At 43.6% G+C, this 144,179-nt stretch overlaps 2 protein-coding genes, 1 long non-coding RNA gene, 1 other non-coding gene and 1 pseudogene across 8 annotated transcripts; 2 read left to right on the top strand and 3 right to left on the bottom strand.

Annotated features, from left to right (window-relative positions):
* The first annotated feature begins 1,150 nt into the window (after positions 1 to 1,150).
* LOC136335390 (ATP synthase F(0) complex subunit C2, mitochondrial pseudogene) lies at positions 1,151 to 1,620 on the top strand (annotated as a pseudogene).
* A 75,269-nt stretch (positions 1,621 to 76,889) lies between these two features.
* GALC (galactosylceramidase) lies at positions 76,890 to 122,069 on the bottom strand. 4 transcript variants are annotated; one of them, XM_066276310.1, is made up of 17 exons: positions 121,867 to 122,069; positions 111,024 to 111,092; positions 110,699 to 110,762; positions 109,164 to 109,277; positions 106,751 to 106,890; positions 104,443 to 104,481; positions 102,846 to 102,976; positions 101,228 to 101,383; positions 98,449 to 98,573; positions 96,268 to 96,395; positions 94,760 to 94,849; positions 93,350 to 93,436; positions 90,380 to 90,530; positions 89,277 to 89,457; positions 86,389 to 86,552; positions 84,970 to 85,046; positions 76,890 to 78,225 (listed from the first exon to the last, which is right to left on the bottom strand). In XM_066276310.1, the coding sequence occupies exons 1-17, from the start codon at positions 122,059 to 122,061 to the stop codon at positions 78,079 to 78,081; spliced, it is 2,058 nt and encodes a 685-aa protein (XP_066132407.1). In that variant the 5' UTR covers positions 122,062 to 122,069; the 3' UTR covers positions 76,890 to 78,078. The 4 variants fall into 4 exon arrangements, with proteins under 4 accessions (XP_066132407.1, XP_066132408.1, XP_066132409.1 ...); XM_066276311.1 differs by lacking the exon at positions 121,867 to 122,069 and adding an exon at positions 121,504 to 121,651; XM_066276312.1 differs by lacking the exon at positions 121,867 to 122,069 and adding an exon at positions 121,546 to 121,638.
* TRNAS-AGA (transfer RNA serine (anticodon AGA)) lies at positions 97,732 to 97,808 on the bottom strand. The gene has a single exon. It is a non-coding gene; the product is annotated as a tRNA-Ser (tRNA).
* Positions 122,070 to 122,352: 283 nt separating the features above from the next.
* GPR65 (G protein-coupled receptor 65) lies at positions 122,353 to 138,142 on the top strand. Of its 2 annotated transcripts, none has more exons than XM_066274785.1 (2): positions 122,353 to 122,417; positions 136,558 to 138,142. In XM_066274785.1, the coding sequence occupies exon 2, from the start codon at positions 136,997 to 136,999 to the stop codon at positions 137,996 to 137,998; it is 1,002 nt and encodes a 333-aa protein (XP_066130882.1). In that variant the 5' UTR covers positions 122,353 to 122,417; positions 136,558 to 136,996; the 3' UTR covers positions 137,999 to 138,142. The 2 variants fall into 2 exon arrangements, with proteins under 2 accessions (XP_066130882.1, XP_066130881.1); XM_066274784.1 differs by lacking the exon at positions 122,353 to 122,417 and adding an exon at positions 130,080 to 130,138.
* On the bottom strand, positions 137,003 to 143,917 carry LOC136334498 (uncharacterized). Its single transcript, XR_010731165.1, has 3 exons — positions 143,708 to 143,917; positions 140,594 to 140,735; positions 137,003 to 137,116 (listed from the first exon to the last, which is right to left on the bottom strand). It is a non-coding gene; the product is annotated as an uncharacterized lncRNA (long non-coding RNA).
* Positions 143,918 to 144,179: the final 262 nt, after the last annotated feature.

Raw genomic sequence — 144,179 nt, 5'->3', positions numbered from 1 at the left:
GTATGATAAAATATATGATGGTTTTATGGATCAGTCACCCTGTCATAGACCCCTCTTGTGGAAATAGGCTCTCAAGCAAAAGAATAACTTCCCTGGTAGGAATTTGGAGCTCACCTCAGGTCAGACTTACTAGATGACTGCCCTTTTCAGCTATTCACGGGTCAGGTTTAGCCAGTCTTAGCGAGACAGCACCAAGAGAGAGCTGGAGGCCCCGCTCGGTTTCTGATGTGGTGAGAGCTGTGGAGTCTGAGGACACCCTATTTCATGACGCTCTTCCTTGTCTGTCTTCCGTGTGTGAGAGCCCTCGCGAGGTTCTGCCTTGACTTTGTGCCTATTCCTGTCCTTCGGACAAGGCTCCCGGTTCACACAACCTGGGATGTCATCTCTATCTCTCTCTCTCTGAATTGTCACCCTTACTCTACGTTCCCAGCTTGGCTCCCAGGGCCCAGCCCCAGTTCTGTATGTCCACATGCTTCCCTGCCCGACTAGCCCAACAGTAAGTACCTCAGTTTCCAGCGTGCCTCCGACGGCACTCGTCCCCTCACAATGCCCTCTCCCCTCTGGATGGCTACTTCCTCTGAATGGTAATAATTGTTTTGCCATTTATCCTCTTTATCTATCTTTTTCCTTTTTTGTTTTTTTGTGGGGGTTTGTTGCTGTTGTTGCTTACCTGTCACTTCATCTAATCCATTACAATTTTTCTTTAGTGTCAAACAAAAACACATTCATTTGTACCCTTCCGCTCCCTCTCCAAGGTGGGCACACTGGCCTGGGCTCCATTTCCTCAATTCCTGGGAATCCTGTTGTCCCCTTTGGCCCCCTTCCCATTTCCAAACTCACAGTACTGAAGCACTGCCTGACCATGGCACCCACCTGCTCAAAAAGCTGACCCGTGAATCCTGTTTGTCCAAGAAACAAAGCTCAGAGGCTCCGCCCAGGGGCCCAGGGAGCCAAGGCCTGTCACCACCTTGCCCTCCCTGGTTGGAACTCCTGAAGCGCCGCCCTGAACAGGGAGTGCTGTGATTGACGTGTTCATCAGGCTGCACCCCCTGAGTCACTTTCACAGCCATGATCCCATGAGCTCAGAGATCAACTTCGTGAGGAAAAGGGATTCGCCCCCTCACCCCTACCCCTCTCGGTCCTCTCCACAATGGGAGCAGCTCCTGCCACAGCCCCTCGTCCCCTGAAAATGTATCAATACACCTGCACCAAGTTTGTTTCCACCCCCTCCTTGGGCAGGAACGCCTCTCAACTGCTGACCCGGTCACTGTCTGCAGTGGTGCTGAACCGACCGGGAGACTCTGACGGATGGGGTTCTCGGCAGCGTGGCAGCCCCGCGTCCCCCGCCCTCTCTTATTTCTAGCCGCAGCTTCCAGACCAGCGCCATTTGAAGGGACATTGATACAGCAGCCAAGTTCGTCGGGGCTGGGCTGCCACAGTGGGGGTGGCAGGCTCTGGGCTGGAGTTGAGACTGTGTTTGGGAGCCTCATCATTGGTTATGCCAGGAACCCTGCCCTGAAGTAGCAACTCTTCTCCTGCGCCACCCTGGGTTGTGCCCTCTCAGAGGCCATGGGGCTCTTTCGCCTGATGGTGGCCTTTCTCATCCTCTTCGCCACGTGAAGGAGCTGTCACCACCTCCCATAGTTCTTTCTCCCGTGACTCATCTGCCCTGTGTGTTCCCTTTCCTGTGCCTCCCCAGGCAGCCTGGGGAGAGTGGTCAGCTCAGGGTTTGACAGAAGGAAGACAAATAAATACTGTGTTAATAAGAAAAAGAAAAGGGATTCACACAGGTCCTAGAGCCCAGGACTCACAAAGCCCCTCATTCCTTTCAGCGTCACCCTCATCCGCAATGTAGGAGAAATAGTTAACTTTTCTTTTACCTGTTACTTAGAATTACGTGATTAGGATGCCCTCTCTATTTGCAAATTAAAAAGAAGATAAATTGAGACCTGCTTCCTTGTCCCCATATTTCTATAGCTTCCCTGCCCTCAACATGTTTTTCAGAAGAATCTGTGATGTCTTGGTTATCTAAAATATGGCACACATATAAACACATGTATTGCAGCAAGTGTACACAAAACTAAATATCTTTAGGATGGTTTTAGATTTACAGAAAAGTTGCAAACACAACGCAGAGTTCCCATATGCCCAACACCCAATTTCTCATATTATTGACATGTTATATAGTAGTTCCCCCCACATCCATGGGGAATATGTTCTAAGACCCCTGCTGGATGTCTAAAACCTTGAATAGTACTAAACCCTATATATACTATGTGGTATTTTTTCCTCTGCATACATATCTATGGCTTCTCTTTGGCAAATTCAAATTGTTAGCATCACTACTCTTGAACTTTGGAGCCTTGATTACATAAGGTAATAGTAACTGGAACACAAGCCATACATACCATGACAATTGATCTGATAACCGAGACATCCACTATACACTGGACAAAGGGGCAATTCATGTTTCAGGCATGGCAGAGAAGGATGGTGCGAGATTTCATCAGGTCACTTAGAACAGTGCACAATTTAAGACTTATTCATTGTTTAATTCTGGAATTTTTTATTTAATATTTTCAGACCACGGTTGACTCTGAGTAACCAAAACCATAGAAAGCAAAACCATGGATAAGCAGGGACTGCTATAGTAGTGTGGTGTGACACATTTGTTGCAATTAATGCAATAATACTTATAAATTATTATTAACTAAAATTCACGCTATACTTAGATTTATTTAGTTTTTGCTTACAATACTTTTTCTGTCCCAGGATATCATCACACTACATTTAATCCTGTGTCCCTGGGCTCCTCTTGGCTGTGATAGTTTCTCAGACTTTCCTTGTTTTTGATGATCTTGACAGTTTTGATGAGTGCTGATCAGATATTTCATAGAGTGCCCCTCAGTTAGTTTGTCTGATGTTTTACTCATGATTACATTAGGATTACAGGCTTATAGGAGAGAAATCACAAAGGTAAACTAACAGTTTTCTTGACCCTTGTTATTAGCAGGACATTGCTGTTGACTTTGATCTCCTGGTTGAGTTTGTCAAGTTTCTTCACTCCAAAATTACTCTCTTTTCCCCATTCCCACATTGTGCTCTTTGGAAGGAAATCACTATGCATAGCCCATGCTCACGGAGTAGGGAGTCGTCCTCTGTCTTCTTGAGGACAGGGAATCTATATTAATTAGTTTGAATTCTTTTATTTGGGTAGTTATCTCTTCTTCTCCATTTATTTAATTATTCAGTCCTTTATTTATTCAGTATGGGTTCATGGATATTTATTTTATACTTTGTGTTATAATCCAATACTACTTTATTTATTTTCTTGTTCACATGGTTTCAGCTTTGACCCTTTCAGTCGACTATTCTGTCCCTTTGACATATTCCCATCATCATGCTGTGTGTTTTTTAACACTTCCTTACTTGTTAGCACTATAAGATGACCTAGGGTCATCTTGCATATTTCTTCCCCAGACCTAGAATCAGCCATCTCTCCAAATAAGTCTGGATCCTTTTATTGGGGAATAATACTAGAAACCAAGATTTGGCCACTGGATATGTGCCAACTAAGTTATCCCAGTCCAAGTGAATTTTAAAGGAGCTTCGGAATATACACCTATTTCACACACATAAGTGGTTATAAATAGGCAAAGTAATTTTCCTCTCTTATTTACAGCTATAAATATTTGGCCTTTTTATTTTAAAAAAATGCTTTCATCCTGACTCCTACTCAATTTGATAACATTGGTGAGGTAAATAAAATTAAAATGATTATAATAAGGATAATGGTTATAGCAATGAGGAGGCCATTAAGCTAAATACCATACAGACATTATCTTATTATGTCCTAATGGCATCTTTGAGACATCGGCATTATTATTATGCCACTTAATAGACGATGCAAATGATATTTACCTTGATTTTTATTCTGAAAACTAAATGAAAAATCACTTGTAAATCCCCTAGCACAGAGCACATAGAAGTTACTCAATAAATCATTATTTCCTTACTCCTTTGCCTCTAGATTAAAAAAAAAAAAAGGCAAACCTCAGTAACACATTAGCTATGAAAGTTCAGCTCATAGTCTGTGAGATGAAAAATTTAGGGGCTATATTAGCTCATTTGTTTTCTTTGTGGCGGTGTAAATACGATCGGGTGCACAAGAGCTAAAACTCAACCTGCTTCATGAAAGACCTCCAAGAAAATGAAGATATATTTATCTGACAGTCAAGTGTGTGTAAGGAATTGTGCCTTGTATAACCCAAATTCTCAGACACCAGCAAAACCGATACTACATTTTTGGAGCTATGTCAGTTGCCTAAGGCACTTTTCCAAAACTTTAATGTCTGAATTAAGGTGGAGAAAACATTATATAAATCCACAGCACCACCTAAGCTCATAAAGCTATTGAAATGGTACAAAGTTACCCAATACCTCTGTAACGTGCAGAGAAGCCCTGGAAGCTGCTGCCTCTCCGAGGGAGTAATTTCACCATTGTTGTAAATCTTGGGCAAAGAGGTTGAACCACATGCAAATTTGTAAGCTTGCTTAGGACCGGATAGAGTATTCTGAAAAGCAAAAGACCTGCTTTTGATCTCCGTTGTTCTCCCCCCACCCAATAGTGCCCTCCTCTTAATGTTAGGAAGATGAATATGGAGAGTTAATTCAAGGGAAGACTTTGCTAACTCTTGTAAGCAGCAAAGGTGACATCAGCAATTAGATCCTCTCTGAAAACACTTTACAACCTCTCCGCCGCTGCCTGCACCTCAGCGGGAAGCTTTATTCACTGCAGACCCAATTCTGAACTTTGGGGAGGGACCTTCTCCACCTGGAGAACCTTCACCGTTCTTTCCCACGCCAGTCCAGACCATCCATTGATGAGCAGGTGTAAGCCCCGCCTCCTCCGAAAACGTCGCTGCCACGGGCAGTCAACTCTCAGTCAAGCAAGTGCCTGGATGGTTCTCTCTGAAACAGGCTATGGTTCTAACAGATGCACACCCAGTGTCCCCAGCTAAATGATAAGCTCTTCAGGGCTGCCGCTGTCCTTCCCACTCTCTCACCTACTAAGCCTAGCCCAGATGGGCTCAGAAAATATTTCTGAGTTCTTTTCTTTGATCAATTATGCCTGGGGTTGTAGCCTTGCTCTTTGCAGGAAAAAAACAGAACAAAGGCATTTCCTGCCCTAGCTGCGGGCTGGCAGGGTGCGCAGGAGTTACCGGCCCTCGAGAAAGGTTTCCTCTAGGCCAGCATTTGGGGAGCTGCAGAGCTCTGAGAACGGTCCTTTGATCCGATTCTTCTGCGTGGGGATAATGGAGCTTACGACATTTTTTTTTTAAAAAGAGCATAAAAAGTGAATTTAAAAGCAAATGGGCCAAGGATTTTCCCTAGGAAGTTTTTCAATTTCACACATAGCAAATTCCTACAGTATGGACCTATTAGAAATGCTTTTTTTAGTCTCTTTATGCATATTTATTATGCTCTTCTATGACTCTGTTATAGCTTAATTTGACACCGAAGCCTCCAAAGCCACATCTCCTTTCTTCTCAAACTACTAAAGAGGGGCAAAATATTTTAATCATGAGCCTCTGTATAATTTAGAGATTATCTTCTGTCTGTGTGAGTTACAGCAATAATCAAAGGGTAGCTGGGGATTTATAAAAGCAAGGCTCTAATTTTTTGACAGGTGTTCTGTTTGGTGCAGAATTAACCTCTATTCACATCTTACATACACAGAAAACACATCGTGAAATTTATCCTTGGTACACATAGACAACAAAGAGGCAGAATCCACTGGGTGAGCCCTACCCTGCCACAGCCATAAGCCAGGCTCAATTATTCACTGATGAGAGGAAAATAAATGATGGGGGCGTCTGTCAGCCGCACCGTCTGAGTCTGATTAAACAGCCCATCTGGCAGTCCTGGGGAGACCAGGCGTCTTGATCCAGCCTTTGGTTACAGTCTCCACTGCGGCTGGGAAGAAGGTTTGGGAATGGTTACTAAGCCCTATCATCCTTTCCAATGCCCACCCCGTTTCATGTGGTGATTGAAGGCATGGCACCCAGAGGCAGACAGAACTGGGTTTGAGTCCTGGAGCCACTGCCTGCTAGCTGTGTGCCCTCTGGAAGGTTCCATGACCTTCCAGAATCTGAGAGTCCTCATTTATATAAGTGACATTCATCACATCTACCTACGGGGTATTGTAAGTGAGGTAATGCATGGATAGCACTTAGCACAGTACCTGGAAAATAGTAATTGCTCAATTAATGACACTTTTCTGGCAACCTGATTAGTATCTTGTCATCCATCCATTGGTTTGTTCATTCATTCAACAAGTATTTTTTGAGCCAGACACAAAGTTAGCAGGTAGTGACTATGTCGTGGCGAATAAGATAAACTTTGCTCCTGTCTTCCTGGAACTCACTATTGGAAAGGAATACATGCATTAAACAAGCAAGTAAATAAGTTTTAAAATTACATATACCTGTAACTGTGTATGAAGGAAAAAATGAGGTGAACGAGAATAGTGGAGAAGGGAGACATATTTAGAGTGCTGACAGGAAGCAGATGGCGAACTGAAGCAGAGTAACTGAGGAATGTTTAGAGCAGGGGTCCCCAAACTACGGCCCGCGGGCTGCATGCGGCCCCCTAAGGCCATTTATCCGGCCCCTGCTGCCCTTCCGGAAGGGGTACCTCTTTCATTGGTGGTCAGTGAGAGGAGCACATTGACCATCTCATTGGCCAAAAGCAGGCCCATAGTTCCCATTGAAATACTGCTCAGTTTGTTGATTTAAATTTACTTGTTCTTTATTTTAAATATTGTATTTGTTCCCATTTTGTTTGTTTTTTACTTTAAAATAAGATATGTGCAGTGTGCATAGGGATTTGTTCATAGTTGTTGTTTTGGGGTTTTTTTGGTCCAGCCCTCCAATGGTCTAAGAGACAGTGAACTGGCCCCCTGTGTAAAAAGTTCGGGGACCCCTGGTTTAGAGAAAGACTATTTACTAAAAATGTGTGAGGAAGGTTGAGAGAAGCCAGTAAGGAATTGTGGGGAAGTTCCTTGTGGTGGGAAGCAAAGCCAGCAGTCGCTGATCGCCGAGCTAAAAGGAAACTGTCCGGGTTGCAGCAAGCATCCCTTTGGCAGGAGCTCTCAGTAGGGGCACACTGCCCACCCATGTGAGCCATCAGAGATGGAGGCCAAAACTAAATTCTCTGACCTTCATATCCATGAGGAAGCCAGAGGGCTTGGAAACCTGTCGGCATCTTCCAAGACATAGACCGGAGTAGAGGAGGGTGCAATGTGCATCTGAGCGTAATCAGAAAATATCCAACCCTGGCAATCAAGAAAGGCTTCTCTGAGGAGGGGACTTGTAAATGGAGGAACAAAGATTGGAAAGGAATCAACCAAGCCAAATTAGGGAAGGATATTCAAGGCAGAGGTAACTGCATGTGCAAAGGTCCTGAGGAATGGAAGTTTGGTGGGTCAGGGGACAGTAGGAAGGTCAGTGGGGAAGGACCGAAATGGGTGAAAGAGAAAAGAATATTACAAGTTTAGAGAGATTCTCAGGGGCCATTGACCTTCCTGGGTTCTAGGTCAAAACAGAGATTTCTCTTCCCACCAATAGAGTGCAAGCCCCTGTTTATTGGCTTCCTAACTAATATAGGCTGAACATTTGAACTTACTTTAAGTTAAAACCTTAGGAAGCCTCCTGAAACTTCTACTTCCAAATACAATTCCATCCATCTGAAATGCTGATTCTTCTCCTCCAGTCTATGCCCAATGCTGCCTCCTGAAGACATTTCCTTGACATCATCCAGGATTAACCATAGTGGAGAAAATAATGCCACATTGTGCTGGAAAATAGTCCAGGGGATCCTGATTAAAATACGCCCCTCCTCCTTCAGTGGCAGGTAGGGAAGTTGTGGTTCACCAGGGTTAGTGAGAAATAATAGCTTCTTTCTAGCCTTACCATCTGAACCCAGAGATGCCACGTGATGGAGAGGGGGCAGTACAGCAAGGGGTCTTTGGTTTCCAAATACTTTCTATGGTGACTCAGACAGGTTATGAGAGTAGACCAGTGCTATAGTAGCTGAAGGACAGAGTCATTGAAGAAAGACTCTTAAAAAAGCAGTCCCATCTAAAGGTTGGAGGAGGTGGTGGGAGTGGTTGGTAGAGGATGAGAATTCGATGGGAAACTTGACTGCAAGTTGACTAAGCATGAGTAGTAGATGAGTGAGGGATGGTAGTGGTGCATGTTGGATTTTGCTCTCAATTCTTCACTCCCTCCTGGTATAGAAATGCACATCAACATTCTTTGTGATGTAACTTTGCAATATGCCCCATTAGTGTAGTCTGGGCATATCTCTTTGATGTTGGGCTTAGCCATGTGATTTGCTTTCATTACCAGAACATCAGCAGATATAATGTGAGTAGAGGCTTTAGAAGGACTTGTGTGGTTTGACTTAGTTCCATGTGGCTCTGTGATCTCCCATGAGAAGAGGATACACCAGGGATCCACATGACCAGACCCAAGAGTGACAGGAGTCCAGCCTGGCCCAGCCATATTCAGTCTAGCTCAGGCAAACTGTAGACCCATGTGTTTATCACATAGCATTAGCTGTGATGTTTGTTACTTAGCAAAAACTGACTAATACCGGATATCTAGTAATTGTGTGGGGATGGAGGCTGGGGTTGGTGAACAAATTTGGGCAGGCTGGAGTAGTTTCTAGCATGTACAAACATCGGCCAATGCTACTGTTATCTCAGAAAATGGCTGCAACTTTCCTGGGCTTCATCTCTCCATTTGTAACAAGTTCATGCATGCAAGAGCCCTTCACTCCACTCAAAATCACTATTCCAGAGCCAAAGGGATTCCACTGGCATCAGTCAGAAGAAAGATTGAAATTGTGTTTAACTTTTTTTTTTTTGTCATCCAAACTGTTAATTCTAAGCCTTATGAAGTAAAAAGATCCAGCTCTGTCCTTAGGGTCCCCACATGTCAGATATTTGTAAGTATCCCTTCGTTCCCAGTGCTTTTACCCTCCCACCGCCGCAGCCTCTCTTAAAATAAACCAAATGGGCTGTCCCCTGGGATCATTTACATGGTTTTTGTTCTCCACTCCACCCACTTGGCTACATCTGACCCACACTTCACCATACTCCTGAGACATGATCTCACCAGGAAGATACCAGAAAATCTCTGCTGTGTGTTTGAGATAATGCACAACTCAGGGGTGAAAATGTGGCATGCTTTCCTTTGAAGTACCTATACAGAAAGGCACTGGGAAAGAGCTTAAATTAAATAGGTCCTCCATTTCCCTACTGAACCCAAAATACAAATTGCTAAAGAATGGCTCTAAACGTTTCTGAAACAACCCATGCTAATGTGCTGGTCACTGGCTCTCAGGAAAGCCCTGCTCTTATCAGACGCTGTGTGCAGAGGATGCTAGGAAGTGCTAGGAGAATGTATAAAGAATAAGAACAATTGTCTTGCCCTAGAAGAGTTCATGGATTAAGACAACAAAAAGGCTTAAGCAAATGCTGCTACTAAGAACAAGAAAACTTATTCAAGAACTGGCCAAGCTCTTTTTAATAAAGAGTATGTCATTGAACCCTTGCAAAATGCCTACTATGAACTGAATATTTATATCCCTCCAAAATTCCTGTGTTGAAACCCTAGCTCCCAATGTGATTGTATTTGAAGAGGAGAGGTAATTAGGATTAGATTAGATCATGGGAGTAAAGTCTCATGATGGGATTAATGCTCTTATAAAAAGAGAAGATGACAAGATTCCTTTCACTCCTTCTCTCTATATCTTCCTCATACTCTCTCTTTTTTTGTACACATGTGCATGCACATACGCATGCATGTGCACACACACATGCATTCACTAAGGAAAGCCATGACAAGGGTCCCAGTGAAATCATTTACCAAGTGAAGAAAGTCACTCTCTGGGGAAGGGAAACTATATTACAAAGAAGAAAAGCAATGATTAGAATACTGAAGAATGCATCAGATTTTACAAATAGAAATGAAAAAGAAAAGGCATTGGGGAATAGTATTTTGCAAAAGCATAGAGGCACAAAAGACCCCAGATTATTGAAGGAGATTTCTGGGAAAAGAGCAAGGGGCTGGCAACAAATAAGGAAGGATGGCTCAGACAGAGAGGTGGAGAGCCAGGTTGGTACCCAAATAAAAAGAACCCGAAAGCCTCTTCCAAATTAAGTCAGTCCTTAGTGCCCTTATAGGAATCTTTTTTTTTCTTTTATTTTTTCCCCTGATTTACCTTAGTTTGCATTTTTTGAAAATGAATCTCATTTCACTGTTTATTATCCATATATTGAACCTGTCTATATCTCTTGGAATAAATTATATCCATCATTCTTATTGGATTTATTCCAGCACCACCCCAGTTTGTATAATTTGCAAATTTCATTAACATTCTCTTTACTTTTCTCTTGGAAACCATTAATAACATTGTTGCATATGATCAGGCTTAACAACCGATCTCTGTGGCACCCCTACTAATCAACCACCTCTGGCTGGATGTCATGCTATTCATCACTCTGCCTGGTTTACAGACCCCCTGAAAATTATCAATTGCTATGACAGTGTTCATATCCAAGCCAGTGTCAATTAATTTCATAAGTAAAATTTCATGACATGCTATCAAATGCATTACCAAAATCAAGATGTATTGCCATGACTTTGTTCCCTGCCACTGTGAATTTTAAACAGCTTCCAGATCGGTCCTGGGTGATTTATTTGTGGCAACATCAGGCTGCTTATTCACTCCTCATTCCATTCCATCTTCTTAGATGTTCTGGGCTATTTTTCTCCATACATTTAAACTTCCTAGAGGTAATCTCAGGGATCATTTCTCTTTTAAAAAGATAGGTGAACACATTTGTTGCTGGCCTGAACCTTTGTGATCTCTGCACATATATCAAGTCATTTAAAAAGCTATTTCTTTTTTTCCCCCTCTTGTCTGGCAGCTTTTACGAAGTAGCTAGGCGTCTCCACTACCTCTGAGCTGTTGGCCCAGTAAACCGGTGTTAGATGTCACCTGCTGGGACACTGAGCATGCGTTGTTGCCCGTGGAGAAAAACATCATGGTGAATTCAGGGGTTCCGTCAGGTCCACCTGCACATCCATTCTGGAATTTTTTCAGCCCCTCAGCTTTGCATGCAAATAATCTACACCAGGAAATATACCTGGGTCGCTGTACACCAATGTCAGGATTTAGAAATACAAATGAATTCAAAAGTATATGATTAGGATTACAAATTGGCTGTTGAAAAATCAGGATGTATCCAGACGCCGAACCCTCGTGATTTTCGGCACATAGAGCATCGTGTTCAGTTGTACTTCTTTCTTATTTGTCCCTGACTCTGCCTTTCCACCTTCTCTGTTACTGACAGGGATATTTAAAAGACAATAAGGTCTGACTAGGAACATGAACACTGTCTATCCAAATGTCCCTTTTGTCTCAAAATACGAAAAGAGAAAATATGAGTGGGGAAAGCTTACAAAAGGAGAGAAAGTAAAGGGGTCATTGGGTGGACTCTCATGTGGAAGGAACAGTTTAACATAAATGACACCAAAACTCAAGTGGGTTTAGGTAAGGCTTCAGTGATTTCCAATAATCATTTTTAAACACTCCAGGCTACATCTCCCAAATGTGTATGTGACCACGTTGCTGCTGACTTTTCGACTTTTCCTGGTGTGCCCAAAAGGCAGAGTTTCCAAGTATATATGTCCTTGACTGCGTAAGACCAGGCTGTAACAGGCATTTATTTGGTCACAGTTGCTCAAAATGTCTTTCTGAATAAGGCTGGGTCCCATCTAAGACATGATTTTAGAGCTGTGGGCTCTCAACCTGTCACTAGCACACTTTAGGATAAGTCAAATGTGCCTTTAAAAAATCAAGTTCCCAGATTGAAAAATTAACGTGAGTTCTAGTCTTGATCAATATAACAATTAGAGAAAATTAGTCTCTTTAAGCATATATTAATATAATAATAAAATAATCATTCTATGCAAATCCACAAAAAGGGACCTTGACAAATTCCAAAGGCTCAATTTCATACAGGTCAAGTTCTTTGTATGTTTTTCGACAATAATAGTTCAAAAGAAAGCAGTAACAACGAGATAGTGAAGGAATTTGGAATTTGTGCCAGAAGTTTGGGGTGGGCACTGGAGAGTTGAAGCAGGAGAGTGACGTGACCAGGTGTTATGTTTTAGAATGTTGTCTGTTGTGGACCGTAAATGGCAAAAAGCCATTGTAGATTCGAGACTTAGCAAAGGCTAAGTTTTCCCCCCTTCACCTCCATATTGGCTGTGATGCTGAGTACTTGCACCCACTTCACTTGCCTCCTTAAGTTGCTGGAAGCAATTTACATGCCCTTCCTCTTACTCTTTGTCCAGATATTGGTTGATTTCACTTATGCATGGTGGGGGATTCCTGTTTATGCCTTGGGAGAGTTCCTGTTTTAGCCTAGGATGTGTAACTTTGTATCAAGGACTTCCTTGACTTGCATATGGCTATATAATAAAGCAAACTGGGGCAATGGGACATTCGGATATTGCCATCAGCATTGAAGAGTCCTCCTAATCCCATCCTTTTTTCTTAATAAGTCTGTTTTCTTAATTCCGCACAATTCTCACCCAAAACCCAGAATTAGGAGCCGCACTGGTCCGTGGCAGTTCTCTCTAATGCAGCATGGAAGACGGCTCTGGGACTGGAGGCCTGAGTTGAAGTAAAAAGTGTGAAGGCAAGAATAAATAACGGACCAAGGGAGACACAGAAGAAATGGAGAAGTGGTAATGCATTTGAGAGGCATTTTCAAAAGCTAGAAACTGATGACTTACTGGTTCAAGGTGGAGTGGCTAAAGGAAAAGACTTCTGATTGGGTGAAGGATTTGAGGTCTTTCATGGAGATGAGAATCATAGAAACCAGTGGGAGCCACTGCTTTACCCCACCTCAAAACAATAAGAAACTACGTCTCCTATTTCATGAAAGTGTAGCCAACACCATGAGTACAGATGAGGTAACCAGGGAAAATGGAGTGATAGGAGCACAGGACACATGAGCATGCTGAGAAGTACCAACATTTAGAGTCTCAGCGCTGTTGAAAGACATTGAGAAGGAATAGCCAAAGATAAATGAGTCGAAATGAGATTTCACAAGACAAGGGAAAAGGAGTACAATATAAACCAAGTCTATTCTCTATAAAAAAAAATCACATAGACCAGAGAGAAAACATGTCCATTGGATTTCCAATTGTGGGTTCTCACTGCACTTACCAAGAAGAGTTTCAGAAAAATGTAAACGTGGAGTAAACATGGGAAAGGTGTGGATTGAGTGTAAGGTGAGGCAATATAATGATAACTGAATTTATTTTTATGTGAAGGAAAGAGACAAGATGGTAGCCTAAGGGTTACCTGACTCAAAAGCATACCAAATCTTTCAAATAAGCAAAATTGAATATAATAGTTTATTGGAAACAGGGAAAGGAGCAAGGGAGAGAGGGAGGAAAGATCATTTCAATGACATTTGGTTCCTGTTAGGATTTTGTTTCTGCAGATAAATTAGCAGCTTTTAAACTAAAAGAAGACTTATACACCTCATCTCATTCTCGTTCTTTATCATGGTATAAAAACTCTGTAAGTGTCCTTCTATTCCAACATAGTCAAGTAATTTCAATGCAGGTGTCTACCAAACAAGTACTTCTTAAGCTTCATACATTCAGATTTTCTAAACTCTTGTTTTATTCTTTATCGTGTTTCCAACAGGGCCTCTTCAAAGTGCTTATGATGTGGGCAGCAGGATTCAAGCCAGAGAAAGGTCAGTGGTGCTTTTATGCATCCGATCCCCCCAGTCAAGAAACAGTTTCCCAACAAATTAAATGACTTGCTCTAAAGCCCTGCCCTCCTGCAGGTAACTGAGTTGTGGGGTACAATAGAAAGTTGCCTGCCTGACACACTCAGTTAACAGATTTTTTTTTGATCGGTAAGTGGAGGGGCCCCATCCTTTATGTGAAGTCTTTTCCATCAAGAGTGATTAAACTAGTTCAATAAATGGACTCTTCAAGCTTGAAGAAGAGTTTTTGCTTTGTGTTGTTTTTTATTTGCTTATATGCATGTTAAAAGAGTGACAGAATGAAGAATTCATCCATATGATTATGACTAAGTAATATTTATTAGTGAATACAATAGAGGTTTTGGTTAGAGATTTTAATGGGAAATAAAAAATACAGTATTGACCCCATTTAGAGTCATGATATATTCCACTTATTTGGATTTTTTCCCTTTTCTAAAAAAAAATTATAAATATAGTTGAAAGCATTTATCAGCTAAGATGCACCATTTGGAAAAGAAAAGAAGAGAAAGTATCTTTAAGCCATAAATTTCTATCATATTCCCCCCCTCGCATAAATAAGTAGCCCCAGTCTTTGCAAGAAATATTGATATTAAAGTTAATTTAAATTGCAAATCTGACCTTATTAAAATGGCTTTCTCAAAGAACCATAAACAAATAGAGCGCGTTAGTGGTACAGCCAAACAACAGAATACATTCTCCACCAGACCTGTAATTAAAGTAGAAAAATAGAATTTTCACTATTGTTCTGAATGGCTAAGAGATGAAAGAAGACAACATGTTATGACAATAACTTGAGGTAGGGAGAAGGCATCCATCTGGAGGGTCCCTTCAAAACACATCTCAGCACAATTACTCTCTGAAAGTCGATATAAGTTTTTATGAACAGCTTGGAAACGTTATCATATTGTTGCTAATCTTAATGTGTTTGGAATATTTTTTTTTCCTACAGCAACCACATTTCCTCTTAAAGTTGAAAGCACAGCTATTAAGATTTACTATACTTGCGGTGAGAATAAACATGCACAATTAAGGATGAGTTTGCATCTGCAAATGGCTAGGAAGAGCTAGTCCGTTTCAGAATGAAAAGCCAGGCAGGCTGGTCTACTTACCAGGTTTATGGAACATCCACACCTAAAGGTGTATTTAAATTAGTGGATTGTCAGCATACAAATGATTTCCTTTGATTTAGAGAAGTAATCCGAGGGGCAAGAGACCACACTAGAACTTCAGGTGAAACTTGACTTGGTTCTAGCTGAGTTTAGCAACTGTGGATTTACGTCTAAGTGCTTCCATGCTTATTCAGAGAAAAGTGATGAGTTATTAAAAATAAATATAAATGAAGGTGTAAGACAGTCCACAAACACTTAAAGCTGTCCACTAACTTGAAATGAGATCACCACCAAAATCATGCGAGCTTCTTTAAGCTTTGTTGTGTTCTATATAGATGTGTTTTTTGGTTTATTCATTGATTCATTCAACAAATGTTTATAGAAATGCCTACTCTAGGCTAGATACAGAGCTAGGTGCTAAGGATGTCTCATAAACAAAACAGACATGATTCCTGCCCTCACAAAGCTTAGGAATGATTTTGTATAATCTGTTTTAAAAAGCAGGAAAAGTTTTACCTCATTTTATAAACATTTTTATCAGAAATGGTTAAAATAACATTTGATGCTTAAATAAGTTGTGTGCTTTCTGTTGTGCCTTCAGGAATATATGATTGTGTGAGTGTTTCAAAGGCAGTTTCATCTGTGGGTATTCTTTAATATTTTAATGATTCCAAGTCCCTTTCACAGAGAGCAGTCTGTACCTCAGACAAGCAGACATTCAACTCAGACATGCATCTTATGGGGCAAATAAAGTTATTTTTTCTCACCCTTATTGTTAAAGATGGCGCTTCCCACCGAGATGGCCATCTCCTAGGTGATAACATTAATTGCCCTTCTTGCTTGAAAGGGGTGTGGTTATGCTAATAATGTGTGTTGGGGGAGGGCTTTTGTGCTAAAAGGTTTTAAAAGGAGGAGTTAGGAGGCCATTTGGAGGGAGATCACGTTGTTCTGGTGGAGAGTGATTACGTTCTAGGAAGAGCCCATGGAGGCAGGGCAGGGAAGCCACGCGGAGGAGGCAGCCAAAATGGCGGAATGGGGGAAGGAGAAGCCAGTTCACGGAGGAGGAGATGGGGAACAGAGGTGAATAAGACTGGTGAGGTGGAAACCTTTGATTCTAGGAAAACTCGGGTGAGTCAGTAGCTTTGTAAGCGCTGAATGAGTGGGTTTTGGAGCCCAGTGTGATTGTATTTACTCGCTAGCCCAGTGCGAGCTAGAATAAAGGAAAATGGATTACCAGTTTTCGGCTCTGTTGATTTCTTACATCTGTCCAAATCAAACCTGAACCTACATTGGCCAGGTGGCCACGGTTACTGGCCATACACATCTCTTCACCACTTTTGCTCATAACCCTTGGTAAATAGAAGGGCTCCCTGAAACTCATCATTCATTAACTTCCTACATTGTTCTGAACTAGTATTTGAGGCCAAAGTTCCAGCATCAGGTTCAAACTTTAGAGCACACTGTCCTGAGTGGCCTTAGATAGGTCCTTTAACCTCTCTGAGCCTCAATTTCCTTATCTGAAGTAAGAAAGCAACTCCTAGCTTCAGTGGTTGTTGAGGAGACTGATATAATGCAGGAAAAAGCTTGTGTGAACTTTAGTCTTTTGATATTATACTGCAACTACCACTTTTACAAACTCTCACAGTTATGCAACTGCTATGCTATCTCTGATACTAACAACTATATATGCCAGGGGTCAGGAACCTATGGCTCGTGAACCAGATGTGGCTCTTTGGATGGCTGCATCTGCTCACAGACAAATCTTTAATAAAAATAATAACATTAAAAATATAAAACATTCTCTGGATAAAGCGTCGACCTGGAAATACTGAGGTCGCTGGTTCGAAACCCTGGGCTTGCCTGGTCAAAGCACATATGGGAGCTGATGCTTCCAGCCCCTCCCCTTTCTCTCTCTCTCCCTCTCTCTCTCCTCTCTAAAAATGAATAAATAAATTTAAAAATTTAAAAAACTATATAAAACATTCTCATGTATTACAATCCATTCATTTCCTACCGCTCATGTTCATGGTTGCGGGTGGCTGGAGCCAATCACAGCTGTCCTCTGGGACAACACCAAATTTTTATTGGATAATGCATAATGTACACGGGTCATTGTATGGCTCTCACGGAATTACATTTTAAAATATGTGGCATTCATGGCTCTCTCAGCCAAGAAGTTTCCCAACCCCTGATATATGCCAATAGAAGCCATCAGGACCCTAATAAAGCAATCTGAAATAGCCCAGATGACCGTAACTTGAGCCTATTGGCATGAGCAGCCAACTATCCTAGAGTCAGAGCAACTGGCAATGATGCAAGCCCATTGGAAACTCCTGGGAGACCTACAATCTGATGTAGCCTGGCAGAATGGGAGAATGCAGGGGAAGAAATTATTTTTCCTCTACCCATCTTTGGTTCTCAGCTGGGGCTCTATAATAAAAGATTTGCAAGAGAAAAACGAGTTTATCAACATGTAAATTGCACATGAAACACATGAGAGTACCCAAGTATGACTAACTCAAAGAAATGGCTTAGAATTCAGGCTTATAAAGCATTTACAACAAAGAACAATAAGCTTAGACATAAATGATAGAACAAAGGAAAGTGATTTCAGGCTTTCTGAGGGGCACACTATGGGAAGGTAAATGTAATAAAAACTAATATAGATAAAGGCTCATCCATAGGGTTTGTTATGTAGATTCCTCTGGTTTTGTCTTCAACTTTTGTCTCAAGTTGTCTCTGGTGATTAACTTGTGTACTTCCTGGTGGAGAAGGATACAGAAATACCTTCACAAATGTATATCTTGCATTTAGGCAAATAAGGGAGGGAAGGGAGATTTTCTTGTATCTGCTTCTTCTCAGTTAAGCTCAAAATAATCCTTGTGACAAAGTGGCATATTTGGGGGGTTCTTTTTATTTTCTTAAGTGGGAATTGGGGAGGCAGAGAGACAGACTCCCACATGCACCCTGACCGGGATCCACCCATCAAGTCCCCTATGGCTGTGGTCCCCAACCCCCGGGCCACGGGGTGGGCTATTTGGTACCGGTCCGCAGAGAAAGAATAAATAACTTACATTATTTCCATTTTATTTATATTTAAGTCTGAACGATGTTTTATTTTTAAAAAATGACCAGATTCCCTCTGTTACATCCATCTAAGGCTCTTGACGCTTGTCTCAGTCACGTGATACATTTATCCATCCCACCCTAAAGGACGGTCCGTGAAAATATTTTCTGACATTAAACCAGTCCGTCGCCCAAAAAAGGTTGGGGACCACTGCCCTATGGAACAATCTCTGTCCTTCTGGGGCTACTACTCTATTTACTACTCTATTGCTTAGCCATGGAGTTATTCTTAGTGCCCGAGGCCAACTTGCTCCAACTAAGCCATGATTGCAAGAGAGGAAGGAGATGGGGAGGGAGGAGAAGTGGATGGTTACTTCTCCTGTGTGTTCTAACCAGAAATCAAAACCAGGTGTTGGTCAAATAAGTTTGTAAAATATGATTTTATGTTTGCTCACTTACAGTTTGCATTGGGGGCTGGGTAGCGCCAGGTATATGTGGTCGGTGGAATTGCAAATTACTTTCCTGCTTTGAAAGGGCCATTGTTTTGCTAATGTTTGCTGGAGGAGAGGTATTTGCTCCAGAAAGTTTTGAAAAAAGAGAGGAGAAAGAGAAGGAGAAAGAAGCCAGTTTTGGAGGGAGAGTGGAGAGAATCCTGAGTGCTGCAGGACAAGCCACGTTGGCAGGAAAGAGAGAAGGTAGGAAGATGGGGAACCAGAGGTGAGGGGCTTTCCGAGCTCCACTGAGACTGGGGAGGCCTTTGATTCTAGGAGAAACCAGAGAAGATTCTCCTGGTTGTGGAACCCGAGAATGTGTCAGAGCTTTGGGAGCTCTGAATGAGTGAAAGGGAGGTGCTTTGCTTGTCCGCTGGTGCAAGACTTGAATAAAGGAATGGCCCACCATTTTTGGGCTCCATTGTTTCTTTACTGTCTGCCCAAATCCAGTGAGAACCTGCATGTGAATGGCCATTAACGGCAGCGGCCCCTGGCCCTACACTGGGACTTCCATAAGCTGGGCCAATGCTCTACCACTGAGCCAACTGGTCAGGGCCTGGGGGGGGGTTATTTTGGTTTTCTTCAAGGACAATGGCTCTCTGTAGATCACCCAACTGTATGTAGTTGGTTGCAGAGAGTAACCTCAAATTAGGCTGAGTTTCCAACTAGGATACCTGGCAGGTGTATCTGTCTGACATCGATGTAGCTAAAGATAAACCAACATTTTGAAATTCTCTAGGAGTCTTTTAAATATCTACCTCCACTCATTCATATGAATTGAGGTTTCATTGTTTGAGCCCACTCAGTTCAATAATCACATGTTAATTGAGTACTTTCAGCAGGGAGGTAGATTTTATTATAGGTGCCACAGAGACCCACTAAAGAATTACAACACATATGCATATGTTCCCTGCACAGTTTGCATTTCATTATTATTTGTTCTTGCATAACAAACGATTTGAATACAACTGGCTTCTAAAACAGAAATAGAAGAATATAAAAAGAAGCAAACCATCAGGCTAATAGAGTTACTGAACTTAAGCATTTCATTTTGTTCTACATAAGCAATTCAGAGCGAGGAATGTGTTTTAGTTCTTGTCATTTTTTTTCTTCTGTAACACCAGCAGAGAAAGTTTCAAATGACTAATGACTAAAATGGCCCCAGATTTCTCATTCAGAAAGAACCATTTTCTATGTTTGAAATGTAATGAGAAAAATATCCATCAATGCTAAGCGCCTGAGTGTGGCTATTCCCAACTAATAAATCACAAACCTTGGTCAATCTGTTGATCTCAAAGCCTGACCTGAGAGATTGTTATGCTTCTTTCTTTTTCCACTCTGTCCCCACCTTTCCCCACAGTCAGACCTCACAGGCAATCGGACTGAGGAGAAGGTACGGGGTATAAGTGACTCCCATGACTCATGCTCTCTGCTATTTATACGACTATACATATATTGTATATATGACTCATATGATTTATGGCTCTGTTACTACCTCAAATTACTACCAAGTGATAACCACCATCCCAACTTAACAATGTTTTTTATTATCACTCAAAACTGTATCTACTCAATCCAACCCAGTAATGTCAAGACTCAAGGAAACGGAAAGGCAACAAACTGTTAGATAACGTTTGGGAAGCTATTTGAACAGAATTCCAAGTGATCTGAGAATTAGCATTAAAGTTAAGGAAAACTGCCTCTCCTGTAGTTTGCCCAAAAGTTGTGAAGGACATGCTCATTTGGGAAGGGCAAGAGGGTGTTGGGAAGAAAACAAGAACTCCTTGCCTGTCAGTTACCCTGGGGCAAACAGCCTGTTGTCTCCACTCGGTCCAGGGAGGTGCGCTTCCTCCTACAAATTCTGGCTCAGGAAATAAAATTAAGAGACTGGAACTGAGGGACAGCAAGAGGCAAACTTGATTTAAGCTTCGATTTTCCATGTAACACTGCTTGAAAATAGCAAGATCTATGGCTGCTCGAGGGGATAGTAAAGAGCATGACGCATTTCTCTGAAGGCTTAGAAAAAGGTTCCCCCAGCATGGTAGAGGGTTATATTTTCTAGAAATTGTAAATAAAACACTCTTTCCATCCAAACCACTATTTTTCTATGACTTATGTAGCTTCTCAGAAATGCCCACTAAGCAATAGCTCCAGGATAAGGCTGTCTGGTCTGAAAGTCAGCTGGGGCAGCAGGATTTATCACCCACTGGGGGCACTGTCAGGTGCCAGGCAAGGTTGATCTTATGGAAGAAACTCAAACATTCTTCTCGTTCAAGAAGTTAAGTCAGGGTGGAGAAGCAGCCCCTACTTCTCCATGAAAAGAGATGAGCACAGATCCCGGTACTGGGGATGACACAGAGTGATGTAGTGTAGAAATAAAGGCGGTCGGGACAGAAGGAGGCAACAGGAAAAGCATCATGGGTCGGGCAAAGTGGGCAAACCTAGAAGAATGGATAAATGTGGTGTTCGCAGGTGAGGGTCCAGACGGAATGTGGGAACTTCCAAACCCTGTGTTGTAGCGTTGTGATTGACCCACAGTCACACAAAGCTAGATTCTGACCTCTGGATCTCATACACCTGTTATCTGTGTTTCTAAGAGCCTCCCCAGAACCGCATTATTCTCACCTTCTCAAACATCTCAGGGTGAGCAGAAAAGAGTATATTCCAACTAGTGGGGAATGTGTATACTGGCAAATATTAACTAGAGATTGAGGGGACAAGTAATATGGCAGGGTGTTTTCAAACCCTCAAAAATGAGCCTTCTGATTTGATAATTCAACTTGAAAGAATTTATGCTAAGGAAAAAGTAAGGCTGTGTGCAAAGAATTAGCTATGTCTATTTTTGCATATATCATGAAAAGTTTGAAGCAACCTAAATGATCCAGAGCATAAATTAAGAAAAGTATTCTCCATTTATATGATGTGGTACTATTTAGCTATTAAAACTAACACAAATAAATATGCAATTGCATAAGATGTTCATGATATATATTAAGCATGCTACATAATTTAGGTATGATATGATTCTAATTTGGTAAAATAAAAAGTGTATATAACACATACACACTATTATGAGCCCTTGTGTGTATATCTATAATTGTAGATATAATTAAATACCAAAGTTATCTGTGGATGGTGGGATTAGAGTGCATTTTTCTTATTATCTGTATTTTATAGTTTTTATATGACACACATACTGCTTTGAATATTAGATAAAAAGTTTACTTTTTCTTTTTTTTAAATGTTTAAAAGCACACTCTCGGGATATTAATAGATGAAATAAATTTGAGGAACCCAGCAATGGGCCCCCAGTAGAGTCTGTGGGGCCACAGATTGATGTCTGACAGTAATTCAACTCCAGGACGAAGAGCTGCAGCAACCAACAAAAAAAAAGCATTTTAATTCTCAGTGGTTCAGCTTGGCTGTTTTATCTGAGACACCCCAAAGATGGCCAGGAGGATAAGGTAGGTCCCCAGCTGCGGAGCTGGCAGCCTGACTGGCTTCAGGTTATTACTTGGGAATCGGAGGAAGAAGAGCACGTGACCACAGGGCACCCACAGCAGGGTCCAGGCACGTGCCAAGGCAGCAGTCTTTTGCTGCAAGGTTTTAAGAGCGCTGGAGCTGCGCCACATACCCTGCGGGGAAAAGGAAGACAAGAAGACGGGAAACCCTCTCAGGGGTCTCAAACTCACAGCCCGCCCACCAATTTTGTGCGGCCCGCAGACTAATCAAACTTCGTGGATTAGTCTGCAGGCCAGTCTGCGGGCCGCACAAAATTGGTGGGCGGGCCGCATGCGGCCCGCGGGCCCGAGTTTGAGACCCCTGCTAGAGCCCAGCGGAGCCTTCTCAGCAGGATGACGCACGCGTCCCTGGAGAAGTTACACTGGATCTGCACAGCTGAGTGACAGTTTTTAGGCAGAAGACAGCACACTGAAACCACGTTACCCACTGAAAGGGGATGGGGACATAACGCAGACTTTATCCACGGGGTGAGAAAATGATTACAAGGTAAATGAAAACGACTCATGGAAATGGAGACGAGGACGTATTAAGGGAGAAGAGTTATTTCAGCGGAAGAAGGTCTGCAGAATGAGCTGGGGAAAGGGTGGGTTGCGGAGAGGAGGGGCCGGCTCCAGATGCAGAGCGAGCCCTCCTTCAGGTTTTCCTGGTGCAGCGCGAGCAAGCGGGCAACGCCGAACTCACCCAGGTACACATCATTGGGGAATGGCAGTCAGTCCTGGCTGGCCCGGGAGAGGCATAGGGGCGAGTGGGTGTCCTTATGGGTAAAAGTCTACCCGAGGGCTGGAAAGGGGCATGCAGCCAGCTGCTAGAAAAACCTAGGGACTCCTTAAGAGCAATCTGTTCCCTACCTGCTCGCTGTGGAACCGGGGAGTGTAACCCACACGGCAGGCAAGGTCACTGTCCACAGAGCCCACGTCTCTGTCAATGGGCCCTGAGAGTTCAGGGCGTGCACGGTTTTACGTCTGCCGTATACATCTCCTCCTGCTCTGGGAAGACTCTTTGGGGACACACCGTGCCTGTCTCTAAAGTCACACCAAGACACTGACTTCACTCTGCCCAGTGCATATGGCTTCAGACACATGGATATGCACGGACTCCACACGACATATCCCCAAGCTAAACGTTTTATCCGAGATTCTGTTGGGGAAAGTATTCACGTCATGGCCCAGCGGCAGTGCTCGCAACATTTATCTCCCTGCCTTGGGAGCCACCTCACTTCCTGTGCTTCTGCTGACGCATGGCTTATGAAGAACCCCCTGGTCCCCTCAACAGCCGGCCTCTAGCCTTTGGGGTGATGCGCCCTGTTTTCGGTGGCAGTCATCTCCAGAGACTTCTGTGCCAACCCTTCCTTACTCTGGGTACGTACAGCTCTATAGCGCCCTGTCATCACCGCCTTCTGTGCCTGGACTGAACTTGAAGACAGGGAGCAAGCCTTCTTCCACGTTCACATCTGTCCACCACGCACAGAGCCTGGCACGCAGAGGCTGCTCCACAAGCCCCTGCTAAATGAGGGAGCAGTGGAGCACCCACATGGCTTCCTCTCAAGGACGCCTCTTTCCTCCTCTTGTTCGTGTTTCGGGGAAAAGAAAACAGACCTGGGGAGATGGGAGCTGCGACAGAGTCCTGCCCTGGTGGTCTCCTACACTTCCTGAGTTGCGAGGTTCATCTTAACCTCCTTGCTTCCATTCATCCATTCGGTATGTGCGATGTCCGTGCTGCGCAAGGCCTCTCCTAGGCAGGGACCCCCACTGCCCCGCCCTTAGGAGTCTGTAATGTAATTCTAAATGTATGGCTCATCATACTCCCAGAGCTTCCACGTGAGCTCCCATTTATTTAACACCTGCTCCTACCCCCTAGCATGGCAGGCCCCCCCGGCTGTCCCTCCAGCCCTGCCAGCAGCCATCGTGGTCACTTGGGCCTGTGGTATCCAGGCGTTAAGCGCTGCTCCCCGACCTCTATGACTTTGGGGCTCCTCCATAAATGGAGCTCCTACATCGATTACGTTCCCCAGAACCAGGCAGCGGTATCATTCTCTTTCCCAGAGGAGAAGGTGCATAAACATTCCAAAACTCACTAGAAGTGTTATGGTTAGTGAATGCCTGAGCTGGGATTGGAACCTGTGTCTTCCCAAAATACCAGAACACCGCTCTAAGGCCGTGGACCCTCTCTCGCTAACCCATTTCTCTGTGATTCCTTCCATACATATATACATACACACATACACACATACATACATACATACACACATACATACATACACACATACATACATACATACACACACTACCAAAGAACAGTACAACAGCTGTCACTGAGCACAACAGTCGGTGGTGAGAGTCGAGCCACTGGGCCAGGCAGTAAGATCCCTGTGTTCTGAAGTGGGAGCACTCACGTTGGGGAGGAGATGGAGCCGGTCTTTTTATAAACTGGTTTATCAACCCTGCACTTGGAGTTCCGCTGCTAGGGGGATGGAAAAGGACCGCAAATTGCTGCGGAAGGAAACAGATCAATGCCAAGTCCCTGGGAAATGTGTGTGACCGGTTGCATCTTCACAAAAGCCATGCCCCAGTGAGGAGCTGATATTCTGATACCATGGGAGGCCTTCTTGGGCCAAAGCCCACAGCACTGAAGAGTGGCTCAGGTCCTTGAGTTAGCTGCTACCAAGAACAATTTGAAAGGACAGCGTGGCATTTTATCCCCTTCTGAGGTGACCACAGCCCTGCCAGCAAATGAACACGTTTTACTCTGCTGTTTTATATTAATGATATGTCCTACCTGCTATTAAAACAAGACTCCAACTGAACAGCATGTCCAGCCATGTGTGTAAACAAGGCCCCGCCCATGACTCCCATTGTGTTAGCCTGGGCTCTCCAAGGCATAGGTGCTAAATGGAATTAGACATGCAAGGGGTTTACTGGGGAAATTTCCAGTGAGGGAAAATGGAGAGGGAAGTAGAGAGGGTGGGGAAAGCCATCAGACAGACCCCCCTGCAGGTCTGGACCCTGGGAAGGAGAGACGGGAAGGGGGACTTTGTAAAGGACGTCTCAGACTGCAATGCAGTACTGAAGTTTCCACCGACAGGAAGTCCTCGACCCGAAGTCGTTTGGCATTAATCTTCCTGCTGATCAGTCCACGGCTGCTTCACACTACAGAATGAGTAGAGCAGTTGTGGCCGAGGCCACAAGGCCCACAAAGCCTAAGGATTTACCATCTGGCCTTCTGCAGAAAGTTTGCAGATACCGGCCCTACAGCCTCTTATCACAGCGCTTAAATGAGAAGAGATTTGTGACTGAACCACTGTGGCTCTCACCGTAAACCTGAAGGAAGGAGACGAAGAAGCCAAGCTTTCCCACTGCTGAAGTTTACAGGCGGCAGGAGCAAACTGTAAACAGTGGGCACAGGACCTTTGTTGCATTGTTAGGCTCACTGATGCTACTTGAGTGGTTATGACCATACCCTAAGCACCTGCAGGGACGGATAGGAAAGAGAGGAGGAGCAGAGAGCTAGGGAGGAAAATGCTCCAGGCAAGAGGAGACACGGTCACACTTCATAAATGGGGGCAGATGAGGCAAACCACTGAAGGACATAAAGAAGAAAGTTAGGAAATTCAGTATTAGCCTGACCAGGTGGTGGTGCAGTGGAGAGAGTGTCGACCTGCGATGCTGGTCCCAGGTTCGAAATCCTGAGGTTGCCGTCTTGAGCGCGAGCTTAGAGACTTGACCCCATGATTGCTGACTTGAGTCTAAGGTTTGAAGCCCAAAGTCACTGGCTTGAGCAAGGGGTCACTGGCTCAGCTGGAGACCCCTAGTCAAGGCACATATGAGAAAGCAATCAATGAACAACTAAGGTGCCGCAACAATGAATTGATGCTTCTCATCTCTCTCCCTTCCTGTCTGTCTGTCCTGGTCTGTTCCTCTCTCTCTCTCTCTCTCTCTCTCTCTCTCTCTCTCTGCTAAAAAAAAATACAGTATTTTAAGTGGATTCCTTGAAGCTTCTCTGAGAGCACAGCCATGGCTTTGAAGGAATCACACAGATGACGAGGGACCCTGAATTTCTTACTGTACTTAACTGGTCAGCACAGTCCTTTCAACAACCCAGTTTTCTCAACTGCAAACTCTATTATTAGAGGAGGGGGCCCTCCTGTTCATTCTCACATCACGCTGCACCCCTCACAGCAGGGTGCCTTCCGATCCAAGTGTCCATCTTCCTCACGCGGTCTACCTGCTCACCTCGTAAACCCAGCGCCTTACCTTCTATCGGCTCAGTGGTAGGCACTCAATAACTGTTAGCTGAATGAAGAAAGGACTCCTGTGACAATTCCATTAGTTGTATGAGAAATTAGTTGTACATTACACGTCCGCTAATGCCCCTAGCCCAGGACCCAGTACATTCAAAAGGCTCAACACATGTCAGTTTCTTTCCCCCTTCTATTTTGTTATACAAAAGAAGCCAAATCAACTTGCCCCTTTCCCTGCTAGCTGTTGTAATTTCACAAGTTTGTCATGCTAAACACCAAATTGCCACCTGCTGAAATTTCATAAACCCCAGGGAAAAGAATAGAGTCAAAAGCAGTTTCCTTGACAAATTACCCTGAGTGTTTCCTTCAAAAACTGTTTGCTGATGATATAAACACGGCTGAGAACAGACTCACATTCTCAGCTACCATTCTCAGACACCTTTCCTAGAGAAAATTGGAAAAGGAGAACGTGTGTCTTCCTTTTATGCAATTCCTCACAGAGAACCGACGTTCTCCTTTTCTGTTGTGTTTAATTTTTAACAATAAAATGATTCTGAACACAACCATCAAAAGTTGTAGGTCAGATGGTCTGGTCTCAGAGTGTCTGGGCTGAAAGAATTTGTGCCGCCACTAAAAGAGATTTCATCCCACCATTCTTTCCGTGAATTTCCAGACCCCTCGTGCATCACGGCAAACTTGTTTAAAATCCCCCTTTCCCTTCTCCCTCCCACTTCTTTCTCCAATTGCAGCTGCTCCCACATCTGCACAGGTGAGACCGAAGACACCCGGGTTTTGCTTGTTTAACAGGCCACAGGAAAGCATAAACAATAGGTGCCTTGTTTTCCTACCTCCTGCCTGGGAGACCTTAGGGAACCTATGTAGCCTCCCCGAGCCTATTTGCGCATCTGCAGGCTGAGCGTGGCAATGCCTGCGTGCACAGATGTGCTAATCAGACATCTATGTAAAGCGATTAATACATGGCACTCACTAACTGGGGGCTTATTATTGTTTTTGCAAAGTGTATGAATGGTGTGAACACAAGCAGTCGTATGTCATCCGCTAATAGCTAGCACTGATGGAGAGTGTGTGATGTTCCAGGCACTGTTCTGAGGGCTTTCTCCCTGTTTTCACGTTATCCTGGGCACAGTGAAGAGAGCGGATGTCTAATAATCCCCACTCTACTGGTGAGGAAACGTGCCCAACCTTACTTCACTTGCTCCGCGAGTGAGCAACAGTGTTGGAACGAGAGCGATCGACCGCTCGTCCAGACTGTTCCTTTGAAACACCGCTGTGGTTTGATAGTCCAGAGAGACTCACAGAGACTCTTACAGCCAGTGGAGAAGAAAAAAATATGTTCTGATCGTATTAACAGGTTAATTTTTCTTCTTTATTTTTATAGTCTTTTGTTCTGATTTCCAGGGAAATTAGAGCCTCTCCTTGGACAATTTGGCCACACATTCATTAATTTTCAATAAATAGTCATTTCACATAAACAGAAAAAATAATGCGAACTATTTTGTGTATTACAATGCAATACAACTATGTAAAATCCAAACACTAAGAAAAGTCACAGAAAAAATACTGAGAGGAAATACTCCAAAATGTTGATAATAATCATCTTTTAAAAGTGATTCCCACCCTACATTCTATCTTTCTATATTTTTCAAATTGTCTGTATTTTCCTATGCCTAGCTTTTATGATGGAAAAAGTGTTTCATAAAATGAATATTATGTACATTTTATCAGTTGATTGCACAGAAACCAGCATTTCTCTTATTATCTAACTATACAGTGGAGACCAATTGTGCTTGTTTAAATACTTCAAAGTTCCCTTAAACACATAAAAAGTTAACATTTTCCCTATTTAAATTCAACAACCTATTCTCTTCCACTTTTCACATGTGCTAGTTTAAGCCTGACATTTAGAAAGTGCCTAAAACCATTTCGGTGAATGCAACCCTGCCAAAAAAATAAAAGTTTCTTTTCCCTCTAGTATTATGCCATTGGGCTGCCTTGCCCTCTCTTGTCCAGGTGTTCTACAAAACTCTTGCATATGTTCACTAACCGTGACCACTGTGCTGAAAACTATACAAACATCAAACTGAAAATAGGGTCAAATACACTTTGTTAAGTGTCCTTCTGCATCAGATCTAGACGCTAACTCATCACAGCTAGAAAGCTTTCAACAATCATTTTCTAAAATGTGCCAAGCATGGTGCTAGATGCCTTCTCAGACAGGTGTTATTCTGAGAAGCCTGTTGTATTAGGGTTCTCCAGAGAAACAGAACCAATAGGAGATAGGTAGGTAGGTAGATAGATGAATAGATAGATGATAGAAAGATAGATGATAGATAGATAGATAGATAGATAGATAGATGATAGATGATCCAGGGGCCCCCAAACTTTTTACACAGGGGGCCAGTTCACTGTCCCTCAGACTGTTGGAGGGCCGCCACATACAGTGTTCCTCTCACTGACCACCAATGAAAGAGGTGCCCCTTCCGGAAGTGCAGTGGAGGGCCGGATAAATGGCCTCAGGGGGCCACATATGGCCCCCGGGCCGTAGTTTGGGGACAGACGCCTGAATAGACATAGATATAGGCATAGGCATAGGCATAGATATAGATAAGATATAGATATAGATAAAGATAAAGATATATAGATATAGATATAGATATAGATATAGATATAGATAAAGATATAGATATAGATATAGATGATATAGATATAGATATAGATATAGATATAGATATAGATATAGATATAGATATAGATATAGACATAGATATAGATATAGTTAAGGAATTGGCTCATGCTATCTTGGAGGCACAAGTCTAAAGCCTCCAGGGTAACCAGCAGGCTGGAGACCCAGGGAAATGTCTGAGTCCAGTTCAAGGGCCATTTGTTGGCAGAATTCTTTCTCATTCAGCAAAAATTAGTCTTTGTTCTATTAATATCTTTAACTGATTGAATGAGGACCACCCACATTAGGGAAGGTAATCTGTTTTACTCAAAATCCGCCAATTTAATGTTAATCTCATCCAAAAAATATTTTCATATAAACATCCAGGATAATGTTGGACCAAATATCTAGGCGCCACGGCCCAGCCAAGTTGACTCAGAATCAACCAGCACCAAGCCGAGATGCCAGGCAAGGTTAAGAAATGTGCCTCAAAACATTTCCAACTCCCCTTACTAAACTCTTTTAGAGTTGCCATTTTTTATTAATATTTTCAAAACCCCTGTGTAATCTGTTTTTATTTCTAGGAATAAAAATTGTTAAATGTAAAATTTAAACATATGAAAAGAAAGCTGTCAACACTGAAATGCAGAAAAAAAAAATCTCATTAATTAGATGGATTCTGCCCAAGATCAGAGGGAAAAAAAAAAAAGTCCCGAATTATTAGATATTCAAAGATATACAAGCTTATTAGGTACAGCAATATATTTTAACCAAAACAGAATCATTATAAATTAGCAAGCCCATTTCCTTCCAGATTTGCTTTAATAATCATACTTAAATGATTAGTATACAGCACATTGGTTATTACTGTGGAAATAGGTACCAAATGGACTTTCAAATAAAGTCTTCTCGGGGGAGGTCAAGCATATGTCATGCAGCCTCGTTTTCTTGTTATTAATGAATGTAGTTTTTCAAGCACACATGTGACTTAGAATGGATCCTATGCTAGTGAGGTCCAAATTAGTAATGTTCTTCAAAGAACAGGGGAGGCAGGTTTATCTAACAATTGCACTGGGCATCTGGCCTTTTTTTCGTTTTTAAGACACAATATTTCCCGTAGTGCAATTCCAGAGAAGAGGCCAGAAAATGTCCCTTTGTCTTCCACAGTGAGGAATACTCCTTTTAAGTGTGGTCCATAGAATTCTTGAGGCCAGGGATACTTCAGAAGAACCTGTAAGCAGATATCCAGCGCAGGACCTGAAGAAAGGCTTGCTCTTGGGAGTCCGAGTCTCGTACAAGGCCAAGCTGAGGAACAATCCACAGGTTGATTCAGGTGTAAGACTTCTGTGATAAGCTTGAGATAAACAGAACAAATTAAGGCGGTTTATCAGATCAGAAGAAAAGAATTAATTCTAACAATAAAACTGGATGGATGGTGTCTCCTTCAAATAAAGTTTTCTTTCTAAAATTACGAAGTTCTTGCACAAACATAACTTTGTCCCTTTGTAGTCTGAGGTACCCTCATTTTATTACCAGAGAGATCGTTCAAGAAAGAAAACATTTTGTTAATCTTTTAGAGTATTTTACATACAGGACATGTCCAGTCTCCCTTCTCTGTGTCGCCATGTTTAATGATTTTCCTTGATCGCCAATCATCGTCCCTTCAAGACTATTTTTTAAAAATGCTTCAAATAGATAACATATAAAATAATCACTAGAGTTAGCCGCACTCTTCTCAATGCCCCCTCACCCAGTTCTTTATCCTTTTTGCCTTGAACTACATCGATGAATGATCAGCCCATACATGTGGCAAAGAGACTGTGATACCATTTGTTATGAAAAATAGCTGCGGAAACAAAAAGTGTAGTTTGAAGTCCTCTGGAACGATGCTGTCTCTGGGTGGACCTTAGAGCTAAACAGCTTTGAATATATTGCACAGACAGTTATATCTGTTCAGAAAGGCTTCCCAGATTCAGAGGCGGGCCCTTCCTGGGCATCCCCCATTGGGTGATGAGCGAAGGAGACCTGGGGATGCAACACTTGCTCTGACAATGCGCAGGCTCAGTTACTTAGGCAGTCGGAGCCTCGGTTTCACCGCTAGTCACATGGGGATGGTTCTATAGGCCTTGCAGCCTATCACGTGGTAGGCGTTGCCTTGTCAACAGCAGAGAAGGCGAGAGTGGGACTGGAGAACTCAGGGAGTTTAAGAGAATGGTTATAGGAAATGATAGCAAAAGGAAGAGAAATAATTTATTTATTATATTGATGTAGCTTTTATTTTATTTTATTTTATTTTGATGTGCGATGCAGTTTTATAAGAAGATGGACATATTTACTTTCGGTGTTAATAAAGAGAAGGAAGAGAGATAGTCAGGCTGGCTTCCCGTGACTTCAGCTCAGTTCAGTCCCTGGAGACCACGCGGGCTCAGAAAGGCCTGGGCCCCTCAGCAGTCTGTCTGTAGCAGGAGCAGAGAGGATGCACGTGTCCGTCCAGATAGGGACTGGCGTGGTCTTGGAAAACCCTTGCTGACACCGGCCCCCAAGGCCAATGCTCTTTCCCCTTTACTTCCATGGCACCCACCTTCCTGCTCGCCTTTCTTCAGCCCACAGTGCCATGAACATGAAAAGATTTCCACCACGAGGGCTAAGATCATCAAAGACCACCCAACTCTGGGCTTTCACTAGTTGTTTGGACACATCAGCCCACCTGCTTTTGACATTGGAGCTAAAAAAAAATCTTCTGGCAAAGCTAGCCGCAGGAGAGAAGTGCCTTGCACGCCCGCCGAGGCCGGACTGTTGGTTGTGCAGAGGTGGAGCTCAAATCCGAGCAGTGGGTTCATGGCACCTACTTTGTGCGATACCTTCAAAGAATGCAACAACCAAATGCCACAAGATTTCCTCAGAAACGCACCATGAACCCAACCAATGCATACATGATTTGACATTTAGTGGCTTCCCAGGGATTCCTGGGACATGAAAGACAGGCCACTTGAATTTTAAACAGTATCCTACTGAAATAGTTTGGGTTACTGGTTAAAACACACCTTTATCTATGCACCGTCTCTCCCAGTGCGAGGAAAGTAAGAGAAACGGGTCTTGAGGAACTATACACACACACAGTGGTGGTGGCTGCGGGAAGGTGGATGGAGACGTGCACCCATTTCTTCTCCAAGAGATGGAGGAGCCAGTTCCGCCTCCACGAGTCTGACTTCCTGCCTTGTAAGAAAGAACCCATTAGAGGCCTGACCTGTGGTGGCGCAGTGGATAAAGCGTCGACCTGGAACGCGGAGGTTGCCGGTTCGAAACCTGCACTTGTCTGGTCAAGGCACATATGGGAGTTGATGCTTCCTGCTCCTCCCCCCTTCTCTCTCTCTCTTTCTCTCTCTCTCTCTCTAACTCTCTCTCTTCTCTAAAAAAAATGAATAAATAAAGAAGGAACCCATTAGGCTACAGGTTTCAAGGCAGCCAGTTCGGTTGGGGGTGACTTTCAGAAACTACATTATCCAATGTATAAAGCCTCTCCTTTGATAGAGGTGACAACTGTGATGTGAATGAGGAACACTACGTCAGGGCACAGAGTCAAATTTCTCCACTGGACCACCTGCTCCAACAGATAACAAAATCCCCAAGGAGAAGCACACAGCTGATCACTGACATGTTTCTTTTGACATCTTGAACACACATGCTACAACCCATCAGGGAAGCCGTATCTCATCTTCAAGTGGCTGAGCTTTCTACTACAGCTCGTAAGAAACGCTATTTCTAATTATAACCAGATTGTTTCCCCCCACCACACCCTGGAATCTGGTCATAAAGGTAATGTTCTTCCATAAAACAACGGTTTCATAAAATGATCAGAGCCTGGCCCAGTGTCCTAAACACTTACCTACCCCCTTAAAGTGTTGGATTAGATTAAAGTGCCATGGGGACACAACTGATGTAATGTTTCAAAATCATAAATGCAAGGGGGAGGGACTTGAAAGCTGGATAATGGAGAGGACGAAATAATGCAATAAAAGCTGGCTCAAACGCTGAGTCTGGGATACTTGATTTATTGTTTTAATATAATGCTGTAAAGGCCACGCTTGAATGTAGAGCAGTCTTTTATTTATTGGACAGTTGTGATCCTAACAATGGGTGTTTAACAGTGGCTTCAGAGTGGAGATGGTGGCAGAGACAGATGAAGCCGATGTCAGGGTGCTCCCGAGAGAGGTCACAGAGCAGCGGGGCGAGGCTGAGAGCGGGTTTCACAGGTGCCTGAGAGTCCCCGAAAACTATAATTCCTCACCTCTCCAGCGTTCCTCTGCAACTCCCAGAACCTCCCCCAGCCCCACAAAGCTCAGCAAGTCAGACACGAGTGGAAGACCCCGGTGGATAATCACAGCCCATGGGCCTGACCCTGGACTTGCAGTGCTGGGTCCCCCCTGAAGTCAGTGGCAGAGGAGCAGCAGAGGAAGGCAGGGAGAAGGCAGCACCCCATGTTCCTCACCTCCCTGCAAGCCCAGCTCTGCCCTGTCGGAGAATGCCAGAGAGAATGCCCTGAGCCATGGGGCCGTTTCACTTAGTTCCAGGGGGCTTTACAAGTTGTCCTCACCTGGGAGACGGAAAATTAGGCTTGGTACATTGGCTGACATCTTTCTTCCTTTAAAAAATCAAAACCCACTACCCATGAGCTTTTTCCAACAGTTCATTGTTAAACTGTCCAGTGGCCGGGTCCCTCATTGCTTCCTCAGCAGCGTGACACAGTGGCCCAGAGAGGGGCTGGGCTCAAACCCTGTTTGACCCCCTGCTACTTTAATGACCTCATGCTGATTGGTGGAAACTATTCATCTTTACAATGAGGATAATATTTCCCACCTCAGAGGAGGGTTAAACAAAATCCCATGTATAACCAGTAATGGTAGAACAAGAGTGGTCACGGATTATAATCAAAATAACACTTCCCTTTAAAATGTATTCATGAGGAGATTTCTTTTCTTTGCATTTGGTGGAAGACTGAAGAATGGTCCACAAATATACTGGCCTTCGATAATAAAGTCTTCCAACTGCATCTCAAATAGAGTCTTGATTCAGAAAGTGGAAGGTCCAGTTTGAGACAATGAATCACATTTGTCTACGAATTTCCTCCCCTCCCCAAGCCAGTGTCCATGCCACAAAGAGCTGGTCCTAAATGGTCCTCGTGGGCATCCTCCTTTTACATGACTCAACCCAATATTCTGACCAATCAACTCTGGTTCCTCCTCCCTCGTCTCTCCCTCTCCTCCCCCCTGCCCACCCTCCCATGTCAGACCTCGTCTCACTGGGCTCCCAGAACGCCAGCAAAACAACCCACTGGGCTTACTGAAGTCCCTCAATGCCAAGGAGAAGGGGAAGAATTTGGTATCAGCTGTCTTCAAAGAAACCCTCTCCCAAAAGGCACCCTTTCTACTGTTTACATCGTCCTGGTGGGCTTTCCTGCTCCTTTGAAAACCAGCATTTGGTCTGACATCTCACTTTGGGATGTATATCTATAGTATCCTGGTGCTTCTCTTGACATGTCCTGTTTACCCCCATCACGTGTGCAGAGGGGTTGGCACCTGCCCTGCATATAGTAAGTGCTTGAATGCGTCTATCCACACTAATCATGTGGGTCATAAATAACAGCACTCAGCATAACAACACCAAATTTAAAACACAAATCAGGGCACGTCTCCTCCTGGCCAAGATCCTCCAGTGGCTTCTCGCTGCACTTAGGATACACCCACTCCCACTCCGTGTCACTCACCCTCCAGCCCCTGCCCACCTCCCAAACGTCATCTCTTACCACGGGCCTCCTTCTGCATTTCCTCCAGCCGCACTGGGCTTTGTGTGCCATTGTGTTCCCCACAACACCCCAGGCTCTTTCCTATCGCAGGGCCCCTGCCCGCCTGCTCCCATCTACCTAAACACTCCCTACCGATCTCTGTTCTCACTCACATCTCATACGGAGGCCCACCCTGACCACCCAGCTGGAGTAGATTGCTCTGAATCACCCCAATTCCAGGCACAAACAAGCCCATTCTTTTTTTTCTTTTTATTTAATTTATTGTGTTTACATAGATTCTAGTGTCATCCCGATCACATCCCCCTCCCTCCCCCATATTCCCCTCAACATCTCCCTTGCTCCCCCCTACAGCTCCCTCCCCCCTTCCCTTCTGGTTTAATTCTGTTCCTCAGTTCACATTGTTCCTTGGATTCCTCAAATGAGTGAGATCATATGACATTTTTCTTTCTCTGGCTTATTTCACTCAACATAATAGTTTCCAGGTCCCTCCATATTGTTGCAAAAGGTAATATTTCCTTCTTTTTCATGGCCCCATAGTATTCCATTGTATATGTACCACTGATTTTTAATCCACTCGTCCACTGACGGACACTTGGGCTGTTTCTAGATCTTCACTACTGTGAACAATGCTGCCATAAACATGGGGGTGCATTTCTTTTTTTTGAATCAGTGATATGGTGCTCTTGGGATATATTTCTAAAAGTGGGATGGCTGGTCAAAAGGCAGTTCCATTTTTAATTTTTGGAGGAATCTCCATACTGTTTTCTACAGTGGCTGCACCAGTCTGCATTCCCACCAGCAGTGCAGGAGGGTTCCCCTTTCTCCACATCCTCACCAGCACCTATCTTGTATTGCTTTGTTGATAAGCGCCATTCTGACTGGTGTGAGGTGGTCTCTCACTGTGGTTTTAATTTCCATTTCTCTAATGATTAGTGATGTTGAGCATTTTTTCATCTGCCTATTGGCCATCTGTATGTCCTCTTTGGAGAAGTGTCTATTCATTTCTTTTGCCCATTTTTTGATTGGACTGTTTGTCTTTCTGGTGTTGAGTTTTACAAGTTCTTTATAAATTTTGGATATTAACCCCTTATCAGACATATTGTCGAATATGTTCTCCCATTGTGTGGTTTGTCTTTTTATTCTGTTCATATTGTCTTTAGCTGTACAAAAGCTTTTTTGTTTGATATAGTCCCATTTATTTATCCTGTTTTTTATTTCACTTCCCCGAGAAGATAAATCAGCAAATATACTGCTGTGAGAGATGTCGAAGAGCTTACTGCCTATATTTTCTTCTAAGATGCTTATGGTTTCACAACTTACATTTAAGTCGTTTATTCATTTTGACTTTATTTTTGTAATTGGTGTAAGTTGGTGGTCTAGTTTCATTTTTTTGCAGGTAGCTGTTCAATTTTCCCAACACCATTTGTTAAAGAGACTGTCTTTACTCCATTTTATGCTCTTACCTTCTTTGTCAAATATCAATTGTCCATAAAGGTGTGGGTTTATTTCTGGGTTCTCTTTTCTGTTCCATTGATCTATATGCCTGTTCCTATGCCAGTACTAATGTCATTGGTATTTTAATTGGTATTGCATTGAATTTATAAATTGCTTTGAGTAATATAGACATTTTGATGATGTTTATTCTTCCTAACCATGAGCATGGTATATGCTTCCACTTGTTTGTATCTTCCTTGATTTCTTTTATCAATGTTTTGTAATTTTTTTAGTACAAGTCTTTAACCTTCTTGGTTAAATTCATTCCTAGGTATTTTATTTTTTGTTGTTGCAATAGTTAAAGAGATTGTTTCCTTAATTTCTCTTTCTGACAGTGCATTGTTGGTGTATAACAAAGCCTCTGATTTCTGTGTATTAATTTTACACCCTGTCACCTTGCTGAATTCATTTATTAGGTCCAGTAGTTTTTTGACTGAGACTTTAGGGTTTTCTATATACAGTATCATATCATCTGCAAATAATGATAGTTTTACTTCTTCTTTCCAATCTGGATGCCTTTTATTTCTTCTTCTTGTTTGATTGCTATACCTAGAACTTCCAGGACTATGTTGAATAAGAGTGGTGACAGGAGGCATCCCTGTCTTGTTTTTGATCTTAGGAGGATTGCTTTTAATTTTTGCCCATTAATTATTATGTTGGCTGTGGATTTTCATAGATGGCCTTTATCATGTTGAGGTATGTTCCCTATATTCCCACTTTGCTGAGAGTTTTGATCATGAATGGGTGCTGGATTTTATCAAATACTTTTTCTGCATCTATTGAAATTATCATGTGGTTTTTCTCCTTCCTTTTGTTTATGTGATGAATCACATTGATTGATTTACAAATATTGTACCATCCTTGCCTCCCCAGAATAAATCCCACTTGATCATGATGTATGATTTTTTTTCATGTATTGCTGAATCCAGTTTGCTAATATTTTGTTGAGGATTTTAGCATCTAAATTCATCAGGGACATTGGCCTATAATTTTCTTTCTTTGTGTTGTCTTTGCCTGGTTTTGGAATCAGAATTATGTTTGCCTCATAAAAGGAGCTTGGAAGTCTTTCTTCCTCTTGAATTTTTTGAAATAGCTTGAGAAGGACAGAAGAAAATTCTTCTCTGAATCTTTGGTAGAATTCACAGTGGCCCAGGGCTTTTGTTTGTTGGAAGTTTTTTAATAACTGTTTCTATCTCATTTGTTGTAATCGGTCTGTTTAGGTTTTCTGATTCTTCCAGATTGATTTTTGAAAGATTATATGTTTTAAGGAAATTGTCCATTTCACCTAGGTTGTTTAATTTTTTGGCATACAGTTTTTCATAGTATTTTCTTACAATATTTTATATCTCTGTTATGTCATTTGTTATTTCTCTACTCTCATTTCTAATTTTCTTTATTTGAGTCCTCCCTTTTTTTTTTCTTGGTGAGTCTGGTTAAAGGTTCATCGATCTTGTTTACCCTCTCAAAGAACCAGCTCTTGGTTTCATTGATCCTCTGTATTGTTTCTTTAGCTTCTATATCATTTATTTCCACTCTGATCTTTATTATTTCCTTCCTTCTTCTACCTCTGGGCTTTACTTGCTGTTCTTTTTCTAGTTCTTTTAGATAAGGGGTCGGGAAACTTTTTGGCTGAGAGAACCATGAACACCACATACTTTAAAATGTAATTCCATGAGAGCCATACAATGACCCGTGTACGTTACATATTATCCAATAAAAATTTGGTGTTCTCCCAGAAGACAGCTGTGATTGGCTCCAGTCACCTGCAACCATGAACATGAGCAGTAGAAAATGAATGGATTGTAATACATGAGAATGTTTTATATTTTTAATGTTATTATTTTTTTTATTAAAGATTTGTCGCCCTGGCCGGTTGGCTCAGCGGTAGAGCGTCGGCCTAGCGTGCGGAGGACCCGGGTTCGATTCCCGGCCAGGGCACACAGGAGAAGCGCCCATTTGCTTCTCCACCCCTCCGCCGCGCTTTCCTCTCTGTCTCTCTCTTCCCCTCCCGCAGCCAAGGCTCCATTGGAGCAAAGATGGCCCGGGCGCTGGGGATGGCTCTGTGGCCTCTGCCTCAGGCGCTAGAGTGGCTCTGGTCACAACATGGCGACACCCAGGATGGGCAGAGCATCGCCCCCTGGTGGGCAGAGCGTCGCCCCTGGTGGGCATGTCGGGTGGATCCCGGTTGGGCGCATGCGGGAGTCTGTCTGACTGTCTCTCCCTGTTTCCAGCTTCAGAAAAGTGAAAAAAAAAAAAAAAAAGATTTGTCTGTGAGCCAGATGCAGCCATCCAAAGAACCACATCTGGATCACGAGCCATAGGTTCCCAACCCCTGTTTTAGATGCAGGGTTAGGTTGTTTATTTGAGCTTTTTCTAGCTTTTTAAGGTATGCCTGTAGTGCTATGAACTTCCCTCTCAGTACTGCTTTTGCTGTGTCCCATAAATTTTGAGTTGTTGTATGCTTGTTATCATTTGTTTCCAGGAATTTTTAAATTTCTTCTTTGATCTCATTGTTAACCCATTCATTATTTAATGTCATGCTATTTAGTTTCCATCTGTTTGAGTATTTTTCAGTTTTTCTGTTGTGGTTGATTTCTAGTTTCATGCCATTGTGATCAGAGAAAATGCTTGATATGATTTCAGTCTTCTTAAATTTATTGCGACCTCTTTTATGCCCTAACATGTGGTCTATCCTAGAGAATATATCATGTGCACTTGAAAAGAATATATATTCTGCTGCTTTAGGGTGAAAGGTTCTGAAGATATCTATTAAATCCAGTTGATCTAGTGTGTCCTTAAGTCTGCTGTTTCTTTGTTAATTTTCTTTCTTGAGGATGTATCTAGTGATGTTAGTGGGGTATTGAAATCCCCTACTATTATAGTATTCTGTTTATCTCACCCTTTATATCCATCAAAGTCTGCTTTATATATTTAGATGCTCTTATATTAGGTGCGTAGATATTCATAATGGTTATATCTTCCTGTTGGATTGCTCCCTTTATCATTATGTAGTGACTTTATCTCTTACTATATATAGCCTTTGTTTTAAAGTTCATTTTGTCTGATATAAGTATTGCTATCCCAGCTTTTCTTTCACTTCCATTTGCATGAAATATTTTTTTCCATCCTTTTACCTTTAGTCTATGTGTATTTTTGTTTTGAGCTGTGTCTCTTGTAGACAGCATATGTATGGGCCCTGTTCTCTTATCCACACAGCTACCCTATGTCTTTTGATTGGATCATTTAATCCATTTACATTTAAGGTTATTATTGATATGTAGTTGTTTACTGCCATTTTATTCTTTAAAGCTATCTTCCTCTTTTACTATATTTTCCCCCTTTGTTCTGTTTACAACAGGCCCCTTAACATTTTTTGCAGCATTGGGTTGGTTGTAGTGAATTCCTTGAGGGTTTTTTTTTGTCTGGGAAGCTTTTTATTTCTCATTCAATTTTAAATGATAGCCTTGCTGGATAAAGTAGTCTTGGCTGTAGGCTCCTGTTCTGCATTACTTTGAATATTTCTTGCCATTCCTTTTTGGTCTCAAGTGTTTCTGTTGAGAAGTTGGATATCATCCTTATGGGGGCTCCTTTTGTAGGTGATAGTCTTTTTTCTCTAGCAGCTTTTAATATTTTCTCTTTATCTCTTAGCTTTGGTATTTTAATTATGATGTGTGTTGGTGTGGATTTCTTTGCGTTTCTCTTTAATGGAATTCTCTGTGCTTCTTGAAGTTGTGTGACTTTTTCCTGCATCAATTTAGGGAAGTTTTCAGCTATGACTCAATTAAACAAGGTTTCTATTCCTTGTTCTTTATCTTCTTCTTCAGGAACCCCTATTATGTGGATGTTATTTCTCTTCATGTTGTCACAGAGCTCTCTTAGAGTTTCCTTAGACTTTTTGAGTATCTTTTGTTTTTGCTGCTCTGCTTCCATGCCTTTGTTTATCTTGTCCTCTAACTCGCTGATTCGATCCTCAGCTTCATTTATCCTGCTTTTAATTCCTTCCATTGTGGTCTTCATTTGTGATATTGTATTTGTCATCTCTAACTCATTCTTTTTTATTATTTCAATGTCCTTTTTTATATTTTTTATCTCTTTATTCAGGTGATTGTTATGTCCATCTATTGCTGTTCTAAGATCTTTGAGCATCCTAACAATCATTATTTGAAAATCGGCATCTGGTAATTTGTTTATATCTGACTCATTCAAGTCCTTTTCTGGGTTCTGGGGATTTCTCTTGATTCATTTGGGTTGCATTTCTCTGCCTTCCCATTCCGTCTGTGTATAAGAAGGGTGTGGTGCAGGATTCCAGTGGGTGTGGCCTCTGTGTTCCCTAGGTGTGGTCTGTCTGCAGGCCCACCACCCCCTCGGCCACTGCCTCAGGTGTTGGGGTATGGGCGTTGCAGCACCAGCCCATAGAGGCAGTCACTGTGGTTTCCACCTCTCCTCCATGGGTGGGGCTATGTGTATCTGCCCGGGCTACAAGCCCTGGCCTGTCTCGGGCTTCGCCCTGCCCCCTCACATGGGGCTGCGCTCTGCACTGGTGCCAGAAGTCTTGGCACTGCAGGTGGGTCACGGTCCTATGCTCAGCCATGGGACTCCTCCCATTCCGGCTTTTGCTCCGCCCCCACAGGTAGGGCTGTGCTCGAGACAGCTGCAAGACCTGGCTCTAGGGGCAGGGCTGCATGCCCATGCTCAGCCACAGGTCTATGTCTGTTCCCAGGCTTTCACCCCACCCCCATTGGCAGGGCTGTGCTTGCATGCCCAGCCACAAGCCTTGGCTTCCAAGCCAGGCTGCACACCCCTGCTCAGCCGGGGCTCTCCACTGGTTCTCCAGCTTTCACCCAGCTTTTGCTTTGCCCCCACAGGCGGGATTGCAGGCAGGACCACTCTTGCTCACCTGGCCCACAACCGGGTCAGACCACTTTTGTGTACCTCTTCTGCCCCCACTAGGCATGGCTGAGCTCACGTCCAGCCTCAGTCCTATCTGGCTGGTTTCTGCCCTGCTGACAGGACCGCGCTTCTATGTCCCACTGCGACCCACCCTCTAGTGAGCCCTCAGCAGTGTGGGTGGGAGCACTGCAGCTCAGACCATAGCTCTCAATACTGTATTCTGATGGCTCCCTCCTTCTAAGTGACTCTGAGTGCTGCAGGAGAGCTTGTTTAGCTGGTGTCCTGCTTCCCTTTGCTGGTATTGCTGGTTCCAGGGCAAATATTCACTTTAGATTTGGGGACTGACTCAGTCCAGGGGTTAGGGTGGCTGTCTCTCAAAGTGTTTCTCCCTGTGCCTCTTAGATTACACTCTCTTCCTGCTACTCCGGTCCTCTCCTCTCTCCCCGTCCCCCAGAGCCTTGGGTGAGTGGTTGTGAAAGAGGTTTTCTGCGCAGTCCCTTTAAGAAGAATCCTGGGTCTGAGAAATCTCTCTCTTTCTCACAAACAGTATCCTGGCTTGTTTTGCCACTAAATACTGTCCATACGCCTTTTCTAATCTCTGGCGATGCAGGCTGGGGCTTTGGTCCTTGGGCCCAGGACCCTCCCCTCTCCACTAAACTCACTTCCTGCCATGCGAGTCCCTCCAGGCTGCCATTCGCTCCGGGGAGCTGGGCAGCCCTCTCTACATTTCTGCTTTTCCCACCAGTCTCAGTGTGCCTTCTTCAGTGTTCCTTGGTTAAAGAGCCCTCTTAGTTTAGTCCAAAGTTGGTTTTTCCAGATGATAGTTCTTAAAATTAAGTTATAATCCACTTTGGTTCTGGGAGGTGGAAGTTGGTACATCCACCGACTCCATCGTCATCTTGCCACCCCAACAAGCCCATTCTTAAGAGAAATACTTCCTTCATGGCATTTACTGCAATCCAAAACCATCTTCTTCACTTTGCTATTTGCTATTATTATGGACTAAATGTCGAAAGGCAAATGGCCTTGTGGGTATAAAACCAGTAACAAAACCTTATGGTGGGTGTCCCTGTTATGCTCATTTTCTCCTGAGGAAACTAAGGCACAGAAGCGTTGGATAAACCTGATCAGGGTTGCATAGCCAGTAAATGGTGGAGTCAGAATTAGAACACAGACCACCTGGCGTCAGATACTCTTGTTCTCTGCCATGCGGTTTACTGTCTTGTACTTCCTGTCGTCTCTGTGAGCCACATGGAGGTCTTCCAGGGGGCAGACGGGCACGGCCACCTCTCGCCACTCCACCCACTCTCTGCCTTTCCAAGTTCTGAGCTACAGATTTAAGACCAATCCTTTTCCACAAATGCACAGAGTAGTCATAAACTTACAGATTTAAGACTAAGTTTTTACCATTTAAATTCTTTTTAGCTTAATCATCATTTTATGATGTTTCTCTGAAATCTTTCTGTCAACATCTGCTTGGTACTAGCTTCAGTGCCAAATTAAAAAATCTGTTAACTGCTTTATTTGTGATGTCACCCACGTGCATGTGGCTCACCCACGGGACAGGTGTGACATCTAGATCAAGCCAATAAGAATTTCTCTCACCGTTTTTCCTTTCTTTTAGAGAAAGCATCGCAGAACTAAGGAGTCGAGCTCTAAAACATTCCTCTCTGGGCTCTATAGAAACAGTAAGAGTGACCTCTTACTGAGAACTTCTTGCAGAGAGGCAATGGAGTACAGTAGTTAAAAGTGTGGGCTCTGTGGCCAGACATGCTTTGAACATTCCCTTGAGACTTTGAGCAAGTTATATCACTCAATGCCTCAGTCTCCCCATCTGAAAAATGGGAATACAGTCATCCTTGAATACTCTGAATATTAAATCACAGATTTTAAGTGTCATTGGTCCTTCCTAAATAAGCTTCCAGCAGTACAAGAATCACCCTTACCATACCCACCCTCACAAAATGTCCATATCCTAATCCTTGGACACTGTGTTATTTCATACGGCAAAAGCATTTTTTTTTTTTTTTTTTTACAAAGACAGGGAGAGAGGCAGAGAGATGGACAGACAGACAGGAAGGGAGAGAGGTGAGAAGTATCAGTTTTTCATTGTGGCACCTTAGTTGTTCATTGACTGCTTTCTCAAAAAAGATTTTACAGGTGTGATTAAGTTAAAGACTTCGAGAGGGGGAGATTATCCCACATTACGCAGGTGGGCTCACAGTAATCACAAGCATCCTCAGAAGAGGACGATTTAACTACAGAAATAGGAGATTTGATGGCGGGAGCAAGAGGTTGCAGCGATGTGAGGCAGGAATGCAGGTGGTCCCTGGAAGCTACAACAGGCAAGGAAATGGATTTCCCTTAGATTCTTCAGAAGGAACTCGACCTGCCAAAACCTTAACATTAACCCTTAGAGACTCATTCCAGAATTCCGGCTTCCAGGATTATAAGAGAATAAATCTGTGTTAAGCCACCAGGTTTGATGCAACTTGTCAGAGCAGCACTAGGAAACTAATACAGAGCGGACACCACGGTGCTCATGATGAACACAGTGATTCTCCAATGTGCGCCTGCCCGTGCTGCTAACCCAGATACTCAAGAGCTCAAATTGGAATGGATAAACTTGTTCTAGGAAAAAATACTAATAATAGCTATCAGTTTTTTTAAAAAACAGAGTAACATCATCTAAGTGTATTCTGGCTGCTCTCACAAAATACCAAAGACTGGGTGCTTATAGAAAATAAATAAATAAATAAATAAATAAATAAATAAATAACAGAAAGTTCTTTCTCATGGTTCTGGAGGCTAGAAAGTTCAAGATCAAGGTGCCAGAATGATCACCTTCTGGTGAGGGCCTCCTTTCTGGTTCAGGGCCGGCTCCTTCTCCCTCTTTTATTAGGAACTAATACTATTCATGAGGGCTCCACCCTCAGGACTTCAGCACCTCCCAAAAGCTCCACCTAGTAATAATATGCTCACTTTTAAGGGTTAGAGCTTCAACACGGAGATTTTGAGAGGCCGCCGTCAAACCATAGCAACCATTAAGCTTTTTCCAGTATCATTTCAATACATTTAATCCTCACAACAGGTCCTTTTTTATAGATGAGCAAACAGGTTTAAGCAGTTAAGTAATTTGTCCTAAGTCATAAAGCTAATTAAGTAGCCAGATCGGAATTCAAACCCAGTTTGAGTCCAAAAAGAAGCACATTGAAGCTAACATATAAAAATATGGAAGTGATTTCACTCTTACTGAAATGAGATCTCCTATAATTCGTCTGTTGGCATGTGCTAGCAGAAGTCCACACAAACAATTGGGGGAAAAAATCAACAACCAAACTCACAATCATCAATACCTAAGATCCAGTTGCTTACTTGACAACACTGGGTATTTAGACATATAATTGTAATGTCACCTCATTTTACAGGATGTGCCATTTAGTTATATTCACTATTTCTAAGCATTATAAACTGAAGACAAATGCAAAGTGACCTTTGAGTACTCTATATGTATATACGTGGCTGCTATTATTATCAGGTGCCCGGCTCAGACAGTATTTAATGCTCACAATGACCTCATGACACTGGTGATTTTTATTTTCCCCATTGAACACTAAAGCCTGGAGAATTTAAATAACTTGCCTGAAGTCACCCAGCTCATGAGTAGCAGAGCCACAGTTGGAACCAATGGCAGTCTCATCCCCAAACCCCCACTGTTTTCTGTAACTCCACTGAGAGGGAAGAAAACTTTCAAACTTCATCCACTTTCCACCCTCCCCCCCCAAAAAAAAATGTCATCCAGAAGAACGTCCCTCCCCATCCTCAGAGCTTAGGACTCATTCATTGCGGGGGCAGCCGAACAGCAGCTCTGGGCAGTGATGTGGAGGAAAACCCAGAGGCGAGGTGACAGAACTGCTTACGTCATCGCTTGAGGGGGTGCTGCAAAGAACGGTGTGACTTCTGGGAAGCAGAAGTCCTGGGCTAGAACATTTGGTTTCACCGAGCCCCAGGCTGTTTGCTGGCGACCTCAACGCCTTTCCCTGGACCTCACTTCTGCGGTCACAGGGGACAAGTCTGTTTCTCTCCGACCCACAGACCTTTACGCCCCTCTGAGTTTTGGGTTGTTTCTGTGTTAACGTGTCCCTCTGCTCCAGTCACCCTGGATGTGACGGTTTTCTGTGTGAGGATCTGCGGAAGGCAGAGGCAACTCGGTGACTGCATTTAGTGACATCATCGCGCAGGATGGATGCTTCAGGACACGAGAGCGAGACTGGTTACAGACTTCTGTTCTGTTTCTCTTTTCCTTTAGCTGCTGGTCAAGACAGTGCCACGTAGCGTTTAGCTCTTCCAGCCACTGCTTCCAGCTCTCTGCCAAGGGAGAGACAATCTAAATAAAGGACATTGGTGGCCCCCTCAGCAGACACTGCTCACTTACCCACAGTGGGGGGCCTAGACCCCACAGCCAAGCCCATAGGCATGACTCCAGTGGAATGGGGGAGGGCCCTCTGCTTCCTCCCCTGGTAGAAATGCTCTTATCTTATCAAAGCAGTCAGAGGGGGTCCCTCTATGTAGAAAGAAGCAAGCCTAATTTCTGGCCGAGGACCTTCCTGTCCCAGGGATGCCACAAATACCCCAAGGGAAGGGGCCCTGAACATCGACAATGGCCACACTTAGTTAACTCATGTGTCCTCATGAGAAAGGAAACGCTATTCCTTTCAGGTGAGCCTCAGTCAGGGTCTCCTGACGCCAAAGAAAAACTGACCCATGAACTTCTGTGGCGGTTTCCATTTTTACCACCTCGTTTCTCCTCTCGATAATTCCATTTAGGATGGCCTAATTCACAAAGCAAGAAGATGGCGGTGTTTCAGAAAATGAATGACTTACAGCGCATCTTTCTCGAAGGAGAATGGCATACCAATAGAATTGGGAGCCCAGGTTCAAGGCCTGCCTCTGCTAATATTCACAGACCCTCCACCCTCCAGAGCCTAGTGGCCTCACCTGTGAGACCACTGCCTCACCACAGTGCTCACCCCGGGGCTGTGGTGAGACACAGTGAGGAAGCAGCCACTCTGCACAAGTGCCCCCGGTGGGACATGGACAAGGCACAGCTTCTGTCCTCCCTCGCCAGTTCCTTCTGTTCACTCCATGGACTGGGGTTTTTCATCCCTGTTATCAGATTTAGGGCAAGTCTCACAATTCTTCCAGACATTTTAAAGTAATCACAGAAGTTGTAATGGGGTCATTCATATCTTCTAGTCCAAAAGAATGATGAAATGGTTACTGTCTTTGTCTCACTTCCAGACCTCCATGGTCCCAGCCCGGGAGCAGTCCCGTCGCCTGCCTGGAGGAAGATGAAGTCTGACTCCTCTTTCCCCGCCTTGAGCATTCTTCCTTCTCAGACCTGTTCACTGTGGTTTCTGACCCTCCTGGATCACAGTGTGAGGAAGGGAAAGGTTCTCCCTTGGCTGTTGCCCCGAGGTCTTTCCCCCACCCCACCCCACCGAGCCCCCAAGACACCACCCTCACCCCACCCCACCGCTGCGGCTTCTCTCCTGCCCTGCTGGCGACCCAGGAGAACTCCCGTCAGCTGACATGTGCACATCCTTCTTCAGCCCCTGAAAACCCAGACCCCACCCCTCCCGGGTCGGACACCTCACCCAGGCTGGCAGCCGCAGGGACCAGGCTCTGAGGCCGCCCCCATGCCCGCTCGCAAGCATGGCCCCATCTGCCCACAGGATCTACTCCCTTCGCCCAGAGAAACGCTGCGAGCACAGCCCGCCCCAGGCCCCTCCCCTCGGTGGCAGCGGGTCAGCCTCTCCCACAGGAGCTGGGAGGCGAGTCTGCACCAGTCCATGATGCCAGTCTGTGGTGTCCACCAAACTGCCAGTCACTCAACACCTACGCTCTCTGCCTGGATGCCTCACAGCCCCTCTCTGGGCCTGAGCACCCACCCTTCTCCTTATGGAAGCGACTCCCCCCATCAACAACTCCGTCCACAATTCCCCTCCCCTCACCCACCCTTTGTCCACCTTTCCGCTGTCACAGGGCTGCAGACGAGTGGTCAGGAGCTCCTCAGAAGCCAAGTTTTTCTTTTTACCTCCTTTTGACAGTTTTGCTGTGGTTTTGCACCTCAATTTGGACTGTAGCCTCTATTAACTTAATGCACAGCTGAAATTAGGGCTGGTGGACCTTCCTTTTAATACCTCTTCACAATATAGTAACAAGGAAATGGTGGCCGCCACTATGGGTCGGTCACTGAGACGTGCCAGGCACTGTACCGAGAGCTGTGTGGGGTGTTCTCTCCCTGACGCCTCACTACCACCCTGTGAGGAACCACGATGCTTGCCTCATTTGACAAATGAAGAAACTGAGAGGTTCAGAGAGGGTCTGTGACTTGCCTGGGATCACAAGCTTCATAAGAGGCAGAGATGGAATTAAAAAGCAAGTGGGTTTCTGAGGTCACCGGCTTGACTATGGGCTCATCTGGCTTGAGCACAGACTCACCAGCTTAAGCCCAAAGTCACTGGCTTGAGCCCAAGGTCACTGGCTTGAGCAAGGGGTCACTCACTCTGCTGTAGCCCCCTGGTCAAGGCACATATGAGAAAGCAATCAATGAACAACTAAGGAGCTGCAATGAAGAATTGATGCTTCTCATCTCTCTGTTCCTGTCTGTCTGTCCCTATCTGTCCCTCTCACTGTCTCTCTCTCTCTGTCTCTTGTCACAAAAAAAAGCAGGTGGGTCTGACTCAGACGCTAGTGCTTCAACCTCTGTCTTCACTCTAGAACACTTGTGTAACCATCAAATCAGTCATTTATTTGATAGTCTATGAGAAAGCCTTTTGTAAAACTATAAAGTATTCTTCAATTATTTATAGCGTTATTGGAGTTATAAAAAACAATAATTTTTATCATTGCATTCCATTGGTATGGCTTTAGGCAGCTTCTATAAGATACATTAAACACTCTAGAATGATTTAAACTGGGGCTGGGGATTGGGAGGTGATAGAGTGTTACAGTGGCCATTAAAATGTCTTAAACATTAAGGTGCCTAAAAGTGGAATATTTAACTGCCTTCAGATCGCCAAATTAAATTGGCTGTTTTCCCAAGCATGGTCTCTAGTAATTGCCACTTGATTGAATAGGGAACAAAGGAGACTGAATGTAGTCAACATAAATGACAGTCGGCACCCCCATCCCTCCCCTTTCCACCCCCACTAGGACCATGCTGCTTTACCAATTGCTCAGAAAAGAGACCACCTAGGCTTTGCTTTGAATTTATACAAACATCAGAAATCTTTGCAAAGGTTTCCCCCTTATATAAAAGGAGTCAAAGAGAAACCTGTCCATTAAAACATTACATGGATAAAAAGGATAATAGTATCAGCAACTAGCAGGCAATGAAGGTGTTGCCACTCTGTGTCTCACACTGGCCACAGCACCTCACAGGAATGACTTCTCTCAACCTTCTCAACCCGTCTCTGTAGTACAATCACAGTGGTTCTCAAGACAGAGGAAGGCTGAGGACATTCACTGTGGTAGGCAGAATACTCTCCCCCCCAAAAAAGGTCCATGTCCTCATCCCTGGAGCCTGTGAGTATGTTACTCACATGGCAGAAAGACTGCAGCTGAGAGGCAGGTTGGGACCTTGACGTGGGGGATGATACTGAATTATCCAGGTGGTAATCCCAAGGGGTCCTTCGAATCACAATGCAATCACGAGGGTCCTTAAAAGATGGGAGAGGGAGGCAGAAGGGCCAAGTCAAACTCAGAGAGAGATTTGGAGATGATACATTGCCGGCTTTAAAAACAGAAGAAGGGGCCACTAGCAAAGGAATGCAGGCAGCTCCTATAACTGAAAAAGGCAAGAAACTGTCCTCACGAACCTGCGCCAGGTGCACAGTCCTGCTGACACCTTGATTTCAGCCCAGTCTGACCCATTCTGGTCTTCTAAAACTATCTAGAAAATAGTAAATGTTATTGCTTTTAGCCACAACATGCGTGTATTTTGCTACAGCCGTAACAAGAAACTAACACAGCCACCTTACATTTGTAAATGGCGGAGGCTGGATTTGAACTCAGGTGTGCTTGACTCCAAATTTCATCTCCATGCTTTTTCACTGTTCTGGGGAGAACTGTTTCTCCCTCAACCTGGGAAAAAAATGACACTGAAGTCATAATCCCCAGTATCAGTAAATGTGACTTTAACTAGAAAACGGGGATTCGCAGATGATCAAGTTAAGATGAAGTCAGTGGGGTGGGCCTTATTCCGTTATAATCGGTATCCTTATAAAACGAGGACATTCGGACACAGACATGCACAGACAGAAGACAGTATGAAGAGACCCTGGGAGAAGATAGACACCTATAAGCCAAGGAAGGTGTGAGGCTCCCAGAGCAAGGAGAGATGCCTGGAACAGATCCTTGTGTCTTCAGAGGACGTGTGGCCCTGCCAATACCTTGCTTTTGAACTTCCGGCCTCCAGAACTGTGAGACGGTAAAGGTGGGTTGTTCCAAGCCGCCCAGTTTGTGCTGCTGGTTTTGGAAACCCAGGAAACTAGCACACCCGTGATGAGAAGCAGCCTCATGGCATCTGAGTCTACGGTCTTAGGGAGACACATCCTCCGCATCTAACACGAAGAGGGCTGTTCATACTAGCACCACCTTACATTTGCACATGAGTCTTTATTTCACAGAACATTCTTCACCATAGATAAATAGTAACTTATTTGATCACACCACAATCATGTAAGCTAAGCAAGAATTATGTCTCCAGGGAGGCTCTGCAGTAAGAGCAGGGACACAGTGGTTTCCAACCCAGCCCTGGCCCGACTGTGGCCAAATCCTGCCCCGGCCACTGACTCAGGAAAGGGGACAAATCTTCTGTGTGCCTCGGTTTCCTCATCTGCATAATAGGAATAATCATAGTTCCTGCTTCATAAGTTTCTTAACATGGTTAAATTAGATAATGCATGTGAAGTTCTGCATCCAGCCCATGAGAAGCCCCCCGAAAACCCTATTGCATGGAGGAGAACTGAGGTTCAGAGAGGTTGAATGGTTTACGCAGGCACATAGGGCTCCTAAGGCACAAAATCGCAACTAAAATCCAAGTCTTGTCAACACCGAAGCAGAACCATTTTCACTATAATATCCCGCCTTCCTATTGCCTCTCATTTTTATTATTCTTTGGGTTTAAATCAATCTGAACCTTCTAGTCCATTAAATAAGTTTAATTCCTCTTCCCATGTCCACCACACCCAGTCAATAAAGATCACAGTGTCTGTGAATCCCTAAGTCTTCTTGTCCAAATTCTTTTAGGAGACCATTTTTCCCAAGTAGTTCAGCCATCCTCTTGCCCAACAGCAAGAAGATGTACCCTCCAGACGATGCCATCCCCAGGTAAGACAGCAAAGACATCACACGATGGAAGACGCAGCCGCTCCCACCCCGTCACCAACTGTCCTGAACCTGCCGTGTTCTGTTTCTGGCTCACCATGGCTTGGAGAAGGGAACCCCGGTTACAGACAAGTGCTTCTGGGGTTGGTACAGAAGCGCAGGACCCCTCCCGCAGACTGACACGCCGCCTGGGGACCTCACTTCCACCCTCCTGTACTTTCTGCATTAAAATGCAACCATCTTGGGAAGGGGCTCTCCGTAAAACGACAGCATCCAGAATGAAACACCACCCCCTCAGGATTTAATGGCCATATTTCAGCATCTTACTGCTTAGAGGCGCGTGGCTTTTTCAGCACTTGTGCATTTGTGCAAACTGGAAGCAGATCAAAAAGGTAGAGCGAGGGTTTGATTTTTTTTTTTTTAATCTGCCACAAACCATCCATCCAAGTTAAAAGTATTGATGGGGAGGAGTGAGGGGAGGGCTGAAGAGCCCTAAGTGAGGAGGATCGGAGAATATTTTAAAAAAGACAATCCCTCCGTCCTCTAAAACACAATTAACGGAATTTCATCAAGGCTTCTATTAACAAAAAATACACCGAGAATCAATAGTAGGCATAAAACCCAGAAGTGGGTTGCTCTCTCTGCACCAGAGACATTTCATTAGGCGGAAGGATTTTACGCGCCCTCCCTTGCTGAGCGCAGAAACCGCCCTGGACAGTCAGTCAGCCGTGGGGATCACTTAGCCAATGCCAGAAGGTGCCGCTGTCTCTAAATATAACATATTTGTTTCGGGATGGAAAACGCAAGGCCCTAGCAACCCTGACACGGTTCCTCTCCGCCGACTCACACCCGGCCATCGTTTCGCTCTTCTTTTTGCCATTTCCGCTCCCTGTTTGTCTGCTGGCGTTTGTTACTGGAAATGGAAAGTCCGGTTTACGAGGCTGTAAGCAACAGCTTTTCCCGGACACTCTAAGGTCTTTTTCCAGCCCCGGGGCCGCTCAGCCCTCCTGCTGCCCAGCTGTGAATGGGCGTCACTCTCAAGTGCCCCGGCCTGGCCGCACCAAGGAGGGTCTTTCCCGGGCTCATCCAATTGCGCGAGGTATCTTCTTGTCACGTTCCATCCCTGGGAAGGCCTGTTGCTTACTTTGTACTCTGCCCAGAACAAAGCTGGTTGGGGTTATGGTCCTGCGGGCCAAGGACCGACAGAGCATGGCCTCCCCTTCCAGCACTTACAGAACACAAGCGGGCAGATGCACAGAGAAGCAGAAAGACCCCAGGAGTAGGGCTGACAGACCAGGGGCTCGCAGCTCGGAGCAGGTGCTTGGAGCTTGGAGAACCATCTGAAGACCTCAAGTCTTAAATTATTGAACCAGAAAGAGCCTGGGTATCAATGTCAGGGCTTGTCCTAGGTAGCAGACATAGTAAAATAGTAAATTTCCAGGCACCTCCGATATGCACTTGACATGTTTTATAATTCTACTTCTGAATTCTCTCATCACTGGTAGCAACGAGAGCCGGGGCACAGTGCCACGTTTCTGGGCAAAGGGTTGTTGAATGCACACGTGATATATATATATAAAATATATATGTATATATTTTAATGCAGTTTACCAACAGCCAAGCATTTTTAAAAAGGTAAGAATTCTTTTGCCTAGAACAATGCCTTATTCTGTTTGTTGACCAGTCTCCGTGTGTGTTCTTTCCTTTAGCTAACTAAACTAACCAGACTGCCTGCCTACTTCTAAGCGACTTCGTCTCGCCCATGTGGATGTGTCCTAAAGATGACAGATAGTGACAACAGCAGACAGCTGCAGTGGGGCCCTGGTCCCCAACAAACACGTCTGGCATTAATCTGCTCCTAATAATCCTTAACTATGGAAGTCACCTCTGATACTTCTAGGGCCCCGTGTTTTTCCTGATCACCCAGCTATTTCCAAAAGAACTTGCCACAATTAATAGAATAAGGATCTAAATCCTAAAAAGACTTGCAAAGAGGAATGTACATGGTGCCGAAGTGTGTGCCTTACATGTGCCTCACGGTACCTTCAGTCAGCACGTGAACTTCCACAGCGGTCCACTTCTGCCTTGCCAACAGCTCAAACACAACCTGGTACTCAGTAAAAACAAAATGATTTAACAGGCCCTGGCCGGTTGGCTCAGTGGTAGAGCATCGGCCTGGCGTGCAGGGGACCCGGGTTCGATTCCTGACCAGGGCACATAGGAGAAGCGCCCATTTGCTTCTCCACCCCCACCCCCTCCTTCCTCTCTGTCTCTCTCTTCCCCTCCCGCAGCCAAGGCTCCATTGGAACAAAGATGGCCCGGGCGCTGGGGATGGCTCCTTGGCCTGTGCCTCAGGCGCTAGAGTGGCTCTGGTCGCAGCAGAGCGATGCCCTGGAGGGGCAGAGCATCGCCCCCTGGTGGGCAGAGTGTCACCCCTGGTGGGCGTGCCGGGTGGATCCCGGTCAGGCGCATGCGGGAGTCTGTCTGACTGTCTCTCCCCGTTTCCAGCTTCAGAAAGAAAAAAAAAAGATTTAACATATTGCATCCACAAAATCTCAAAAATCAGGTTGTGGTCCACATTAAATTATGATAGAAAAAGAAGCAAATGACTGCATCATACAACTGAGTGACAATCATGACAGACCAGTAATTAGCAGGATCACAGCTGTGTGGCTAATGCCAGATGAAAGCCATCTAATAAATAAACATCCCTGCCCTTTGAAGAAGGTAGGTTTAGCCAGGCAAAGCTTAAATTAGACAAGAAAGGTTGGGGTATCCAGCAAATGACTTTTAGCCATAACATTAAACCTGCTTAAATTACATGTAGTATGAATAATGATAGTGAGAATTAAAGTAAGAATGCCCATATGATACTTTACAATTTTACATAATAATAGTAGAAATTATATATTAGATATATGTATTCTATACTTTAGAATGCTTTAACAGCATATTCACATCCATAAAACCTTTTGAGTTCCAACCTCAGTTCAGTATTTTTTTAAAAATCCCAGTTTATGCCAAGCCAGCCAATGATACATTAACTGTAGTTATGCTGCCATCTAGTGGTCATCACTTAAAACTGAAGTTCTGTCTCCTGGAAATGGTCAAAAAAGGATTAGAAATCCTAAGGTTCATGCCAGACATGCATATATATATATATATATATATATATATATATATATATATATGTTTAAAATATATATCTTTTAGGAGACTGATTTTTGGAATTCTTCTATAGGTTTCTTTCTATGTATAATGGAGTATTTTTACACTATCCCTTTCTCCTGCCTTAGTAGAAAAATATTTGCAAATGTATCAGTCACACTGGGTAAGCCAGAAAAGAATTTCTTTATCTCTTTGTCTAAAAATTAAAGTTTCTCACAAGAGAGGATATGTCCTCTTAGAAGGAAGAGCCACCAGTCAGCGACTGCCAGACTTCTGTTTAGCTCCGTAGTGTGTCTTTGAGAAGCCAGACCTCAAACAGAAACACAGACAGATTGCTTACCTCGATAGCTGTTGTTGCCCTAAAACATTTCTGAACACAGTTGTGTGACAAACAGGCTACATTTGACTTTAGCCCTTTGACAGGCATCATGGCAGAACTGAGGTCGCACCAAGGATGATAAAGGAAGTGAGTGGGAGAGCGAAGTCTGGGCCAATTTCTCAGCTATGCATGCGTCCTGAATGCGTCAGTTCACGTCACTCGCTGGTTTCTCCACCCCCACCCCACCCCACCCCCGCCGCCCCTGGCCATATAAGCAGAGGCATTAGGTGATGTTTGAAATACCTCCTCCCTCAAAGCCCCTTCAGACACATCTATTTGGGGAAGGTTAACCACCCTATGAACCAAACCAGTACTATGTCAGGATTACAAACATAAAACAGCCACAGGACCCTCCTGCCTCCCCCTCCTCGGGGGATATCCAGCCCTGGTGACGATCTGGGAGGACTTGGAGAGAGGAGCTGCTTCCATCCACTCAGTGCAAAGAACTGACACGCGGGGTTCACAGGGGCGTCTGAGCCCTCGTCCTCTATCACGCAGGGATCTTAATTTTGGGTGCACATTGGACCCATCTGGGGAGCCTTAACCCAGATTTCATTGGTATGAGTATGGGGTGCTTTGGGGACCTGGGGTGTTCTTAAAGCTCTGGTGATTGTGATTTGCAATAAAGCTTGAGAACCACTGCTCGAGAGAAAATAAAACACAGAGCCCTCGGATAATGAAACAAGTCTTTCCAGGAAAGGGCAGGAGGCCAAGGCACCTGCACCAGGCACCTCGTTCTGCAGCGGCGCTGGCCTTGCGCACGGTGGCGCGCTCCGGCTTCCTGGAAGCCCGCTGCTCAGACCCCGCTACTTGGTTCCCTGATGTGTGTGCACGCACTGTGGTGACTCATTCTTTGCCAAGGGAGGATAAGTAAAAGCTACGGGGATATTAAATTCCCATTGCTCGAGGCTTTTTGAGCACTATCAATGGCTTAAAAAGAAACGAGAATTTAGACATCATTTATTCTAATTCCCTGATTTGACAGGCAAAGACGTAAACCAGGGAAGATCAAGAGCTGGATATCGGTTACAAGTCCTCGGTATCGGCCACATTCCTTGCTCCCACTTTTAAGTACATTATTTCGTAACTCTTCATACAATCCAACAAGGTGGTCATTTTACACCAGCGTTGAGATTTCATGAGAGGAAGTCAACTCAGGTAACGTTGGACCTGGACTGGAACCTAGGTTCATCCAGTCCCTACACCAAGCAAAGCCCCAGACCCTGCGCTCACAGATGGCCAAGTCAGACCGGAAGCCACACAGTCCTCCCTCCAGGATGCCTCAGCCGCCCCCTACTGTCCATCTGCCCACCTGGACTAGTTTCTATAAAGCAGTTCATCTGCCAGCGCTCCTTAGAAACCTCCTTTAGAAAATCTTCCCCTTTTCGCATCCCAAAATTCCTATAGTATCTTATTCCCCAAGCCAAAATGAAATGACATAATCTGACAACAGGACAGACTTTGGAAAATTGAACTAAGTCGGGAGAATGTGGAAGGCATGGTTTTTCTCTGGTGGCTTCGTTCGCACAATGGTTTCTATGTGTGTAGTCATGCTCATCGGAGAAACGGGTCAACTGTAAAGCATGAGGAAGAAAACAAAACCCCGTATTCTGACCTCCCAGAAATAATCACCATTTTCATTTTGATATGTTCAGTTGCTTTTATGAAAACTTTATTTTCTTTGCAAACCTGGATTATTAAAACGTAATATTACATCATGAGGAGCTTTCCCTGTCACTAAATACTCTTGCAAGCATGCTTTTTTTAAGGCTTCAATTCCATAGTATGCGTAGTTTATCCATTCTATCATTGATCATTTAAATAATTCCCAATCTTTCACTATTAAAAAGAGCCATGTAATAAACATCTGTGCACAAACACATTTGTACCTATAGCTGTAAGCTTAAACCAATATAAATATATGTGATATTTATAAGTATATAACATACAGATATATTGTTTTATATGTTACTCATTATACATAACACATATAATGTATAAATATTTACATATATGTATTTTTAGATATGCATATTTGTATACATACATATACAAATATATAGGGTAACAATATATTATAATATATATGCATTTGCCAATGTGATATTTTATTTTCTATCATTTTAATTAACCTATACATTTTCATAATATCGCAAGAGAACTGAGTGATGCAAGTTTGAAATAGTCATTGTGGAAACTGTTTGGTTGACCTGGTCATTGCTTGGGAATGGCAGCTGAGATGGTGTCCCTTCCACAATTCTCCATGGACCCCCAGGGTTCTCAGAGGCCCTCAAACATAGAACAGATGCCCATGCACGTGGCGGGTGGCTGTGCTGTAGAAGTGTCACAGGTGTCCCAGGGACATTCCTGAGAACCCATTTTATCTGTTTGCTGCAGCGGCTGGATTCACGCAGCAGCAAAGTTAGGCTTTTTGCTGATAACTGCAATGCAGAGCTGGCTTTTGCCGGCCTATGCTGTTAACACAAACCCCAAGGGCAGCAGCTGGGTGCCCCCTGGAGTTCCTCATTGCTCAGTCAGGGACCTGGCCAACTTACACCGCCTCTCCATGCCTCAGTTTCTCCATCTGCTTACCTGAGACACTACAAACCTTGTCAAGTAAATCGGACCTTAATAGGATTAAATGGGCTCATAGTTAGCAGCAGAAGCACAGGTTGACTCTGAGATGCTGACCGCAATCTCCCTGCTGGAAGGGACTTCTGTGCCTGTTCCATCCTTCCCTTCCCTGCTGAACTGAGTAAGTCAATCCAGAAGGCAACCCCAAGGTCCCCTTCGCCTTTCTCCAGACAGCCTTGGTAGCCAGCCCGGCGGCATCGGCCTCTGCAACACCCAACCTCACCCCCACTGCTGCTGGTTCCCCAGGAGACTGGGGAGCCCTGGCCCTCTGCCCCCTGAATGCTTCTGCTGCCAAGTCCCCTCCCAACCCCATGTATGAGAACCCATCTCTTCAGTTCTGGGAATCTAGAATGCCTGACTCCTTCTACAAATGATCATTACCTCTGCCTTGTATGTAAAAAAACTGAAGCAACCCAAGTGACTAAAAATAGGCACAGTTAAATCTACAACCGCAACCAAATGTTACACGGCCATGAAAAATTACAACCATGGCGACCATATAAAAATATTTACAGTTCATTCTGTGACAATGCAGACGAGAGAATAATGCTATTAAGCTCTGATTACAATGATGTCAAGATGTTCCTATTATATGGACAAGGGAATCCGGAGAGAGGAAAACCGTTGTTTCGTAGGATAGGAAGATTACACATGAATTATTTTTAAAATTTCCTTTTCATTGTGATAATGTGTACCATAGCTAATAAAATTCCACCTAACAGGCAGCAGGAGGAGAACTTAAGATATATTTTCCATCTTAAATGGCTGGAATCAATAGAACTTCTGACTCGAAAAGCAATAGTGTTGTGTTACATGCTATAGGCTTATCATAACAGTAGCAATCATTCACTGAGTACTTAGCACTTGCAAGGCCTGAACTAAGTACTTTTGCATGTATTAGCTCATTTAACCTGAAAAACAGTACTCCCAGGATTAATTAACCTCACTTTACATGTAAGGAGCCTGCAGCCCAAAGAAAGGAAGTGTGGTCCAGGATCAGAGAACCAGAGGTAGAGAAGAAGTACTCGGCCCTCAAAACCCAACGAGCGGGCCTTCCTCTTCCATTGATTACGTAATTCATCCCTAACACAGCCTGGCACCTGAGGAGTATTAGTAACGTGAAAATTTGGTCAAGTTTTCCGCCTCATTTAGCAGCGCAAGCATGCCCAAATACTTCATTTGGGTACTTTACACTAGTGGGAAGTACTTAAAAGCAGATTACCCTTTTCACTTGGCCTAGCTCTAAAATGCACTTAATAGGCTACAGGTACACTCTGTGATATTTATTAAAGTGGACTTTTATAGCATCTTAAGAAGCCATGATGGCTTCATGGTGAATTTTAAACTTGCACTGCCTTTACGCGCACTCTAAAAGTACAGTTCATATGATTCCTTGCTTACTTCATTCTGATCTGATTAGCATTAGATGCGCGGAGCTCAGCGGCAGACACAGACGAATGACGCCGCGCCTCAGCGGAGCAGGGAAGGGCTAGCGTGCGCCCCCTCCAGCGAGGACCTGCGTGCGATGCTGCTTCCCGCCAAGCCATTCAGGACTTGGGGCGAACACCGTACGCAGCGTCTTGTCATTCGGACATCCAGCAGCTTGCACGAAAGTCTCATTCATCTTACACAACCGGTGTCCTAAAGTTCGATGTAAACCAAGTTGCTTTTATTGAATTATATTTTTAAGGCCCTGAATAAAAACGGGCACTGTAAAATAATCACACCCTCACCCCTAGCGATTTCTCTGCTAAAATTAGGTTAAAGTGCCTTTGATAAAAGAGGAGATGGAAAGTTGCCGAAAGGTGAAAGCTAGAGAGGGCTAGAGAGGTAGAGCATGTGTGCTTTGTGGAGAGTAGAGGGCGGTGATGGTCAGATTGTAGGTCGATTAGCCTCAGAGCTATTTCATCAACAGTTAATGGAACCCCACAGCACATTGGGAACATATCACTGGTGCCACCATGCCCCCTATAATCTAGGCAAGATGACTGTAACTCTCGTTTCATTCCAACGGCCCACACGATGTCTGGGTATCTACACCTTTCTGCCACCTCTGGTTCAGAGTCCTGCTTCTGCCAAATTTGAGAAGTGTCCGCCTCATCCAATCCCTGCTCTGCGCTGGGGCAACCCTCGTGGGGAAGCTCAGTCCCTTCCATCTGCACACGCCACTCTGCCTCTGTGTCTCCCTCTCACACATACACACGCTTAGCTACATAATGTCCACACACATCTGTGCCCTCGTGTGCATGCATGCACACAAGCACACCACTGAGAGAAGTCGTACGCTTGTGTGCACCTTTGAGCAAAGATTCCAACAACTGGGAGGGGCGGGAGCATCACCCTGCTAACCTGCGCCCCTTCAGCCTGAGCACTCCTCATCTCGGGGCATCAGATTCCTGCGGGCCCCTCACCAGCAGGGGCGCTGCCATGGAACCGGACAGGGCCACAGATGCCCGGGTATCTGGTGAAATGTTACTTTGAGGGCTGTGAGTGGGTTTCCCAAACAGATCAGCATTTGAACTGGGGAACTGAGTCGAGCAGGTGAGCCTCCCCAGTGAGGATGAGCATCACCCAATCAGCCAAGGGCTTGAATAGGGAAAAAGGGCGGAGGACGGTTGAATTCACTCCCGCTGCCCATTGGAGCTGGGACAGTGAACCTTGGCCTGTGGTGCCCCTGGTCCTCGGGCCTTTGGGCCTGGACAGAGCAGGCCCTGACATTTCTCTGCCTCCACGATGATGTGAGTCAGTCTCTTGTAATAAATCTCTTTCTACATGTACATGTGCGTATACATCCATATCACTGGCGCTGCTTCTCTGGAGACCCTGGCTGACAGACAGAGGCGCTGGCACGTGGCCAGCCTCGGGTACCCTCTCCAGCTCCGCCCTCTCTTCTCCCTCCCTCCACACCCTACTATCCGTGCACAGCACTTGCAAGATTCCTTGGGTTGTCGGCTCCCCCAAAGACTTGTCAAGATCCTTACCCTAAAATACCTCCCTTGCTGGGAATATTTCTGGCAGCTGATATTAAAATAATATATTCTTCTACCAACGACATGCTCCTTTCTTCTCTGCCTACATTTTCTGTGACTCGCTACCTGTTCAGGCCACTATGCAAACGTGGTATTATGGATTTGGTAAAGCCCAGTAACAAGGAGAAGCTTTAAATAAGTCTAGAAGCATTCCATCTTTACAGGTGAGCCACTGATCTAAAGGACGTCCCTGGCCTGACCCGTGTCAGACACAGAGCATCCCTGTGTAGTCCTTGGCTTGGGACCCAAAGCATCCAGAGGTGCCATCAGTTCCATAGCTCTCAGCTGTATTGAGGGACAACCACAAGATTTGAAGCCTAGAAGACTGATGCTCAATAATCCAAGAAGACTTTAGGGGGGAGGTGCCAAGTACGAGATCCCGTGTCAGAACAAAGGCCTGCCTGAGACTCGGCTCAGCGGGAACCAGAGAGAGCCTGCCAAGCAGGAGGGATTTCAAGGTAACTCAGTAGAGTGGGCATGGAGGCGACAGCTGTGGTGTCGCTTCCAAACCTCAGTCTCTCCTGCCAAATACCCAAGTGGAACAGAGCGGGAAAAACATAGAACAAAGGCGCACACAGATGTGAACCCAGAGTGCTAGGTGCTGTCTTCGCTGTGAGGGGAAAAGGAGTGAGGGGGGGGCTGATTTCCTGGATCCGTGACCTTCAACAAGGGGCCAATTTGAGGTCAGCTGCTCAAAATGATGCACAAACAAGCCACGCCTGCCATCTCCATTACCGCCATTTCTGTGTTGGTCTTTCTTCTCTGGCAGCCCCCGCGAGCCCTCTGCCCACCCTCCTCCGCACCCCACGCTTGCCCTCAGACACACCCGTTCACCCCCTCAGGAAAGGGCATCCCCATTGCTTTCGTCTCCGTGTGAGAGCCAGTGCTCCCCAGCCTGTCCGGGTCGCTGCATTCTTTCCCTGTGAGAGCAACCCGCCTTGGCAGGAGAGTTCATCCCGCCCCAGCGAGCAGGGGAGGGCATGGAGGTGGGACGTGATGGGCCTGTATTTTTGTCAGAAAGTTTTCCCCTTCGTTCCAGAAATCATTCTCCGACTCTGCTGGCTTCTTTCGTCGGTACACAGGGAGCCATTTAGCCAAGGATTATGAGCAATTTGGGAGGTACGATTTCCCTGCCAAGTTGCCAGGTCACAAAGAAAGTGCAGCTTGTCTGGTGATAAAGGGATCGGGGAAGAGTGATGGCCCGGGAGCTCCGTGGAGGCCATGGCAGGAAACCACCGAGGGGAATGGATGCAGGGCCCCCGAGGAAAGGCAAGGAGTGCCCCCGGCCCCTGGGCTCTAGCACTGGATCACAGAAGGCCCGTGCTCCGGGTCTGAGCAGCAGACATCCCCGGCCGCATCCCTGTGGCCCCACCAGCAGCACTGGCTTCTCCATCCCACCCCTGCCCGGAGCCCACTCTCCCTGGCCTCTCTCCTCCCACGCTGGCCACTCACTCTGTTTCTTCGGCTGAATCCTCCTCTCCCTGGTCTCTGTTCCCAAATCTCCAAACCCCAGAATACCCCACACACACCCCCGGGCTCAATCCTCAGGCCTCTCCTACATCAGCTCTCACTCCCCGGCTGAGCTCACCCTTACGGCAGGACCGCCAGCATGCCGATGACTCAGATTTGTAACACCAGCTACCTCGCCCTTAATCTCAGACTCATACACCCAAGTGTCTATTCGATATCTTTACCTGGATGTCAGACAAGCACCTCAAACTTAAAACGTTCCAAACAGAACTTGTGGTGTTCTGCCCCCAAACCTGCTCCACCTTCTCTCTTATTCATCTCAGTACATGGAAAATCCATTCTTCCAACTGCTCAGACTGGGATCTTAGTGCCATCCTTGGATGTCCTTCTTAGTATAGACCATCAATAAAGCCTATGTTTAATGTTAACCTTCTAAATGTACCTAGAATGCCACTGCGTCTTACCTCATCACGCCCAATCTGTGCCGGTCACCATCCCTTTGCGTCCGGGCCATTGCAATAACCTCCCAACTGCTTTCCAAGTTTCCATCCAGTGTGCTCCCCTGGAGTCGGGAGTCAGATCAGACCGTTCCCTCTCCAAATCCTCCAGGGATTCCCAATCTCACTCACCGTAAATTCCTACATCATCAGTCCCCTGCCGTTCCTCAGGTCTTATTTTTATTCTGAGCACTCAGTCACACCTGCCACTTTATGTATCTGTTTTATTGTCCAGAACAGAAGTCATCCAACTACGACACCCAGGGGCAGCCATCTGTTTTGTAAATAAAGTTCTATTGGAGACACCCGTGTCCATTTTTTATCGGCGAAATGATGAGACCTCGATTCTTGTCTTTTTAAGTAAATAATTCAGTCAAAGAGACAAAGTGCAGCAAGTAAAGCAAGAATTTATTGGCTGTGCAGGAACACGCTCGGGAAGAAATGACCTACACTAGAACTCAGAGAAAAGGGGGCCGGAGACAAGGTCAGGGGGTTAGCCTGGGACGAGCTGCCGCTGCCCACTGTGCCCCTGGATGCCAGTCTCACGGGGCCCCGTAGAGCTCAGGAGGAAGAGAGGCAAGGAGAACGTGCCCGGGGAAGGGGGAGAAGAGGGGCAGGAGCCTGGAGGGAGAAGGAGCCGGGGCCTCCATCCTAAGGGCTTGGAAGGTGGAGATCCGTGGGGCCCCAGGGGAGGATCTCAATAGAATGTCCATCAGTTCTCTGGTTCTTTTAGAGTCGTGGTCTCCCCTGATCGGTAGGTGCCAAGGCAGGAGATCATTAGTTAATGCAGTTGGTCCCGAGGTCAGCTTGTCCGGTTCTGCTGCTTTTCTGGGTCTGGAGCTGAAACACAGCTGAGGCCTGGATGTATTAATAAGGGTCAGAATGGCCCTGGCCGGTTGGCTCAGCGGTAGAGCGTCGGCCTAGCGTGCGGAGGACCCGGGTTCGATTCCCGGCCAGGGCACATAGGAGAAGCGCCCATTTGCTTCTCCACCCCTCCGCCGCACCTTCCTCTCTGTCTCTCTCTTCCCCTCCCGCAGCCAAGGCTCCATTGGAGCAAAGATGGCCCGGGCGCTGGGGATGGCTCTGTGGCCTCTGCCCCAGGCGCTAGAGTGGCTCTGGTCGCAACATGGCGACGCCCAGGATGGGCAGAGCGTCGCCCCTGGTGGGCGTGCCGGGTGGATCCCGGTCGGGCGCATGCGGGAGTCTGTCTGACTGTCTCTCCCTGTTTCCAGCTTCAGAAAAATGCAAAAAAATATAAATAAATAAGGGTCAGAACCTCAGTGTCCTGGGGGCTAAATGCTTGGGGGCTACCTTCCAGCCCACCTGTTCACACCCCCGCTGAGGGGGTCTAACCCGCATGGCCAGCAACGTGCCAGTGGAAGAGGGTTTCCCTGGGGGTGAGACCTTATTTCTCCAGTGTTGCCCGTTGCTAGGCACCCGGGGCTTTCCGCCCTGGTGACCTCCTGGGCCTGGCCTGCGCCCCTTGCTCCACTCAGGTCTAACTGCCCACCACACGTACTCCGTCTACGGCGGCTTCGGTGCAAAAATGGCAGCGCTGGGTAGTGTCCGAGAGACCCGCGCACCACAAAGCCCGCAGTATTTCCTATCTGACCATTTACAGAAAAAAAACTGCCGATCTTTGCTCTAAGAATATAAATTCTATTAGAAACACAGATTTTTAAAAAATCTTTAATAAATATTTGTTAAATAAATAAATAAGGATAAGTGCAAAGTAGTGACTAGATTTCTAACAGAGGGATCATAACATCCAAATGAGTGTCGTCCTGCAAAAACACCTCAGGGGTAACAACCAGGTCACTGAGAATAGACCCCAAAGCTTTTGAAGCTGCCCATAGTTTCTGCCTCCTAAGAGAAGAGTCTGGAATTTACTTTCAGGGAAGACTGCATTTTGGTTTAGGAAAATATTTATTAGCAGATTCCCACCTGGCACCCCTGGGGAAGAGCTCTGGGCAGTGGAGTTCACTGCATGTTGATGTTGCTGAATGTTTCATTTAATAAGACAAGCAGGGTGCACCCGGCAGCAGAGCTGTGGGCTCAACGTTGCGAGAAGGCACACAAATGACTCCTCTGTTCAGATGCTCAGGGATGTTTGTCCCGGACCCTGAGGGAGGGAGGCGCGTAGGGCCTTCCCAGTGCTGGACGAGGAGCTGTCCCACTGCTTGGTGGCTGGCCAGGAGGTGGGCAGGGAAGTAGCTCATTTGTTTGTGGGTATTGACAGGCAGGGATGGGTGTAAGTTACTCTCTGAGGTATCTGGGCCTCTCGTGTGCTCCAGGGATAAGAGGAAGAGCGTCCGCGCCCAGGCCAGCATGGAGGAGCAGAGGGGACAGGTCAGTCCTTGCTCCCCAGAAACCAGGATGGGGTGCTAGAGAGAGACACCAGCACCAGCAGCCACGCCCACAGGAGAGCCACCCTCTGAGGGTCACTGGTAACCAGGGCAGCAGTGTGAGCACATCAGAGGGGGCTGGACAACAGCAGGGAGAACTGGGCACAGTTCTGAGCCCCATTGAGACACAGCCCCTCGGACAACTCCCAGAATTCCCCTGGGGAGGGGGCTCCTCTGGTAAAAAAAAAAACACAAAACATTACAATGTGGATTTTTAAAAAGAAAATGTGATCTTATTTTGGATCACAGCCTAGTGAAACCAGGACATGTAGCTTACAATAATATCAGCAATTTAAAGAACATTATTTTAATGACCACCATTGAGTGTTCATAAAACCATTCCTTTAATAAATATTGAGTGTCTGCCATGTGCCCATCACTGGGCTGGTAATGGATAGAATGGTGAGCCCAACAGATGTGGCCCTGTCCTTGGAAGCTTATGGTCTAGTGGAGGAGGCAGACAATAAACAGAAATGAAACAAATATTTATGCACTTGTTTTCAGTTCTACACAGGAGCAGCACAAGGAGGAGACACATGGATGCATGAAGGGGTTTTCGGACATCACCCTACTCTAAAACTCATCCAATTCGTTATGATTTCCTGGTCAGAGGTGGCGCCTCATTCACAGCTGGTTGGCTGGGTAATTCAATCTTGTACTTCTAATGAATCTCCATCTTTAAAGGTCAAGAAAAGGACCCCACTCACTACTGTAGGCCCACAGGTCCATTCCACAAGCCCATGGTGCCACACACCTGCCATAAGGGGAGAGCGCTCTCTTCACAACTTCACTCTCCAGACCAGGAAGGTGACCCAGCCTCCCAGCGGCCTCCAGGGTGGGACCATGTTATAGACCAGGGGTCTCAAACTCGCGGCCCACCAGGCCGCATGCGGCCTGCCGAACAATTTTGTGCGGCCCGCAGACTAGTCCACGAAGTTCAAAATATTTTGGATAAAATTAAGTAAGCCTAGGGGCCTACTTGTATTTTTCATTTCTCTAGCATCCTAGCTAGATATTAGCTTCGTTAACAGCAGTTGTGATGCGAACTACAGTTTCTGGTTATTTTGTGACACTGAGTAAACTGCATGTACGATTGTGCTTGTACTGATTTTTTTTTGTTTTCAACTGCAGTGAGAAAAGTGTTGCGTAACAGTTGCCTTTTGTAGATCTAGTGCGGCCCGCCGAACGGCTGTGATCTTGCTCTGCGGCCCACATGCTGAGTTGAGTTTGAGATCCCTGTTATAGACGCATGGACGGTTTACAAACATACCCAGAGAAGTTGGTGCCCTGGTGGTCTCATTCCTGGGTGCTGAATATATGGGAGGGACTTACTTTCCCCTTAACTGTCCTGGCTCAAAGAACCTGATCTGCCAGAATGTCCCTGCTGGAGAGAAGGGGATTTTAGGACTATTTCAACTCAGTTCCATTGATTTTTTTTTTTTTTTTTGTCGGTTTTAATTATTGGAAAAGTATAACTCCAGTTCTTAAAGTCCCATTCTCCATTGTAATGCTTCAGACTCATGTGGGAGTCAAAGCCCAGGCTGCAGGTGGACTGGATCTGCCACCCCAGGTGCCCCCCCCCCACTCCCTCTGTCTCTCTGTCCAGTTCCTGCTGCTGTGGTGTTGGGGCAGGAAGACAGAGAGGAGGCCCAGGCGCCTGCCTGCCCAGGTACCTGTGGCCAAGTGCCAGCCTCTTTCTGTTGGGTTGCCCATTTCTTTGTTTAATCCCAACTGGACAGCAGTCACCTCCATGGGGTAGGGTTCAAAATGGGCTCTCAGGAACCCATTTGTGGATTTTGCTGAGGATGAGTGGTCATCAGGCCCCCTCCTATGGGAAGTCCTACTGTGTCTATCCTGTACCTCCCTCCCTCACTACCCCCAAAGAAGACTGCAGGGACCACCCTCCTAATAGGAAACCTGTACGGCAGCCAGCGCCCCCTCCTGGGCATGTCTGAAATCCATGAGATGTTCATATGACCCCGCCGCGCACACGGGGCTAGTACAGACAACTGGCTGGGGCTGCCTCTGGGCCCGGCCCCCCAGCCCCTGTCCCCACTCTCCAGCAGCATGGGAACCTGGGAGAGCAGACACACGACCACTGGCTCCCCCGCTGTTGGAAAGAAGGATGGTTCAGGCTCCCACACTAGATTTGGGAGCCTTCTATCCCTTATTTTGGGGAGGAGAGCAAACAGAATAGTCTGTCTTCATCAACAATGCCACAAACAGACACACCCCAAGCGGATACGCCTTGCCCCAGCCCTCTTCCATCGGGGGGAGTTGGGGAAACAGGAGTGGGGCTCCTGCTCTAGCTGGTGTCCCTCAGAAAGCCCTCCAGGGAGAGGCTGGGCCCCACTGGGCTGTTCTCTGAAATTGGGACATGCGGTCCTTAGCAACTTTTAGTCTCAGCTGTGGGGCTTGGCAGGCCATTGGAAGGAGAGATGACCACACTGCACACCAGACACAAGCCTGCGAAGCCTGTGACCCCATTTTTTAACAGCTCACGGCCTAACTAGAGGAGAGCACGCAAGTGCAAACCTGTGGCACTGAAAGGACGGGTCAGCCCAGGGGAGGACCCGCAGGCTCCCTGGTGGGAGCTCTCAAAGCTCTGTGATGTCTCAGCTGGGAAAGAGGACAACTCGTCTGTCAGCCGCTGAACCGCACGCTCACTGACAACTAACAGAACAGGAAGGGAATGTCGTCTGAGGCAGCGCTAACAGGGACGCCGGACACGGGGGCATGTTCCCTGTCCTCAGTACCAGTCACACTGTACCGTCGGCATTTATGGAGCCCCAGAGAAAGATGGGCACCCGGGAGTCACCCAGGGACAGCACCACCCTCCACTCCCACTTGCCCAACCCTTGAGTGAGTCTCGGGGAAGCGGAGGGATCTAAAAAGAAGCCGCCTCACCTCAGGGAAGAGGAGCAACCACAGAGCAGATGACCCGTGGCCCCGAGAGGACCCGTCAACCTCCTGAGAGGCATAACATTTATCCTGATTTTTGAAGCATAACTAGATCAAAAGGAAAATGTTACAGGAAAAAAGAGGAGAAACATCACGGGCTTTTCAAACAAGAGTATCAGGGAGGATGTCTGCTCTATTCTTACAGCCCTGGTACCCAAGAATTCCTGAACCCCCAATCATAGATGATAAATTAATACCACTTTCCAAGATGGTCTACGACAGCGACTTTATCTGTTTGAAGGGTTTTGAATTGGGTAAGAGTTAAGACATTCTCGAAGTTTCTGATCTAGAATTAGAATAATTGGTGGAAATTCTAGAAAGGTAGATTTGGAGCTCCAAACAACTCATTTCTAATGGTTATAACTCTCCTACAATGAAGACAGCTCTCTAGATGAGAGGAGCAGCTGTCTCCAGAGGGGCCAGGCAGAAGCTAAGCCATCAAACGTCCAAGCGGCAGAGCGAGGAATCCCCTCCCCTCCAGCCTCCGAAGCACTTTCCATAGAACTCACAAATTTGCTAATTCCGTTTTGAAGAGGACACCGCTCTCTTGGACGCCTCATTTCCCACGTGTTTATTAAACAATCATCTCCAGAGTCCACGGGTCATCAGAACAGGAAACATCTGCCGTTTAGGAAAAGAGCTTCTATGCCAAATCGTTCGTTAGCTGTCTGAACCTATGGGCCAAGGGCTGGAATCCTCGCTCGGGGAGTTTGGGGATGGAAGAAAGAGAATTGCTGTCAAAAACATAAAATTTATAAGCTTATTTTTATGCTCCCAATGATAGAGAGGCACTTTCTTCCCTAAAAACCGCTTCTTTTTTTTAACGTTCCACTGTGGTTGCCATGGTGATCTGAACTGATGCCGGATTCCTGCTTGGAGACCCCAAGCTCCCTGCGGTGGTCCAGCGTGTTTCCAAGCATGGCTGACACTCCCAGCTTCTCTTCGGGGACCTTGGGGCCCTGTCTGCCAGCAGTGAGTTGTGTCTTACTTTAGGCAAAATAATATAAGGGAGTTTAAATCCTCCTCTGGTTATTTTAATAACTTTTTTAAAATGCTACATGGCACAGTATAAACACACATACATACACACTGAAATATATATATTAATACAATGCCCATATAAGCAAAATCACCTGAAATCCCATTCAAAGAGGATCTCTTCTAATACCTTGAACACAGTCTGGAAAATTCTATTGCTGCTTCTGTCGTTTATGTGTGTGTGCTCATGTGTACACTACTTTTTATACAAAATAGATCACAAAGTACTTGATTTTCTGAAACCTTAATTTATCACTTGGAATGTCACGTCATGGTCATGATCTCGAGCAACAAACATAATAACATCTAATAATCACTGAGAGCTAAAAAGGAGGCATAATATTAACTCACGTAATTTTCATACAACCCTCACCAAGAAGGTGATTAGCTGTTATTATGCCTACTTTGCTGTTATTATTTTCATTTCACAAAAGGGCAAATGGATTACGTTCAAGGATCACACAGCTAGTCAGTGGTAGAACCAGGGTTCAAACTCAGGCACCGTAGTTCCCAAGCCTGTGCTCTATTTCCATACAGGGCCATTCCTGAGCAATGTTTCTCTTTTTCAAAGGTGGTACAGTATTTTGTGATGTAAATGTACCATCATGTATTTCCTCAGTCCCCTTCTGATGGGCATCTAGAGGGTCTGCAGTACTTCGCCATGAAGAGAAATAACTGGATGAGCTCCTTTCTTGGCAGATACTCCCAGCAGCAGGATCACTGGATTGGGGAGTCTACTCTGCCCTTTATAAAGGCTCTCTGACTGTGTAGTGACTATGAGGGTCCCTCTTTCCCCCCTCAACATCTTTGACATATCAAGTTTATCATTGGTGATTTCAGTTACAGTTCTTTATTATAATAAGATCGAGCAGCCTTTCATTTTTAATGACCTCTTGATTGTCTTCTTTTGAGTGACCTGTCTTCTCTGTTGCCTGTTTTTTGAAAATAGGGCACTTACTTTTTCCTGGTTAGCGCTGTAAAGTTCTCTATATACACTCCAGGGTGCATCACTGTGGGCAGTAGGGTACACTGGCTCCTTTAGCACCTGCCCTAATCTTCTTCTGTTCTAGGAAAGCTAAAAACCACCCTTGCCAGACTCCCTTGCAGCTAAGATTTTAAATGTGATGGAATTCTAACACTGGGACACACTAGCAGGGATTTGAGTGCGAAACTTAAGTCAATACCCGAGGCACATATGGCATTCACATTTGCTGCTGTAGGATCACTGGGCTCAATGGGACTCATGAGCCAATGGTTCTGGCTGCAGCTTCCTGTTCTTGGCTCACTGATGTGACCCTGGGACCCAATGATCAGTAGAGGAGACAGCAGCTTCCTCAGCAGCTTCCTGTCCAAACCCCAGCAGCAGCTGCCCTGGCAGACCAGTTCTGGCATCTCCCCCTTCAGCCCTTCCAAGTGTTTGTAACCACTTCATTCCTTGTATGAAATCTCTTCCTATTTAATGAGCCAGAACAGGATCTGTAATCCATAGCTGAACCCTGACCACCAAACACTGAACCATGTTCAACACTTCTGACGAATGTTTTTCCCAGTTAGCCATTTGACTTCCAGTATTGTTTCCAGTGTTCCCTGCCATTTTAACCTTTTATAGTCATTGTGTAAACCTCTCTCTTCTTCCTTGTCTATCGCATCCCTGGTAGAACTTCTTCCATGGCTAACTAATAAAAACTACCCTTTCTTTCAATACAATGTTACTTACTATTTGCAATTTGTATGTGGGGGGAGAAATAAGACAACTGCTCTAAGCATTTAGTCCCGCCGATTTTCACATGCCGTCTAGAAACACCAAAATGTGGACTTTATTCCATGCCAGGGGTTGATGAAGATTTTCTGGAAAGGAACAGACTAAATATTTCTGGCTTTCCTGCCCATTGGTCTCTGCTGCACCCACTCAGCTCTGCCAGTGTACCAGGAAAGTGGCCACAGGCAATATGTAAATGGCTGGGCAGGGCTTTCATCGGCCTCAGTTTGCCAACCCCATTGCATGTCCTCCATTTGTTTATTCCTGGGCCATTAACATGCTTACAACTTTAAGTTCTTTTTCATCACACTTTCCTACAAATTTTTTCTAGCCTACTCTTGAATATCTAATCTTCTGGAGGAACTTGACTGTATAATTTTTTTTTCAAGGTAAGAAAATCTTACTGGAATTATAATAATTGGAGTGTAATATAATTCATTAATAAATTTAGAAGGAATGCCATCTCTACAAAATTATGTTCCAATCTCCATTTATTCAAGTCTCCTATTAGCAAGAATTTTCTTCCAGAGGGACAGTCCAGGCACAGATTCCAAGCCCAGCTCTGTCCCCTGCCAGCAGTGTGACTGTGGGCAAGTCACTGCCCCACGCTTTTAGTTTCTCATCAGTAAAATGGGAATAATAGTATCTCTTTTGCAGAAATTTTGGGAGGAGTAAATTATTTACCTGCAATACAGGACACACTATTCAACTGGTGCTCTGAACTTTTTGTTCCACCTCTCAAATCATAGTGGTTATTGCTGAGGGAATCCCATCTATTTCTAATGACAACATGGTTCTATTGATTCACCATTAAAGCATAATGAAAATAACTCATGGAAATATCCCTACTATGATCTGTTACTGTTTCAACATTTTGTTTATCCAGGACATATGCTGACTTTTATCAAATGCCTTGGCCACATCCATTGAAATCAGCATACGTTTCCCCTCCCTCCTTTACTCATCAAAACAGAGAATTACATGAGCAGATTCCCACTATTGATCCCCCTTTGTTAAAATGAACCTCACTTGGCCATGGCGCTATCCCTCTCTGCATCGCTAGATTCCATGTGCTTCTACTTGGGGCAGTGTTTTCATACCCCATGTTCTTAGGAAAGAGTAGATTGCCTAGCCACTTGATTCTAACTGCTGCCCTCGCCCAGTCTTTTGTGCCAATATTGCACTTGCTTCATAAAGATAACCCAGAAGCTCTGCCTCTTTTTCTCTGTTGTAGAACATTTCTAAACAGCCTCAGGACCAGCGGACCCACAATAATTCAAAATTATCCAACTGGAAACTGTTTGTGCCTAATGTTTTATGACAAATGGCTCAATTTCTTCAATGATATTTGGTCATTTTCTTCTTCTTTCTTCAGTTCCTCTTGAGTCAGTTTTATTAAAGCCTTTTTTTTTTATTTTCTTAGAAAAGCATTCATTTAGCTGAAAGCTCCCATTTGTCAGAGGATACCTGTGCTCAGATTTACTGGCTACAGAAAAACCCTAAAACTTTTCTAGTTCATACTTGTTTGTTTTTTATTATTTCTTTCATTGGGTTTATTCAGAATTTTAATTAAAAATAAAAAGAGTCTATTGCAATATACATCTCTATTTCTCAGAGAGGCCTTCCCCTCCATACAGCCACCTACCCCAATCAAATGCACAGTCTTTGACAGTCCTAGAAATGCCACTTAAATGAGCAGAAACCCCCATGCCACACGATTCAGGACACAGGAAAGGAGGAAAAGGAAGGGAAATCATTGTTTGCTGGACAGGAACCTTGTTAAGCTACAAGAATGGCTCTCGGCCCTGGCCGGTTGGCTCAGTGGTAGAGCGTTGGCCTGGCATGCAGGGGTCCCGGGTTCGATTTCCAGCCAGGGCACACAGGAGAAGCGCCCATCTGCTTCCCCACCCCTCCCCCTCTCCTTCCTCTCTGTCTCTCTCTTCCCCTCCCGCAGCCGAGGCTCCATTGGAGCAAAGATGGCCCGGGTGCTGGGGATGGCTCCTTGGCCTCTGCCCCAGGCGCTAGAATGGCTCTGGTCGCCACAGAGCGATGCCCCGGAGGGGCAGAGCGTCGCCCCCTGGTGGGCATGCCGGGTGGATCCCGGTCGGGCGCATGCGGGAGTCTGTCTGTCTCTCCCCGTTTCCAGCTTCGGAAAAATACAAAAAAAAAAAAAAATGGCTCTCAACCCTGACTACACATCAAATACCAATGCCTGAACCTCCCCCCAAACCAATTACTTCAGATCCTTCGGGGAAGATCAGCATATCAAGTCCCCTCCGGGGATTCTAACGTGCATCCACCACTGGGAACGAGGCTCTAGAAATATGGAGGGGGAAGAACACCTTAGAGATGTGGCCACGTGGCCTCTAACCCACATCCAGCACTCAGAAGACTTAAGCCCCACAGGTCAGTGTTAGGGATCCTGTTCCAGACACAGTGACCTCCATCTCTCTGTACGGGCATGAGAAACAGAAGCACACCCTCACCCCCACACACAGGCTGCTGGCATTAGAAGTGCCTCCAGCAAAAGAGAAAAAAATATTCTCTCCCCTGGAGGAGGCAGAGCAGCGCCTGGGGCGTAGAAAGCAAAGACAGTCAGTTCCTGTAGCTCAGGGCTCTCCTCTGCTCCTGCCCAAGCTCAGCACTGCCTTTGACAAGGATTTAGCATCATGCAAGTAAACCCTGGGAGTGAGATCTCAGCGTCTCTCATTCACGAGCTAGGCGCCATCACACCACAGGGCGGCATTTTCAACTTGGATGGTGTGGCTCAGAAGAAAGTCTCTCAACATCTCAAACAAGATAGGGTAGAAAATTTACAGAATAGTAACTATTCGCCGTTCGACCTGACCCTACCCCCAACCCCCATACTATCTGTCTTTGGCCAACCCAACAGGTCAGTTTTTGTTCTCTTTTATTCTTCTTTTTTCTTTTTTTTTTTTTTTTTTTTTGTAAGGCTAAGTGACTTATCCTTTGTGCTGGATAACACGTCAGCTAATCAGGCTTTTAAAATGCATCATATCGAATCTTAAGAGGAGTCTGATACATGTCATTTGAGAATCAGTGGCAACCCCCAAACCTCCCGCTTCCCTAGTAATTCAGGATGGAGTCAGACAGACTAGCCCATGTCCTGACACCCCTTATGCTCGTATCCCTGGGCACGTTTTCAAGCGTGGGTTTCAAACGTTACCTACCTCACGGGATTGTTATGAGGACAGGAGGAGATAAGCCACGAGGAGTGCTTAGCACAGTGTCCGCCACCTCGTAAACACCACATCCCCTCACCCAGCAGCTATTTACTTGTTGTATTATATATTATGCATCAAGGACTACGCGAGGCACAGCGGACACAGCGGACACAGCGGGGCGTAAAATCAGGCTTGATCCCTGCTTCCATGGAGCTTACGAACTAATTCTCCATGGATGCCGGCTGTTATTATTTCAAGATGCTAGGCACAGGAATGAGCCCTCCGCTGCTAAAAATAAATGGTGTGAGTGGCACAGCAAGAATTTGCAGCCTTTTACTCGGGTTCGCTGATTCCCAGATGACAGATACGTGTACAGTTAGAGTTTCACAGAGAAAAAAGCGACGCAGCGCCGAAGGGCCGGATGACTTCCTGACTTGGATTGAAGGTGAAGTGACAGAGATTAGGGGTGGGTGGACCCCGGCTGAGCGGCCGGCTTCCTGCTCCGGAGAAGTCTTCCCAGGGCGTCATGACGTCCCCTGGAACCGCTCCGCCTCTGTGGGTGTCGGATTCTTCCTCTGGAGAATGAAGACGTTCTGGCAGATTACATCTAAAACCCTCCGCGCCAACATTTCCCAGTCATGTTAGCTCTGTGGGTTTTTGTTTTTTTTTTATGTGTGTACTTTCCGCCTAAAAACCACGATGATTCGAGTCTGCCAACTTTAATAGAGTAGTACTGAGATAACCAAGCAAATGCCTTTCCAGAGAGGGAGATTTTAAATAAGTTGGCCACCAGGCATCCTGCGGTGGACGCCCTGAGTGGCCTGCTCCAACGCCCGCTGCCCCCTTCCGCCTGCGTAACTTAACCCCTGTTTTATCTGATGTGTCCAGGAGGCCAGCGAAAGGGCCTTATTTCCCAGATTCTCCTGTCACTCTGGCCGAAGTTTACTAAATCGGTTCATTCCGTGTAAATTGCTCTTTCCAGCACATCTGAAATGGGGAGGGGTCAGGCCCTTTCTCCCATCCTGAACAGCAATAAAAATAAAAGGAATATTTGGGAAGTAAAATGCCAGTGAACCTTGCAAAAGAGGGATTTTCAAAAGTCAATTTTTTACATTTTTTTTAAATTTCCCCGCTGATTTGAGAGAGCAAAAGAGAGGAAGGGAAGGAGGGAGGAGATGAAGAAGAAGAGAAAGAGAAGCATGAACGTGTTGCTGTTGCTTCACTTAGCTGTTCCCTTCAGCTGTGCATTGATTGCTTCTCATACGTGCCCTGACCTGGGACAGAACCCACAACCTTGGTGTGCCAGACAACGCTCTATCCACTGAGCTACCCAGCCAGAGCTCAAAAGTCCATTTTTTTAAAACAAACTTTTTACTTGCACATTATCAAAATCCAGTAAGCCATATGCACTCTCTTTAGAGGATTAAATTAACGGCCCTCAAGCCATTTGCACTACTGGAGGAGGGGGGGGGAGTCATCCCAGTTAGACTAACTGTGAGCTTTCCATTAAACATTCACTCACAGATGTTTATGATCACTGAAGATTTCCCATGCAGTCTTCTATCTGCTATGAAAAACAGCTCAAAATCTCCATGTTCTAAGTTACGTTTTTATTAGAAAGTGTAATGCAATACTCCAAAGTAAAAGATTGTATCTCCTTTCTTTTAGGAATTCCAAGATGCAGTGCCAGGATCAAGGCATCTGCACTAGGCAGAGTCCTCCAAGGCAACGGGACCACCAGGGCGTACACACAGAGAGACCTGTTTCCGGAACTGGCTCACGCCGGTGCGGAGGCTTAGAAAGCTCAGATCTGCAGGGCAGGCTGGCGGCTGCTGACCCAAGGAGGAGTCACTGTTTGAGTCCGAAGGCAGTCAGTCGGCGGGCCGGGTCCCCTCTCCTTCCAGAGAAGTCAGTTTTGGGTTTTTTGTTTTTTAAGTTAAGGTTTTTAACTGGGTGGGTGAGACCCACCCACATTATGGAGGGTAATCTGCTTCACACAGATTCTTTTTAAGAAAAGACCTTCCCAGCCTGACCTGTGGTGGTGCAGTGGGTAAAGCGTCGACCTGAAATGCTGAGGTTGTTGGTTCAAACCCTGGGCTTGCCTGGTTAAGGCCCATATGGGAGTTGATGCTTCCTGCTCTTCCTCCCACCCTTCTCTCTCTCCCTTGTTCTCTTTCTCTCTCTCAACCTCTGCAAAATGAATAGTTTAAATAAAAAGACCTTCCCAGAAACACCTAGAATAATGTCTAACCAAATATCTGGGTACCATGGCCTAGTCAAGTTAACACATAAAATTCACCATCACAGTGTCTTAGATAGTTTTATTCGCAAACTTTAATTCCTTGCAAAAGTAACCACAGTCTGTGTCCTGCCTGGAGGCTGCGTGGGAAGAGAGCGCTGGGGGCTCGTGCTTGGACCCACAGTGGGAGGCTACACCCGAGAAAACTGCCCTTCAGCTCGCCCAGTCTGGCAGCAGTTCTCCAACTGTTTGGGACTGTCACCAGTCCGCCCTGGGGAGCAGCAGCCAAGGACTTATCTAGAGTCTCCAAAGCAACTGGAAAGAGGCAGGAGGGTAGAGACTCGCTGAATCCGCCCACTTGTCACCACCTGACCCTGTTCCCATCCCCATCCGCAATGTCACGAGCCGCTGAGAAACTCTGTGACCCTCTGGGGCCAGAATCATGCAAGCCCACCCGGGAGGATACCACTGTGTCCTCCATACTGAAGAACCATCAATACGGGCCAGTTGGAGCATCACTTACTTTCAGGAAGTTGTGTCCTCTGCTGAGTCTACCAACCCAGTAGCTGACAGCCTGTGTGCTACCAAACAGAGCAGCGACTCCCCCGCGGCAAAACCCCAGGTGCCTAAGTCCACAGAAATTCCCAGAGCACACGCACCGCTCTATCTTGCATATAAAATCTCTAACGGGGCTGAGAAACACTCCCCGCACTTTGTTAGATACATACCACACAATTCAAAACCACTCATCAGTGCAATCTGCTGAACAGATACAGAAAGCAGTCAACTCTCTTTCAGCATTGCCTTCCAATCACTTAATTCTATCATGCTTCCCTCGCCCGGAGAACCTAAAAACTATAAATACCCTGCTGGAACAAAGTCCCTTCACATGCCTGGCTCAACAGTCCCCCATCATCCCTCAAAGTGTCTGCATTTTTCGTAGTTGAGTAACAATTATCGCTCCTATGGAGCATCAAGTTCAATTTTATTGGAGAAGGAAAAGAGGAGGGGAGGAAGGAGGAAGAAGGTGGAAAAGGGAGGAAAGGAGAAGGAAGGGAGAAGGGAAACAGTAGGAGAGGGAGGAGCAATGAGGATGAGATGGTAAGAATGTGATAGAGGGGCAGAGAGGGGGAGGGGAGGAGGGGAAGGGGAGGGGGAGGGGAGGAGAGGAAGGAGGAAGAAAGGGGAGACAGAGGAAAGGGGAGAGAGGAGGAGAACACATTTTAGAACAGCTTCAACTTACCCATGAGCTTTAATTAAGCAAAAAAAAGCTACTTTCAGAATATAACGAAATTTTAATACTTCTGACATACAAGAAAAACCAGGCTTTATTTCAAGCGAAAGTAAAATATAAACAAGCAAAAGAAAAAACACTTTATTGTGTTTAAATTATACCTCAGTAAATTTTTAAAAAATATATGTAGGGACCAAACTGGAAATCACTTAGACTTGGTTTTAATTTAAAATTTTTCTCTGTAATCTAATGGACTCTAATATCCAGATTTCTGTGATTCATAGTAATACAAAATCTCATGTCAGATTAGCCTGTATCAAACCATTACAAATTCCAAAATTAAAGAATTAGATCATTGAAGCTTTAAACTTTCATTATAAAGAATTCCAGAACTTATTGTATCCACATGAATAATTGAGTTGTTCCTAGGAGGTACACTAATTCTTAAACATAAATTATAATGCATGACAAATATGCTCACCCATATTTAAATATAAAGCATTGGTAGTTTAATAAAATAGATGCATCTAACCACAAAATATTAGAGGATGATCCAATTCTATGAACTAGCAAATAGCTAAGTACTCCTCTTCTTCAGCCTACAAGGAGATAAGAGAATTCACTAGCTCCTACTCTGTTACCAGTGACACATGAGAAGACAGACCAGGAAAAGCACAACGAAGTGAGACAAGAAAATCAGCTTTAGTTTCATTTTTAGACCCACGTGTAGCACTGGCTGTGTGGGATTTTCCACTTCCTTCCAGCCGCCTGGGAAAACGTCATAACAGAGTGAGAAGGGTTGTGCCACCAAAAATCGGATTCGAAAGGATAAAATAAAAAACGTAGATAACCCAGTATCTGCTAGTATTTATTATTACAGAAGTAGGTGTAGAGGTAGTTTATTAATGAGATTTTTTTTAAATCATCCCACTCATCATATCTATGATTGTAAAGAATCATCATAAAAAGGAAAAGAAAAAACACCTTTTAGAACATATTTTTAAAATAACACGTCGATGTGGTTTTCAAAAAGCAGCATTTACAGTGTTCTTCAGCTTCCCAGTGAGGCAGCATTATCTTAAGACAGGACCTCAGCTCACTGAGACACCCATCAGCGTGAGTGAATACACCCCTGCGACGATCAAGGTGCTGCCATCGGCACAATCACTTGCAACTACGATGACAAGAGTGACCTCCACTTTAACACCGAGGCTTCCAGCCTGGGCCACCCAGACCACGGCTAAGGCCGGGGGACCTGTGTACCATGCGGACTGTAGGGTACACACCAGGAAACATTGAAGACTCATCTGTTTCCTCTTGGCATTCGTTCTAAAAACATCTTCCACAGGATCAAGCGAAAACACCTTTCTCCTCATTGTCTCTTCAGTCTTTTTAGCCTCCAAAGACTCCCGTGTCGATCCATCAAAACAAGAATTGGCTCAGAACCAAAATCAAAAAGAAAGGAAGAAAAAATCTAAAGAGTGTTTTAGAGGGCTCTGTGAAGTTAGGGCGTGGCTTCCACCTGAAAGTTGTCAAACTGTGCGAATTCAAAGGCGGAAGTGCCGATCGCTGCCCAGCCGTTCTTCGGGAAATTCACCGGGACGTTCGTCCAGAGCGGCTGGCCGTTCAACGTGCCGGAGGAGAGGCGGCCCTGCGCAGACAGAAAGGCATCCTTGGAGACATGGCAATTATTCTCTGAGGTCTGTTTCTTAACAACATGTGGCCCACCTCCTGAGTGGAGCAAACATCCTCCTCACTTAAGACTTACCGCAGGTAAACAATTCTACAAGTTGGAACAATAGTTTAAAATACAAGAACAATTTTCTCAGAGGAAGTTCTTACCTACCTATGCAAATAGTTTCCAAGGCACAAGGAATATTGCAGTATTTCCTTGGACTCCACCAAAACATTGTAAAACCAAGAGAAATGTGAAACTTTTCATAACACTATTGTAATATTTTAGAAAAGAGCCCACTACAGTAAAATAAATAAATAAATAAATAAAATAAAATAAAACGTTATTTACAAGTTGCGTGTGCATGGGTCATGGCTAACAACCACCAGTTCTTCAGATATGACTGCTGGGGCCAAACATCCACTTATGTAAGTCCTTCTTGTCCCCACGTGCAGACTAGCCCTTCAAAGTCCTATGAAGAGCTCACCCTGACATTAGAAAAGTAGTCACTGTTGTAGGAGGAAGATAGATGGGAAGTGTCCAGAGAAATGACTTCCTGGCCACCAGCAGAGAAAGATACAGCAATGCCCTCTTCTAGGACTGCCCCTGCCCCCTAGCTAAGTGCCCGCACACAGACCCTGAATGCCAGCTCGCCCTTCCTCTCATTATTACAGCACACTTACGAGCCTCTTCTTACAGCGTGCCATCACAGCTACACATTTCCAGCGAGCTGATTTCACAGGATGAAGAGCTAAGGATCCCAGGCAAGAGGCCGAGACCCAGATGACATGTTTTGAAGTCGTATAATGCAACAGACTTTAACCTTTGAGTAGTGCAAACGTCCGTGTACCTCCTCGTACCTCCTGACCAGCCAGAGTACGATCGATTTATTTTAAAAATGTGTAAGGCGACATTAAAAAAAAAGGCAAATGTTCTTCTTGTTTCCATAAATTGTTTATCAAACAAACATGATTTTAAGTTAATAAAACTGTAACTGGAACTAATTTCATTAAAAAAAAAACTCCCAGGGGTCAGTGAGCATGAAAAAAACTCACTACTCTAAGGGTTAATTTCGTTCTTTCATTCTACAGATGGAGGCACTGAGACTTAAGATGAAAAACCAGAGTCACAGGTGCGCCAGCAGAGGTAGGAACTGAATCCTCATTGTCAACATCCACCCCTATCACCACCTACCGCACCGCTCCGTTCAGCTCGGAGGCTGCCTGTCGGACATCTCCTGCCTCCTAGGAACAGTGAATGTTAACACTGAGCCGAGGGACTCCCACTCACAGGGTCTGTCTGACAGCTCTTCACCCCCCAGGTGTCCGCCAACCTGGCCCCGGGCTGCTTTGCACACGGGCCAGTCCCAACGGTGCCCTCATCTCAGACATCACCCACTCCAAAGAGGTTTTCCCTGGCCGCTCCACTTAGAAATCCGGCCAGGGGGGCCACTTCACCTCACGATCCCCCTTTATTTTCTTCATAATTTTAGTTACTGACTTATCTAAGAGTTTACTGTCTTAGGACAGGAGCCGGCCAACTATGACCGACAGGCTGGCCACCTACTTTTATAAATAAATTTATTGGAACACAGCTACCCCCATGCAGTTACCTACTGTCTGTGGCGCACCACAAAAGCAGATGAGAGTAGCTGCCTCACAGGCCGTGTGGCTCACAGAGTGTGAGGTATTTACCACCCGGGCCTTTGCCTCACAGGCCGTGTGGCCCACAGAGTGTGAGGTATTTACCACCCGGGCCTTTACAGGAACGTTTGCCAATCCCTGTCCTAGAGGAATCTAGATGCTAAGAGAGCACAGACTGTGTCTCTCTTGTTCACTGCTGGGTCTCTAGAACAGTGCAGATAGTAAAGCTGAAAAAAGTGTGTTAATGAAAGTATAGAAAACATCTGGCCCTGAAGCAACCTTATAAAAGTTATCTTTATGTTACAGATGAAGAAAAAATATAGGAGCTAATTTAGATCAGTGGTCGGCAAACTCATTAGTCAGCAGAGCCAAATATCAATGGTACAACAATTAAAATTTCTTTAGAGAGTCAAATTTTTTAAACTTAAACTATATAGGTAGGTATATTCCTTATCAAGGTAGTGCCCGCAGGTGGTATTTTGTGGAAGAGCCACACTCAAGGGGCCAAAGAGCCGCATGTGGCTCGCAAGCTGCAGTTTACCGACCACTGACTTAGATGAAACACTTGCTGGGAGTCTCAGTTTGTATATATCAACAAGGCGGGAGGAAAGCTGGTCTGTCTGGATCCACACATGCCTACTCCTAAGACTACTGACTTGACTCATTAAGCACTTCCCACATATCAGGTAATGTGCCACCTTTTCTTATCATCCCACTTCATCTCCATAAGGGTGTTCGTGACACTGTGGATGGGAAAACAGAAGATGAGTAACATAAAATACTTGCAAATGCCGGTTAGCTCAGTGGTAGAATGTCGGCCCAGCATGTGGAAGTCCCAGGTTCGATTCCCGGCCAGGGCACACAGGAGAAGCGCCCACCTGCTTCTCCACCCTTCCCTTTTCCTTCCTCTCTGTCTCTCTCTTCCCCTTCTGCAGCCAAGGCTCCACTGGAGCAAAGTTGGTCCAGGCACTGAGGATGGCTCCATGGCCTCCTCCTCAGGGGTTAGAATGGCTCTGCTACAACTGAGCAATGCCCCAGATGGGCAGAGCATCGCCCCCTGGTTGGCATGCCAGGTGGATCCTGCTCAGGTGCATGCAGGAGTCTGTCTGACTGTCTCCCCTCCTCTCACTTTAGAAAAATACAAAAAAAATACTTGCAAATGAACATACTAGACCTCATGGTCCTTGGTCTAAACACTATATGACAGGACTGAGGGGAAAGCACCCAACATGTGCTGAGAAGAAATCAATGATGGCTGATATAAAATGAGGAAATCCTCATATTAGCTGTAATTTGGGAAAAGGACACCATAAAGATGTGGTTTTCACTTTGCTCTCTTCATTTACACAGCAAATGTTTATGTCAAATGCTGTGTATGCAATGCACTTGGAATTTAGGATGCACAAGAAAGACACCATCCTTGCTCTTACAGAGCTTACGTTCTAGCGGGAGGTCACACACACGCGCACACACACATGCACATGCACACATACGCACACACAATAAGAGCCAAGCGATGAGCGGCATGTGAAGAATTAAAAGAGGCAGCCCTGACCAGTTGGCTCAGGTAGAGTGTCAGTCAGGTATGTGGAAGTCCCAGGTTTGATTCCCGGCCAGGGCACACAGGAGAAGCGCCCATCTGCTTCTCCACTCTTCCACCCTCCTTCTTCTCTATCTCTCTCTTCCCCTCCCAAAGCCAAGGCTCCACTGGAGCAAAGTTGGCCCGGGCACTGAGGATGGCTCCATGGCCTCCACCTCAGGCACTAGAATGGTTCCAGTTGCAATGGAGCGAGGCCCCAGATGGGCAGAGCATCGCCCCCTGGTGGGCATGCCGGGTGGATCCTGGTCGGGCACATGTGGTTGTCTGTCTGACTGCCTCCCCATTTCTAACTTCAGAAAACTAAAAACTAAAAACTAAATAAATAAATAAAAAGAATTAAAATAGGCTGATGTGAGTGTGTGTGGGTGCCCAAGAGACTCCTTTGGTCTGGAGAGTCAGAGAGCTCTGGGAGAAGGTGCGGAGTTGGGTGTGAGGAAGAAGCAGAATGCCCACAGCTGATGGAACAAAACACACTGGCGGAGGGGGTGGGGCGGGAGGAAGTCAGCAGAGTTCCAATCCAACCAGTAGCAAGACCAGAGCTAATCTCTAAAAGTAAAAAATCACACACATGCAAGAGACAGAAGGAGAAACAGCTGCCGACGTTCACAGAACAGGGCGAGGAGAAGGAACAAGGGGACGAGATAGGGGCCTCTGTTTCCATAAGCGCTTCTGATTTTTTTAACTATGTACTCAAAGTACCTTTAAAATTTTAAGGAAATTTATTTTTTAAACCCCCCTTATGAATTCAAAAAATTCATAAAATTATGAAAAATAAACCTAGTAAGAAATGTGTAAGAACTACAAAAATAAAACTGAAGGACACAGTGGGAGATCTTAACAAATGGTGAGACACAGCCTGTTCTTGCTCCCACGGTCTTGATGGGAAAACACATTATTCTTTTAAAAAAAAATAAAAGCCACTATTGCCCAAATTAATGTATAAATTCAGTGTAATACTGGCAGCATTTTTCATGGAATTGAAAAGACGATGTAAAAACTCAAACAGCAGAGTAGAATAGCAGAGATAATTTTGACAAAGACAGTGCTGTCTTGCCCTGCGCGAGGTTCGTGGGGGCGCGGTGCCAGGCGCTCTCCAAGGTGCTGGGGAGCCAGCCGTGATGGGATCGGAAGGAGCTGGGTCATTACAGGAGCGGCTTTCCCATGCAGAGGGTGGGGCTAACGCACAAACCATCAGCAGACTATGTGCGATGTCAGGACAGAAGAAGAGCTTTGGGAAAATAAAGCAGAAATACATAATGCTATTTTATGTAAGGCGGTTGGGAAAGAGCCTTGAAGGAAGTAAGGGAATAAACCATGGGACCAAAGAGTGTAGAAAGTCAGAGCATTTCAAAGTGTGACGCTGGAGAGTAAGAGACAGCCACATAAAGAACAGCAATGTTCAGAAACAAGCCTATGCACATGTGGAGATTTAATATATCAAAACGTGGCTTTTAAATCATGGGCAAAAGGACAGTCTATGTAATAAATGATAGCTAGACATTTGTTTTAAAAAGGCCTTCTTAAACAAAACAGAGAATATAAAAGCAATGAAAATAGTGAAAATTTTACAATGCCAAAATTTCAAATTTCTATTCATGAAAAATACCATAAGCAAAATTAAAGTACAAATCATGAGAGAGGATCTGTAACGCCTATGACAGACAATGTGTTACTACCCAGAATACATAAATTCATACAGGTCCATCAGAAAAAGACAACACAATAGGAAAATAAAGAAGGAATTCAACTTCAGAGAAAAGAAAATACAAATAGCCAATAAACATAAAATGTACAATCTCCCTAATTATCAAGGAAGTACAAATCATGTCTATTAGTTTGAAAAAAATCTTTAAAATTTGATAATATTAAATATACTTATAACCTCTATAAGTTGATATATTGAATAATTTGGCTAGCAATAGAGCAGTATCTGCTCAGATTTAAAATTGAATAGCTCCCATTTCTAACTATCTGACCAAAGTAACAGAATATGTACAATCCAAGAGGCACCTAAAATATCCCTGCCTTCTATCTGCAGTTAAAGGCACCCCTTTCTGCCTCAGTTTACCATAAAAGGAAAGACCTGGGGACAAAGTTATGTCTATCAAGTGTCATATAATCACAATAAACTAGACCAGGGGTAGTCAACCTTTTTATACCTACCGCCCACTTTTGTATCTCTGTTAGTAGTAAAATTTTCTAACTGCCCACCGGTTCCACAGTAATGGTGATTTATAAAGTAGAGAAGTAACTTTACTTTATAAAATTTATAAAGCACAGTGACAGCAAGTTAAAGCATATAATAATAATTACTTACCACATACTTTATGTCGGATTTTCACTAAATTTGGCAGAATAAATCTTTATAAAACAACTTCTATAGTTAAGTCTATCTTTTTATTTATACTTTGGTTGCTCCACTACCGCCCACCATGAAAGCTGGAACGCCCACTAGTGGGCAGTACGGACCAGGTTGATGGTCAATACAATCTGATACTGCCTGAAAAATCAGTATTGTCATTTCTGGTGGTTGGGTAAAGGAAAAGAACAAGTTCAAAAAGTTATTTGATGCCTGATCAAGCAGTGGCACAGTGGATAGAGCATCGGACCAGGATGCAGAGGACTCAGGTTCGAGACCCCAAGGTTGCCAGCTTGAGCGTGGGCTCAACTGGTTTGAGCAAGGCTCACCAGCTAGGACCCAAGGTCACTGGCTCAAGCAAGGGGTTACTCGGTCTGCTGTTAGCCCCACAGTCAAGGCACATATGAGAAAGCAATCCATGAACAACTAAGTGCTACAATGAAAAACTGATGATTGATGCTTCTCATCTCTCTCCATTCCTGTCTGTCTGTCCCTATCTATCCCTCTCTCTGACTCTCGCTCTGTCTCTGTAAGAAAAAAAAACTCCTTTAAAAAGTTATTTGAATTTCATTTTTAATCTCTGTTATTACCTGAAGAAAACTACGCTGCACTGTCTCGGCAGAGAGCAGTATATTACACAGAAGAGTTTCTGCACACAGTGTCCCTAAGAAGCATGTCAGCAATACTCATGAGCAACCAGTGATTCTGACAAATATTTTTAGGTACCCATAGTGTTACAATTAACCTGATATCTTCTCTGACAAATATATTCATGGAAACCAACTTCTAAAATATTGTGCGTTTAGTCAAAAACCAAATCATATTCAACCATCAAAAATAAATGCATGTGACTTTGCTTATATCAATAAGCTCCAGTTATAATCTTTGTTCACGCAAACTTGAAATAACAGTTAAATTTTGGGGGTGATGAAGTGAACAGGGTAAATCAGACACATGTTATCATTCTAGGGAGGGGTGGTTTGCTGGACTCATGGCAGACTCTCTATCTATTTCCATCATTTATCACACTTTCCCCCTCTCATTTGTTAACAGAAAATGCTAGAAAGGGACAAGAAGAGAACATCTCACCTCCAGGCGTTCTGTCCAGCAGCACTTACCTTAATAGTTAAAGTGAGTGTATACCATCTGTGTGCCGTGACGTCAACCTGCCCAAAGGCGTACAGGATCCACCCGGCTGCAACACAAACAGTTCCTCTAAGTCACAGAAGGGCACAGCTCAGTGGGAGCTCCCAGTGGCTTTTGTATGTAGTAAAGGCAACCCTGACACAGATCTGCCCGAAGGCATACAGGATCCACCCGGCTGCAACACAAACAGATCCTCTAAGTCACAGAACGGCATAGCTCAGTGGGCGCTCCCAGTGGCTTTTGTATGTAGTAAAGGCGACCCTGACACAGATCTACATTTCCAGACTTACAACTGATTTAAAACAAAACGTCCTTCCTTCAAGCATGCGGCTCTCAACAAGCCCACGCTGAGACCCTCCTCTGGGCCGAATCCGGTATGTGAGCTCACACAGGAATTGGTGAAATAGACTTCAGACCAGCCACAGTATAATGCATTGGCTTTCATCCTTCCAGCACACACTTTTACCCGATTGGACTGAATGTGGAGGACAGGAAGGAGTATTAAAAGACTACCATAAGATTTCTAGCTGGTGTGTTTGATGACAACATGGTAATAACATTCACTGAGGATCATGGAACAGAATGAGTTAATCTGGGGATGTATTACATATTTTAGTGCTTGAGAAAAACCCATGATGAGAGGCTAAGGGGGCAGTTTAAAACACAGAGAGCACTGGGGACGGAAGATGCAGATTTAAGTTCTTAGCTCCCAGTCTGCCACTAACTCATTCTGAGACCTTGGGCAAATCAGTTCACCCCTGTGGTGGCTCTTGTTTTGGATTGGAAATGTGCGTTATCATCTGGATCGGTCATACTAGGATTCTGCAACTTCTATTCTAACCTCCTTAGCACCCACTTCCTCTTTCATTTCTATTTTATTCATGGAGAACAGAAATTATAGGAGAGAAGATTGCTTGTTAATGCAAGAGGCAAGTCAAGAGAATGAGAATCAAAGAAGAGTCACAACCACAAGACAGAGTTTCCACAGAGCGGGGTCCATTCCGACACCAAAGGGAAGTGGATAGAATTCAACCTGGACCTCGCCTAAGCACCTACCCAGAACAGAACACTTTCTACATGAAACAAGGGCTGTTAAGATGAATGAGAAAAGTCAAGCTGTTCTCAAATAATGAACTAAATTAGGAAATAGGATTACTCCACTCTGAGTATCTCAGTCCCTCTCCTCATATTTCTAGAAGTACAGTGGCAACACGCTTACAGTCCTGCTTTCATTTACAATGTTTCCTGAGCGTTCGCTCCCTACTACCCCTCCCCCGTACCTGCAAACGCTACCCTGACAGCCAGCTCAGCTCCGTAAGACCGGGAATGCTTCGCACAATTCTCTGTCAGTGAGCGGCCTCTCTCTCCCGAGCCTAGAATGAGCCACTCACCCAGATCGCCTGTAACTCGGTAGGTTCCATTTGCAAAAATCCAGAAGAAAACGCCTCTGGCGCTTCTAATCAAGATGCCACCTTTGTTCACTCTTCCGGCAATGAACACACCTCCCTTCTCAGGGGTCTCTATGAGAACGTCACACCTGATGGTCATGTCGGACCTGCAGAATGAAACTGGTGGTTAGCGCTTTAATGATGCCGTTCTGGGTGCGGAACAGAGACGTCTCGGCCACGCGCTTCCCAACCTCTAGTGGAGGCGAGCACGCGGTTTGCTACATCTGGGCTCGTGGCAGGAATGGGCTTCCAGAATCTTCACTGGTGACCGGTTTAAGTTTTTCGTGATTAAAGTCAAGCCATTCCATTGCCTCTTTTAAGGAATTGCTAGACAACAATGTTTACTGTTTTAAAGGTTCTTAAGAAAATATTTCTTATCTCCCTATAGTAAAACAACTTCTCATTGTAAGAACACAATAATATTAACAGAAGCCATGTTTTTTTTTTTCCCTAGGAATACATAAAAGGCAAGTTTCCACACAATTTGGAACAAAAGGTCTATTACATTCCCAGCTCTGTGGGAACATAAACAACTTCAGGACTAAGTTTTACATTTATCACTAAAGAGACCTAAAAACTCCAGATAAAAGAGCTAAAATTATTTCTCTGCAAAGACAGAACCAACTCAATGGTGACTCTAAGGCTGTTCAATTCAATCGGTCTATCTAGGCTGTGCCCTTGACTCCCTGTCCATCAAATGCCCAGGCAATGCTGATGTGCTGGTCCGGGAATGCCCGTTTCCCCTCTAGGGCATCTCAGTTTATACAGAGACAGTGAAAACCCGGTTCTGGAATCACTGGTGGACAGGAGTGTGTCAAAGGAGAGCAAAGATGCCAGCCAACCAGGAACCCCCAGGGCCTGAACAATGAGCTCTCCTCCAGGCTGCTTCTTATAAATGTGACTGGATGCCCTATACAATGACAGTGTATACACGACTGTGTCACCCTATACAATGACAGTGTATACACGACTGTGTCACCCTATACAATGACAGTGTATACACGACTGTGCCACCCTATACAACGACAGAACCACCCTGTGCCAACACGGCTCTGAGAAGAACTCACAGCCGCTAAAATGCCAACTGCTCAGGAAAAGGAGAGAAGCACTAACAAGGAACAAGCAAACACTAAGTTACACACGTGGGGTCAGCCCTGCATGTCCTCCCACAGAGGGGGCGCTTCTCCCTGCATATTATCACCAGCATGAAACCACGAAGGACCAACAAGCTCCTCACATCCCGACCTCTTTTCTGGTTCCTTGGAAGTTTGAAAGTGCTACCGACACTGGCAGCACCATAAAGTTATTCTATATATTTCGAGTTAGAGCGAGAAAAGATCAAACTTCTCCCTTTCTTTCACGTCCCCTACCAGAATAAGTGACGGCTACATCGGAGCTTGCGGGCAGTTTCACAGACAATGGCTGAGGCAGAATGACAGTGTGGCTTGGTTGTGCACGGCCACATCTCTCAGCAGGGCTGAGAGAGCAGAAACCTCTTGCATATCAAGTAAACTCGACTGAGGGGACGCAGAGTTCAGACGCGTGCAGCGGGGTGGTTAACTGTGTGCTCGTCGTCAGATCCCAACCAAAGCTTTCCGATGAAATGGAAAAGCTTAAGTAGCTTTGGCCAAGTCTGCCTAAATTACTAGGCTGGTACTTAACTACGTGTTAAGAATGAGAGAGGAGGTTCTACTTCAAACACAGTGCTAAGAACCGATGGTAAGAGCCGATTCGCTAAAACAAAACTGTAGAGCTCACTACTTTTCCCTTTCCTACTTTTACAAGAAGAATTAAAACAAGGCTGAGAGGTGTGGTCCAAAGAGCATGGGCTGCAGACCTGGAGAGATCTGGCTTCTCGTGCTGGTTCTGGAATCTCTCAGTGTGGGGTCCTGGGGAGATCTCAGCCCGAAGCCTCGGTTTCCCAGCCTACAGCTGGGGAGGAGGAGACCTCTGCCATGAGGTGGTGGGGGAAATTCATACCAGGGCTTAGTTTGATCTGCTGCACGGGTTCCAGAAACTCTGGGTAGCTAGAAGTTTGTCAAGACTTATCTCAGAGCTTGGGACTAGAATTGTGATTGTAACAGGCGACAGGCAATATATGATGGATCAAGATTTTCTGCAGCATTCCACAGATAAACGATTCAAGGTTCTGTTCACATTATATTCCCTTCCCTGTCTAATTTCTAAGCTACAAGTGTGACTGTTTGGTGGCTTAGCATTAAGAGTTGGTATATCTAAACCTGAAATGCTTGTGTTTTATATTTACAGTGGAATTATACTAGCTAAAAGGAAAAATAAAAAAAAAATAAACAAACAGAAAAACCCTAAAACAGGTATAGTAAGCCAGTACACTGGAAGTCTGTAACTAACTTAAAGGAGAAAGGAAGCTTTGGGTTGGTCATTATATTTTAAGTGAAGAATAAATACAATTTGTCACTTTACCTGATGCCTAAAGAAAAGAGCTGAATTCACTATTCAACTAAAAGCTACTTTCACTTTTTATCACTGTCATCTGTCACCCGGTCAATAGATTTTCTAGAGGCTAAAACAGTGTAATTCAAGAATGTATCCAGCAGGTGGCAGCACCAGATCAACAAATCCACCCGCCAGCAAAGCAAAAAGAAAAAAAGACCACCAGCAACCCTCAAACTATCAAGTCTATAAATAAACATTACATTTTTATTGGGTCCAAAGACCTCAATGCTTACATTAAAAATCGTCTGCTCCTGCAATTAGCACTATTAAACTGGGAAAATCTGAGGGAAGGAAATGGACCCAGCCAAACAATGTTGCTACCTTGTGGCCACATTAAGAGCATCGATTTTACATACCATTTGTAATCTCCAATAATGCTGATCGTGTTGAAGGCATCAGCAGCCCACGTGACCGGTCGCTGATTGAGAACTTGGCGCAGTGTGAAGCGGTGCTCGCCGGGGTCCTCTGTATTCATAAAGTATTCAAATACGCCAGTCTGATCAGCAAAATTCGGAGCTTCGCTAAAAAACGGGTAATCTGTTCAGAACATAATAAACTCTGATGAAGATCAAATCCTTACAGGATATTTTTTGTCCTCTGAGATTTAATGGTACATTTTAAAACACCGTTGAAAAGTTTTAAATAAGAAAATGAAACATCTTAACCAGCGAAAGTTTGGGGTTTGTTAATAAAGAAATACGTACCGATTTTTATATCATCATTATTTAACATCCATGTGGTCAGTTTGACATACAGACTTATATATATATTTGATCTGTACAACTGCTTAAGAGGAGAGAGCTGGAGTAAGGCAGACCTGGGTTCAAATTCTTGCTCAGTCTGTCTACCCCCCCCCCCCGCCACCCCCCCCCCCTGCCCTCCCCCAGGCAAGCTGCTTGACTGCCTTGTTTCCCAAGTCTGCTCATTTTGAAGAGGGGAAGAGGACAAGAGAGCAAATGAAGCATGCACGTAACATGTGCACATACGCTAATCCTTAGCAAGGGCTCAACGAGAGCTCTGTTATTCCTGATACCTGTCAGACAAGGTTCTGAACAACTGGTCACAGTCATCAGCTGAGAGGACCTTAGAAAAGGCTTACCTGGAGATGTTTTCTTTGAACATATATACCCTGATGTATTAATGTCACCTCATTAAAATTAATAAAAATTTATAAAATAAAATAAAAAGATAAAAGGCTTACTAGACCAAACACAGAATTTAGAAATCACAAAACTTCTTCTACTTCTAAAATGGAACAAAAACCAGTTTTGAGCCTAGGCTATCGGTCTCTTCTTAGTTTTATTAAGTTAGACTATAGTCTTACAATAATGAAGGCTCTAGACGAGCAATTTTCGTCATAATATCTTACAGCTGTTCTCACTTCGTGCTGGTTGGCAGGCAATATCTCTACTACTGCTGAAAACGGAAACCGAGTTACATGGTAGTAACGGAAACGCACCCACATTGAAGTCGTCCTTGTAGACACGTGGGAAGGGCTGGGACTTGGGAGGCGGCGGGTAGCTGCCCTTGCTCCCAGTGGTGAGAGTCGTGAGTGTGAACAGCTCGTCCTCTTGCAGCTCCAGGGAGAAGCTGCCGTCAGTGTCGAGCAGCTGAAACAGAACACCTCATGGTCAAGGTCAAGGTCTCCGGCACATATCATTTGGGCAAAATAGCTTTATAAAAATAAGCTTCAAGATAAGCCCAACTCAGCCCTGGTTGGTTGGCTCAGCGGTAGAGAGTCGGCCCAGCATGTGGAAGTCCCGGGTTTGAATCCAGGTCAGGGCACAAAGGAGAAGCACCCATCTGCTTCTCCACCCTTCCTCCTTTCCTTTCTCTCATCTTTCTCTTCCCCTCCTGCAATCAAGGTGACCTGGGCACTCCATGGCCTCTGCCTCAGGTGCTAGAATGGCTCCGGTTGCAACTGGAGCAATGCCCCAGATGGGCAGAGCATCGCCCCCTGGTGGGCATGCCGGGTGTATCCTGTCAGGTATATGAGGGAGTCTGTCTCTGCCTCCCCTCCTCTCACTTCAGAAAAATACCAAAAACATTTTAATTAAATAAATAATTGCTTTTAAATAAAAAGATAACCCCAACTCGTTTCTGTTAGAACTTCCTAACCACTTGTACCGGACATACCTCATATCAAGGCCCTAAGAATTTTTTTTTAAGTTTCTTTGAAGACTTTATAAGATTTTACTTCATAGAAAGTATTTTTAAAACAATTTCACTACATGGAGGGAAATCCCAAAATCTATTTCTGCTAGTCTATTCTTTTCCATTAGGCTGTCAGCTCCTCAAAGCTTATATACATTCAATACACATAACTAAGAGATCTCCTTACTTTTTAAGAATCAATTTTTTTTACTTTGGTAGAAAAATTCATAAAATCTCACTGTTGACTCAGGTGTCACAGTCATAAAATCCCTTTTACTACTAAGAAAAAAAGTCCAATTCATTATATGCTCAACATATATTTCAATTAGCAAATTAGGTTTCTATCACATTTATGACCTTAGCGACTTAATCTCTGTAAGCCACAGTTTCCTCATCTCCAAAATGGGGAAGAAATATACATACTTCATAGGGCTGTTGCAAGGGTGAAATGAGATAATATTTCTCCAGCGCTCTCAGCCCCAGGAGTGACCTGTGAGAAACACATCCTCTGTTCAACTGCTCTATGCTAAGTGTGGCCTCGGAGGACACTGCAATCTTTCGCATAGTTAATGCAGACATTCGATGTATCCCTATCTAATGAAATTTGAGCAGCTTTTTTTCTCCTTTGACCCAAAGGGGGTTATAGCCTACCTTTGCTTTAATAATACATAACTGTTCAGAGATCTATGAAATATCTAACACCATACTCTGGCTCAGAAATAACCCCAAATGATATGATTTTTTCCTATGGGGAAAATCAATTTTATTATGCTATTTCTTGTACAAAAAGTAGAGCCCGGAATTTAATACTTAATGGGTGTTCAATCGTTGAGAGTGACTAGTGGAGTCACAGGATATAAGCAATTTCCAGAAAAAGTCTATTTGTGTCAACTGGGTGAAGTAATGTGCTTGCTGAGGCCACTCCACTCTCCGAACGTTGCCCGAGACCACCACCACATACTCAGCACGAGACAGGCATGTACTTAGGCACCTGGGATAAACATCCAGCTGAGGCAGGGCCCGCGCCTCACGGTGTCCAGTGTGCTGGAATGCTTAGCTAGACAGGCACATATATCTGGGTGGCTGTGAGCTGAGGCTGGTGGGCAAAGCCCCGGAGAAAGTGACACTTAAGCTGAGTCTCGAAGGAGGACAAGGATATGTGGAGAGGCATAGAAGGACGGACAGGCACGTGCCAAGTCACAGGAGTCACCAAACCGGCATGCCATGCTCTGAAAACTGCAGGAAGGGTAATCTGGGAGGCCAGCTTCAGTGGACCGGCATCTGGGAAGGCAGATGGCCTCCCCCCCTCGAGGTGATGATGAGGGTCACCGACGGCGCTGAGGATGTGAGCTCACAGGGAAAATCACGGAGGCGCTCTGAGCAAGCGACGGCCACAAAGCAGACCTGCATTTTAGACACATGGCTCCAGCAGCAGTGTGACTGACAGGGACTGAGGAGAGTCAGACTGAAGGCTGGAGAAACAGGAAGCAGGTTCCCAAGTCCCGGAGCGAGGAAATGAGGAATGGAGACACGCAGGAGCAACGGAACAGGGACCTGGGACCTGGGACCAGGGACCAGGGAATGGGGAAGGGGTAAAAGGACAGGTGGATGACAGGACCCACTATCTCTGAGCACTGGCGGTACAGAAAGGGTGGGTGGGAAAGACAGTTTTAAAGGAAACTCAAATTTCAGACTGGGGCAAACAAGAGATGGAGGGCCATTCACCAGGACAAACTAAGTACCTAAAAAGACAGACACGCTGCCTGACCAGGCGGTGGCGCAGTGGATAGAGCGTCGGACTGGGATGTGAAGGACCCAGGTTTGAAACACCGAGGACCCCGGCTTGAGCGTGGGCTCATCTGGTTTGAGCAAGGCTCACCAGCTTGAGCCCAAGGTCGCTGGCTTGAGCAAGGGGTCACTCGGTCTGCTGTAGCCGCCCCCCCCCCCCGTCAAGGCACATATGAGAAAGCAATCAATGAACAACTAAGGTGCCACAACGAAGAATTGATGCTTCTCATCTCTCTCCCTTCCTGTCTGTCTGTCCTGTCTGTCCCTCTCTCTGTTTCTATCACACACACAAAAAAAAAAGACAAAACATGCCTATAAAACAGAAACTGCCCTGAAAGGGAATTTCTATTTAAAAGGTTAAGGACGACTTTATTTCTATTATGCTTCAACCATATGAATGATAAAAGTTCTTAATTCAGTAATCAAATTTCTGGGGTTTTTTTTACTGTTGCAATGGTCAAAATATAGGAACTTATGTTAAAACTACCCATAGAGAATCCCGCTGCTCGAGAAGGACGGTCAGGGGCGGCTTTCCGAGCTTGCTGTGCCACACCTGCAGCTCCGGGATCTTGCTCTGAGGACAGAACACAGGAGACAGCACAGTGAGTGGCCGTCACACACTCTCGTGAGGGAGGGGTCCCACAACCAGCACCAGCAAGGACAAACTGCGTCGATGTGTATGCTGTTTCTGTTTACCACAAGGCCCACCTCAAACTTTAAATGGTGACATTTTGAAAGTAGAAAGATGTTATTCAAGCAAATATTTTATTTCCTATAAATCTACAGACTTCTGGCAAAAGTTTAATGATTTTAATGCCCTAGCTTCAAAAATATTCATTACTGTATCTGTATAAAAAGCTTTTAATTTTTTTTCTGAGGCCCTGACCGGTTGGCTCAGTGGTAGAGCATAGGCTCAGCGTGTGGATGTCCAGGGTTCAATTCCCAGTCAGGGCACACAGGACAAGTACCCATCTGCTTCTCCTCCCCACCTCTCTCGTTTCTCTCTCTGTGTCTGTCTCTCGTTTCTCTCTCTCTCTCTCTCTCTCTCTCTCTCTCTCTCTCTCTTTCTTCTCCTCCTGCAGCCAAGGCTCCATTGGAGCAAGTTGGCCCCGGGTACTGTGGATGGCTCCATGGCCTTGCCTCAGGCACTAAGAAGAGCTCAGTTGCTGAGCAACAGAGAAACACCCCCTAGTGGGCTTGCTGGGTGGACCCCGGTCAGGGTGCTGGCAGGAGTCCGTCTCTTGGCCTCTTCTCCTCACACCGGAAAGAAAAGTTTCCTGGTATTAAGAATAATTCCTTACAAGGATCGGAGAGGGAGGAGAGGAAAGAGGGACAAATACATGGTTACAGAAAATGATTTGACTTTGGGTGATGGGCACACAACACAATCAACAGTTCAAATGCTATAGAAATGTTTACTTGAAACCTATGTACTCTATTGATCAATATCACCCCTTTAAATTTAATTTGTAAATAAATTTTAAAAGAACAATTCTTATGTGTTTGGTAGTCAGAAAGGGCACTGTACTTTTTGTATTCAAATCTAACAACAGCCAGACATAGCTAGAACATATGTCTTTTTTTTTTTTTTTTTTTTTTCACAGCATACCATAAAGATCAATCTTGCAAATTCCCTGGACTACATAATTGATGCTTCTACTAATAAGAATGACTGTTAAGTGTTTTTAAACAAACAGAGAGTTTTTCCTCCTAGTGGCTTCTGTAGCGTTAGACCAAAACCAATCAGCAGATAGAAGTCAGCATGCTCTTAGCCATTCACATGCAAACTCTTAATGTCTGTGACACACGGTTTCCCTTAAGAACTGCTAGCCTGTGATCAAATATATAAACTCTCTCAAGATCAAAACCAAAATAAAAGTCCCACATATTTACTTACGAAAGAGCCATTGAGAACAAAGGTAGCAAGTTGCTGAGACACGTTGAAATAAGGAAGAAATGGCCGTATACACTTAGAATGTCTGTGGCTCTGCGGAAACACAAGATCACATACGTTATCCAAGTGATGCACAAGTCATCTCAGGAGAAAACATTAAACACCTGATGCCCAAGATTAATGGAAAGTGTACACATTCAGTAACAACTATGAGTTTATTTCAAAATTTTAAGGATTCTTTTCTAATATAACCTTTACTGAATGTCCATTTAGTCAAAGTAAAGCTCACTGACGTTTTGACTGAATCAAACTTTGAATTCATAGCAAAATTCCAGTCATTTTACAACACTCACGTTAATTTTTACGTGATAACTACTTTCCAAGTAGAATACATCAAATAAAGGCAAATGCAGATCCATGTAAAATTCGTACACAATGTTCATAGGCTAAAAGCAGAATCTACAACCGAACTTCCATCATCGGGTGACTGGATAAATACCCTGGGATGTGTCTCTACCATGAGGTACCCCAGCAACTGGAGGAACCGCACCCCATGGATGGATCTCGGAACAAGCATACTGAGCGCAAACAGCAAGACAAGAAACAGTGTACACTGTGTGGTTCCACTGACATAGAAGTCTGGACAGTGCAAACTGTTCTTCAGTGACATGAAACTGATCAGGGAAGTCACAGTGTGTGAGGAGGAGCAGGACGGAGGGACTATTTCTAAAGGGACACGAGTACTCTTTCTGGTGGGTGATGGATACACATTCACGTACCGTGATTGTGGTGATGGTTTACTGGGCATACACATGTTAAAACTTCTGAAGTTATATACTTTACATATGTGTTTGAAGGGGATCAGAAATATGCCACCCCAAAATATGACACTTTGGTAGAAAGACTAAATGGAAGATATCTGAGACCCAACCGATGCATAAAAAAGTCTGGTGTGAGGTTCTCTTATCTGACTAAAAGTAGCAACTTCTGGGAAATAAGGCTGCCGTAATCCCTCTTCAGGGTGGATGTACCCCAGAGAGGAAACTGGGAACAGTGACCTCCCCCAGATCTCAGGGCGCTGTATGGCCCTGGAGGAGAGGGAAGGACCCCCCACACCAGTACCGCCCACTGCTCTCACGGACTTCCTCGTCTCCTGTTTGCTCTCCTGAAAACCTGTGTATCTTTCCAAAAAGACATCTATTTTCCCAAAAGCGCCCACTACTTACTAAGCTCTAACCAAATCCTAGCCACCCCTCTGAGTTCCTCATCGCTGAGTTTCCCCATGTGTCCATGCCCTGCGTGTACCCAGCAATCGTTTTCTCCTCTCAGGTTAGTCTGTCTTTCGTCAGGTTAATTTGGGGCGCCCCAGACGCCGAACATGGAAAGGTATGGGGAAAAGTTTCTTCCTCCGCTACATACTATACATTCTATGCTTAACCTTCAGAAGCCAAAAAATAAAACAGTGAGTTAATCCCCCGCCCCCCCCAAAAAAAAAAACAACAAGGAATTACCATAGTTTCAATGATGATGGTGAGGTTACCTAAGCCGTCCGTCAGGGCCACGTAGCTTCCTCCTTTCTCTAAATGGCCCACTGTCTTCAGGTACCGCCAGCCTGGTCGAGTAAACTGAGTAGTGTGAGCTACAGGAAAGCAGAGAGAGACCCAAATAAGGTAAAAAATGGTATTAAAAGGGTTTCTTTTAAACAAGAAAAACCATCTGCTGATTTCAGTCTGCTTAAGTCTAACAAGCTATTTTTATTCTGGAAGAAAATATTTGCCAATTACATGTCCCAAATTTGCATCAATTAGTCCAGTGAGGTCAGGGGTAGTCAACCTTTTTATCCCTACCGCCCACTTCTGTATCTCTGTTACTAGTAAAATTTTCTAACCGCCCACCGGTTCCACAGTAATGGTGATTTATAAAGTAGGGAAGTAACTTTACTCTATAAAATTTATAAAGCAGAGTTACAGCAAGTTAAAACATATAATAATAATTACTTACCAAGTACTTTATGTCGGAATTTCGCTAAGTTTGGCAGAATAAATCTTTATAAAACAACTTACTATAGTTAAATCTTTTTATTTATACTTTGGTTGCTCTGCTACCACCCACCATGAAAGCTGGAATACCCACTAGTGGGCAGTAGGGACCAGGTTGACTACCACTAAGTGAGGTGGTACAATTGTGGGAAGGTTCATAGAATGGTAAAAATAAAAGAACCACACCTTGTCAGTTCATGAATACTGTCTTTTTCTAAGAGTAAAATAAAGTTATCCCCTTTGTTCATCTCTATATAACCCATCCTAATATCACTACAAAAAGAAAAGATTAAAAAAAGTTAATGCATTTCAGAATCTAAGCTTTACGGTTTCAAACAAGTATATTTCCACAATATATATTGATTGGGTATCTCCTACGCTGGCCCTGAAATATTTCGAGCAGTACTTGACATCCCAACCCCACATCCAAAAAAGCCAGTTTCAGCATTTAAGGAATTAACCAAACAGGTCATGTGCCAAAGTAGCGTAATGATAATCTTTAAAATTACCATATTTTTTGCTCCATACAATGCACTTTTTTTTCCCAAGAAAGTGGAGGGAAAAATGCTCATGCATCTTATGGAGCAAAAAATACAGTTTTTTTTTTTGTTTGTTTGTTTTTTTGCATTTTTCTGAAGCTGGAAACAGGGAGAGACAGTCAGACAGACTCCCGCATGCGCCCGACCGACCGGGATCCACCCAGCACGCCCACCATGGGGCGATGCTCTGCCCACCAGGGGGCGATGCTCTGCCCATCCTGGGCATCGCCATGTTGCAACCAGAGCCACTCTAGTGCCTGAGGCAGAGGCCAAGGAGCCATCCCCAGCGCCCGGGCCATCTTTGCTCCAATGGAGCCTTGGCTGCGGGAGGGGAAGAGAGAGACAGAGAGGAAGGTGCGGCAGAGGGGTGGAGAAGCAAATGGGCGCTTCTCCTGTGTGCCCTGGCCAGGAATCGAACCTGGGTCCTCCGCACTCTAGGCCGAACGCTCTACCGCTGAGCCAACCAGCCAGGGCAAAAAATACAGTATTTTATTAAATATTTTAACACACCATTTGGTTCAGAATATTTTTTTTCTTATTTTCCTCCTTAAAACCCTAGGTGTGTCTCATGGTCGGGTGCGTCTTATGGAGAGAAAAACACAGTAGTTGAGAAAGAGCAGTGCAGGAAGGACACTGTGCCCTCCTGTCTGTCCCCCTGGAAGCAGGAAACATGCCCCAGGTGAAAGGCACGCCCCCTGCACCAGGGACCAGAGACGCCCTGTTGCCCGCGACAGGAAAGTCACAGCGGAGAAAGCGAGTGAGCACACTGCTTAGTCTCTCCACTAACAGCACCTACGCCGGTTCTGCTGTTTCGTCAGTTCTTCACACATTCATTCTTCTTTATCGAAGAAGTATATCAACAGCCTGCTTTGATCACTTCGTAGGTCCGTATTTATGAGACCGCCATGTGCACAAACGTAAATTTGTGGGGGGTTTCTTTCCGTCCTGATCGTCTGTCTTGTGTCTTTCGATTATTAGACGGCCGTAAGAACGAAGAGAATTAGGGCGAAATTTCCGCCCTCCGTGAGTATTATTTCCGCCCTCTCCTTTACGTATTTTCTGCTCTGTGTCTTAGAAAGGAAATTAGGGAGTGAGCGACGGTACGAGAACCTACCTGATATCCAGATGGGAGGCTGGACCACATAGTGCCCACTCCACGGCTCCTGAGCGGTCATCAGTCCGCTGCGCCCGTACGGCAACTGCTCATAGTAACTGGCCACCAGATTCCAAGCGATGGTTCTAAAAGAGGTGTTTGATAAGAGAGAAAGACCAAAACAGCTTGTGATAAAAACGTACATGCCTAGAAGCCTACAAGTAAAAAGACTTAAATGTAATTTATATAAATACATGCAAATAACCGAAAAATGACCACCCAAAACAAGAAAATAGAAGCTAAGTTCATTCACATTTTAAAAAATCTAGTGCTAGATGTGTCTAAATACTGTGAATGGTGAGTCACATAATAAAAACAAACAAATGCATATAAGGTGAGCAATTTTTACTGAGCAATGGCAGAACCAGGACACGGATCACGCCCTACCAGCACCAGCCTGTCACAAATTTGAGTCAAATACCAATAAAAGCTTTATCCATACCTGCTTTCTTTGTGACAGTCAGCCTTCTGAATGCCCCAGTTTCATGATATAATTTTATGAATTTGACTCTTAGAAATTAAAAGTTTTAAAATTGAGAACTCTTAAGAGTCTGACTGCCTGGGTTCAAATCATGGTCCCAGCACTTAACCAAAGAAGGATAAGAACTGTCCCTAGCTCGTGTGACTGCTGTGAGAATTAAATGTCCTAATGCACCAGAGAGGGCAGGACAAGGTCTGGGCGGTAGCACAGCAGTGATTCCGCTTCGTCTACGAGTCCTGACCGGGTCAGCTTGCTGGTCTATATATTTGTATTCAGATGTCCACAGTGGGTGCAGACCCCCACAATTGTGACTGTGGCTCTCAGGAGCAGCCAGGGGCAGAAGGGACGTTGGCCCCCTCATCATGTTAAATAGAATGAGTTGGAATTTGTAATGGACTTTTTCAGGAATAAGTATACAAGGGTTCCTCACAACTTAAAAAAAAGAAATCCTAGAGCTTACCCACAGAATCTTATTTTCTTATTAAGTCTTCACATATTTAAAAAAAATGACAGAGTGATAGTCTTAGAAGGTCAAAGCATTCTAATTCTGTCAACACAAAGTAGAAATAATAGTCACAACTTTCAAAAATCCTTACTACCATTGAAAATTTTAAGCGTTCTCAGGATTCTACGTGGGGGTCCCAAGATGCATGGCTTGTCTGGCTAGGGCTGGAAACAGATTCAACTACCTGGGGAGCTCTTCGTAATATACACGATGCCTTGAAAATCTATAGACCTCTGACCCAGACACTGAGTCCATTTCCAAGAACACACCCTGAGGAAATAATTATCGACGTCTATAAAGATAGCGGTACACAATTGGTCATTTCAGGGTGGACTGAGCTATTACGGGAAACAGTAATAAGTTCCATTTCTAGGGAGGAGGGCATTCAGTGAGGTAGAATATATTTTCTACATGACTGTCTCCTGAGTATTTGTGGCAATCAGAACCACCGGGGCACGGACGAGACCCCGGCTCCCAGGACCCTCCCCGGGACCCAGGCTCAGTAGGACTGGGCCGCTGCCACTCAATCAGTATAAGCAAGTGTCTCAGGTGCTTCTGGGGAGAAGGCGAGTTTCGGAAATTCTGCTTTATCTCAAACAAATAGATAAATATTAAGAGTGATCACGTTGAGTTACACTTAAATACGAGAAAAGGTCCACAATGCCTTGTTAAGTGAGAAGCAGCTTATTTACTGAACATTATATAGTAAGCTCGGAACTTTGTATTATAATTTTACATATATAATATAAATGGGGAGACATTTAGCAAAATTTTAAGAACAGTTCCTTCTGACTGGCAAAAGTCTCAGTGACTGTATAATACTTATACGCAGTTACTAAAGCCTCTGCCATGAGCACGCATGACTCCTAATAAAATTAAGTTATTAGAACCAAACTCCCCATGATGAGCATCTTTTCTTCAAAAAGAGAAGAAAAAGAATAAAGGAGGCTGTCAGAATAATATCTCAGCTCACATGAACATCGCAAAGGTATGTATTGGCTTGCTTCGGTTCTATTAATTTTTGTTGTAGAAAGCTGATTTGAATCTAATTACAATGAAGGCTTCTCAAAACATTTAAGAAATGCTTCCTCAAGAAATAAAAAAAAAAAAGAGCTGTGTTCTCGCTGCAGAACCTCTGTTTTGTAAACAGTTATACAAATTAAGTGACGCTCCAAGGAATCGATCAGACAGATTGGGAAGTGGATAGTCCACAAGATAACTTGTCTAATCTTTCCAATGGTCACCATCATAAAAAATGAGGAAGAAAGAAAATGACTCTAGATTAAAAGAGATGTTAAGGTCGTGACATCTAAATGTACTGCATAGTGCTCGATTGGTTCTTTAAAAAAGAAATTATGAATGACATTTTTGGAGACAATTAGCAAAATCTGAATACAGACTGGGTATTAAGACACTTTTAAAAATGTTCTTATGCTCGTATGTATCAAAATGATACTGTAATCATGTAGGAAAATACCCTTAATTTTGGATTCACATGCTCAAATATTTAGGGTTAAAGTGCCATGACATCTGTAACTTTACTTCATAATATTCATTAAAATATATCTGTGTGTGTGTGTGTGTGTGTGTGTGTACAGCTTGTTAAAAATCATAGATGAAGTTAATAAGGCAAAATGCCTACAATCACTGAGTCTAGGTTGTGAAAATATGAAATTACATTGTACATTTTTTCTACTTACTGTGTTTTAGAAAATGCTCAAGGTAAAAACCTTGAAAAATCTCAAGTCACTTACGAAGTCATGTAGCCATTGATATAATTCTGATTCAATATGCGAGCCCAGCAGCCAGCACCCACGTCGTTGTTCAAGGTGCTGAAATCTTCGGAAGACCAAAGCTTCTTCTTTGTCAGCCACGCCTGCTTGACAGTGCGGGTCCCAGGATAATGAGCTCTGGAAGGGAAGGGGGCAGGAAATAGAAAATGGTCAAAATGTGGCGCACTCGCATCCACGTGTTGAGTAAATAAAAAAACGTGTCTTCGGCAACATGTTCTATGTTGAAGCAACAAGAAGCTCCCAGGCGGGCGGTAGACAGACGGCCAGCGTCTGTGTCCCGGCCCCGCGTCTCGGAATGCCCTCAAGATGAGATAAACACATAACCACACACAAATGGGAAGGAGGATCATCAATGAATAGTAAAATTATAATTCACTTTAAAAACGTTTGCTGGGCGTCACCAGGAGGTGGCACAGTGGATTGAGTGTCGACCTGGGACACTAAGGACCCAGGTTTGAAACCCTGAGGTTGCCGGCTTGAGTGCAGGCTCACCAGCTTGAGCGTGGGCTCACAGATATGACCCCATGGTTGCTGGCTTGAACCCAAAGGTCACTGGCTTGAAGCTCAAGGTTGCTGGCTTGAGCCAGGGGTCACCTGAGCCCCTGGTCAAGGCACAAAGGAGAGAGCAATCAATGAGCAACTAAGGTACTGCAATAAGTTGATGTTTCTTATCTCTCTCCCTTCCTGTCCGTGTGTCCCTGTCTGTCTGTCTCCCTCTCTCTCAAAAAAAAAAAAATTATTATTTTTTTGCTGGGCCAGTGGTGGGGGTAGAATTGAAGGAAGGTAATCAAAAGGTATTCCAGTTATAAGATAAATACTGACTAGAGATACAGTGTAATGACTAGTTAACACGGCTACACAACACATAGGAAAGTTGTGAGAGAGCAGGATCCTAAGAGCTCTCATAAGAATTAATTTTTCTTTCCTTTTTAGTGTACCTTTGTATGACAGATGCTAATTAAATCTATTGTAATAATCATCTCACTATATATAAATCAAATCATTATGCTGTAGTGATGAATGACAATTATTTCTCAATCAAGCTGAAAAAAATAAAATAAAATAAATAAGATGGGGAAAAAAATACTGCTGGGACCCATTGAGGCCAAGGCCCAGAAGGCTGAAGGGCGGAATGGACTCGGAGCAGGGTCAAGGCCGTCCTGCTGGCTAAGGGGACATAACAGAAGTCATGGTCAGCGATCAGAACATGAGAGAACTCCCAACCTCAGGAAGTCTGAAAGGCAGGAACTAATTTCACAACATTGCCTTTAATAACTTCTAAAATATAAATACCATTCTGCCCCTTAATCTAAACAATGCCATGTTTTATTACTGTAAACAGTAACACAATTTTTAAAAATTACCAAAACCTTTCATTGTCATAGAAAAACCCCAAGATTCATACATTTCAAAGAAAAAGGAATGAAACATCAGTTATACAGGCTTTAGTTGAGCAAACACCAGAAAGCTACTTTCTGAAAACGTAATCAAATGGGGAGGAAAACACAAAAGGAAAGGCACAGTCCATGCTCAGAGCAAGCAAGCAGAAACCGAGTTCTCAAAGGGAAACTCTCCTTACCCTATAACATCAATCACCTTCAAGAGCTCAGCGTCGAGCAGCATAGAAGCAGAAATGGGCTGCCAGAGATTATCACTCGCTATGATTTTCACTTGCTGGAAACCTTGATAGTTCAGCATTCTTCTTAAAACCTTTTGGAGAGAGAACCCAAACAGAGCAAAGGTGACAGATGACTTTTCATCGACTGAATTACGACCAAGGTAGCTAAAGTATCTTTAAAAATCAGCATTCTGGACAACAGTGTCAATATTATTTCTCAGTAGAAATGTGCTCCCTATGGAAAATAAAAGCATTATGATAATGTCCATATTTGTGGGAATGTAAAAAGGCAATAAACTAAACTACAAGGTTAAAATGTTTTAGAGGAATTTTTGCCTTTGCTTTCAAAATTATGTTTAACCATAGAAAATTTGGACAGGAGGGTGGAAAGTGAAAAAAAAATAGTACTACCCAGAAATAACCACTATTATATCAGTATACATTCTTTCAGGAAATTTCTTATGCAGACACAAAATAAAATTGAGTTCATATTAAACATGCCAGTTGGTAAAACGCTTTAAACTGTAATTTTCTTTTGAGTATTTCCAGTGTCTTTAAATATTCTGCCGTTACTAAAAATATTACTGTTCTCAATATGTTGTACCATACTAGCAGTAGAAATAAATGTCCATTCTGTGCCCCTCAAGTCTTTCACATGTAGAGACATGACAGGCAATAAAAACTTGCCAGTAGGACTATCCACCCAGTAAAGTGAAAAGTAACAAGCTAAATCTTAACAGGAAATAAATCACCAAAGCACAGAGCGGCTGCTCTGGTATTCAGTACCGTCCTGAGACTCACATATCCCTTCCATCCACCACGCTCACACCTAAGTGGGGTTTTCCAAACACAATTTTAAAACCACATCACTGAAAACCGAAGGTAAATCTTAAGATACAACCTAAATAGCAAAAATAAAAGAAACAATAGTCCTGCCATTTTTATATAAATCGCGTGTTTGAATCATGTTCATTTCTACTCTTAAAAACAAATCCTTACTATTTCGAAGGGCCATCCACTACACTGCATGGAATATATGGTCATATACCTTATCCAACCTGAACACCTATATTCATCTGCCAGTACTGAACTCATTTTAACTAACAGGACACAAATACCAATAAAATCTTGCTATAAAATAGCAATTACAAACTAGAAGTTTTCATATCCTGAGATATTTTACTGCAGGTAAACTAAAGGTTGAGAGGAAAGAAATGAAGTCTAAATTGTGTAAAATAGTTTTTCAAACCAAGGGAGGTTGAATTAGAATGTAATGAGTCAGACAGACCCATAATAGCTATATATACATATATATATATATAAATATAAATATATATATTTATATATATATAAAATTTGGGAGTATATGAAATTACATATGCTTTAATCAGGAATATAAATATTAAGATTTTGCTTAAATTTTGTATCACAAGTAACAAAACAAATAACTGTGCTATAAAATAATATATATACAGTTTTTACTACTACTTTCCATGGAACCATAAAAGAATTATTCACTAATAACTTAAAGATTAAAAGATTTTTAAGTTGTACAGACCTTGATATAATTGCTGTCAAATGACCTCTCATTCCAAATCTGCAAAACAAAAAATCAAAAAGCCAGAAGTGAAAAGTTTTTAAGTGTCAGAAAAAAAGAGATGCTCATACATGCCACTTCTCTCATCACCTTTCATAGCGCCTGAAAAGCCATTTCTTAGAGGATAACCAGTTATAGCATTTATAGCTATGTATAAGATAGCATAACTTTTAAAATTGAAATACTATTTTTTAAAAATCTTAAAATATTGGCCCTGGCCGGTTGGCTCAGTGGTAGAGCATCGGCCTGGAGTGAGGGGGACCCGGGTTCGATTCCCGGCCAGGGCACATAGGAGAAGTGCCCATTTGCTTCTCCACGCCCCCCCCCTCCTTCCTCTCTGTCTCTCTCTTCCCCTCCCGCAGCCAAGGCTCCATTGGAGCAAAGATGGCCCGGGCGCTGGGGATGGCTCCTTGGCCTCTGCCCCAGGCACTAGAGTGGCTCTGGTCGCTGCAGAGCGACGCCCCGGAGGGGCAGAGCGTCGCCCCTGGTGGGCAGAGCTTCGCCCCCTGGTGGGCGTTCCGGGTGGATCCCGGTCGGGCGCATGCGGGAGTCTGTCTGACTGTCTCTCCCCGTTTCCAGCTTCAGAAAAATACAAAAAAAAAAAATCTTAAAATATTTGTGGGTATTTTCAAAAATTGTTTATTCCAGAGGTTTCCAAAAATGGAATATTCATTCAATCAGTCATTCAACAAACACTGACCAGGAGATTTGTGCAGGAGCTGCGCTGGCCCTGGAGGCCTCTAAGACACAGGGATTGTTGTAATACTTCCTACAAGATTCCCGAAGGCACACTTGAAAGCCAAGCAGTCATAAGTACACCACACAGGAGTAGTTTGTTTAGCACACACAGAGAATCACAATGATTTGCTACATCACCAAAGCACAGTCTTAATAAGGATAAAAGGAACATACACAGATCTCTCAGGTTTAGGATCAGGAAGCCTGGGGATTTAGAGTTGAAAGAGAACCCCCATGACTTGCAGCTTAGAAAACCATTAGTAACAGGGCTGGGCCCAGAGCCCAGGGGCCAGAACTCTGTTTACTCTGGTGACATAGGAGAGAGTTTCTATATCAAAGAAGCTCCTCACCATAGCATGTGATTGGCAAGAGTCTAAAAGAGATGGGAATCGCCCTTGTTTACCAGAAAGAGTTTCTAAATGTGACTTTATGAAAACAGAATACCATTAGACCCAAACCTGCATTTAGTCTGGCTAGGGGTTAAAAATACCTTAGTATTTAAGAAACTTCTCAAGTACAAACTAATTTTCAGTTATAATTTAGAGAAAGATAATAAAAACAAGTGCCCTCTTGCATCTGGCTCAGAGCCCATGGTGCCCCCTCGTGGCCTGTATCATTCCCATGATGCCGCGGTCTGTGAGTTCCATTCCCTACTCTCTCACTGAACTCCTCAAGAGCTCACTAATCCTGGTACCCCTGGAACATCAGTCACAGTACCTGCAACACAGCAGGAGCTCAACAACTGCTTGCTGACTGCATGAAAACTTTCAAAGTCAGTATTGATAGATGGCATATTAATAAACAAAAGCGTCTGGCGACCGACTACACGTGTGCGTAAGGCGCTGTAGGGTACCATGCAGTCTGAGGCAGGCCTCCAGCCTGCCAACAGACCAGCTGGAGAGACAAGATATGCTTTATGTTTTTTAAAGCTATTTTAAACAACAGTTTAGGACAAAGGCAGGCAGATTTCAGACAGCCTGCCAAATCTGGCACACCACTTGTATTTTTGGAGCCTGAGAGCAAAAAAATGGTTCTCACAGTTTAAAATGGTTGCATTTTAAATGCTTCTATAATTACCTACATAACATGCTTTATAATACCTTTTGACCTACAAAACCTAAAATATTTCTCCCTGGTCCTTTAAGGAAGTTTGCCACCCTCTAGTCTGGGACAACATAAGACTCACAGAGCAAAATGAGATCAATCATTAAACGGTATCATAAACATAGTATTGTCATTAGAACTAGAGAACCCAGGGAAAGCTTTGAAGAAGGAGAATTTGAGTGTGGGTGGTTCCAAAATCTAACATTAAGAAAAAAAAATTCAGGAGAGGAAAATACTGAATACATTTTCAAAAGGGAGAAGAACAGAGATGGACGAACAGGAGGAACCTGCAGTTAATTTATGGTACTGTCAGACACCAACACAACCAGTTACTCTCATGACATGAAACAGTTGCTCATCAAAGTGCCACTTTAAAAATTACAAAAAAAAATCCCAAAGTTAAGCATGTTTTAAATATATTACTAACCCCAACATAATCAATGTCCAAATCATGATAATGCTTGGCGCCCGCGATCCAGGTCACGACATAGTAGGCAGTCAGCTGAAGGTTGACGTAGGGCCAGTTGAAGCCTTTTCCCAGCCAGCCAGGGAATGACCAGGGCAATCCTGCAGAGAGGGGCAGTGGGTGTGACAATGCTGGCACTGTTATAAACAAAGCAGAGGGGACAAAAAAGAACACAGGCGAAGCAGAAAGCCAATACAGATATGGCTAAAGAAAAGATTATACACCAGGGGTCCCCAAACTTTTTACACAGGGGGCCAGTTCACCATTGGAGGACCGGACTACAAAAAAAAAACTATGAACAAATCCCTACGCACACTGCAAATATCTTATTTTAAAGTAAAAAAAAACAAAACGGGAAGAAATACAATATTTAAAATAACAAACAAGTAAATTTAAATCAACAAACTGACCAGTATTTCAATGGGAACTATGCTCCTCCACTGACCACCTATGAAAGAGGTGCCCCTTCCAGAAGTGTGGTGGGGGCCAGATAAATGGCCTCAGGGGGCCGCATGTGGCCCGCGGGCCGTAGTTTGGGGCCCCCTGTTATACACCGTGTACAAAATCTCCCAAAGGAACCTATGGACACTAGAATCTTCCAGCCTATGGACACTAGAATTCCTTACTGATCCCCGGAGTCAGATTCAACAACTCCAAACTTTCTTTCAAGAAAAAGAAAGAAAAAAAAAAAAACAACAAAAACAAACACGTCTCTCAAAGATACTTACCAATAGAAAGAAATATAACACAGTTTAGTTTAACATCACTACCACCTACATAGGAGATATTCAATATCCAATTTCTGTTCCCTGAGCTCACATCAAAGACTTCTGAAAGTCTTCTGCTTAACTACTCCCACGAGGGAAGTACAATGCAAATTCTTCATTCACTTCCAAGGTTACTTAAAATACAAATTAGGTCATCAAATTTAGCAAAACTAGTTTGCCCTTAAATCAATACAAATGCCAATGATGCAATAGGGAAAATATACCTTTGTTAAACAGCATAGATTAAATAATCCACATTGTTCCGATACTCTCATTATTTTAGGTAAAAATAAATTTTAAAAAAAAAGAGAAGCACTAATTATAATTCTAAATCCTAATTCTGTTACAAATTCATTAAAATAAACTCAATAGTTAAATTCCCTGTTTTTATGTTACCAATCTAGTAGTTCACCACTGAAAAATTCAAAATAAAAATGAAAAAAATGTTTCTTTTTCTAAACTCAGAAGGAATGCCTAAGTGTATTCACATAAGAAACATGACATTAAAGTAATGGAGCATTTGAAACAAAGAAAAGCCAAATCCATTGTGAAGGCCTGCCCTGTGTAAGTCTGTTTGGATGGGGTTCAGACTGCCCGATTTTCTCCATGTAAATGAGAACTGACCTTGAAACCAGCCCACAGGGCAAGGAAGTGCTGAGCTCAACGGTGCTCTTTACTGCTCCAAACATTTTTGGGATTTCTTACAAAAGTCCATTTACAAAGAACACACTGAATCCTCACTTTTTTAATTTAGAAAAACTTACACTTGCCCTTTAATTTAATTGTTGAAAGTGATTTTTAAAATCACTTGAAGCCAAGTCTATAAAATAGATTTCATCAATCGCACTTGAACTTAGTCTGAATAGGCGAGCCTGTTTCAAAAAATCCAGCTCATTTCAAATGAAGAAAATATGGCATCACTGTGTACGTTTGCAATCTTTTACAAGTGTGTGCACACTGCTACAGGAGAGCTGTGAAATGAATGGAGTCCCTCTGACAGTCAATGATCCCACCGCTAGAAGCCAAGCTCCACAAGGGCGGGGGGCTGGCCTGCTCGGTACCCCCAGTGCCTCCATCAGGAACCACCGCCTGGCCGACATTCCAAACGGAAAACCTTCTGTAAGTACTGCTTCTAGAAATGCGGTCTACTACTACAGATAACACGCAATTTTACAGACAGCCGGACTATACTACTGCAGGCAATATACAGTTTTATAAACGGCATTTCCCTTTGACAAATTCTGATGAGAAATGTTGCTGAGGAAAGCAGTTTAGCATTAAAAAAGCAGAAACAGAATGGAATAGTTTCTAAATCTAATTTTGCCATTCACTAATGATCTGATCTTACATCCGTGGCATAACCTCTCTGAGCCTCGACTGCTTCTTCTGTGAAATGGGAAAATAACGCCGTACTCCAGAGTTATTATAAAGATCAGAGATAATAAATAAAAGCAAAGAAAGGATTGTGGCTGCCACAAGCTTTGCTACTGGTAGCATGCTGGTAGTATTAATTACATTATTACTACTTCAGTATTAATAGAGCCTCCACATACATGATCCAGAATTTAAAAGGTAAAGGAAAACAGAGTGCAAGCTTCACCTCTTACCCATGAGCGTGATATTAGGGTTCCGCTTCTTAGCTTCCTTCATTAACCACCACTCATATCCTCGGAAATAGTTCTCATCTAACTCATAGTGCATGTGGGAGGGCTCAGTGCCATCTGAATGGGAGAGAGCAAAGGAGAAAGGAAGCAATCCATCAATGGTGCGCACTAGGGCCCCTCGCCCCAACGCGCATACACACACATTTCACAGAAGTGGGATCCAGTTCCAATCCTGAAGTGGGCAAAGAAGAAGAATCTTACATAACTTGTGGAAGGATGATCAAAGCCTATTATTTCATCTTTGTTTTTTGCATTATCCTAAGCATCGTAAGCATCTTAAATAATAAAACCACAACTTCCTGCTATAAGCAGTGTTAAGTTTTATCAACTCATATAATTGCAAATCCCTAGAGCTACATTCTGCTGGGCTTTGGTCTCTGTGGGGATTTCATATCCCCAGATCCAACTTTAAGTGCACATTGCCTTAACTTCCAGCTTCTCAACCCTACATATGAATCCCTGGGCTCCAAAGACCCAATTCTCACACTCCATTCCTTTCAACATAAACACTAAGACCACCACACAGATAAAGCTGTTTAACAGAAATTACTTCCAAATCACTAACAGGAACACGAGTGCACAAACAATAGTCTAGAGTTCACTAAAATAAATCTGACCTATAAATAATAAGCTGTAGATAATCACTGAGAGATTTAAATTCCTTTTTCTTTCCTTTTTTTTCTTCCTGGAAACTACTGGCCCATAAACTTTTAATTGACTACATATACTATATACAAGGTCAATCAAAATGGTCACAATGAAGATTGAAGATCTGGTGGTTAAAAATAGTTTCTTTGAAAAGAAAAACAAAATCTATGTATTTGCAATACTGATTACCTATACTTTTACCACCTATTTTATTCAAAGCTAATAATATCTTACATGTTTTTACATGTTTTACATGACCCTACATGTCTTACAATATTAAAAGTTGTTTTACAACTTTTCAATACAATTCCAAACTGTTTCCATGCTTTATATAGTCCAGTAGTTTTCAACCTTCTCACACTTGGGGACTGGTGAAAATAGAATTATTTCAGGGATTGCTAAGGCAGAAATCACCCTGAACATAAGCAAATTCGACTAAGATCATTGGGTCTATAATCTATGACCTGATGATCATACAACATCAGGTGGTTAACTCTTTTGTGGACCGGCGTAAAATTTCTAGTGGACCAGCCCACAGACCAGCAATTGAAAAACACTGGTCTAGTCAACACAGCTTTTACAAAACTGTGGATTTGTCTACTACTGAATACTTCAACTAAATAATCTAAAGTTTTTGATGGGAAAAATGCATGTTTGATACAATGTTTTAAAAAATAACTAGAGTGAAAAGGGAACATTAAGGAACCATTTACTAAGAAATAATTACTATCAAAAAATGTTGGTATTATTTATATTCCGATATCACAGTCCATAAGTTTTAGTATAGATTCAAATGATGGGGGGAAATCCCATTTCCCAAATACTCCTACCTGTTGTCTGCCCATCACCACCTATTTCGACTTTTAGACTATGCAAGGAGGCACCGAAGTTTGGCTGGAGAAAGAAGTAACAGTATTAACCTGTGATTCACTGTATGAAGGACACAACACTTCAAGACAATTATTCATTGCTGCCTTTGATTTTACGGATGTGAAAACCAAAGCAAAACTTCAAATTAACAGCAACTTATCACAAAAGTAATTTGCTATTTTTTAAAAAAATTAGAATTGTAAAGGTGATAAAAATCTATTGGTAATGTTCACCATAGTTTCTAAAGAATCACGGGTACCAGTAAATAATTATTTTTTCCATTACCTTAAAGAGATAATCCAGTATTTGAGAACGATAAGGCTCTGGGTAATTTACTAGAAGTCGGGAGGTTGCCTAAAAAAAATAAAAAGTTTCAAAAGTATGAATAAAGCAAATCCAATTGTGAATACTTTTTCATAGTGCTTTATGCACTCCACCTAGCATGCCCATATTTAGCCAACTCTTACACAAAGCTGAGTTGTGGAAAGTCATTTCCCAAGTTATTTCATTTACTTATTTTTGTGCCTGCATCTATTTTTCCCATCACTGGGCAAATGGGGCGATAGTTTGTCCAATAGCTAAAACACTGGTTCCAAACAACAAGCAAGTTTTTCTTCTACTGAGACGAGGGTCGGCTGGGAGGTAAGCTTGGCAAGTCTATTGATGAACCTCATGATTACAAATTTATCTTGAGCGCCTGGACTCAGAGAGTGGTTATGAAAAGAAAGGAAACTTTGGTTCTCTATCTTAAGACCATTTGTCGACCACAGTATCTGGGGGCCAGGATGGGAGGAATGAATCTCAGATCATTTCACCCTCAACATCCTGTAGGAAAATATCCCAAAGCAGCGACGCTGAAAGCAACCACTACTCTCTTCCCTGTGAGAGATGTGTAAGTGCTGTTATGGTTCAGAATGACCTCACAGTGACCCCCAGGCCAAGCTGTACTAAGAAAAAACCTCACACAAGACTGGCATCAGAGTGCATGGAGCGGCAGAGGTGGAAGGTACAAGGACTGACACCTGACCACCTTAACTGTATCTGATGACTGCTTGAACAAAGAGATCACAAAACCAGGAATTGAGCAAGATGTATCCTCTGGGGAGCAATATAAACAAGGGGAAGAAAGCAAATAGGTTTCATTATGAAACACTGACACATCGCTAGGTGTGGAAGCCAGATGAACCCTAGCTTCAAGCCACTGACACCTTGCCAGGTGTACAACAAGTACAGGATACTTGGCTTTTATGGGACTCAACGTTCTGTTTTATTTATGCTACCGCTGACATTTTGGTGGTGCCCATATCAATCTCCGTCACACCCAGTACCTCCCAGTCTTTGCCACTGAGCCACAGACCCTTCAGCCCCCTCAAGGACCCCCACCAAACCTAGCCCATTCTCCTAAATCTGTGCCTTCACCCGCATTTGCTATCTTAGTAAGGAACAACAATCTGCCTAACCAATGAACTTAGGGACACCCTTCCACCAAACTTCTCATCCACTTCAGTCACTACAACCTCCTTGCTATCAGAACAGTCCATCCCTTCCTCTCCAACCCAACTGCCTCCATCTAGTCCACTCAATGATTAGAATAGCCTACTGGTCTCAGAGCCTCCCAACTGCCTCCCCATACTGTAGTCTCCACACTCGTTGCCAGATTAATTTTCCCAAAACACAAATCTAATCATGAATCTAATTGGTTTCCAGTGGTAGTCAACCTGGTCCCTACCGCCCAGTAGTGGGCGTTCCAGCTTTCATGGTGGGCGGTAGCGGAGCAACCAAAGTATAAATAAAAAGATAGATTTAACTATAGTAAGTTGTTTTATAAAGATTTATTCTGCCAAACTTAGTGAAAATCTGACATAAAGTACTTGGTAAGTAATTATTATTATATGTTTTAACTTGCTATAACTCTGCTTTATAAATTTTATAAAGTAAAGTTACTTCCCTACTTTATAAATCACCATTACTGTGGAACCAGTGGGCGGTTAGAAAATTTTACTACTAACAGAGATACAAAAGTGGGCAGTTTTTCAGTGGTAGAGCATTTGACTGCAAAAGTGGGCGGTAGGTATGAAAAGGTTGACTACCCCTGGTAAACCTACCAAGCCCACCCTCCCTGAAAAACTTTCAGGATCTAGTTGAAACTGCTCCATATTACACCCAAATCCCTTATTTGGATCCTAACTGTGACATTACATCCCTCGTCCCTCTCACATCTTCCTTTTAGATACACCAAACTGCTCTTTCTCGTTCATCTTTCTGGAATGCACATTCCACATCCTCAATCGGCCAATTCCAAGTCACCCCCCAGCCTTTGGCACAAACCCACCCCTCAGGGGAGGTCCCACGGCTCCTCCCCACTGGTTTGATTGACAAAGACGCCTCCCTGTGGGCTCCCGCGGCAGGCACCAGACCCGCCTCTTATCCCTGTGCCCTAGTGGCTGCTCTACTGCTCTCACTTCTAAGCTCTCTGAGGACAGGGATTACGTCTTAATGAAGCTCACAGCCCATTTATTCTTAGTCAATACACAGGGATTTAATATCTTTTATAGTATCGTTCTTTGCCCTGTACAGGCAACCTAACTGCACCCTGATTCTATCACTTATGAGCTATGTGACCGCGACCAAAGGCAAAGGTTGTAAAGTGGGTTATCTTAGTCACTCAGCTGTTCTAAAACTAAAATCAGATGTATGTAAAGGACTTAGCACAGTGGCTAGCACAGAGGTAGCTCTCAAGGACAGGCATTATATACACAAACTGTGTTCAATAATACAGTCCCTGTTCTCAAATAGCGTCAAGACTAGCAGGGCCTCAAATACCTCAGTAGGCACTCCGTAACTGAATGAACACTATACCTGCATACTAAGCTATCTCTGATCCAACGTAAACACTGCTTCCTGCCCTGCACTGTGCCAGTAGAATGGTGTGATTTGCTGTTTGGGGGGTTAATTTGCCCTCTCTGCACTCCTATCCTTAACGCCGAAAGTGCCAACTTCAACCAAACACACTATATCATTACACTACTGCAAGTCCAAGGTCACATCCAATGCAGAAGGATTAATCAATGACAGTAGTGTTAAGAGTCATTATAGCCAAATGTGGAAATGCGCCATCAAGCAATAACAATTACCAACTTGTTAATCATATTCCCTGAATAAGGCCTGGAGCCGTTTCTAACCAGCAGCGGAGGAAGCCTCGGAGCAGGAGCTGGCAGAGAGCCAGCTCTCCGTAAGTGGCAGGCGGTGTATGCCCACATTGGAACAGGATTGTCACTTAAAACCCTTGGGTCAACTTCCTCCTCCCTAAGCTATGAAATAGGATGATATTAACCAATTTTAGTCACGTACATGACGCCATCCTACCTACTTGACGTATATCCTCACAAAACTCCTACCAGGCAGGAATCACTGTGTTCCCAGGAAAGAAACTGAGACACAGAGAGGTTAAGTAACCTTCCCAAGGCTGCACAGCTGTGACAGGGAACCAGATGGGTCCCTGGCAATCTGCTCTTAAGTCCACATTCTTAACTACTACACCATACGGCCTTTCCTATGGGACATGCAGAGTAAAGAACATTCCAAACACTGCCACAAACCCTGCAAGACCAGGGACTTGGCAAAGAAGTTTCAAGTGGTGTGCAAATCCTGTGTTGCAACCATTTCTATTTAATCAGTATTTGAGCTTCTAAGATGAGTAATGCTTTACGCACATGGACACTATCAGTAAGATCTACCTACTCTGAGTTATGAAACAACTCTTCTCATTTTAATAATTTTAAAGCGAGTTAAACATAGTCAAAGACTTCCATTTCCAGCAAGTTTAAACGCTGGATTTAATATCACAAGTCCAGATATCAGGACAGATGGGTCCTCGTTTTATGATATACTAGCTATCCTAGGTTTAAACCACAAAAAAATAAGGAAAACGGTAGTAGTAAATAAATACAGTGGCTCCCTAGTCCACAGGACACCTTGATGCGTGCCAGTCCCCATGAGTGACATTGCAACATTAAGGAAATAACAGTGTAGAAATCAAGAAGAATCAGTTGGGTTGGGAGAATACTTACTTTTTCCACAGCAGGTCAGACCTGTGGCTACACCAAGTCGCCCACTGTAGTGTAGTCTCGGCCTGTACCTGGGCTTTTATTTTTGTCATGCAAGTGCCTGACTTCAGCTTTGATTGCCAGGAATCCTCTTTCCAAAGATAATTATGTTCTATAGTACGTCTTCTTAAAAATAGTAACCTAAATCTTTATGATAACTTGAAACCTTAGAGTTTTGCCAAGTTAAAGATAAATGATAGCAATTCATTGAATATTGCCAATAATAAAATTGCCAAATAATATAAAATGCTAAGACATTAATTACTGAACATAGGCTTATCTACTTATGGTTTCTTATTACAGAGAATCTGAAAATATTTCGATCTGTTAGTAAATATGTCCTGAAAAACTGTACTATTAAATTAAGAGGTATATTCTTATAGAAATTATGAAATGTATTTATAAATTTGTCAATTATCATTCACAGTTTCATGCTTCCTTGTTTTGCCTAGAAATTAAGGTTTCTAAGTTAAGAATTCTAATTAATAAATGTAATTAAAACTACTGGAAATAATAAGGAAAACATCTCTATGTCTGAAAAGTAGGTATTTTGGCTAAAAAAAAATGTATGAGGTATAAAAATGCTTATTTGTTAAAGAAAATGAAAGTGATTTTGTCCTAAAGCAGACAAACTAAATGGATATAGAAAGTTTCAGAGAGAGAGGAAGAGAATTTGACTTTGCATTGTCATGCTGGCTAAAACATGATATAAATTTACTAGAAGTATTTTTTGAAAGAGGCTTTAATAAATAATGTACTTAGAGAAAACTAAAACTTAATTCCCTTTCATATGTTAAAAGACAGAGCTTCCTTGAACTTGTTGGTCTAGTCTTGATAAGACTGTGAAAGAGTTTTGTTTTTTAACCTTTTGAGCTATCTACATAGGAAACAAAGATCCTGCTTTTTACCAAAATCATTTCCTATGCTATGTCTTTATCAAGTCTTTGGTTACTTAAGAAAATTGATACTTCTCTATTAAATGAGCTAGTTTTTCTCTTTTTACAACTAGGTTACTTTCAGTTAGTTGCCTGCAAAGCCTTTGTCATTTTGGTTGAAAGAAGGTATTATTTCATGGTAACCTATGATCCTATTCAATCAAGGCTTTAAAATCTTTTGATATTTTTGACAAACTTCCCAACATCAAATTCTAAATGAAGTCTTTTTTACTTCAAACTAATTTGGGGATTTTCTAGATCAGCGGTTCTCAACCTGTGGGTTGCGACCCCAGCGGGGTCGCCTAAAGCCATCGGAAAATACATAATGCATATCAGGTATTTACATTCCGAATCATAACTGTAGCAAAATTACAGTTATGAAGTAGCCACCAAAATTATTTTTTGGTTTGGGGTCACCGCAACATGAGGAACTGTATTGCGGGGTCACGGCATTAGAAAGGTTGAGAACCACTGTTCTAGATGGTTCCTGGAATATCTTAAATGATTTGTTCTCTCTCTCTCTCCTCTCTCTCTCTCTCTCTCTCTCTCTCTCTCTCTCCCCCCCCTCCTTACAAAGATGTTAAACCAATTAGGCTTATTTGATATAATAAAATACATAGGAAGCATTATCACATAAGAAGTAATGCTAAATCTTAAGTTATATTCGTATACGGTACTAATATGTGTTCCAGATGTTATATAAAATTCCTAGACACCTACTTTGTTCTGGTATCAAGTTCCCACTTGGGATTCTAGTTAACTTAAAATGATGTATGAACAGAAATAACCATATTGCCTTATCAACTGCATTATAATCAACTCTCATCAGATCTTTAACATAGTCATTTTTTTTTTAGTCTTTTTGACATTTTTGGACATTTGTTTTACTCTGATGCTTTTGCAAAAGTGTTTCTCCAGAAGTGCTTCAGGGAGACTCGGGGGAAAGCACTCTAACCTAGAGGGTTCTGATAACTTCCAGATCATACCACTGAACTGGGTGACAGTGCTCAGAACCTAAGGTAAAACGGGATTCACAGAACTGCTAACAGAAGCTCTGGCCGGTGGCTCAGTGGATAGAGCATCAGCCCGACATATGGATGTCTTGGGTTCGATTACTAGTCAGAGCACACAGGGAAAGCAACCCATCTGCTTTTCCTCCCTTTTCCTCTCCCTGTTCTCTCTCTCTTCTTCTCCTGCAGCCAGTGGTTCAAGTGGTCCAAGTTGCCTTTAGGCACTGAGGATAGCTCAGTTGGTTCAAGCATCAGCCCTGGATGGGGTTGTTGGGTGGATCCCGGCACAGGCACATGCAGGAGTCTGTCTCACTATCTCCCCTCCTCTCACCTAAAAAGTAAATAAAAGAACTGCTAACAAAAGATCAACAAGAGTTACATGGAATCATGATGGGGTATTTTTTATGACTTTTTATTTAAAACATTGTCGGTTCTTTAATGTTTTATTTTTTCCAGATTTAAGTAAACTTTTTTGTCTTGAGCTGTCTATGGCTTACAGGAATTTGATAGAGTACATCCTCCTGAACAAAGAGGAAACAATTTTTCTCCCTACCTTGTCCCTCTGGAATTCAGAAGCTCCATATTTTTTATTTCTTGGCAACATAGTTATTTGAATTAAGAATCTGTCCCTCTTATAATAGGACACAATTGGAAACATTGCTTATATTTCCAAGGCTGTGACTGGAATGACATATTTGAGAGATATATAGAGTCAAGATATAAGCAAACAGATTTGAGAAACTAAGGTTGGCGTTATGGAGCTGATAAGCCCCTTGGAAAAATCAGCCTGGTACTTCGCTTACAGAGTTCCCAGTGTAGCATCCACCGGGTACGAGAACAAATGTTGGAGACTTTCAGGAGTTAAGATGTTACTTTATTGGCCAGTTTAACCTGCGCAGGGGCGAACTCCCGAGATGTCCGGAGACATCGTGCCCACAAGGAGCTGCAAATGGGAGCCGCACCTGGAGCTTACAGCCAAGCCCTTATATATCCTAAGTGAGCAAGCATAGGACAGAAGCAGATGTGGCAGTTTAGCTATTGGCTAGGGAGGTCACAGGCAGCATAGCAACAGGGGCCGGCATAGCAACAGGGGCCGGTTTTAGCTTAGTGGCGAATTTCAAACCTAAACTTCTGATAAGGGTCTCTGACCTTCTTTGTTCCCAGCCTCACAGGAGCCATATCAGCACTTACTGTTCCTGCAATAGTTACACTCTTTGGCAGCTCCAGTACTCCCTGAATCTAACACCCAGCAGCCTTAGCTGGTGAGGAAGGAAGATCACTTCCTGTCAAGTCCAGAAACCTCAGATTTTAGGAACCTCAAAAAGAGAGGAATTTGCCCAAATCTAGAGGTATTATAGGCAAAGGCTGATGACCAGTCCTTGACTTGGCTTTCTAACCTTGAGAGACTTAGAGAATCCAATCTAAGATTCCTTGTGAAAAGGTCCGGCAAAGCACACCTAAAAGAGCCTTTTGCTGCACTCATATAAATAATGAGGCCAACTTAAAGGAAACTAGACTAATTCTGCAAACAAAGTAGTCTTATCTCTGATAAAAGTAGGGGTGGCTGTAGAGAGAAAAATTATGTTCCACTGGAAAACTACAGCTCTCCCTTGTGGCTATCCGATTCCAGGTTTTGAGGTCTTCTGCCTGTATACTGGACTGGAGACTGAATTCTCCTCGTTTCCTACAACATCTGGCTACAACTCTTCACACTGATGTTTCCGATTCTTCTCCCACCCTCTGACCCGGACTCACTGAGCACTAAAACTGCCCTTTCCCTGGCGCCCTGCACACTGAAGAGGGCAACTTGGCACAAACCAGAGAAACCCCACTGCAGCTCTTGTGCCTGCTGCTCTGTGGGCCATTAAGAACGATCGCCAGACACACCCAAACTACACACCAGGAAATCTGTCAGATTGCCACTGCGTGCCCTCACTCCACGTGAAGACGCTTCAAGCCTGACCTTTAGAAATCATCTCAACTAACCACTCTCAGGACTCAGACTGGGTTTATAGTCTGTGCCAACCATGAACCCTTGTTTTTCTTTTGTTTGCATGGAAATGCCTTTTTAAAGAACCTGATACAAACACTTACCACCATGTAGGCCTAACTTTGGAAGCCCACCGGCATTACCCTTTATCTGAACTAATCTACTCTCAGGATTAAGAGACTGGTTCGATGAGCTATGGAGCAATCTACCAATTTAGGACAGGTGCAGACCTACTTACACCAGATGGCCCAAGACATGAAAATATTTCACAATATTACCAAAACCACTGAACACTGAACAGATCCCTAAGACCCCTAGATCACTAACCTGGTTTCATGGCAGGCCCCTTCAAGCTTGGAAAAATGACTATGGACTGGATTCCAGACTATTATTGCTTGTATAATTAATTATATCTTATAGGAGTGCTATTATAATCCTATTTAGATGTGTACTTTCTGCATTACAACTACCCCTGACTTTTAGTATTATAATCCTATTTAGATGTATACTTTCTGCATTACAACTACCCCTGACTTTTAGTATTATAATCCTATTTAGATGTATACTTTCTGCATTACAACTACCCCTGACTTTTAGTATATCAGCTACCCAGGCAGTTCATGTCCTCATCAAGGATGGATTGCACAGTAATCCCTGAGAGCTGGTTTCTTCTTTTTCACAATGCAAGTGCGAGGTTTACATTTTGATTACTGAGGCATCCACTTCAAAGCACCCATTTCAAAGATGGCTATCTCAAATAAACACATTGCCATCCACTCAGCTAGAGAAAGAGCCAGGTTAAGGTGGGGCTTTTTAAGTTTAAAGCACCAATAGAGTGAGTCTTCAAAACAGTAGGCCCCTACCCTTCACCTCAATAAAAGCAGACACTCCTTCTCTCTTTTCCTCTATCTGCAAACTTGCTATGTGGTCCCAGGTGTTCAGTGAGATATAGAACAATAAGCTTGTGCTTTCTTGGATTTGTGAGTAAGAAACCATATTCCTCCCACGTTTCCTGATGGTTATTGCTGAGTGCATTGCAATTATAATAAGAACCAGTCCAGCCACAACACTGGTTATCAATAGGATGAGACCAGCATAACACATCCACCCAGCCAGCAAGCATGCAGGCTAGTTCTGAATTGTACTTGAGGATACAAGCACCATCTAATTCAACGCAACAGACAACCCATTCAAGAGTTCAGCCTTAACATTTTCAAGTAAAACTAGCTTTAGCTATGATCTGGGGTACAAAAAAAGAAAATCCCTCTCACCCAAAGGTCTGCCACTATAAACGCTACGGACGCAAAGGATACCAAGTATAACACAAAGATAAGACAAAGGTTTCAAAGAACATGAGACAAAATCAAGTAAATATAGTTTGGAGCCAAGATCAACCATGCCATTGAAGTAAGCTCCCACACCTGGAGGCCACGTGACAGCGTGACCAGGGAGCTAAGGAAATTATCAGCTATCCCCCACAATCCTGGGCAGAGCTGGAGTGGTTATCAGGTCTTCCGCACCCAAATCGTATGGAGCGTCCAAATAACACCAACTCATCCCAACTCTAACAGCCCAAAGAGGACTAAGGAGACACGCCAATTAAATGTAACATATCCGGGAACAGAAAAAACAGAACATTAGGTAACAACTAAGGAAATATAAAGGGAAATAGGGACTTTTATTCATGTTGTCAATATTGGTTGCAACAAATGGACGGTAATAATGTGGCACGTGGATAACAGGAGAAACTGCTTCAGGGTAGATGAGAATTCAGAATTGTCTTGGCAACTTTTCTGTATACCGCAGTTCAGCAAGCACACCATGTGATTCTCATACACCCTCAGGGTGGCTAATCACTGTCTTGGCTCTTGACCCAGTTTCCCTCTCCTTGAACACAAAAATGAGTTCCAGAGGCACTGACCCAGTGGGCAACTCACCACCCTTCGTGGGCCTTGACCATCTGTAGGCAACACAGCCACCCAACAGTAAACAGTCCTAGACTATCAGTTGATACTAGTACACCCTGCCATTTAAAAAAGAAGTCCCAGCCTGACCAGGCAGTGGATAGAGTGTTGGACTGGGATGCGGAGTACTCAAGTTTGAGACCCCGAGGTCGCTAGCTGGAGTGCGGGCTCATCTGGTTTGAGCAAGGCTCATCAACTTGGACTCAAGGTCACTGCAAGGGGTTACTCAGTCTGCTGAAGCCCCACTGTCTCTGTAAAAAAAAAAAAAAAAAAGTCCCAGATCATGTCAGGACTCTTACTTCACTAAAGAGGCGGAGAGGCACCCATCCTGCCTCCAACAAAAACCTATTGGGACTTAAGATACAGAGACCAGAGGGGAGGGGTGTTAGGGATGAGAGGTTAGTAACGGGGGGGGGGGGGGGGGGGGGCGGGGTGAAGAAGTGCTAATTGGTGGTTACAGATGGGGACGGGGATGTAAGGTAAAGTACAGGGAATACAGTCAACTATACTATAATAACTACGGTATCTATGGGGCCAGGTGGGCACCTGAATTTTCGGAGGGAACACTGTGTAACCTATATGAGTGTCAATCCGTTGGGCTGTACGCCTGAAATTAATAGAAAATAATGTTGAATGCAAAGTGTAATAGAAAAAATTTAAATTTTTTTTAAAAAATAAAAACCTCCTTGCCACTGGCCCCTCCGCAAGAGCCCAGCTGCACCCTGCACTAGCGGTCCAGCGCTCTGACCCCGCCACCCACCTCCCTAAAAGAGAAGAGGCTCGGTCCGAGCATCCCACTGACTGGGGCATCCTCTCGCCCTCACAGGCTCCCCGGCTCCCGGGACTTCAATCGCAAGCCTTCCAGAGCGCCCCCTCTGCGGCGAGCACAGCCCCAGAGCCCGGGGGAGGGTTCAGTCCCAGCCTTGCCGCTGTCTAACCAGCACTGTGCGGACCGCGGGATGCTCATCGGGAAACCCGCGGGTACGGATTCATGCTGGACCGGCGAGCGCAGGCGCAGCCGCGCAGCACGGAGCGCGACCAAACGCGGGGCTGCGCCGCGGGGGCTTGTGGGACGGGACGGGGCGGGGCGGCGCCCCGCGCGCACCCACCCGCGGCCACTCACCCCGCCGCCGCTGACCGCGCCGATGCCATCGAACTCCCGGCCCAGCCCGTCGGAGTCGTCGAGCACGTACGCGCCGCCGCGCGCCAGCAGCGCACACAGCAGCAGGGGCAAGGCGGCCCGGCCCGCCGAACCCGCGGCGGCTGTCATGGCTTTCCCTCGGCGTTGCTGGGAAGCCTGCTGTAGGCGCCCGGCCATTGTGTGGGTCACATGACACCGGCGCTCAGGGAGGCGGGTCCGGTCGCCGCCGTGATGGAAAAGGGCAGGAGGCTGCTGACGCCTTCGCCGCCATGGTGGGTGTGGGCCACAGTTCTGGCCTGTGCAGCCCCCGTACTGTTGTGGGACAGCAGAGCGAACCTGTTCCGGTGGCTCCCTGTATAGGGTCGAGTTCCTGCCTTCACGTGTGCTGATTTCGCTGCCTTTTCTGATCCTCCCTGCTAGAGCGCTTTAGCGAAAGGCAGGGGATGGGCAAGGCCTGCCAAGGCAACTGGGTAGAAGGGCCTACTGTGACCCCCACCAGCATTTTAGGGCGCATCTAGCACGTAGCAGTGCAAGTAAGTATTGTAGGTTGACCGACGGTCTTGCAGCCCCTGACCAAGCCCCGGTTTAGCTGTCATCATGGTCAAGTCACATAGCCTTCTGAGCCTGTTTCCTCTCATGTAAGAGGAGGCAGGAAGACCAGCCGCGTGGTAAATGCAATACAAATAAGGCAATAGGCGCTCGGTAAATTTTAGCTGAATGTGTTACACGCTTGGCAAACGTTAGATGACAAGGTTCTCTATTCTGTCACTGTGTATTTAGCTTTTAGCTTCCACTGCTCGTTGACATGATTCCAGACAGATGACCCTAAATTGGCAGGGACATTGTGAATTGTCGTGGGGTTTCTGCCACATCCAGCATTGGACTGAGATTTCTGATTTCCTTGATAGTAGAGCAAACTGAAGAGAGAGAGGCTGCAGAGAAAGCAGCTATTATCGTTCTATCTTCTTAAATTACTGTAGGTCTAACCTGGTTTCCCATGGACAGCCCCAGCTGTGTCTATTGTCCCAATATAAGTTATAAAAATAATAAAACCCTCAAAAGGGTTCTATTAGGATAAGTTACATCGTCCCTGTAAAGCCAGTAGCCACGGCCACCATCACAGCCGCCTGGCCCATGCTGGTTCACATTAGATTTGGACAGACGGTATGAAACAATGGAGCCAAGAACTGGTGGGCCATTTTCTTGCACCCGGTGGGCAAGAAATACACACAGTAGGAAACACTTCCCTTTCCATTCAGGGCTCCCAAAGCCACTGACTTATCTGAGTTTCCTAGAATCAAAGGTTTCTGACCTCACCAGTCTCATTCACCTGTTCCCCATCTCCTTTCTGCACAAACTGTGCACAAACTGGCTTCTCCTTCAGTACTCCACCATCTTGGCTGCTTCTCCTGGCCTCCTCCACGTGGCCTCTCTCTGCTCTCCTTTCTCTGCCCTCCTACAGCATGGGCTCCTCCTAGACTAGAACGTAATCACTCTTCTCCCAAACAACGTGATCTCTTTTCCTTTAAAACCTTTTGGCGTGAAAGCCCTCCCCCAACACATATTAACATAATCACTCCCATCCCAAGTAATCACCTGGGCGACGGGCTTCCATGTGGGCAGCGCCATCTTTAACAAAGTGAGTATAATATATTTTATCTGCCCAACAGTCCCCTATATATGAATCACTTTGTTCTTCTATTTTTACCCCAGTACCGCACATTTCTGAACACTACCACCCCTACTTCTACCATTCTGTGATACAAGTCAGTAACTAACCGGCTTCCATAGATGTACCTTCTCAGGACTCAGTCTGACCCATCTGTTCTAACACAGTATGGTAAGCATGAGCTAGAGCACCAGTAGATGAAGAAAAGGATGATAAATCAAGTGAATGTTAAGCTTCCTACCAACACTGGGATTTTATTTCTATGATACACATATAACATACAAATCATAATGTCACTAGAAGGGAAGTACCAAGGTGATAATAGGGGAAAATTCCATATACATGAAATTAGGAAGTTGAAACTGTACCCAGCATTAGTCATCCTAGTGCATCGTTGCACCTTTTAATTGGAAGGCAAGCCACAGATATTTGTGCAATGTGTGAGATCTGCACAAGAGCAAACAAAATATTTAATAGATAAAGTAGCCTTGCCTCCAGGACAAACCATTAGTTCCTGTTGGTTCACATACCAAAGTAATTCCTTACTAGAGAAAATGTCTCATGTTCCAAATTTACATTCCATGCTCAGGAAACCATTGCAAACAGAATTTTCTAATAAAAAAGTAAGAAATACAAGCCAAGAAGGAGACATGAGAAAAAACAGAAATGGTGGTCACACAAGTGATCACATGTGCGCCTTTTATCATGACTTGGGAGCTGACTTCCCTCAGACCAAGTAATGGAGGAGATAAAGGAGGAAGAAGTCACGGCATTGCCTCTGACTTCTCTTCCAACATAGCACACCACTGTACCACATAGCGCTCAAGGTGAAGGAAATTAGGCGTTTCCTTTTGAAAGTAGGCATGTCAGAGAACTTGTGAACATATTTTAAAATCACTACACATCCCTCTGCTGCATTTTAGCAAACCACTCGTGATGTAGCATTAAATGTTGCAGTACCTAATACTGATCTTATTGAAAGAAATGGGCATCATAAAACACTAAATACTCAATCACTCAACTCAATTGCTGCACATGCAAAGATATTTTAACATCCTCTTGAAAAGCAGTGGGGAGAAGAAAGATTAGCATTATTTTTTACAAAATTGCGGGTATTCCTATCACTGTTGGATTTTCATGATAATCTCTGCTCTGTTCATTCTATGGAGTTTAATAATACCCATAGCTCTGGGTAACATAACCTTCACCAGTCCGGAGGCCACAGAACCCACACCAATTTAATGCAGGCTCCAGATCTTCCCTCCTGTCTGTCCCTAATTACTCTGTCCCAGCTAACTCAATTTCTTGCCAATCATCTGTATCTCTTCCTTGCCCTATCCTTTGGATTATACATCCTTAGGTATTAATGTATGCCTTGACAAAACCTAGATTCCTGAAACACTTTTGAGATCTTAAACTATCAGCTGGCTATCCTCACCATAAGCAAGCTTGACAGAACAGACACTTCCACAAGAACTTAGACTTATTATCCTGACTTCAAAAATTAAGCTAATCAGCAGTCTGCACACCCACAATACATCAGAGGGAACTATTTGAAGTGAATAATCTTCTTAACATTTGGCTGTTCTTTGAATAAATGGGCATAATAAAGGCATTAAAGTTATATAACTTACAGGTAATAAGAAATATATATTATAGCTTCTAAAAAGGTGCGTAGGATATTAAAGACTCTAGTCTTTAGTTTGATAACACACCCCCATTTTACCTATTACTATATTTAAGCATGTTCCGACTTAACCTTGAAATCAAAAACATTTACCAATCTGAAATGAGAGGCTGTATTAGCTCTTTTTTTTTAAGGTGAAGTCAAATGAACTAATGGTACAATGATGCATAAGGCACTTTAATTACTACTGAAAAGACAATCGTGTTAAAGTATCCAAAACAGACAAGAACTTGAACACAGCGTTGCCACCCTCCCCCCTTTACAGAGGCCCTGTTCCCCGCCTCTCACAGTCTACACTCAGGCACCCATCATTCTCAAAATTTGGAGCATCAGAATCGCTCGCTGGACTCTAACCCCAGAGCTTCTGCCTCCCTGGGCCTGGGGTGAGACCAAGAACTATAGTTCACACACTTTCCCAGGTGACGTTAATGCTGCTGCTCCAAGAACCATACTTGGAGAACTGGTGTAAACGGATCCCCGGAAGCTTGTTCGTAGTGTAGCAGCCAACAAGGTTTCACCTGACAACTTAATGTGCTACCCGCCCCCCCAGGAATATGTGCATTTGTAGAAAGGAAGCCTGAAGGCAGAACTCTCAAGACCCAAGGAATGAGAACAAGACTTTTTGCCCAATAGTCCTATGCAAAGGCTTAGCAAATGCCTGTTGAAAAGGTGTCATCTTAACCCTATGGATTCCAATCTCAGGACATAACCTCAGATGCAAGCAATAGAACAGTCTTTATCTTCCTGTAATTCAACGGAAATTCTGTCTCAGTCCCCCATTCTGCCAAGGTGGTGGAAACTTAGTCACAGTCAGTTCAGGGTCCAACCTCCCCTTCCTCTGGGTCCCAACGGTATTGGTGTTCTTGGGCTGTTGTAACAAAATACCACAGCCTGGGTGATTTAAACAGCAGATACGTATTTTATCACAGTTCTGGAGGCTGGGAAGTTCAAGACCAAGGTGTCAGTAAGTGTGCTTTCTCCTGAGGCCTCTCTCCTTGGCTTGCAGATGGCTGCCTTCCCTCTGTGTCTTCACATGGTATTTCCTCTGTGTGATGCCTATTCCTGTCTCTCTGCACGTCCAAATCTCTTCTTATAAGGACACCAGTCATAGTAGATTAAGGCCTATGCTATTAGCTTCATTTTAACTTAATCACATCTTTTATGCCTTGTCTTCAAATACAGGTAAAATGTAAGGTACTAGGGATTAAGACTTAAACATATGAGCCCTGACCAGTTGGCTCAGTGGTAGAGCATCAGCCTGGAGTGTGGCAGTCCTGAGTTCAATTCCCGGTCAGGGCACACAGAAGAGGAGACCACCTGCTTCTCCACCCGCCACTTTCTCCCCCCCCCCACCCTGTCCCCCGCAGCCATGGCTCGAATGGTTGGAGCAAACTTGGCCCCAGGTACTGAGGATGACGCCATTGCCTTGCCTCGGGCACTGAAATAGCTTGGTTGCCGAGCAATAGAACAGCGGCCCCAGATGGGCAGAGCACCGCCCCCTAGTAGGCTTGCCGGGTGGATCCCAGTCTGGGCACATGCGGGCATCTGTCTCTCTGCCTCCCCACCTCTCACTTTCAAAAAAAAAGAAAGACTTCAACATACGGATTTTCACAGAGTGCTAGGGTTAGACAATTCAACCCATAACATCATCCAAGATCCATAGTTCGTACGTTGCCAAGGCTGAAAGGTTAAGTAGCTCAGGCTTGTTTCCCAAGGCCTACCCGTGCTGGCCTGAGAGGGCCTCACTCTGGTTTGAAGTTGTTAGCCCATGCAGATTCGCCTGAGCTGCCCCTCATCAGTAGCTGCAAGGCTGTTTCTATGACACATAAGGCCACTGGAAGCACAATTAAGTGGGCTGAGGCCTTCCTAGCACTTCTGCATGCTTCTCAGGACCTTCCAGAAATCATTCTACCTGGCCTGTGATGTGCTGGGCACAGGGGACTTGGTGAGGCTGTACCAGGCCTCTCATACCCATATTCTTGAGTCTCAGCACATCTCTGGCTCCACCCTGGATGTCAGACACAGGTCCCCTCTCCTCCCCAGGCTATGCAGCTCATCTGGGGTAGCTGTTCGCGGAGCCACAGCTCAGGGCTTGCTGGGGAAGGGATGCAGGCTGTCAGGATGCAGGGTCCCTGTCTCAGACCACCACATTTGAGCTCTCGTGAGTACCTCTCTCACAGCCTAACCCCCACCTCCTCCAGGCAGAGAAAACTTTTTGTTGTTGTTGTTGTTCTTGGGGGTGGGAAACTTTGCTTTATCTCAAGAGAGATTCTCACAAGCATGTTGTCTGTGCCCTAGTCCCCTCTCTTCTCCTGAGTTGCCTAAATCTTTTGAAACTCAAAACCGAGGAATGTCTTCTCCCTACCACCACCACTCCATGCCCCACTTTTCTACCCAGAATTCCTTCTTGGAAGCAAAAAATGTCGCTTTAACTGGTCAGTTGCACCAAACAGACAATGTGGCCTCACAAAGGGCCCTTCATCAGCGGATTAGGCTCTCGCACTTTCAGCCACAGGGTGAAGTGGAAACTGGGCAGAACCACATTCTCGTCCCCTTTTCCTACTTGGGTGGTCCAGTGCCTTGCTGCAGGCCAGTGTTGAGTGTCTATTCTGTGGTTAGGAGACAAGACAACTGACACACCAGAAATGAAAAACCCCTAAAGGCGGTATTTTGAATAATTAATAATTGGCCTTTTTCTCACCTTGATGTTCAAAACATCACAGAGACTCAACAGCTCTCAAATTTTCAACTCTTCATTAGATTGCCCTGTGGTTGGAAATACAATATTGCCAAATATTCTGGACAAAACAAAAAGCAAATTTATTAAAAGTTATCAAGCGTCGCCTGACCAGATGGTGGCACAGTGGCTAGAGCATCGGACTGGGATGTGGAGGACCCAGGTTTGAAACACCGAGATCGCTGGCTTGAGCAAGGCTCAACAGCTTCAGCGCAAGGTTGCTAGCTTGAGCAAGGGGTCACTCACTCTGCTGTAGCCCCTCCCCCCCAGTCAAGGCACATATGAGAAAGCAGTCAATGAACAACTAAGGTGCTACAACGAAGAATTGATGCTTCTCATCTCTCTCCCTTCCTGTCTGTCTATCCCTATCTGTCCCACTCTCTGTCTCTCTCTGTCTCTGTCAAAAGAAAAAAAGTTATCCAGTGTCTTACTGTGTAGCATTGGCAATGTTTCAACATAGGTCAGGACTATATTTCTCCTATTCAATCAAAAGTAAAAGTTTGTGTTTCTTGTGTGTTTTAACTACATCCCGTTTTTTCAAGAGCAAAATATATAAATATTTTATTTGAAAAATACCTTTTCTTAAAAGCAGAAGTATAGTCTAGTTAGGTAACACAGGAGATAATGAGAGTCATGAAATGCACATGTGTAGATGCAACAGATAAGCAGATGTGCAAAGCCTAGCAAAAAGGAGAATTTGAGTCATAGGTGAACTGAAATCATTACTTTCATTTTTGCAAAGGCTTAAGGATTTCCTTATTAGTTTTTCACATTATATGTAAAGTTTTCATTGTTTCAGTAAAAATACAAAGTATTCTGAATTTTTACATTACAATATGATCAATAACTTTACAAATTCTCACGGACTTTATAAATTATGTTATTACATCTATTATTCTCAGTGAAAGATCTAAAAGGAAGTACAGAAAACCTTTATATTCCTGTTATATCCCAAATAACCACAAGATTAAAAGTCACGGTTATATCACAAGACATCTTTTCTATCTTTGGGAAGAATTAAAAAAAAGTACCAATGACAACTTCTCATATTCTTTTACAAAAATAGACTCAGTGTCCTGATTACATTTTTAAGTTAAATATTTCCATCTTAAATTAATTCTATCCTTCTAAAGTAACACGTTCCCATTTATTTGTAATAAAAGTATAAGATGGCAAGGTTCAAAAGTGATACCTGACTCTCTCATATCTGAAAAGTTCTAGGAGCTCATTTCACTCCTTTTAAACCACTTACAGGTTTGGCAGCAACTGTCACATGTTCCAGCACTGCACGAGTTTTCCTTATAACAACCCATGTCATTCTCAAATAAATCTTCACGTTTCTTAAAATTATTGATTTCTCTAAACTAGTTAGTTCAACTAGTGTTAGCAATCATTGCCTTCTATTTCAAGAATCAAAGGAGAAAATGGTTATACAATACAATACAATACAATACAATACAATACAATACTATATAGCTAATCCACTTGGTCCCTTCAAAGAACAAGACTTCACAAAACTGGTTACCTTAGCTTAGTTATTTCCAATGAAACATGCTCAGTGCACACCTAGCACCCCACCCCCTTTCTCTACCAAGGATGCTGACCACCCTGAATCCATCTCATGCATCTAGCGACTCATCTTACCTTTTAGTACCTCTCTTTGAGTGTTTATCTATTTTTTGCCATTGTACTATGGTTATTACTGCACACACTTTTTTCCTGCACTAGGTGATAAGCTCCCATGGGCTATCACCAGCTCCTAAATATCCCCCAGCACTATGCAATAAGAGTATAATAGGTATATTTGTTGACATAACAAATGAATCTATGAGTAAATAAATTATAGTACATATTCTATTAAATAATTCCCATATAAGAGTGGTACACAAGTGTAATTGAGGTGCAAAGAGAAAAGGCAAATTATAAAAATCAGAGTACACTAAATAATAGATCAAACCCATTTTAAAGTATTTAGGAGACTTTTTTGGTTCAGACTTGGATAAGGTTCAACCTTCTCGTGAAGGGTGCTGCTTCCTCTTTGGCTTTGGGAGGAAATGTGAATGCAATTTCCTGTTCCCTCAACAATGTGGGTTTCTCCTTTTGATGCAAGCAGATGTATCTGGTTCCTCAGTTGACAAAATCATCACTCCGAGAAACATGGGTAAGTGTAAAACTTTTTAATGAAATGAGATTTTTAAGTAGGTGACACACTTTTGGATGATTGTCAGTGATGTTTGCGACACTTTGTCTAGTTCAGGTTGTAGAAGCGTGGTGATGCAGAGTATTATAAAGGAGAAAGGAGGGTGACACATGGTTTCCTCTACTCTGAGCAGTGGTAAAAGGATGTCAAAATTTGCTTTTGCAAATAGTTAGGTAAAACTACCCATATTCAAAAGAGGAATGTCTATACTCCATTTGCTCTTCAGGAAGCAGTATATTAGCAAACTGAATTAAGTGGTTAGAAAAATAGCTCTATTGCCTAGAAAGGTCCTGGCTGTAGAATTAGTTGGCACCATTTCCTCATCAGTGCAATGGTCTAGTGATACTTTTTATACCATCAGAAATAATGCGAAATTTGGAAATAATATTTTCATTAGCAATAAGTATCAATAATTCTTAGTTAATAAATGAGTATCACGGTGTCTGGAACTTAGAGTCTTAATAAGTAGCTATTAAAATGATATACAAAGCCAAATGTTTCCTATATCACTGTAGGGAAACATTTCATCTTTTGACCATCATCATTAATGACTTGTACTATTTTAGGAACAAATATATTTTAATATTCTATGGATTATCTTCTTTTGGCAATTGGTAAACATCAAAACAAAAATCAATTTTTATCCATATTTCTCAGAACTGGTTCTAAAAATATTTTTTCTCAAAGTTTGATTAGTCAAAACAATATCTGAAAAGATGTGTGACAGATATGAATTATGTCTTCTATTAAAATCTCAGATTCACACAAATCAATTCAACAACTATTATCTGCAGAGCTGGGATCCCATGTGAAATGTTATTGTACATATTACATTTGGAGAGCTTCTGACTTCTCGAATAAGCTCTGGGTAGATGGCCAAAGATGACCTCCTCTTAGGAAATGTAAGGGACAGCATAAAGAACACCTATGGACTACCGGTGTTGTCATTAAAACAGTAATATTATCTAATGTACAGGAAAGGCTTACCATGTGCTAGGTACTTTGCTTTATGTGTTATGTCATTTGATCCTCCCTATCTTACACCTGCGAAAACTGAAATAGACTAGAGAGCTGAAGGAACACACAGGGTCACGAATCCCCTGAGGACTGCTGAAAGCATTTCAGTCTCCAGAACCCACACTGAAACACACAAGCCCCCATAACCACTGCCTCCATTGCCAGAGACACCCGGTATCTGCTTCATCAAAGCTTCTGCTTTTGTGGTTGTTTCAGACAAGACAGAAAGTCTTTCTACAAGAAACTAGCTTGTTCCTCTGAGAACTTTATAAATCCTCCTAAAATTATTCTTTCCATTTTATTCATCCTTTTTTTTGTATAGTGAAAGATGGTATGTTTATTGAGTAGCATGAATAAAGGAGGGAGGGGCACCCACTGATCATCACCCAGCTCTCTCAGTCTTGGTTCCAGAAAAGGATATTTTCATGGTTCAGGTGTTCTCCTAGACAGAAGAGCCTAGTAATGGATGTGATGTTGCGCACACATCAGAGTTCCGTCCTCAGTCGCCTATCCAGTCCTTCGTGCATCTCGGACTTGGTTCTAGTGTCATTTTCCTTCTTCATTTATATCCTTTCTTCCTTAAGGATTTTGGGGGTAAATTTGTCACTGGCAGTTTATCTGAAAATGTCTTTGTATTTGCCCTGCTTTTGGAATTTAGTTCTGTTAGGTATATAGTTACAGGATGACATATATACTGCTCACAAAATTAGAGGATATTTCAAAATTAATATGAAACTATAAAATATCCCATAATTTTTGTAAGCATTATATTTTCTTAGGAATTTGGAACTGTCAATCAGCTGTCTTCTGGTTTCTCTTATTCTGGCCATTGAGAAGTCCTTTGTCAGTCTCAATTTTATCCTTTGTAGCTAGGCCTTCTTTTCTCTGTGGCTCTTTCTCCTTAGTTTTTTGTTGATCTGCCCCCTGATTGCAATGTGTCTGAGTGTAGATTTTCATCTTCAGTTGTTTGTTTAAAATTATAGCTGGGATTCACTGGGCTTCATAAACTTGAAGACTCCGTGTCCTTCTTCAGTTCTAGAGAGCTGTCAGCCCCACTTGTTTGTGTTATGTGCCTATCAATCATCTCTCCAGAGCTTTCGTGGGTCTGGTAGTCCTCAGTCTTGGTTTTGCTGAATCTCACATGGAGTGACTAATCTCCCCCCTTTTTTGTCTGTGTGTGTGTGTGTGTGTGTGTGTGTGTGTGTGTGTTAATGAGTTTGGATTAGTTGGAAGTCTATCTGTGTGAGAATTCTTTGAAGCCTGGGTTGGGGAGCTCCTTGAGGGAGGATTTGCATTTACTTCTGCCAGGTGCTTAGAATATTTATTTTTCACATAATAAATCTTTATTTTCGGTGCATTTATTTTTATATTTTTTATTTTTTCTTGTTTCAATGCATTGGAAGTTAAATCATGTCCTTACTATGGAAGGCGTGTATGCCCCCTCTGCAGGAGAAACAGATCTTGATTGTTAAGATTCTTTACATTTCATCTCACACAGCCTTTGATTCCACATTTTAGCTTTTTAATTGCAATTAACATGATACAGAAAAATGCACGTATCTTAACTGTACAGCTTGTTAGTTCTTATAAACAGAAGTTGTTCATGGAATAAACACTCTTAATGAAGAGACAGAACATTACAAAACCTCAGAAGTTCCAAAATGCCCTCTTTCAGTCACTACCCAGCCCCTCCCAAAGGTAACCACTACCTGTTTCTCCCTTTTGCTGTCTGTTTGACATGACACCTTACATGGTTGTCTGTAGTGATGCAGATCAGCTTTGTTGAGGAGGAAGAGAAATGCACAATGGTTCTGTCTACTTATAATAGATATATATAGAGAGAGATGATAGATAGACATCATAATAGTTCTTTTACATTTTTTCGCTACCAAGTTATCTGTAGTGAAAGATAATTTCAACTTTAAAACAATTCACAGAGGATTCCTAAACTAGACAATAGACTTTAAAATTCAGCCTCATGACTGAGAGCTGGGAGATAGTTATGTCTTAGTGTGATAGCAGGATATTTGTTCCTTCTAACCATCTATTTCTAAAATCAAGTGCAAGAAAAATAAAGGCCAATCTAAGATTGTTAATATCTGCATTATAAATTGTTGGAAAAAAACACTTTCAACCTTTCAAAGAAAACGTGACAGATATATGGCAATATAACAACACAATGTCACTGGGGTGAGGACATGATGGGAAATGAGTTTTACAAATTTATTTCAATTGCACGTAGTCTTATAGAGAACATAAAAGTGATATCTTCTAGAAAATGTGGAGTTATTTTATATATAATTTGTAGAAATGATTATTCATAAGTAATTTTATTTAACTAAGAATATTATAGCTAGAAGAATTGTGCCAATCGATTGGTGCTACTATTTAGATGGAAAATAAAAAAATATTCTCTTCCTTTTCAAAAAAGCTACTCTGCATTGTTTCAAAAATACCTCTGATTTCTAAGGTATTTTTGCAGAAAAAGGCAAAAGCAAAATACTTAAGAAGGTCTAGCATTATAATCTAGAACCATACCCTGGCTAGTTAGCTCATTGGTAGAGTGTCAGCCTAGCATGTGGATGTCCTGGGTTCAATTCCCGGTCAGGCCATACAGGAGAAGTGCTCATCTGCTTCTCCATTTCTCCCCCTCCCCTTCTGCCTTCTCTCTCTATCTCTCTCCCTCTTCGTCTCCCACAGCCATGGCTCGGTTGGAACCAGTTGTCCCCGGGCACTGAGGATAGCTCCATGGCCTTGCCTCAGTGCTAAAATAGCCCAGTTGCAAGCAAAAGAGCAACACCCCAAATGGGCAGAGCATCGCCCAGGGGCCTGCCAGATGGATCCTGGTAGGAGCACATGTGGGATTCTGTCTCTCAGCCTCTCCACTTCTCACTTAAGAAAAAACAAATCTAGGATCATTTGGGGTTAATTGCTTCATATGTGGCTCAGTTCTCTCTCTCTCTCTCTCTCTCTCTCTCTCTTTGTAATATAGGATTATAATAAATAGCACAAATTTCTAGTGAAACATAAATTACAAGTATGTATGCTATTTAATACAGTCCCCAGAACATCTAGCCCTTGATAAGTGAACCACTACACTGATTTCTGACCGTGTAGATTTAACTTGATCTGTTTTTTAATCAGTATATATTCTTTTGTGCCTACCTTTTTCTATCACTCTGCATTATGTTTCTGAATTTCAACCATGCTATTGCATGTAGCAATCATTTGTTCATTTTCATTGACATACGGATTCCAATTGTATTGATAGACAACAGATTACTTATCCATTGTGCTGCTAATGAGCATTCCAGTTGAGGAATCTTACCAATACAATAGTACTATTGTGAACATTCTAATTCTACCACGTCTTTTGCTAATCACATGCAGGTGTTTCTGTGGAGCATGCACCTAGAAGTAGAGTTGCTGAGCCACATGGTATACACAAGTGCCAGTGTCCCAAACAACAGTACATGTGTTCCAGGTGCTCTACATCCTCACCAACACTTGGTGTTTTCTTTTTCGTTTTATTTATTCTAGTGAGTGTGTATTTGTACCTCACTGTGGTTTTAGTTTGTATTTCTCCAGTGACTAATGAAGATCCAGTATTAACTTATTATTAACCTGAAATTTGAATAGTGTAGACTTGGACCCCGTTCTCAAGTGAAGACCAGACAGAGGCCATGAATAAATACTCAAGGTTTTTTTTTTAATGATAGCTCCTTATAGAAACAAAGCTGAGACAGCGAACTTGCCAACTTGCCCAGCTGTCTGCAAATATCTGTAAAGTTTATTAGTTTACTTTGCTTATTTTCTAGTTCACCCTTCACTTGAAGGCAGGGGCTCGTGGATCCCAACATGTGTGGGATTGCCCAAGACTACTTCCTACCTGCACCTGCCCACGCTCCGTTGCTAGGTTTCTACACTCACAGGCTCTGGTTCCTCCAGCTCCCCATCGGCCTCCAGGGCATCCAGAGCTTTCCTGCTCACTTACCTCCCTGACCTCAGCTCCCACTTCCTTTTTCCATCACATTTTTTTATTTCCCTCTGGGGAATACATTCCGCTGTTTTTCTCATTCTATGCCTATTTTTAGGTGTGTCAAAACTAGAGCATTTCAGTTCTCCATTTTGTTTTAAGAGTGACATATTTATAGTATGCACTCTGGATTTTGGTTACTCTATGATCAAAATCCTTGTGCCTTGGGATGACAAGTCTCTTTTGTGCTTAGGGCTTAGTGACACTTGGAACAGAGGGCCTTTGATCTGGTCTATGCCCCACAGCACATAGGAAGGAGAATCCTCCTCTTGCCTAGTGACTTTATAAAACTTTCTGTGAAAATCCCCATCAGATAAATCACCTAGCCACCAGTGGGGACCACCAGCAAAGAAAGATAAACAGAAGTATTTCTCTACTCCAGTACAGAGAGAAGGATGGATTCTCGATTCCTATATAAACCTGTAATATCAAACCTTTATTTTAAAAAAACTAACCAAATAAATAATCAGGTATAAAGGAGGAAAATGATGGTCACAAGATTTTAACCAGAACTGAGAACATTCTGCCACTTATTTCACAAGAGTATCAGAATGATACAATGAGTTAGCGCACAAAGGAAGCGAAGGAAAGACAAGAGGTAGTGTTGTCCAATCCTTTACGAAGGTTCAGTAAGCTGCAGTAACTTAAAATACTATATAAAATTTCTTGTGACAGTATTACCTTGGTAAATAAGCTGATTTTGAAAATGCTTTATATCCAGAATGCATGCAAAGTTAAAAATTTGAAATCAGGCCTGACCTGTGGTGGCGCAGTGGGATAAAGCGTCGACCTGGAACACTGAGGTCGCCGGTTCGAAACCTTGGGCTTGCCTGGTCAAGGCACATATGGGAGTTGATGCTTCCTGCTCCTCCCCCTTCTCTCTCTCTCTCTGTCTCTCTCTCTCACTCCTCTCTCTCTAAAAAAAATCAATAAATAAAATATTTTTTAAAAAAAAATTGAAATCATACAACCATATAGCTTATCGTACACTCAAAAGCATTTACTAATTACAAACAAATCAATGGATTTGCCATCTTATTTATTAGCTCTTAAGATGACTTTACAAGTTTAGTTTTATGTTCTTAGATCTGGTCTAATGTGAAATACAATTCCCTGTAATCTTGCATCCCTTGGATAATTCTAGGTAAACTATCTCAGCTTGATTTTACTTATTGAAGTCAATTAGATCATGTTGCCTTTAAAAACACCTTTATTGTAATTTAATGCATTTTTGATATCTCTAATAAATGGAATAAAAGAAGATTGTTTCAAGATCATGATGTAGCTTTTAAACATCTAAACTCTTCTAGTTTATCTTTTATTACAGAAACAAGGACATTTTAAAAAGGGGTGGCCAGCTCTGTGAATATAAAGCCATCCGTATACGTGTTTGCAGTAACCTCCCAAGTTTCACGACGGACACCAAACTGGAGGCAACAGTCTTTAAAAAATTGATCCTCACGGGTTCTTCATCAGCATTCTGTGATGGTAAACCCATGGACGCTGGCTCACCAACACCAACTGGCCACTCGAGCTAACTGCCACGATTCCGACTTCGCGTCATTGATAATCTGTGTAGAAAGTGATCTACATCCATTCTTTAAACGCTTGATGAATTAGTCAGAATTCTCGGAGCAAACAATAATTGAAGACATCTTAGTAAAAGAGAATTAGGTGTTGAGAACAAACAAGACGAGGCAAGACTTACTTTGCTGTTCAGCGTCTGAGAACTAGTGTAATTTGCTACATTAAAAGGGAAAAAAACGATGAACGGCACGTGTGTGGATGAGCAGCATGACCTGGATCACTATTTGTTTCCAATCGTGTACATCTTTGTGGTGATTGTCAGCATTCCAGCCAACATTGGATCACTCTGCGTGTCTTTTCTGCAAGCAAAGAAAGACAACGAATTGGGAGTTTATCTCTTCAGTCTCTCCCTGTCAGATCTGTTCTATGCGCTCACTCTCCCTCTGTGGATTGATTACACCTGGAATAAAGACGACTGGCATTTCTCCCCCGCCCTGTGCAAGGCATGTGCCTTCTTCATGTATATGAACTTCTACAGCAGCACGGCCTTCCTCACCTGCATTGCGGCCGACCGGTACTTAGCAGTTGTCTACCCGTTAAAGTTTTATTTCCTAAGAACAAGAAGATTTGCGCTCATGATCAGCCTGTCCATATGGGTAGTGGAGACCATCTTCAATGCTGTCATCTTGTGGGAAGATGAGACGGCAAAAGAATATTGTGGTGCCAACAAGTCTGCTTTTACTCTATGCTATGACAAATACCCTTTGGAACCATGGCAAATTAAGTTCAACTTGTTTAGGACGTGTACATGTTATGCAGTACCTTTGGTCATCATGATGGTTTGCAACCAGAAAGTTTACCACGCGGTGCAGCATAATCAAGCCACAGAGAACAGTGAAAAGAGAAGAATCATAAGACTGCTCATTAGTATCACATTGACTTTTTTCTTGTGCTTTACTCCTTTTCATGTAATGTTGCTAATTCGCAGCATTGTAGAGTCTCAGTTGGACCAAGAGTCTGGGAAGCAGACTTATAAAATATATAGAATCACAGTTGCATTAACGAGTTTAAATTGTGTTGCTGATCCCCTTCTGTACTGTTTTGTAACTGAAACAGGAAGATCTGATATGTGGACTATATTAAAATTTTGTACTGGGCAGCTTAATAAATCACAGAGACAAAGAAAAAGCATACTTTCTATGTCTACGAAAGATACCATGGAGTTAGACATCCTGGAATAGACCCAAGGAATTTTTTTTTTACGGTACACAATGTGATATCATCATGATTACATTTTGAAAAGGAAACCTAGCATGAGAGGTTTTCCAGTTGAGTGAATATTTTAATATCCTTTCTAATGGAAATATTTTAATGTATTGTACAGTTCCCTGAGTTTTATTAAATGAGTATTAAACAAAATTTAATATTTTTCTAATGACTCAGGATCGTTATTATTGCTGGCAGTTGTTTCAGTATCTGTGCTGTAATCCCTCAGAGGTTATAGTAAGACATGCAGTGCCGTATGTCTTTAATTCGGTGACCTTTATGTCTGGTTTTTTATTATTTTTATTATTTTTATCGCTCTTTCTACAGATTTCAGGCTGTCAGCTATAACTTCTCCCAACTCTATGTACTTGCCTTTAACAACCCAAACTACAAAATACTGCTGTTGATCCTCTCACTCATTACTAAATATTTATTGAGCCCACTCTATAGACTGTTTTGTATTTATTACGAGGGTTACAAAAACTATGGTCTGATGAGACTTTGCTAAGCTCACATCAGTTCAGAAACCTAGTCACTTTACTATGAAGGAAAAGTAAGCAGGCCCATAGTGACTATCTGAAGGCTATTCCCACAATATAAAGCGTGTGAGCTTTGTGAAAACTCCTTCGGCTATTCAGAGACCTTCTTTACTTCTTTCAGATCATACTTGGTTTTATTTAGTTCCTTTTTCTAATATTTTTACTATTTTTTTAGGCATGCTAAAGACATCTGCATGAAGAGTTGCTCAGGATAGTTACTGAATTTTGGTCAAGAAGAGGGGGAAAAAGAAGAGTTGTTTTATTAATTAATACCTTGAGGAATATGATAAATCATGTAGACAGTAATTAAACTGTTACTGAGAACTGATTAAGATTTTCTCTCTGTTGGTAATATGAAGAGGTATAGCAAATATATATGTGTGGCACCTTGAATAAGAATGTTCTACCCAACGATTAACAACAAAACCATTGGTTTGCCTGACCAGGCAGTGGCGCAGTGGAGAGAGCATCGGACTGGGATGTGGAGGACCCAGGTTCCAGACCATGAGGTCGCCAGCTTTAGCATGGACTCATCTGGTTTGAGCAAAGCTCACCAGCTTGGACCCAAAGTCACTGGCTCAAGCAAGGGGTTACTCAGTCTGCTGTAGCCCCATGATCAAGGCACATATGAGAAAGCAATCAATGAACAACTGTGTCGCAATGAAAAACTAATGATTGAAGCTTCTCATATCTCTCCATTCCTGTATGTCTGTCCCTATCTATCCCTCTCTCTGACTCTCTCTGTCTCTTTAAGAAAAAAAATACAAAAAACCATTGGTTTAAGATGTTGTGAGATGAGTTCCATGATAACCCAGGTTGCCAAACCTTCGAGCAGCCTATCCTTCCTATCAGAATGGAGCCAATCATGGAGAATCTATGTTGGGAGAATGATCAGATGATTTAGGACAAAGCTATCAATACTCCCAACATTGAGAAGGTAATCCTTGAGTTTTGAAAGGCCTTTTAAGCTCTTGATTAAAGTTCTCCATTACATTGAAAGCATTTCTGAAAGGAAGAAGACATTGCAGCTTTCATCACCTGTTGTCGAAAGACCTAGATTACAACACTGCAGATCCACTTACGTTGGAGATGTTTGACCTCAAACATTTCTGTGCTCTCCCTGAGGCCCAGTTTCTATAAACTGCAGGGACCCATGTTACACTTGCTTTTAATGAGCAGACGTAAAAACATTTTGTCAATTTTGATAAGACTTCTTAAGGTACATTATTACTGTTCTCACCTTTGTCAGGATTAGTGGACAGCTACCCTAGAGATAGAAAATCCCCCAGGTGACGCTGTGGGGAGGAATGCAGCAAAGTGGGTGGGCAGGAGCTGTGTCTTGCATGCGCCACTATGGTTCCTTCCTCCCGGTGGTTAAATGCATCCACTAAGACAGTGGTCCCCAACCTTTTCTGGGCCACGGACCGGTTTAATGTCAGAAAATATTTTCACGGACCGGCCTTTAGGGTGGGATGGATAAATGTATCATGTGACTGAGACAAGCATCAAGAGTGAGTCTTAGGCGAATGTAACAGAGGGAATCTGGGCATTTTTTAACAATAAAACATTATTCAGACTTAAATATAAATAAAACGGAAATAATGTAAGTTATTTATTCTTTCTCCGTGGACCAGTACCAAATGGCCCACGGACCGGTACCAAATGGCCCACGGACCGGTACCGGTCCACGGCCCGGGGGTTGAGGACCACTGCACTAAGGTACGTTAAGGTCCTTTATTGTGCCTGGTTCTGTGGAACATCCTCAGGGCCTGTCGGTAGGAGTTTACAGTTTTGAGGAGGCACATGCAGGACATTATCATAAACACACTGGTAAATATCCATTTTTAATTTGTTTCCACTTTTTGTCATTTATTTATTAAGAATGTTTGTTTTTAACTTAACTCAGTTAGACCCTTGGATAGGTCAGTGAAGGGACTGAGTACAGAGAGGTAAAAACCTCCATTTTCCCCTGCCTAGTCTGGGGAAGCTTCAGGGGTGAGGAAGAACTTGAAATATAAACAAGTGCCTGACCTGTGGTGGCGCAGTGAGTAAATCGTCGACCTGGAATGCTGAGCTCACCGGTTTGATACCCTGGGCTTGCCTGGCCAAGGCACATATGGGAGTTGATGCTTCCAGCTCCTCTCCCTCTTCTCTTTCACTCTCTCCTCTCTCTCTAAAAATGAATAAATAAAATCTTTTTAAAAAAAAAGAAATACAAACAAAACAGCCGCTATATTTGGTTCATACTATAACTGTTCAGCATCATCTTCCCAGGCACATCCTCAGTGAATTTGCTTTTCCAACCTCATCTATTTCTTTTTCTCTTTAAAATTTAAGTGAACACTCTTCCCAAGACCTTATATTTCTATTCTTCAATGTCATGATCAAATTAATAGTTATTCACCAATTACCTCTGTTGACCTTGTGAACTTTATTTTTAAACTGACATACCAATTATAAAATAGAATTTGCGATACACAGCATATCGGCATTTCTTTTTATAGCGTTTTTATCTTGCTCTGGGCTTCTTTTTGCTAGTTATCACTGTCATCATTCTGTCATTTATATATTGGGCCCCTGATCCTTTCTGGCTAAACCCATCCACAAGTTGCTATGGAAACCCAACAGCTACAATAACACCCTCTCCTAGGAAGCCTTTGTGATAATAGCCTTCTTTGTCTCGGTCCATCCGGTGACTCTGCCATGAATAAGAAGGCTGTTCTTCCCACAGACACACCCACACACAAATACATATTCATAGACACACACATGAACAACTTGCCCCATCTCACATAAACAAACAAAAATCCCTGGTCTCTTTTAGTACATGTTTATACTGTTTTGTAATATCTAATACCAACTAGTAGAACACACATTACCCCCCTATACTTCTGAAATGAGGTACCAGGTGGGTGTTTTTATTTTCTTGTTTACTAACTCAGCAACGGAGAGGGGGAAAACACATTACTAAGATTCTCCCTCTCTATACCCTTCCTCCCTCCTTTCTCTCCCAGCCAAAAGTGGCTGCCAACGGAACTGCGGTGAGAAAACATCTACATTGTTTTTCATTACTCTACTATTCTGAAAAAATTCGGTTTTGATCGAGATGTTTTATTTACATCTCCTGAGCAAATGTCTTTGGGAGACAATAACAGAAGGTTAATGTAAAAGGAGGCAGGAATGTCTTGTTTAATTTTTTTTTATATAGTATAAACACCTGATTCAATTCAAGTAAAAAAATTGCTGACCACTTGTTTTTATTATTGCTTGGCATTTCATACATCTTAAAGATGGAGCACAGCGTCAGTTCATGGTATTAACAGAATGCCCTTTGTTTGCAGGAATAAGCTGATGATGTCAAAATTAGGTCAAATTTGGGTGAGGGGAAGTGATGTGGGAGTTAAGATTCCTCTCCTCCAAAGATCCCTTTCCTACTACATCATTCCGGGCTGATCAAGAAAAATCCCGCAGGGACCCTGTCTGTGGCCACTAGGTGTCGATCACGTTCTATTTGGAACTTCAAAGTTCATGGCCAACTGCCACTCCCCAAGAGCAAAGAGTAGCTTAGGGTCACATTTTTCTTTCCAAGAAACAATTTAGCAATATCTCCTATGAATCAGTAATGAATGGGGAGGAATGCTGGAATTCAGTTTGCATTATTTATTTCTCTGATCTCTGAAAATCAGATCATTTCACTTGGTTTAAACTCCATGTCATTTCAATATTTTTTTTCCAGCCTGTTAAAATCAGTCAATCCACATATAAGAGAACATAGGCTAAATTGTATAATTTCTGCAAGATTGTAGGTATAATATTGGTGACCTGTCCTTTATTTACTTTACTCATATAAAAAAAATACTAGCTTTCACATAAATAGAAACAAAACATTTGAGCTACAAGCTGTTTGCAATTTTGTCTGCTATGATGAGATTACTTTATAAAAGTCAAAATATAATTCAATATATGTATGATTTTTTTTTTCATTTTTCTGAAGCTGGAAACAGGGAGAGACAGTCAGACAGACTCCCGCATGCGCCCGACCGGAATCCACCCGTCACGCCCACCATGGGGCAACGCTCTGCCCACCAGGGGGCGATGCTCTGCCCATCCTGGGCGTCGCCATGTTGCGACCAGAGCCACTCTAGCGCCTGGGGCAGAGGCCACAGAGCCATCCCCAGCGCCCGGGCCATCTTTGCTCCAATGGAGCCTTGGCTGCAGGAGGGGAAGAGAGAGACAGAGAGGAAAGCGCGGCAGAGGGGTGAGAAGCAGATGGGTGCTTCTCCTGTGTGCCCTGGCCGGGAATCGAACCCGGGTCCTCCGCACGCTAGGCCGACGCTCTACCGCTGAGCCAACCGGCCAGGGCCTGTATGATTTTTAATTTCAAATTTATTATTGTTAAAATTAGATTTTATTTTGAATTGTTTAAATCTGTTCTCCAAAAAATGGTAATGCAATCATGTTTTAATTTTATAGCATTTGCATATTATTAAATATATAATAGTCCGTAATCAATTTTTTTTCTGCCTGTGATTTTATTAAGCCCTTTGTTAAGCTCTAGTGGATTCTTTTTACATATTTAATAAATAGGCTATGATTTCTCAATAATGCTGCAATTAGGTGATCAGAAAACAAGCCATATAAAGGAATGAGGTAGGGAAGTCTTCATATCATTGTTCAGTACAAGCTTTAGAATGAAAATAGAAATTTTGTTATCTAGGAAATATGTGCTCAATTAATTTCAAATTAAATACAATAAAAAAATATTGCCCTAGAATGACTTGACTTGTCAATGCTGTGAAAACTATTGTCTTCAGTTCTCAGCATTTATTGATCATCATTGGAGATTTGATTGAACTTGTGGACATCCCTTTGAAAGAATCCTGTTCAAATTTCCGGTCTTGGCTCCGGGACTATTGACACTTATTCATAATGGATTAACTCAGAAATCCTGATTCTTCTGACAGATAAATGGAGCACATGCAAAGATTACAATGGCCGACTAAGAAGTGCCTCTGTAGAAATGCCGCGGAGAGGTAAGTAATGCGGATCTTCAGAAGGGTGCACGTAATGACTGGTGACCCCGGTAGGCTTTATTGGTGTTTTTAAATATATATAGCATGAGAAATATTCTCCCATGATACTCACCCACCCATGGAAATGTCACTTGCAGTTTTTAATCTTCAGGGCAATCCCTTCCATGTTTCCTTGGCTTGGCAGTCCCCCCAAGAAAAAAGCATGTGACGCCCTGCTGTCCAAAGGACTAGGGGCCGGGAAGACCTGGTGCATTTCCAGCCCTGTCCTCCTCGGATGAAAAGCTCGTCAAGACAAAGCAGGGTCTGGACTAAGCACGGATTCTCTTTCTTGCTCTACACATCTTGTCTGACCCCTAAAAGGACTAGTGGTAAGGCTATTCTGTTAACGTAATCAGAATTGCTCACTGGGTGAATAAATAATAAGGTAACTAATGGAACTAACTAAGAATGGTACAGTTTTACACTTTGTCCTAACCCCAGAGTTCAGCTCCTGAAATCCTGGAAACTATTTGTCGTTCCAGTTGAAAAACTTGAAGATTCCACCTCAGTCAGTCATTCCCGGGCGGTCCTCCTCTTTCACGTTC

Source organism: Saccopteryx bilineata, chromosome 4 (genome assembly GCF_036850765.1).
Source record: "Saccopteryx bilineata isolate mSacBil1 chromosome 4, mSacBil1_pri_phased_curated, whole genome shotgun sequence".
Lineage (NCBI taxonomy): Eukaryota > Metazoa > Chordata > Mammalia > Chiroptera > Emballonuridae > Saccopteryx > Saccopteryx bilineata.
Note: the sequence above shows the minus strand (reverse complement) of the source record. Positions and strands in the feature narration are given on the sequence as shown.

Bases quoted from the DNA above. Each gene is read 5' to 3' on its own strand.
- GALC (XM_066276310.1), bottom strand. From the start codon at position 122,061: ATGGCCGGGCGCCTACAGCAGGCTTCCCAGCAACGCCGAGGGAAAGCC. The intron at 106,891-109,163 runs GTAAGAGGTGAA...CCCTCTCTGCAG, and splicing joins CCCTAATATCACGCTCATGG to GATTGCCCTGGTCATTCCCT. The intron at 102,977-104,442 runs GTCTGTACAACT...TCTCTCCAAAAG, and splicing joins TTGACAGCAATTATATCAAG to GTTTTAAGAAGAATGCTGAA.
- GPR65 (XM_066274785.1), top strand. From the start codon at position 136,997: ATGAACGGCACGTGTGTGGATGAGCAGCATGACCTGGATCACTATTTG.